At 40.5% G+C, this 144,179-nt stretch overlaps 3 protein-coding genes and 2 long non-coding RNA genes across 16 annotated transcripts; 3 read left to right on the top strand and 2 right to left on the bottom strand.

Annotated features, from left to right (window-relative positions):
* Positions 1–27,468: 27,468 nt before the first annotated feature.
* On the bottom strand, positions 27,469–52,008 carry LOC120955428 (uncharacterized). Of its 3 annotated transcripts, XM_049610037.1 has the most exons (7): positions 51,487–51,993; positions 46,075–51,410; positions 45,652–45,973; positions 45,261–45,480; positions 36,158–36,193; positions 27,901–28,365; positions 27,469–27,743 (listed from the first exon to the last, which is right to left on the bottom strand). In XM_049610037.1, the coding sequence occupies exons 2-7, from the start codon at positions 51,347–51,349 to the stop codon at positions 27,597–27,599; spliced, it is 6,465 nt and encodes a 2,154-aa protein (XP_049465994.1). In that variant the 5' UTR covers positions 51,350–51,410; positions 51,487–51,993; the 3' UTR covers positions 27,469–27,596. The 3 variants fall into 3 exon arrangements, with proteins under 3 accessions (XP_049465994.1, XP_040232231.2, XP_040232232.2); XM_040376297.2 differs by lacking the exon at positions 36,158–36,193 and having other exon boundaries at positions 51,487–51,991; XM_040376298.2 differs by lacking the exons at positions 27,469–27,743; positions 27,901–28,365; positions 36,158–36,193 and having other exon boundaries at positions 45,336–45,527; positions 51,487–52,008.
* A 4,227-nt stretch (positions 52,009–56,235) lies between these two features.
* LOC120958404 (uncharacterized) lies at positions 56,236–58,137 on the top strand. Of its 2 annotated transcripts, XR_007452700.1 has the most exons (4): positions 56,236–56,643; positions 56,724–56,881; positions 57,018–57,111; positions 57,196–58,137. It is a non-coding gene; the product is annotated as an uncharacterized LOC120958404 (long non-coding RNA). The 2 variants fall into 2 exon arrangements; XR_007452699.1 differs by having other exon boundaries at positions 56,246–56,881.
* Positions 58,138–73,008: 14,871 nt separating this feature from the next.
* On the top strand, positions 73,009–126,822 carry LOC120954745 (muscle calcium channel subunit alpha-1-like). 9 transcript variants are annotated; one of them, XM_049610038.1, is made up of 27 exons: positions 73,009–73,077; positions 73,497–73,719; positions 73,934–74,726; positions 74,830–75,075; positions 75,198–75,457; positions 75,537–75,730; positions 75,803–76,316; positions 76,387–76,612; positions 76,706–76,916; positions 77,418–77,538; positions 79,049–79,256; positions 79,381–79,466; positions 79,579–79,705; positions 81,594–81,890; positions 81,952–82,039; positions 82,387–82,494; positions 83,489–83,596; positions 120,988–121,040; positions 121,137–121,283; positions 121,365–121,836; positions 121,911–122,012; positions 122,074–122,262; positions 122,355–123,281; positions 123,350–123,726; positions 123,796–123,839; positions 125,351–125,469; positions 125,563–126,822. In XM_049610038.1, exons 2-27 carry the CDS (start codon positions 73,665–73,667, stop codon positions 125,788–125,790), a joined length of 6,300 nt encoding a protein of 2,099 aa, XP_049465995.1. In that variant the 5' UTR covers positions 73,009–73,077; positions 73,497–73,664; the 3' UTR covers positions 125,791–126,822. The 9 variants fall into 9 exon arrangements, 7 of the variants coding, with proteins under 7 accessions (XP_049465995.1, XP_049465996.1, XP_049466000.1 ...); XR_007452695.1 differs by lacking the exons at positions 73,009–73,077; positions 125,563–126,822 and adding exons at positions 124,417–124,531; positions 124,609–124,724 and having other exon boundaries at positions 73,249–73,719; positions 125,351–125,466; XR_007452694.1 differs by lacking the exons at positions 73,009–73,077; positions 125,563–126,822 and adding an exon at positions 124,417–124,724 and having other exon boundaries at positions 73,249–73,719; positions 125,351–125,466.
* Positions 126,823–137,448: 10,626 nt separating this feature from the next.
* LOC120959187 (ATP-dependent DNA helicase PIF1-like) lies at positions 137,449–138,271 on the bottom strand. The gene has a single exon (XM_040382397.2). The coding sequence runs from the start codon at positions 138,030–138,032 to the stop codon at positions 137,499–137,501; it is 534 nt and encodes a 177-aa protein (XP_040238331.2). The 5' UTR covers positions 138,033–138,271; the 3' UTR covers positions 137,449–137,498.
* Positions 138,272–138,910: 639 nt separating this feature from the next.
* On the top strand, positions 138,911–142,157 carry LOC125907496 (uncharacterized). The gene is made up of 3 exons (XR_007452715.1): positions 138,911–139,474; positions 139,563–140,880; positions 141,032–142,157. It is a non-coding gene; the product is annotated as an uncharacterized LOC125907496 (long non-coding RNA).
* Positions 142,158–144,179: the final 2,022 nt, after the last annotated feature.

Here is a 144,179-nt window from a genome sequence, read left to right as displayed (position 1 = left end):
ACCATTCTCAGTATGCAATACCACTATTTACACAAATATACATGTGTAGAACCCACATGTCCACATATTCCGATGTGTATAGATATATAAATATACTTAAGCATTAATATATAAATACACACACGCATGTACACATGTAGACTGTCTACAAATCCATTTGTTTAAGATGTAGAAGAATTGCACAAGCCATATTTTGCCGTTGATTATCTACGTTATTATTATCATCCCTCTTTTTTTTAGAATAAGTGGAAATAATCTAGCATGTTTGTATCTATTCTTTGTTTAACAAATGCATTTATGTTGTCTTAAGTAAAACTTGGCATATTTAAATTATTTTAAATTTTACCTACTCTATTCTATTATCTATTTTATCTTAAAAAAGAATGAAAAGAGGAACAGTTCAGGTGTTCTTGTGGCTCTCGTTATGAATCCTTTGCTTCCTATCAAAAGAATCAAAACTAATCTTTAACTAACCACAATATATATGTAGATATAAAAAGATATATATACATACTAACATTATTAAATAGTGCCAAACAAAAAAAATTATTTTTTTTTTGGACAAAACACATAGACAACACATACATAAATTTAACATATAAGAAATAGAATAATGAAAAGAGAGAAAAAAGTAGTAGCAATTAAGTATGAGTATCAATTTAAATTAAGTTGATTAATCAATCAATTATGTTAAGAATTCAATTTAAATTTACAAATAACGTTGATAAATCATTTTTTTTGGTTTAGTTCTTTTAATTTTTTATCTAATTTTAAGGTCATTTTTATGAACTTTTCTATTACCTTCTAAGAGAACTGTACTATTGTTTATGTTCATAATATTTTTCTTTTTGTACCTTGGTTCAAGGTGTGTTTATTAAGGAGGTGAATTGTTAGCGCGTTTTCCGGGCGCCATCATTGAGTATTGTTATGTCAAATCGCATACAATTTTCTATACCCCCCTCCAGCCTTCCCCGATTTTAATACCGGAGCCCCCAGTATTGTTATGTCAAGTCGTGAAATGTCAATTTGCTCTGAAGCACTTCACCTCCTAATATCCATACACCTTGACCTTGGTTTATGTTTAAGTCTTGCTCTAGTTTTTTCGTAAGTGTCATTATTTCTGTCTATTGGGACTGATTTTTTATTTTTGTTGTGAAAAATTAGGTCTTGAGATTGTTTCTGGATCAGATTTTTGTGTACATTATTAATTATCTCAGACGATCTTACTGAAGGCAAGATAACCTCAATAGGAGTATGTTTGGTTACTGAATGGATTGAACTGTTATATTTTTGTACGGAAAGTTCGACAAGATCTGGTGTACAAAATGTTGGATTTTCTTTTTTTGTTATTCTATAGATTTCTAATAACGTTGAATGAAATCTTTCGATGATACCATTCATTTCACTTCTTCCCGTAGCCGTTACATATGTTTCTATGTTGTATGCTTTATAAAATAATTCCAATTCTCTAGAGCAAAAAGACTTTTCTCCGTCCATTACCAAGGTTTTGGGCGGAAAGAATTTTGTTGTTAATTCCTTAACTGCTGGTAAAATGTCGATAGTTTCTCTTGATTCAATTATTTTAATTTGGGCAAATTTGGAGAATTTATCTATGTAAGTTAAAAAATAATTATTTTCAAGAAACAGTATATCAATATGAGCTATTTCAAACGGGTTTGATGGTATTGGAGTTTTTTGAATAGGATAGTCAATTGGTTTTCGATTGTACTTATTTTCATGGCAAGTTTGGCATTCTTTTGCTATTTGTTTTGATTTTGCTCTTATTTTGGGAAAATAAAAATTTCGAAGAATTTGCTGTGTATTTTCTTCTGCACATCTATGAGCTCGAACATGCTCTGTTTTAGCAATTTGCCATTGTTCTTCTTCGTCCTCTATGTCTCGAACTAATTTTTGAGTGTATCTAATTTTCAATAAATTTGTATTACCAAAATACTTCCTATATACTTCTTGAATTTTTCCCATTATCGCTTCCGATGTAAATAATCCATTTATTTTTGATGGGTCGAAGTACTTCTTAAGAACCTGTAATACAGAAATTTCATTAGTGTCGTTCAATGATATTGTTATTCGGTTATGCGATGAAAATATCTGTCTTCGTTGCACATTATCACAACCGTTTTTAATTATCACCTGATGTTTGAAAGCATTTAGCGGTGTTTCTGTACTGATTATAAAAAAATCATCCGATGTTTCAGCCGAGTTTTGAGTACCAGTCAAAGAACATACATTTCTGCTCAAAGCATCCGCCACAACATTAGTGTTTCCTGGCTTGTAAGCGATTTCGAAATCATGCTCCTCTAGGTACGATTTCCAACGTTTCAATTTGGCATTAGTATTTTTTGCGGATAAGGCAAATGTTAATGGTTGGTGATCTGTCAAAACTGTAAACTTAGTACCATACAGATAGTTACGGAATATTTTGAGAGCCCAAAATATTGCCAACATTTCCTTTTCGGGAACAGAATATTTTTCCTCTGTCTTTGACAATGATCTGGAGGCAAAATGAATTGGTCTATCTTTGCCAATCTGACCTTGTGATAATACGGCACCTATTGCTATGTCAGAAGCGTCAGTTTTAAGTAAGAAAGGTTTACTGTAATCCGGATAGATAAGAATATCTTCTGACGATATAATGCTTTTGAGTTTTTGAAAACATGCTTTTTCAGCAATAGATAAATCTATTTTCTTTTTTGAAGCCTTATTTTCGTCACCTCTCAATAAATTTGTTAGCGGTTTAGCTATTCTAGCAAAATCTTTGATAAATCTCCTATAATATCCCATCATTCCTAAAAACCCACGCAATTCTTTTATGTTGGAAGGTTCTGGGTATCTGCTTATTGCTTCTATTTTTTTATAATTCGGTTTAATGCCTTCCGAAGTTATAATATAACCTAAAAATTCGATTTTATATTGTAGAAATTCTGATTTATCGATCTGTACTTTTAAATTAGCGTTGCTTAATAATTGTAAAATATTGTTTAAATTGTTTAAATGTTCTTCAAAACTTTTACCAAATACAATTACATCGTCCATATACACATAGCATGTTTTGCCAATTTCACTACGAAGTACATCATCGATCACTCTCTGAAAAATTGCTGGGCCATTTTTCAGCCCAAAAGGCATTCGTAAGAACTCGTACTTACCATTATTAATAGAAAATGCAGTTTTTTCAATATCACATGGTCTCATGCGAATTTGGTAAAATCCTGATGCCAGGTCCAATGTGGTGAAGTATTGATGCCCCTTAAGCTGATCAATTACGTAATTTATTTCTGGCATCGGATATCGATCGGCAATTGTTTTCTGGTTAAGGTTTCGGTAGTCAACAACCATACGAATTTTTTTGTCTCCCGATGCATCTATTTTTTTCGGGACTATCCACACAGGAGCTGTCCACGCGGAGTGAGACGGTCTTATAATACCGTTATCTAAAAGGGTTTTGATTTGATTATTGATCTCTTGTGTATAGGCCGCTGGGTATGGATATACTTTTTGATGTATTGGTATATCATCGTTAGTATTGATAGCACATTCTACTCTTGTTGAGCATGTTAGTTGTAGTTTCGGCTCGTGGAATACTGAATTGTTTGCATCCAGTATCTTTTTAAGCTTTGCTTGTTCGTTACAATTTAAATGTTCTAATCTAAATATTGGATTTAATGTAGTTTTAGAAGATGAGTATGAAAAAAGTGGAATATGTAAGACCTGAGAATTTTTTTTTAGTATTAAATTGTATGTTTCTAAATCTATTACAGCATGTAAACATTTAAGAATATCTGTACCAATTATTCCAAAAAAGAAAGAATGAAAAGAATGCAAAAGAAATGTGCAAATTTGATCAATTTTCGGACTAAAAAAGTTAATATCTATCGCTGATGATGTATTAAATTTCCCACTAGCACTTGCAATATTTCTGTCACATAAATCATATGGTTTTCCTATTTTACAAGAATTCGCCAATTTTGGATCTATAAGGCTTACATTGGCTCCTGTATCAATTAGGAAAGGAAATTCTCCAATATTAGTTTTTAATTTAACAAATGGTAAAATAGGTTTTACCATTTGGGATCCCACTCTAAAAAATGGTTCTGATATAAAGAGCCGTCCAAATTGTGATCATGACCCGCTTCGTATTCACTTTGTTGGTGTTGGTAATCACTTTCTAAGCCTGTATTATTTATTTTTCTGTCCGTGTCGTCATGTACAGTATTCGCCTGACGCTTAAAATCCTTCACTTGTGTAGATGGTACTCTGGGATATGTTTGTTGTGTGAAGCGTCTAGAGTGTGAACCGTTATCGTATCTGATACTACCATCCACTTCCATCGGTGTTGGTGTCTGATAACGATTACTTTTTATCGTGTGTGTTGTATTCGGTACGCTGTGGGATGCTGTGGATGGCACGAAGCTTGTGCTAGCTCTTGGATAGGGCATTGGATTGAAACTACCACGAGGCTTCGGAACCGGTTTTTGGTTGAAATCGGCTTGGCCGCGTGGTTCAAACATTCTAGCGAAACGTAAATCTGTGCTGTAATATTCCTGACACAACTGATAAGCTTTGCTTAAATTTGCTGGAGCAGATGTTTTTAGGATGAAAGACAATGGCTTATCTAATCCCCGTATAAACGAATGCAGTGCTTTTTCGTTGAAAAATTGCGTATGTATTGGTGCATGTTCTCGATACTTTTCATTAGTTTGTACATGTGCAATTATAAGTGCTAACGTCTCTTTTACTCTCCCATAGTATGCGGTTAAACTTTCACCGTTACTTTTCCGCATGGTAGATAATTCGAAATCTAACGTGAACAAATCTCTTTTATCACCGTAATGTAAGAGAAGTACTTCTTTAATTTCTTTCCAATCTGTGGAAATATTATTCGTATTTAATACTTCAGCTGCCTCACCAACAATTTTTCTTCTTATTGTTCTTTGAACTAAAGTACCTAGCAGCTGGGATATTTTGCAACTCACACACAGAGTTAAAATTTCTTCCACATCTGCTATCCAGTTCATTAGCTCTGTATGTCGACCATCGAATTCTCGAAGATCTTTTACAAAATCGGGAACTTTTCCAAGCTCATAAATGTTCGGCACATTTGTCTCCGTAGTCATTTTTACTTCCTACTTACCAAAAAAAATTGTCACAGTATGATGTCTTCGGGGGAAAGCTGGGCAGCTTGCAGAGGATGATCCTTTTTTCCGTTCGGGTACTAGGGGCCTCAGCAATCAATCGGGCGAAATCCACAGTGTCCCAGTTCTCGCTTGGTGCAAATAATTAGTGGCTCCTTCAACCACTCGATGGAAGTGTTTAGCTTCATGTGTAGGATTTTTTTTAATACTTTATATGCACTTATACTCTTCCCTCACACACATACAACCTATTCGGGCGCCAGTTAATATATTTTCGGATCAAATGATGCGAACGCTTTGAGTTCCAGATTCTAACTGTCTTTATTTCTCCTAGTTTGATTCCTATCAACTCTAATCCTAACCTTATCTTGTATGTATGAGTGTACGGCTTATCTTATATGAATATGGTGCTTGGCTATAGCTATTGGTAAATATAGTGGTGTGTCACATACACATAGGATGGTTAACTCGCGTAACACTAGCGTAACGTAGAGGGCTGAGCCTTACTTTTACCAAAAACAGTTTAAAAAAGGTCGTAAGATAGGAATCAGCTCTTTTCCAAACAAAACATAAAAAACAGAACTTTTTTAGTGCGTAATACTTTAAAAATTCATGTTCAGTCAGAAACTTATTGCATCTTCGTTTTAATTCCTAACACTTACTGTTGATACTGTTAACTGATACGCAATAATGCAATGTTGTGAGCGATAATTATTAAGTTTTATTCGCTGTCTTGACAATTTTAGTGTAGGACTACCCTGTATAGTAAGAACAATTGTATTAAATGAAGAAAAACTGCAATAGCACGAGGAATTAATTTTCATCCCGGCGTTTGTATGGCCGTTGCCCACTGTGCACTGTTATATTTTCGTTTTCTTTCGAAGAACGCTAAAGAAACGTTAACGCGTTACTTTAAAACGAGGTAATCGGAATGTCCTAGTTTATTATAATTTACTTGTAAACGATTTGTAAACACTTTGCTCCACGACCTTGCTCAAGCGCGCGCCATATATTTTTACTCTCCCGATCGGTTCTCACGCATCGTGCCGAGCGCGCGTTCGCTGACCTCCCGATAGATCGCACACACACTTTGATCTACGTCCGATGAGTGTCCTCCGTGGTGATCTACGGGACCATCAGATTGGCCCATAACATTTTCCATCTGCCGTTGCCAAATCGCCGGGGCTGATGCAATACCATACATCAAACGCTTTGGGCGAAACAGTCCTCGATGAATATTAAGAGTCACGAGTTCGACATTGCATTTTTGAAGAGGTTTATGTTTGAAATATTTCTCGTCGCATTGTTTTCCAATAATGGTTAGCGGTGATCCCGTATCCACTTCGAAACGCATTGTAATGTTATCTACGGTAAGATCTATCCACCATTTCGGAACGATATTGTTTAACGAAATTACCGTGCACACTTTGTTTTGGCTTTGCTTTTTCATGAAAACTTTAGCTAAATGCCCTTTCTATGGAATACTGCAATGGAATACAGACGGAAATTTGTCCTCCCAGGACCGTGGATCTGCTTTTTTTATGTTGTTGCAGAAATTATCCATCGGGATCGTTCCTAGGACGAAAAGATTAACCATGTCCGCTCCCAACAACGCAACCTCCATTTTGGACACTCTTATTGTTGGAACCTTACAACAGTAAAATAAGATGGTTCCAACGACCTGTCGACACATGCGTTAGGAATTGGTGAGAGAGGAAAAGAGATGGGAAAAAGAGAGAATAATTGTAAGGAAATAGGATAAAAAGACTCGCAAGATTAGCCAGAGCGATATTTACAAACGAACTGGCGGAATAAAAAGACATATTTTTTGGCAACAGCAAAAGTATCACAAAAACCTTTAACGTGTTCGGCACTAAATTATTTTCCACTTCGTTTTCTAACACTTATGGTAGCTCGCTTTGCACGGTTTGCAAATGAACACGTTCGCTATGAACTCCTCTTTAGTCTGAGGACGTCACCGGACGCTGCTTTGGCTCATACCGTTACTGTTGTCAGATGTGGTTAACCCAACTGCTTCAACATGCGCTTACTGATAACCGAGATATCCGAACCGGTATCCAATTTTAACCTTGCTGATTTTTTTTTTCGGTCTAGATGGTCTCAAATTTTCTGTTCTGTTGGACACTGGAGACGTTGATTCGTACCACTCTGGCTGCTACGGATGGTCGCTGGTGAAATTTCTTATGCCTCGTGCGGCGGTGTGAGGAAGCGCAATGTCCCTCTCGATGACCGATGCGACCGCAATCACGACACTCGTGCGCCTTGTACGTGCATTCCCTGGACCAATGCAATGCATCACAAAGCCAACACGGATTACGGGGTTTGGAACCAGTGCTTCTGTCAAACAGTTTGGAGTTTCGCTCGTCGTTCCTCTGGTACCGCTGCTTATCTCCACCCGCATGGACCGCGTGCACACGTTCGCTCGTATCGGTCGCGATCATAGCACTATCCGCTTTAACTCGTGCTAGCCGGTGGCAATCTTCTGCTAGCTGCGCTAGTGTTGCATCTGTGCGTTCTTCCATGCTAGCAAGCAGCCTGACACGAATATCACGATCACATTCATCCTTCAGTCCGCATATTTGAATCCTTCAGGACGAGACATTTGAATTGCTATTCCGTCATAGATGCAAATTAAAAATCGAAGCATGCGCGGTTTACTAGGTCGGTGAATGACAAAAGATCCTCGGAGCGCGTTTTGGTGATGCTCAAACATTTATACCGTTTGCTTAGGATCGACTCCATTTTCGCAAAAAGCACCGTGAGTGGATGAGCAGCGTAGGCAGTCGCAGCAATGGTTTCAACACGCTTTGCCCCCAGGACCGGCAAATACTTCTCCAGTGCCAGCGATGCCGCCATTTCAGATGCAGCCGAGAATGGTGTACCGCCATCGCAAATCGCAGGAACGTCGGGTCATCAACCTACGCCGGGAGCGTCGGATGTAATGCAAATCGTGCTGCAACTCCAAACACAAGTGAACAAATTACTTTTAATTCATTGTGAAGGTAATGTTTCACAAGCACCGCTTGTATCAACACCAGCCCCAAACCACGAGCAAATTCTAAGTTCGCTTAGTGGTCATTGAAAGGAGTTTCGCTGCGATGAAGAGGAAAGGGTTACCTTCGCGAATTGGTTTTCTCCTGCAAAGATTCATTCGCTAAGGACGCTTTGAAGCTCGATGATGCAGCAAAAGTGCGGCTATTAATTCGGAAGTTGGGCACTAGCGAATACAACAGATACGCCAGTTTTATTTTGCCAAAACATGCTCTCGATTACACGTTCGACGAAACCGTAAAGAGGCAGCAACCGTTTTGGCAGCAAAGAGTCCGTTTTGAGAAGACGTTACAAGTTTTTGAATACCACTAAAGCATATAGTGAGGATTATCTGTCCTTTGCTTGCCGGATGAACAGAGCGTGTGTGGACTTTGAGGTAGGCAAAATAAACGAAGAACAACTGAAGTGTCTCATCTTCGTGTGCGGGTTACGGAACGAAAGCGACGAAGAGATTCGTACTCGACTTCTTTCACTAATGTTGTGGTCCGATCAAACTTAGCCATTCTGTCCAGCTGGGTGTGCCACTCAGCGATAGCAGTCGACGGCTTCCGTATGATGTGTGCGTGGAAGGATGTGCGTGAGTTACAGGTCGCTGACCAGAGGATTGAGAGAGAGATGGTGCAAAACAGAGGGAGATCTAACTTACAGTACGCATGCAGTGAGTATTCTCATTCGTGCGGCTGAGCTAAGGCAAATAGGATTACCGGGCCCGTGCTAGTAATGTATAATTAAGGATAAAAGGTTTTTATAAGTTTGTGTCGATGCAAAGTAATCGTCTTCATCATTGTAGTTAACGTCCATGCACCCGACATAAAAACTAATAGAAAACCGGCCGGAGGTACGCCTTGAAGATTTACCGGAAGAGTGCCAACGTGTACTAAATTTGAAAATGGATAGCGCAATGAGAGAAAAAACACCCATAGAAAAAGTGTTAGCAGTAGCAAAGAGCAATCATCGACAATATGGTAGAAGACAAAATGGTTACGAGAATATTCAACACACACAACAGCCAAATTATCAATATGGCCGCGCTAGAAGCTGCTGGCTGTGTGGAGGCGACCATCATGCAATAAAGTGAAATCTTAAAAATTATAAATGCTCCATTTGCAACACTATGGGACACAAAGAAGGCTACTGTAGCTCGGTATTTCGTTGGAACGCGAGCACAAGAAAAAGTGCGATCAGAAGCGTTACGATTATGGAAGTTGGAAGCGGGCGAGGAAGAAACATCGAAGGCGTGATTCCAGTTTTTCGTCCTAAGAGACCAGTGGCCTACGCTATGATGGCAGCTGTTAATGGAGAACTGGATCGGCTGGAGCGAGAGGGAATTATCACCCCCCGTCGAATGGACAGGCGGAACGATTCGTAGACTTTCTTAAGCGAAGGCTAAAAAACAGCGAGGGAGGAGCATCGGCCAAAGAGTCACTGGACATCTTCTTATTGATGTATAGAAGCTCTCCCAATAGGCAGTTAGAAAACGGCAAATCACCAGCAGAACTGATACTTGGGAGAAAAATGCGTACCTGCATGGAATTGCTTCGTATACCTCCCGAATCTGAACCAGAATCTCCTGTGCCCCAACAACGCGTTCGCTGTTTCAAACGAGGCGATTTGGTATACGCGAAGGTCTATGCACAAGACAAATGGAAATGGAAAAAAGGTGTTTTAGAAGACAGGATGGGGAAGGTCATGTACAAAGTAGTCGATGAAGAAGGAAAAATATGTTGGTCACATATTAATCAGTTAAATCCTCGTTACACTAATTCTTATACCCTTGCAAATTCTTCCAGCACATACCCACCGTTTAAACGTGCCTTGGATATGAGTATATTGATGGATGGTAACGTGGCTATAACCAGACCAGACCCGGCTCCAAATGTCTGCGCGCAACCGTCCGATTCGACACTAGCAAGTGCAGCAGCTACGTGCTCGCCAACACCGCAGGTTCCTTGTCCACCACCATCAAGAGAGATTGCCATACGTTCGGAAACATTCCCGGAAGACATGCATAGTGAGCCTGCGATGCCAGTGCAGCCTCTACGCCGTTCTTCCCGAACACGAAGATCGCCGCGTTGGATGGCTATGTACAAACCGTATTAAAGCAGGGGGGATGTTGGAGAGTGCCCTCATGTAGACGGCCTTACAGATGCAGATGCTGCATGGGCCTCCTTCTCTCAGGTGACAGGGACTGTCACCTAGAGACGAAGTAAGCACGAAGAGGTCACTCCCCCACGAGCCGAGCCGAGAGATAGACGTGAGCGGGTCTCCGTCTAAGCATTTGTAGATAGTAAGTTTTATTGTAATAGATATAAGTTTTATCATCTGAGACTGTATATGTTTTGTTTACCGTCAAGTAGAGAACGTAGACATAACAGTATTTTAAACTAATAAACGTACATAATAAATAAGATACACAAACGATAAACACTTCAAAATCACAAGTGCGGTGGCCGCGCACCAGCCGCACCGAGCACACACGAAACACGAAAAGGATAATTGGGTATTTCTAATACACTGATGTACACAAAGGTTATACGTGTAAACAAATATTCGACCGCATGTCCTCGGCGCGGAACAGTGTGTTCAAGAAATATGGCGCAGATTCAGCATTGCATCCGATGAATTCAGGTATCATCAACGTTTTCAGGTATCATCAACGTTTTCAAGCATCATTCCGCAGTCTTGGCATTGGCTAAGACAGATTCGGGAAGGGGTCCCGCGGTCTTGAGATAAAGTGTGAAACCCTGTAATCTACCCTACTAGCAAACCCTACAGGCAAAGAGAGCGAAATTTACAGGCAAGGGGCTTGTAGAAACAGGGGGAAGGGGTTCGGTCGAAGATGTATTTCCCGCCATAGTCGAGCGGCAGTTATTTTTTCCGAATTGAGAGTGAGCGCGCGCAGCGCTCTCTCGCTTGCCTTCAAATTACACGGGGCGCTCTCTCGATACAAAACAGCTGATCAGCTGAAATCCCCTCCCTCCCGTTTCTTTCCTCTTGCGTTGCGCTGAATGCGCGGATCAGCTGTTTCCCCTCTCTCGCATTTCTCTCGGATTGCGCTGCACTGTTGCCGCACTTTGCGCGTTGCGCTGGACACCCCCTTCTCCTAGTTTCTTTCGGAGCGCGCTGTGCGCTTTCGTTAACATAGATTTACTGCGTAAAATCGCATGCATTAAAATAAAATTTAAACACATCAAACTCGGTGGATATTCTAACACTTTATTGCAACTAAAGGCACAGTTCCACACATAGCTAACCACAATCTTGTCACAAAATCACACATTTTTTTTATTTTAAATAATAAAAAAAAATCGTCATACTTCGCACTTCAAGCACCCGCCTGTATCCCGTTGTTTATGTTGAATACTGCAAAAAAGCATTGAAATAAAGCAGCGTAATATACATATCCATGTTGAATTATGAAAGATTAACGCTTCTTTATTTCAAGGCGCACAACACTTCAACACTTGAAAATACGACCGAGGCCGTAATAATGGGAATTGAAATAAATAACACTTCAACACTTCACTTAAAATTACATCGAGCGCCCGGGACTTAGGCTAAAACGCGCGCGGCCTCACACCGCGAAGGCTTGAACTGTACTGACGATTTTGTGTGGTAGCAAGAAAGGGAACGCACGAGGAACACTCGCTGCACTAGTGCGAGCGAGACACCGACACCAGCAAGCCGCTGCGAGAAAACCAAACTGAGCGCGCTGGCTGAAAGTGAACGCACACATTCACACATGTGTAATTGTGTGAGTGCAAAAACTGTGTAAAAAGCAAAACACGCTCTCGCCTCCGAGCAATTCCGCGTATTTCCAACTGTCTCCCCCTGCGTCTACACGCCCCTCGCCTGAAAGTCGCACACTTTTACATTCTCTTTGCTAGTAGGGTCTTTGTCTGTCGGGTCTGGTCCTATGTAAATAGCTGCAACGAAATCTTCCCGCATCCTTCTATAATGACATTCAGACTATCCACCGCTAATTCAGAAGCCGATATCAGTTCGCTTTTTGGTCAATATTTCTCAAGTATTTTTTCTGTGCCAATTAGTCAAACGAATTTATCACCAGCATCATCTTCGCATTCGTCTACAGCCACTAGCACCGACTTTTTTGTAGACTCTATCGGTTTGGAATTAATGCTTTAAACCAGCGATCGGCAAACTTTTGAGGCAATGGGCCAACTTTAGTAAATGATCGAGTGCCGCGGGCCAGGAGAGTGCGGTGTTTTATTATTACATATTAATAATAATTACATTTTAATTTTTTAGAAACATTTTAGGTATTATTGTGGTTTTTCTGTAATTATATCATCCAACTATAGTTCAAAATTAAAGATAACTTCTTTAAAAACTGATTGTTATCTTTAATCACTTTAGAATCAGCAATAGATGGCCAAAAATTTGATCAGTCAAAAAACTACACAGAGGGATCAATATAGCTTCTTGAAGACCCCTTCTTCCCACGCCGTAAAAAATATTGAAGATATTCCGGGGATGATACAAAAGTCTGAAAGGCTGAAAAATTATCGAAGCAAACATAGATTCAGTAATTATAAAAATGCTTTATGGACAAGTCATGCCATGTCAGATAAATAGATAACTGATTCCTTATGAAAAAGCTCTTTGACAATCGTTGTTCTCGTAAACAGCAACAGTGTGGAATCGTCGTTCTCGTTAAAACAACAAGGGTTTTTTTTATTAATTGTTTTTTGCTTTCAAATACGATCAAAAATATCTCTAAACAAATTTAAAGGGAAATCAACTGATTTGTGAGAAATTAAGAGGAACGATTAAAACATAACATAAAAAAATATCAAAAAAAGATAATTTCACTATATTTAAAACATTGTATTGCATGTTTTGCGTTGGTGAAAGTCTAATGCTCTCCCATCGCAAAATCACATGCAAAACTTTTAATAAATTTATTGCAACCAGTCTTTAGTGCATCTCATCAATATACAATTTCGTGTGCGATATCCTTCATTCCGAAAGTCTTATTGTCGTGTTGAAACAATGTTAACCGTTATGTAATTAACGGTTGCATTTACGAAATTGACAAATTCGTGGGATTATCGTAGGATTATCTTCACCCGTTCTAACAAATCGTTAATTGCACTTTGAATAGTGTCTGCGTATCGTCATACAGCAACTTGGCTATCAACCACCATCAGACGCCATCACGACACGCTGGATTCGCCAAACACTGACGGAAGTGCTACTTGAGCCGAAGGTAGTCTTGGAAAATCCGTCAGTGAATTGGCGACTACTCTGGCGCAATATTCATCGTTCCTGTTTATCGTCCCTTCAACGCAGCACGCTCTTCTTACTGGTAAACGGCAAGATCAGCCATGGAGAGCTGCTGCATCGAATGAACCGCGTCCCATCTCCGTCATGTTCGTTTTGTCCTGTAATAGACACCCTGGAACACAAATTCGCTGGCTGCAGAAGAGTTGCTGGTGCTTGGCAGATTATACACCAGCGAATTAGCGTTGTAATTTCAGGGTGTCCGTCTTCGTCAACGTTATTGTTCGGTTTGTTGCGTTTGCCTGTACTAAATGGCATTAGTGCAGGTAAACGCAGCCGAACTTATTGTTGGAAAGTTTGTTTGCGAACTATGTCATCCACATCATTGGAAACAATGATGCTGTGATTGACATAGAAGTTCTGCGTTGTTCTTTGTAAATATTAATGTTAAATAGAACCTAAGCACGTTTTTAATAAAACATTTTATAAAAAAAAAATAGTAGAATCTCATGAGACAACAGGCAACCTCTATCAGTCACTTCACCTTGACACCTCTATCAGTCAAACTTTAACCATGATAACCAAAAAAGTAAACCAACCAACTTAGAAGCGTGCGCGATCAACGAATGACACCCCGTAGCGTCTTAAATGAACTGCGTACAGAAGTTTTTCGTCGCATGAGAACGTTTCTGCGTTTTGGTTACCAACATTTTAACACTATTAGGCAACCATCAAAGCTTCGCAAGAGAGCTCAGGCTCATTTTTGAGGTTCCAAAAAAGCTAAAAACGAAGACAGAGGTACAAGTGGCTACATTACGATGCGATGGAGATCGATGCAACCCGCCAAACAGTGAAATAGTACTAGGAAAACATAAACACATATATCAGGAAGCAGGAATCGCGTCCACTGATTTCGCAATGGCAAACAGTGACGCCAAAACTTAATGCGTTCATATTAGGTGAGTTTCGGCAAAATTTCGACATGACACCCTAGCTCTACTCTAACAATTCTGTCGCGAAAACTTAGGATGCCTATAGGCACGTGTTCGTCCATCGTGGCGAAAATTCCGATTGAATAATTGATTGAACAAATCTAAGACTTTGCAACTCCCAAAGTCTTAGACTTATTTGTCCAAGGAAGCTTAAATAACTACCTTTCAAATGATGTACATGAAAAGAAATTATCTATCCTAGTTTTTGTTCTACAACCAGCCGAAAAAAAGTCAATTGTTTCTTTACATGGATATTGATATTGATACGGGGATCACGAGTTCGAACATACCAAACGATCCGTCATTCCATAGTACTTTAACTAAAGTTGAAAGAGTACGATGGTATAAAATGTTATTCTAAAAGATATTCAGTAATTTGTATACGAAAAGTTTCTTTCCATCTTTCAATACCAGTCAAAACCTTTCGCGGGCCGGATTGAATGTTGCGGCGGGCCGGACTTTGCCGATCGCTGCTCTAGACGCTGTAAATTTTTCACATAAACCTGGTCCTGACGGTATTTCGGCCTTATTACTCAAAAAAAATCAACACTCATTTGCTCCGTTGCTTGTAAAACTATTTAGTTTATCCATTTGTTGCTTTCTAGTTCCCGTTCCGTTATCATCCCTCAATAATACGCATTTGTCTAAAGAAGATCTACTTCAAAAAAACCTCATGTGTTTTACTTCTTTTGTATCGTCCAAGTTGGAAAATTCATTACAAGACGATGCAATCTGAGGTTCTCTGCCGCCTGCTCGATCCCTTGGTACGATCCCTGCTACATAGGAGAGCCGCAGACCAATGATGTCTATATCATCAGCGTATGATAACCCAGGATCTTTTCTATTATATCCCCTAGTCTACACCCTTGAGTCACGTATGGCCCTCTCTAGCACCACGTTGAAAAGTAGATAGGCGAGCCCGTCCACCTGGCGCAGACCTTGTGTGGTAGCAAAAGGTCCTGAGAGTTTTCCATCTACCCTCACACAGTGACGTTGGTCATAGTCATTCTAACTAACCTTATCAGTTTAGCCGGGGTTACAAATGAGCTAATATCATCGTACAGTTTTACCCTGGCTATGCTATCATATGCGACTTTGAAGTCAATGAAGAGATGGTATGTGTCGTTTATGTATGTGAGAATTCAGTTAAACATCAAAAGAAGAAGATGGGTGGCTTTCGTTTAGTTCACTTTATTTATTCTCCAATTCGCACGTCCTTCACCTTCGACATTTCGCGTTCAACTGACTTCTCGACCCAGCAGCGCGCGCCGCTTAAATTCCCTCCTTCGCTCACTCGGCGCTCGCCACGATATCGCTATCTCTTTTCCCTACTTCACACGGCCTTTCCTCAACCGATCCTTTCGCCCCGAAGGATCCCCACTACATTAAAACCGATAGGGTTTCATATGTGACGAAGCCGTCGACGTCACTTTTGGCCCTTCGCCATTGATCCTTTCCACGTCATAGCGATCATGAGGACGAACACTGGTTACCTTATATGGTCCAAGGTACTCAGCCGCGTACTTCCTTCCAGGCCCGAACTGCGTCCGCTTAATCACCACCAGGTCGCCTTCGCGGTAAGTTGTAGCCGACCGCGCTCGTAAGTCGTACGATCTTCGTTGTTCTTCTTGGGCTTTCTCGATAGAAACCCTGGCACCAGCTCGAGTCTGCTCTCGTTGATCGTGATGCTGGACCACTCGAATTTCTTCCATCAGCTCACCTAGTCGTAAATCTCCTTCGTGTCTCATCGGTACCCCAAACATCGCTTCAAAAGGGGTAATACCGATGCTCTGATGTGGGCTAGAATTAATCCACCGCTGAATATTGGCAACGTGCTTATACCACTTTGCGGGATCGTTTACACTCATCTTTCGCAACATAGCAATAATCACTTGATTTACCCTCTCTACCTGCCCGTTCCCGCGCGGAACACCTGTCATAATTTCCACACGCTCGATATCCTGATCCTCACAATACCGCTTAAAATCGTTTGACGTAAACGCAGCCCCTTTATCGCTTATAATACGTCTTGGATGACCAAATACCTCGCTCTGTGTCGTTAATCGCTGAATTACTTCAAATGAATTCGTCGTTTTAGTAGGAGGATATTTCCAAGTGTACTTACTAAACGCATCAACTACTACAAACAAATATTTATACCTTTTCTCTGTAATGTCCATTGGACCCAAATGGTCTACGTGATACGTGTCTAACGGAACGTCACCTTTCGCGATTGGGTATAATAAACCGTCAACTTTTCCCCTTTTACGCTCTGCGAGGATACATTTCACACAACACTCAATCGTTTGTTTTATTTTCTCACTCGCGTTTGGAATGTAAAACTCCTGTTCGATAATACCCTCTATCTTACGAGCTCCTAAGTGACCCTTTTCGTGTATCCTACGTATCAAATCGCTTTGCATTCCCGATGGTACCACAATCACTTCTCTACCTTTCACTACTTTCATCAGCAGCCCATCACTCATGACAAACTCTTCAAAAGATTGTGTTTTCAACAATTCAATAATTGTCTTCGCACGCTCGTCACTTTGTTGCATTTTTCTGATCGCTTCTATCATAGGATCGCTTTTCACAATCATCACCGGTGCCCTGCTCAACGCATCCACATGCTTCATCGATGAACCTGGCCTATGCACCACTTCATATTCATACTCTTCGAGCATCAAAGCCCATCTCGCGATTCTAGCCGACAGTTCTTTCGATTTCAAAGTATGCCCAAACGCTGAACAATCTGTAACGATCTTAAACTTGATGCCTAAGAGATACACACGAAATTTCTCAACAGCGCGAACCACCGCTAGTACTTCCAAATGATACGCACTATAATTCTTCTCCGCGTTTGATGTTTGTTGACTCATGAAGGCAACAGGATGAAACTTGTCATCGTCGCTCTTCTGCATAAGCGCAGCACCATAACCGTACTTTGACGCGTGCGTATGAAGCTCGGTTTCGGCACTTTCGTCGTAGATCTGTAACACCGGATCGGTCACCAAACACCGTTTCAACTCATCAAAACTCGAACGCTGCTCTTCACCAAACACAAACTCAACACCTTTCTGAAGTAAACTTGCCAAAGGCTTCGAAATTGTCGTGTAACCAGCAATAAATTTTCGGAAGTAACTCGTAAGTCCCAAAAATCTTTGCAGCTGCTTCACATTTTTCGGTTCCGGAAAAAGCTGAACCGATCGCAACTTACTCGGCGCTATGCGATAACACCCGCCGTGAATCACATACCCGAGATACTCCACTTCATCCTTTAAAAATTGCGATTTTTTCCAATTGAACTGCACACCGTTCTCTCTCGCGACATTTAACAATTCCTTCAACGTTTGAAAATTACTTTCCTCATCGAATGAAGGAATTATTAAATCATCCACATACACCAACACACGCTCACTTTTGATAAATTCCCGAAACACATCCGCTACAAACCGGCTGAAACTCGCTGGACTATTGACCAACCCGAAAGGCGTTCTAAGAAACTCGTACTGGCCTGTGTGGGTAACAAAGCCTGTGTACCGCTGGCTCGACTTTTCCACAGGAACATGAAAAAACGAATTTTTCAAGTCAAGTGTGGTGAAAACTCTGGCTGACTTCAAGCGATCGATTTGATCTTCTATGTTCCTCATGGGAAAACAATCCTTAACCATTTTTCGATTAAGTTCGCGATAATCAACACAAACGCGTAAGGAACCGTCCTTTTTTCTCGCTAACGTTACCGGACTCGCAAAATCACTCTCACTTTCTCGAATTATTCCCGCGGCTAACCACTCGTCGATTGTTTTCTCCAGCACCGCCTTTTCACCCGGAGCAAAACGCCTTGGCGACGAACGCACAGGCGTCTCGTCATGCAAAATAATTTTCGTCTCAACACGACTATTCACGTTTACCGCAGGTTTGTACCCCGAAATAACCGCCTTTACTCTTTCCGAAAATCGAGGAGACACATCCAAATTGTCTTCATTGTCACACACAATAGAAAACATTTCATCCGTTGAACCATATGGCCTGACTTTGACACCCGCCGTTGTCATCGTAACTTCAAAATAGTTCAAGGAATCTCTGCCCAATACTGCATCGTAAGACATGCTCTCATTTGGCACCACAAAAAATCGCACACCACTAAAAACGTTATCATCCACCGTAACGTCCACCGTGAACATGCCGATCGCCTTTGTTCTCATGCCACCAAAGCCCTGGAACCACATCGAAGTATCGATCAGCGGTGATCCCTCGATTCTTTTGTAACAACCTATTGTCACCAAGTTTTGGTTGCTTCCACTGTCAAACAATGCATTGACCGATGTTTTGTTCAACACGACATCAACCATTCCCACCGATTCTTCCGTCACGTTTATTTTCGCAGGAACGACGCTTTTGTTCCGCGCACACTCGCTCGCCTTATGACCGTACTCACGACACAAGAAACATTTCGGACCACCCTGTGTCTGCGCGCACGCGCGAGCTTGGTGTCCTTTGTTTCCGCAATTGTAGCATCGCTGCTCCGCCCGTTTGTCAACGCGGCTAATGGATGACAAAACTCGTTTGTTTTCTTCTTTATCCGTCGTTTTCTTCTTTCGAGCCATGCGCACTTTTTCAAAGTTGAGCAACTTTTCTTTTAATACTCGAATTGTTTGCGCCTCGTACAGCAATGATTTGAAAAAATCATCGTCGGTCACACCGTTAACGATGTACTCACACAAGCTTGGTTCGTCCAAATCGATTTGGGCAGCAATTCGTTGCATTTCGTAAACGTACTCTCGCATCGTCTCGGCCGTTTCCTTCTTCCGATTCGCGAGAATCCGATGCACATCACTCGACCTCACAAATGGAGCAAATTCCGCGATCAGCTCTTTTTTCAATATCGCATAAGTTTGCACATTACGCAAAGACGACACGAACTTTCTTGCGATTGCCGTCATCTTTTTACGTAACATGATTAGCTTTTGTTCGTCATTCCATCCTGCTGACTTTGATACGGAATCGAGGTGTGCCAGCCAAATACGCACATCGTGCCCATCCTCTGCTCCAAACGTCTCAATGCTATCTTCCACATCTCGAAATGCGTAAACGCGTTGCGGTCGTTTAGGCGTCGAGATTCGCACAGCAGTTTGAAAAGGGTCTTCTTCCGTTTCATCGTCATCCTCGGCAACAAAGCTATCACCTTCTTCCGGAAGATCCAGATCCGCTTTTTCCTCGGAATCATCATCGCAACTCTCGTACGGTTGGTTACCCGCGTAGTTTTCGACGTCGTCTATGGCGTTAGCTGGTTCTGCTCTGTGTCCACTCCCGGACGGACCGGCGTTGTCCCCTGACGCAACCGTCGCTCGGTATTTCACAATTCGATTCGCGATTTCCACTTTTCCTCCAGTGGTTTCTAGGCCAAGCCTCTCACACTCGTGCACCAACCCAATCTTCGTGAAATCTTCACAAAGCTGCTTGACCGTTGCCATTCTATCTCTCTCTCTCGCGGTACTTTCACTCACAAAGCCGACACACACTACCAGGCAATTCGCGACTTCCCACACTCACGCACAAAATGTCACACTAGTTGACCCGTAAAATTCACACAGAATTTTCACACACAGATTGCTGTGAAGCCTCGCTTAATTTCTTCACTCGGTGTGCTTCGAAAAGCCTCGCTATCACTCACGGATTCTCACTGGTTGCTAAAAATAAAGCCTCACTAATTGCTTCACAAGCCTCACTGATTCGCACGGATTGCTACGAAAGCCTCACTGATCCGCACGCGTTGCTACATAAGCCTCACTGTTCTTCTCTTTCACAAAACGTCTCACTATTTGCTTATAAAAAAAGCCTCATAGTTTTTTGCTATTTAATCACAAAATAGCCTCACGAAACATCACACATTATCGCACCGATTGCTTTCATCGCAAAAGCCTCACTCGTTTGGGAAAAAAGTATCCCGGTTGAGCCCCCATGTGAGAATTCAGTTAAACATCAAAAGAAGAAGATGGGTGGCTTTCGTTTAGTTCACTTTATTTATTCTCCAATTCGCACGTCCTTCACCTTCGACATTTCGCGTTCAACTGACTTCTCGACCCAGCGGGATAGCGCCACGATATCGCTATCTCTTTTCCCTACTTCACATGTATTCAGCCATCTCCTCCAAGATCTGCCGCATGGTGAAGATCTGATCAGTGGTTGATTTTCCGTTTCTGAATCCCCTTTGATAGTTTCCGACTATCTCTTCGACATGCGGGACACGGCAAGATCCTGGAGAATCAGGGAGAATATTTTATAGGCGGTATGCAACACCGTAATACCCCTGTAGTTGACCCCTTCCTTCTTGTTTATGGGGTAGATGATGCCGAGATTTCAATCACAAGGCATCAATTCGCTATCCCGCACCTCAGTAACAATTTGATGAATATCGTTTTCTAGTCGTGCACCTCCATTCTTGACTAGTTCGGCTGCAATTCCGTCGGTTCTGAGTGCCTTGTTATTTTTCAGCCGACTCATAGCCTTTCGTGTTTCTTCTATGCTAGGTGGCAGTAGCATGACACTATCTGCTAGTGGCGCTTCTAGCTGTTCGTTAAACTGGCCGTTGACCAATTCATCAAAGTGCTGAGCCCACTGCGAGAGGACCTCTGGCTGGTTACTGATCAAGTCTCCATCCTTGTTGCGACAACAGGTTACCTTAGGTACAACGTTGTTTCGGTGTCTTGCCATCGCTTGGTCAAATTTTCGTGTCGGTCTGTACGTCTCTCTGGTTTGCTCGAGTTCTCGCATGTTTTGCTCTTCTAAAGCATGCTTCTTGGAGCGGTGAACTGGTTTCTCTTCGCGTCTGAGCCGTGAATATTGCTTTGCGCATGCCCGCGTTCTATGCCGTTGCTGCATTGCTCGATATGCAGTGTTCTTACATTCGGTCACTTGTCTGCATTCTTTGTCGAACCAGCTAGATTTTGTGTTGCCACATCGTGGTGGCAATTTCTTGCACAGTTTATGATTTTTGTTTTCAGAGCGTTCCACTTCTCATTCGATGTTTCATGTAAGTTTTCTGGTAGTAGAGACTCGTCTAAAACGGGTTTGAATACCTTTTGGACAGTATTGTCCCTTAACGAGTCCGTGTTGAATCTCGCATGCGCAGGGTGCATAGCCTATCGTTTATAGCAGGGGCCTCCAAACTTTTCAGCTCGCGGGCCGCATTGCTTCCAAAATAACTATGTTGAGGGCCATTTGACACTACCTTTAAATGATGAGTGAACGTTTAAATCTCGTTTTTAGAACAAAATACTAACGATACTTGAACAGTTTCGTGTTACTAAAGCTTAATTTTTGTCTAAGAAAAGTAAAATATACCTTTTTATTTGAATAAGTCATAATAACGTAATATATTATTAACTCTGGCAAAGTCATCGTAGGCCGCATGCGGCCCGCGGGCCGTAGTTTGGAGACCCCTGGTTTATAGCCTTGAAATCTATGAATGCGGGTTTCAGCCGGAGACCTACGGCGAAACCCGTACCGAGCACGCGGTGGCGGTAGTGGCAGCTATAGTAGATGTCGTAGCATATCTTGACACGCCTGTTGTGCACACCGTTCCCTAGCCACCGAATGTCTTGTAGAGCTTCGAGGTCCATGTTCAGTGTGGCTAGGGCGTCGATGCAGTCTACTTCTTCTTTCTTCTTTTGGCTCAACAACCGTTGTCAGTCAAGGCCTGCCTGTGCCACTAGGGGTCTTGGCTTTCCGTGACTAATTCACTTGTTCCACCACTGATAGAAATAAAGTACGCAGAATCGTCCACACCGACGTTTAATCAGCATTCGATCGTGTTTCCCATCCTCTGCTCATAGACAAACTATCCCTTTTGAGCATTCATCCCTCCTGTATTTCAAGATTTTGTTCTTTGCTGTCTAATTGCTCCCATTATGCCGGTGTCCCTCAAGGAAGCGTTTTAAGTCCTTTGTTGTTTGTGTTATTTGTTAATGATGTTATTAATGTTCTTCCTCCTGAATGTTTTTTGTCTTATACTGATGAAAATATTGTACCCTATCGCCTGTCCAGACGACCATGCTATCCTTCAAGATATTCTTGATAATTTCTCTTCCTGGCGTAACGTTAACTTGCTTTCTTTGTGTCCTGGTAAATGTTGCATAATTTCGTTCTCTCGTTCCCGCTCCCCATTTACCTACCGTTACTCCCTCAACAATGTGCTCGTCAGTCGTTTGAATACGGTAAAGGACTAGGGTGTTTTCAATGACTCTCGTCTTTCTTTTAATCGCCATATTGATACTGTTGTGTGCAAAGCTCGTAAAACGCTTGGCACTTTGAAAAGTGTTGCTCGATACTTCCACAACCTAGGTTGTTTAAAAGCTCTCTTCTGTGCCCTGGTCAGGCCACTACTTGAATATTGCTCGGTAACATGTTCACCTTCAGCCAGGGTCCACATTGACCGTCTGGGGCGCCTGCAGAAATCGTTTACCAGGTTTGTTCTTAGTAAATCCCTCGGAGTAGGTTACTCGGCACTACCTCCTTAGGCCGCGGGGCCATGGGGTTTCTCAACGATCATTTTCTCAAGCACTCATTAGTGCTTTTGAGAAACCTACGTTCTAAACGTTTGTCAAATTGGCCCAAAATTGGTTTGAGAATCTTTGAGAATCTTTGAGAAAGTTGACGATGCAGCGATCGGCTAACTGAAATACAAACAATTGTGCTATTTTTTTTTTCGAAAATCACTTTGGAAAATGTATTCAATGTTTACATTAAAAAAAAAAAATGCTATCTAAAACTAATTTTCTATTTAAAGTTCCAAGTAAAGCTTGAGTGGCGTTATCAGTTTCTCAGAGTGAGAAAAATTGACAACGGCCACGAGCTCGCGTCTGAGAACAAGTTTTGAGTGTTTGAGAAACTTAAATGAGTACCTGAGAATGTTTTCTCAGCTTGAGAAAACCCCTTGGCCCCACGGCCTTATGAGGATGTCGGTTGCTTGGTTGGAATTTTCAAAGAATTTTCATTGCAAATATTCTTATGCACAACAGTGATGCACCTACGTTGCTCTCGTCAATACCGCTCTACGTTCCTTCTCGTTCCCTCCGCGTTCCCTCATCCTTCCCTATATACTAATGATCCACTGCAGCGCGCAATACGCACTTTCAATTCCTCGTCTCAACTGTCATCCTCCTTCCGTTCTCGTCTATCCTCAATCCCCAGTATCCCTTCTCCTTGTTATAAGTTATAACAAGGATAAGTTATAAGTCTCCAAAAGACACTGGCTACCCGGGTAACCCGGTTGACTGGAATAGGGGTATTGCAAAAATTAATTATAAAAAACAGGTTTATTCTTCCTCAAAAATTCCAAAATTTCAAGCCAATCGTATTCCTAGAATCTGATAAATAATTTGGCTACCCGGGTAGCCGAATGCCTGGATCAAGGTTAAAAGATATCGGTCTAATTTTTTGACACGACATCGCTGAAGAGTTTCCTCAACGATGAGTGAAAAAAGTTATCCGCTAAGTGGGTTAGACTCTAGAGAACTGTCCAGGGTGTTGCAAAGTCAGATATTGAGTTAAAATATGATGTGTCCGACTTCAGGTGACCGCCACTGTATTTTTTCATTTTTTTTCACTCAGGATTCTTCTCTAAAACGTCTTCTCTTTTGTGTGTCCTTGGAGGAACTCTTCGCTGAGGGTGCCATAGTAATAATCGAAATTTTCACTCGACCCGTATCTCGACCCGTCACTAGTCCAATAATCTGTTTTTTATTCTATTTAGTCCTTCGTTTTTTTTTGGAAAAAGATCAACATTGTTTAAGCAGCGCATTGCTATAGCAGCGCATTCAGGCAGCGCATTGCTGGAACCAAACAATCGTGTTGTAATCAAAATACTTTAGAGATCGACGTGGAGAGCCAAGTGGTTAACCAAAAGGAGAAGTATCTGAAAGTTTTATAGATAAACAGGTGTCCCCCGAGATACGACTGTATTTGGAACCGAAAAATTATCCCAAAGCAAGGCGTAAGTCGAAATAGTCGTATTTCGAATATCTGTGAACATTCAGTTTTTAACCGAAGTTGAAGAGTCGGAATCTATGATATTTTGTATTTTATATAAAATAATGTTCAATAATGTATTAATAGTACTCCAAAAGCCGTTTACACAATACAGATATTTATGAACGGGTAGTTGTGGAATCTTTGGAAATATGAGTGTAACGGTTATCAGTACGGAAATAAAAAAAATACATCATTTTTTCTCAATGACAAATTTAAACTGTCAAAATCAAAATCGTCGTATCTGCGAATCGTCGTAACTCGAGGGGGTCGTAACAAGGGGGACGCCTGTACATGAATGGTAAAGAGCCCCAATCAAGACAGCAAAGATCCACACCCACAATCAAACTTACAGTCAGTTTAAAAAGTATTCGTCTAGCTGAATATTTTACAGAAAAAGGGGAACTATGGCCGCAATAGGCATGGGGTGGTAAAAGTAATCATGGGGTTTGATAAAGGGACTATCAATACACACGTTTTGCTAAAAAATAAGCATTAAAATAGAGCAATAACAACTAAATTATTTAAAAAACTAAAAAAAGTCGTTTGATGGGCGCGCAAAAAGTATTCGTCTATCAGACTTTTGGCATAAAATGCGTATAAAAACAAAGGTTATGGAATCAAAAAAAATCCTGATCTTGTTTCTTATTGCATTTATGACTATTGGTGACTACTTGCACAATTCATAAACTCATTTGAACCTTTAAAAAGGCGTATTTTTGATCCACTCATCCTACAAGACTTGTTACAATTATCCTCTGATAGAAATATTGCATTTCCGGACTACGTGGCCAAGTTCCATTGAAAATGGCAACTGATATCATATTGAGAGTCTACTAAATCATTTTCATCAGTTTGGTTTCAGCTGGTTTGGCGTTTTGGGCAAATGACAATGCCCTGTTTGTTCTCCAGCTCGACTGTTCTGACACATGTGATACATTTTAAGTACAATTTCTCAGAACTGGCACCCAAAGTACTTAAAAACTCCATTAATATGTTTTCCCATCTCGTCTCCTATCATTTTGAATCATTTTTCTAGCTCTCCTTAGCGCACTGATCCCTAGTATCATGACTCCATGATGCTACCATTACCCGAGATTTTGATGTTGGATCTTAGTAGACTGTTTTCGCTATGGTAGACGTCGCCCGTATGACCTTGTGTAGCAGATTTACTGCTAACAGTTGAACCAACTCTTAAAGCCACCTCAACATAATCGTTGCTAACCAAAACCATCCAACTAAAAACACATTCAAATTAACCAGCAATCAAATCAGGTGAGACAGAAAACCTACCATGCAATAAATGCTTAGCACACACAAACCGTAGGACAGGAAGCGCGAACCGACAACTTATAAAAACATAACGCGACGGTGAAACGCGCCTCGCAACTCAGAACGGCTGCAAAACGATTGCGCAACAATAACACCAAGTGACAAACAAACAACCGGACATTGACTTTATATTTTGATGAACAAACCTCAAAACAGGAAGGTTAGCAACCACATAATGAAAGTAGGTCAATATTAGTCGTAAACATAAAATAAGTGTAAAAAGACATTGTGTCATCACTGTTTAAGAATGCGTTATAAATAAAGCTTATTCGAAACAGTGAGACAGTTCACTAGTTTCAGACACGTAGATCACTCGTGTTTAGTGTTTCTCCCCATTAAGCAGAAGCCGCCGAAGGCTCTGCCCAATTGGTAACCGCGTTTGGTTATCAGCTGTTCAGTCGGTTGACCGATCAGCAATACCCCTTCTACGGAAGAAGTGCAAGTTTGCACCTTAATCGGTTAATACTCCCGCAGCGTTTTAACGCCGCCTGGAATCCGATCCATCGCGCAAGTAAAGTCCCGTAGTTCCACCCGTCCGTTGCATAAGTGTAACTTGACCATCTCTTCCTAACGAAGTGAACGAATGATATAATTCATTCGCAATTAAACCAACTACGGTACGTTCTCGCCTCGATACCCCGCCTCGTTCTGCACTCTTCCTCCACATCCCGCGCATCGGCTTACCGCACACGGTTCTGGTAAGCAAAGTGCGCGCCGAACCTACCACACTTGGCGATTTAAACATGTTTTAATATGTTAGTAGAGCCTAATTTGAAACAAATTCCTGAATTATTTGATGCACCTTGACAGATTTGGCCACTTTCTGTGTATGGTATTATTCAAACAAAACATGTTTGTAACAACTCACTCATTCAAGCTATTACATGACCAGCTACGATGAAATGCAGCATGACCCATCAACCAAATGTGACCCATATCTTTTCCTTTTCTAATTGGCCATCACAAAATGCACTGATTCCATGGTAAAATTTGATTTTTTGGACATTAAACCGCTTCTTTCGTTAGATTAACCGTCAAGGATGGCTGCTTACAAGGCAGTTTCTCACACAATTAGTGTCAGAAAAATGGCCAAACTCTGATCAAATGAAGGAACGAGCCCTTCCACACATTTTGTAACCTTCAAAAATGGGTAGGATAGGTTATGCATAAGTTAAAGATACGATTTTCGCCATCATGCTCCAATCATTTAACTCCCCCGCCTTTAGTGCCTCTGTGACCGCTTGAAGTGCAATTAAAACAACAGAAATGCATTATTTTAGAAGGAAGTCACCAGTAAATTGATAATAATAAATTTAATTCACGTCTTTGTTGTGTTTGTCCAGCGTAAATAATTAAAAAGCTAGATGGACGAATACTTTTTGCGCGCCCATCAAGCGACTTTTTTTAGTTTTAGTTTTTAGTTTTTTAGACCAAAATACATAAATTTTGGTTGCTATTGCACTATTTAAATGCTTATTTTTTAGCAAAACGTGTGTATTGATGGTCCCTTTAGCAAACCTCATCATTACTTTTATCGCCGCATGCCTATTGCGGCCATAGTTCCCCTTTTTCTGTAAAATATTCAGCTAGACGAATACTTTTTGGACTGACTGTACATGAAAAACAAAGAAAACCCCAAAAAATAATTTCTTATTTGAATAATGAAATTCAATTTTGTGTGTTTTATTGATATGTTTATAATAAACATCTATTTTTTCTCATACATCTCAGCAGACGTACTTGAAGAATCAACAACATCATTTGCAGGAATTAATTATTGTTTAGATTGTTTACTAATTGGTATAACCTTGAGACGCTTAAAATTTAAGGCATTGCCAGCTACATTTAGATCTGATGCTATCGTCGGTTGAGATAGAACTATACGCTGCGATTGCACCTTTTGCGATCCTCCATCGGCGTTCTGTAATTAACAATAAAAATATAAAGATACACTGTAATGGAATAAAATTATATGCAAAGCATCAACGATTTGAATAAAAAATTGGATTTTTGGATTGAATAATTGCACTAAATCACATTTGAAATCTTTTTGTATTATAAAAGTTATTAATACTTACATTACTTATTTCAGTACTTGAAGATTGTATTTTGACAAATGATTTATCTTCCATACTCATCGCACCTAATGGTTTGTTATTAGCAGCTACATGTGGCGTGAAAAGAATGGCGCTTCCAGCAGAGCCAAGCTGTTTACTTTGATGTTGTTTCTGTGGAGTTTGCTGAGGATACTGCGTCTGAGCTTCCTGCGTTTGTTGCTGTTGCCTTGATTGAGCTGTAGTGCATCTTCCCGCACAGACTGTTATTGGTGTGGTGGAAGTTTTAACTCCACTTCCTGCACCGCTGGCGCCTACCGACCCAGCCGAAATAGTTGTATGTTGAGAAAGTTTATTTAATGCCGTTGGTGGTACACTTTGCACCTTTAGCAAATTATTACGAATCATGAGAGTTTGAATTTGTCCTGGAATTACACTGTTTGTGCATGCATTTTCTCTTCTTGCCGTTGAAGGTAAACCAGGTACATTCTGTTTGAAAACAGATACAAAAGATATATTAATTCATTGACATTAGAATACTACAATCGGATTAATTAATTACAGCGGTCCTCCTCATAACGATTTTTTCTTATAAAGCCAGCGTTATAGCCCCAGTGAAATTGAACGTGAAATTTAGTGGTTTGCTGGTACATTTCATGATTTTTTTTATCAGAATATTGCTTATCGTACACCAAAATAAAGGAAATTTGATTCCCCAACCATCTAGACTATAAAAAAAATAATTAATTAAGAAATTTTATGCATTTCCTTGTGATTTCTCGCTTTGTTCACGGTGAAAAATTAATGGTCAGCGGGGCTTCACAAGGAAATGTATTGAATTCATCATTTTAATATTATAGATGACCAATATCACCGCCTAACCCGGGAATTGTTCAATCCAAATTAAAAGGATAGAGGAAAGATTGTAGAAATATTGGTAAACAGCATTGACGACATTTTGTTAAGAATCAATGCACATTTTAAGACACCCGAAGATATTGGGAAATGTCGAAGACAAAGGAAAATAAGCAGCGGATAAGAAGTAAATATTTAAAACAAAAAAGAAATTAAGAATAAAAAGACATAATTAGAAAAAATAACAAAGAGCCGGAACATAAAATTAGAAATTAAAATCGTGGTAATCGCTGTAATGTGGAAAGGTATTTCAAGAGCAGTCCGATTTCTTAAACACCTGGAAGGAACATACCAACTAAGTTGGGAAAGCAAGTCTGGAGCATCTATATTCCCTTGTAACAAATTGCTGATAAATGACACACATGCTTTAGTTCGTCTAGATTCGAGGGTGTCGAGATTGATGCGGTGGTGGAATTTCCAAAGAGGCGACTATATAAGCACCTAGTGAAGCGCTTTTGCACGCCTTCGAGTTTGTTTTTCCAACCTGCCCTGTTAGTACAGAAGACAACAGAAGCATACTCAACAACAGGGCGCACTAGGGAACAATACAACGCCTTAAGGCACCTCAAATCGGTGAAGCCCGAAGTCATGCGAAAAATAAGGCCAAGGTTTGAATAAGCTTTACCGATGACCAATTCAAGATGACTATCGAATGATAGCCTTTCGTCTAACATAACACCTAAATCGCGAACACGTGACACCCTGTTGAATTCAGTGTTATTAAGAATATAATCGTGAATAAGAGGGGAATGACGACGACAAAAAGAGATGACGCTACATTTACTAGGACAGAGCTCTAAGAAGTTTGACGCACACCATGAAGAGAGGGAGTTAAGAAGAGATTGGAGTGCGCTGCAATCATCCTCTTGCATCACTGGAACAAATACTTTAATGTCATCTGCATATAGAAGGTGGTTAGGAGATGGGAGAATAAAACTAATGTCATTTATGAATAACAGAAACAAGAGGGGACTTAGTACACTTCCTTGAAGGACACCAGAGGAATTGGAAAACGGTAAAGAAAAGGACGATCCGTAACTTACATGAAGATTTCTATTAAAGAGGTAAGACCCAATCCAGTGAACGAAAGACGTAGATAAGCCTAATTTAGAGAGCTTCATCAACAATAGTTTATGAGATACTCTATCAAAAGCAGATTTAATATCAGTATACACTGTATCAACTTGGTAACCTATGTCCAAGTACTGGAACAATTTGGATATGAACGACATAAGGCTAGAGGTAGTGGAACGTTTTGGCATAAATCCATGCTGATTAAAGGTTATATACTGCTTCGATAAATACAAAAGCTCAGAATGAACGATGATTTCCAATACCTTGCCACTAGCGGGAAGTAGGGAAATACCACGATAGTTGCTTACTTCAGATTTACTGCCTTTTTTAAAAATAGGACAGAGCCAACCTGTTTTCCATAGAGCAGGGAAACATCTATGTTGAAAGGAGAGATTGAAAATGAATGTCATTATGGGAGCAATAGCGTTGGTGCACTTTTAAGGATGATTGCAGGTATACCATCTGGGCCAGGAGAATAAGAAGGTTTTAAGGACAATATAGCTGTAGCAACATTTTAGACGGTACAATTTAGGGAACGGGAATACAAAACATCGCGAGGTGTAGTAGAAAGTCCACCCTCTAACAACTCCTCATCATTAATGTAATCAGAGTAGGCGTTGGAGAAATGATCGGCGAAAAGTGCACATATCTCTTGTTCGGAACATGCTGTTGACGAACCATAAGACATAGTACTGGGCAGACGATGATTGTTACGAAGGGAAGAGATATAGCTCCAGAACTGTGTTGGGTGTAAAGTAAATCGGTATTGCAAGAAAGCTATGTAGGACTTATAACGGACCCGATTATAAATGCGATACGCCGTTGCTGCATATTTGAACAGTCGTTTAGTGTGTGTATTACGGTATTCCCGATAGTCGCGTAAGTAGCGCTGCTTATCACGTTTCATGGATTTAAGGATTGAATTGGACCAGGGAAAAAAAGAAGGGGCTTTACGTAAAGGACAGCACAATGGGAAAGCTGAAGACACTAGCTGTGTGAAAACAGAGACCGCTTCGTCCAGCGAAGGTGCCGAGTGCACACGAGACCAATCGGTATATAACAGCAAATTATTAAGTTTTTGAAAATCACACTTTCTAAAATTATATGAGCGATTGAGGTTCCCTGTATTACTCCTAACATGAGACGACAATTGATTAACGGATGTGTGATTAATAGAAGTACACAATTCTAATGCTGGGTGATGCTGATCTTCAGGTAATAGAGGAGAAGCGGCTAATGAAGGAACTCTGACGTGAGACGCGTAGTTAACATGAGGAGAGTAGTAGAAAATTAAGTTAAAAATTAGAAAATTAGGTCTAATTGCACATTCCGATAATTTAAAATGCCACTGAGCTGACGCAAGTTACAAAAACGAATAATGTCGAAAAACGCATCAACGGATGTAGGGGAAATTTGTGCACGAAAATACTGATGTGTTGTGTCGTGTATCCATGAAATATCAGCTCGATTAAAGACTCCAAAAAGCAGCATACGATCATGTTTTTTCATCCTCGTCACTATACCATCGATCGTTGCATCAAGTGCACTGAGCGTATTTTGATTTTTGGCGAGAGAAGGGGATATGTAGATTGCACCGATGAAGATAGAGCAGGAAGGAAGCTTGATTTGTAACCAGCACTGTTCGAGGCAAGCGCTCGGCGGTATAACCTCACAGGTGTTTAGATGACGAGATGCTGCGATGAGAGTGCCTCCGCCCCGAGAGAGAGAGAACTGTTGTATACCGTACGATCGCCGCGGGTTACTGTATACTCAGAGCCGAAAAGAAGCGAGGATGGAATGTTCTCATCCAACCAGGTTTCGGCGAGTATGATGATGTTGTAGTCGGACTCCGATGAAGATAACCGCAATTCATTAACTTTGGTACGCACACCACGAATGTTTTGATAGTAAATATGAAGTGTTGTTGAATGTTGCGTATGACCGAGAAAGGGAGCAATAGTAGACGGGACCATAACAGTCGATGTAGACGGAAAGGCAGGTATTGCACATACTGCTGCTACTGTTGATATTGATGTTGTTGAATTAGTTGTAGTAGCTGTTGTTGTAGTTGCTGTTATTACTATTGTTGTTGTTGTTGGTATTGTTGCTGGCGTTGATGTACGTGTTGTTATAGACGTTGCAGCAAAATGTTCGTCTATGGTGGGTTGATGGTTTGGCTGCGTAGGTTGTAATGCAGTGTCGGGGATACTGGTGGTGATGGGGACAAAAGATGCGGGGGTGATGAGGAGAGTATTGGTGATGCGTCGATTAGTGGCGGCGACTGTGGAGCCGAATGGTAATCGGTAAATTCACGAAACGCAACTTCAGCTGGCCAAGTATTTTGAGACAGAGCCACATTCTTCAAAGTTGATGGGATGCCGACTTTGAAGGAAACGAATGTTAGTCGGCTCAGATCCGCATCATACTTGGTTAACCGGCGAACATGGATATCGTTTGTATTGAGCTTAGATTTCACCCAATTTGCCATGTCGTCGGGAGTCACATCAGGACTGATGTTGGTAAAAAATAGCCAAAAACGAGGTTCAGGATTAGCCACGGTTTTTATATTAATACCATTATCATCAGTGTTAGTGCCTCGCAATAATGGTTTGTTGCAATTTTCGAGTATCTCCCGATGAATGTGTGAGTGTTGTCCGAGATGAGTGCCTTCGTATAACTGTGTGCGTGTTGACTCTAAGGCACGGATATTAGTCGGAGCAACAACCCTTTTCTCCGTAAAAGGTAACTCTTTCAATAGCTCGACTTTAATTAGTGCCAGGGAATCCGTAATTGTTGATGTTAGTACAATGTTAGTAGTTGATAATAGTTGATAACAAGCACACTAGTCAGGCAAAACCAATACAATAGGTTTTACCAACCTTAGATTAATAATCCGATAAAGGACGAGCATCGTTCAAATAACAGCAGCTGGAGGTCTCAATCTCAGCAAAGCAATAATAACTGGAGATCTCAGGCTCCACAGAAAAGTAACTTAAGAAAATAAATGTAGGAAATATCCAAAATAGACATCCTAGCGAGGAAATCGGGTACAATATCGAAAATAGGAAACCCACTAGCATAAATATTCTAGAGCAACGCGATCCCAAAAGTGCAATTTATTGCGCTCAAGTAAATAATCAGCACAGATAAGAAACAGAAAACATAATAGCCCGAATTCCACTCATAAAAAATAATAACGATAGTAATAAAAAGTATGAAAATAAATTTTACAATCAAAATGATAAAGGATATGTAAACATGAATTGAATTCTAACTGTAAATTAAGGAATGTAACGCTTCTCCAATGTAACGTAGAGGGCTGAGCCTTACTTTTACCTCAATTTTTGTAGCATCATTAACGTCATTAACGCATTCACAGATGATATGCTAGGGTGTGCCTAAGTAAGTGTTCTCTACTCTGTCTGTTTTGCGATCCTGAAGGCGCGTATACATTTACAATTTTAAGGCTGTTATTAATGCATACTGCTAATCCTCCCGTCTACGCTCTTCTCTATGTGTGAGTGTTTCAAACAAAATCCGTTCCGTATGGCTATTGCTGTCCTTTTTTTTTATAATCTAAATTTGTATACGTTGTGAAGCCGTTGATTTCAAGATTATGATCAAAAACTTCTTGCATACATACAACATCTGTTTCTAATTTTCTTATAGTCGAATGAAAACAGTCTAATTTAATATTGCTTGAAAAATTGTTTAAGTTTATCGATATAATACGAAGGCTTATGCAAATATTATTCATAATGTTTGATTTTTCGTACCTTTTTATATCTCTGAGTGTTTGCGATTATACCTAGTAAAGGTAGTCCTCGAGATACACGGTACCTCTTATACGCGTATTCGGAGATATGCGGTTTTCTAAATTTGACAGTTCTTTGAGCAAAATGTAATGATTTATCACATCAATAATCGTCATATGCGAAATAATGTCTCTTCTTATAGAATGTTGAAAACCATTTTCAAATGTTTAAAACTATTATACTAAGTCAGAATCAAATCTAATAATTCATTAAGGCCCGTGGCAACGCTCATCCGATGCGATTTTATCGGACGAGATTTATATGGGATTTGACAGATAGCGTCGGACGTGCGATTTCGTTGTACGATGGAATCAAAAAAATTTGATCACGTCGGATCGTCGCATCCGATTTTATCTGTCAATGTAATCATGCAGTTTATGTAGGAACAATATGAAATTATTTTTTTTATAATGGTTAAACCATTCAAATCATTAAAATTTTCGCAATATGAACAACGTTTGACAAAAGCGTCCGATAAAATCGCATTGGATGAGCGTTGCCACGGTTCTAAGTGGCTAAAACCATCTCCTACTTGCAAAATTACACGATCATCAGTGATATTTACACTGGGAATTACGAGATTCGGCTTACGAAAATTCGAGATTTTTCGCGGTATTTCGCGACCGATTTCGGTCCCCATTAACTGCGTATCTCGGGGAACGCCTCTACGTCCTTTTTCCAAAGTGGGTAGAAAGGAGGTGTCGTCATGTAGACCAATTGGGCATCGAGGCTTTAGAAAAAAGCACAAAACCAGGATCGACGGCAGTTGTCAAATGCGACGAATGTTGCTGGTATTTGGATATGATAAATGAATTGTTTTCGTTTCATACACATTTTTTAGCACTAAAAATTTGTATTTTGCATCCACACTCCATAAATCGGCATTTTACACGTTATAATGCAGCTGCTGCCTGTAAACAAATATCGACGACTGTTGTCAAACTGTATCTCAAAATGGCAACATGCCAAACGCTAAGAAGACGCCTCCTCTTTATTCCACCTTGCTTTTTTCGATTCCATGTTAGGCCGCGGGGTCACGGGTAGTGATGGGTCAAGTAGCACTGTGCCACCACGCACACACAGCACAGTAAAATGTGTGAGCACAATTGCACATTTTATAAAAATGTGGTGCCACACTTCGAACGATTTTTGTGCTCCGCACAATTTTTGAGCTCCACACAATTTTTGTGCTCCGCACAGTTATTCGGCCTCAGCACAATTTTTCGATCGAAAAAATTCGATAGATCCGGCTGTCATTTTGGTGTCATTTGATACTCATTTCGCCGCCAAGGTGTTCATTTTACTGGTCTTTTTGAAAACTGGTATACCATGACACTCACGAGCAAAATGAACTATGCTACAAAAATTCGATCGTTCTGCTTTGCATGGGGCAAAATCCGCGACGCATTGAGCTGCGGAAATTATCGAATATCAGAAAAATTCCGTAAATCAAGTTTGATGTTTTTGAAAAACGTTATGTAAAGGCAAGTTGGTAGATGTGTTGGTTCTTTTTCAATATTTTGGGTGATAAAAAATTATTTTAAAAATTGTTTACCTGGGGGGCCAACTTCATGTAGGGGTATAAAAGAAATAGTTATACTGTCAGTTTTACGTGAGCGCCTATCGAATTTTTTCGATCGAAAAATTGTGCTGAGGCCGATTGTGTGCGCACAATTACACCGCGCTGATACCAATCGAACAAGACACCACATTTGTTCGGAATTTGATCGGTTCGAGACGATGTTTGGTTTGTTTGTTCGAGATGTCTGACGAGAAATCCTCACGTTTGTTCGACTATGATTTGCGGGTTATACCAACAGGACACGAAGCGTAAACTCAAAAAGTTAACGCTTGATTTGTATGAGAGAGCATAAACTTCCCGTCAAAAGATTATAGAGTTGTATGGCTTAAATCAAGTTTACGCCAAAGTTTACGCCTCGAGTGACGTCCGTATGATGTCTGGTTCGATTGATGCGAGAGCGCGGTGTAACTGTGCGCGCACAATAGCTGTGCGGAGCACAATAGCTGTGCGGGGCACAAAAAGTGTGCAAAGCACACTAACTGTGCGATAACACAGTAACTGTGCGGTAACACAGTAACTGTGCGATAACACAGTAACTGTGCGCGCGCAAAAAAACTGTGCGGGAATACAGCTACTGTGCGACCACACATTAAGTGTGGTACCACGCACACACAGCACAGTAGACTGTGCGTGGTACCACAGCACCACACAGTGGAAAGTGCTACAACAGCGCAGCGCAAACCGAAAGAAACGCGAGAGAGCAAGAACAGCTGATCCGCGCATCCAGCGCAGCGCGAGAAGAAAAACAACGGGAGGAAGGGGGTATCAGCTGATCAGCTGTTTTGTATCGCGAGAGCGCCCCGTGTAATTTGAAGGCAAGCGAGAGAGCGCTGCGCGTGCTTACTCTCAATTCGGAAAAAAATCGCTTCCGCTCGACTATGCTATTTATTATTACCTTCTCCGGGTGAAGCGGCTGTTCAAGTTGAGTTTGCTAAAAAAAACATTGTAATAGTTTGTATAAGTTAAGGAAAATGATCAAATTTAACCATTAAACTATAATATAATACATTTCGTGTTATTTACTCAAAATTTGTCAGAAAAAAGAATAAAATAGGGAGGAATAGCATCTATCAAAACTCCTCGAATGGGTAAATTAACGACAACTAATTTACCATTAAATTGCCCTAAAATTACCTGTAATTTAGCGGTAAGATAGTGGTAAATTAAGTTCGATGTGTCTGACTGGGTATCCTAAATTAAGTAATCCTTCTTCTCAAAATGTGTATATTATACAGGTTGGGTTATCCCGAACAATTTGACGAAACAAAATGACAGGAGTGGATTCGTGGATTCATATTTTGATGTATGCGTGTGAATTCCAACGGCTGTTGCGGTTGATGTGACGTATTGTGTGTGAAAAGTTACGTAACACAATCGATTTCACTCATGTAATACGCTCAGTCAAAATGGCGTTCCCGTCAAACCGATAAGCCCACTTAGTCCATATGCCATGGCTATACTGCGTCGCCGAATGCCACGGTTATACTGCGGAACGCATCACCTGCAAATTGGCCCACAGCATCGACACCATCCTCTCACCAGACAGCGATTGCTAGCGTAAACTTTTAAAATTCCTTCGTATCACTAACTCTAACCAAAACCACATTTGTAACAGACAATAAAATCAACGGATCCCAAATAACCAAATCGGCCTTAACCCACTGTAAAGCCACTTCAAGCCCACGTGGGTTAGTTGTGGTTGATTCAGTCGTTAATCCATCAAATTTTAGAACAATCGGAGCTGCCAGTTCCGATCTGATGTATTTATCTTGCCCACCCTTAACCCACCTTTTCCAAAAATGCTTTGAGGAAAAGTTTGGTCAAGGGTTGGCTAAGGTCAATATGCTGAACAGGATTTTAACTCCTCGATTGATTAAATTCATTTACTTACATCACTGCACTTCAACTTCAGCAATATTATTAGTCTATAAACTATGCATTGACCAGCCAAATGGAAGAGTTAATTCGCAAGTAAACAAACACACATATACACATATTACACATGAATGTTTTACAACAAACAAACTTAAACACACACGTTTAATTGCTTCCTTTGCACAATTAAATAACATATGAAATAATATGAATATGAAATACATTGCCCGTGCAAAAAACTGACTTCAACATTGAAGTGGCTTCTTCTGTGGCCGTGTGGCTTAACCCACCAAACTGATAGTTTTTTAGCTTTGTTTGATAGAACTGGATTTTTAGTATAAGAAATTGGTGGCGTTTTCGGTATCTTGGTTATTTGGGTTATTAAGTAAACCGAGATTACCCGGTATAAGGTAACTGCAAGACACAAATGGCTTGCAAAGAAGAACGTTAGATTTTAAGTATAGAATTAATCTACCGATTGAAAGAGGCGAACGAGGCCAATTGGCTCAAAGTCTCTATAAAAATAAAGAAAAAAAACTAGTCCCTACACCCACTTTGCTTTTTCTACTTACTTTCATATGTCGTCATTCCGTCATGAATTGACCTTGTATCCTATATGAACTTTGTATCGTACACAAGACAGTTGAAATGACGCATAGACAAAATTATATCTAATAAATGATTTATAGGCTTACCGTTCAAATAGACATAGAGCGACAACGTCGCGCGCGACGAAAAATAGCTTAGAATTTTAAAATAGCTCCGTGTAGATTAAAGCAGCTCATTTGACTCAGTCAACCAACTTGTTTTATATTACCAACTTGAAAACACACAAAAATAGGTTAAAATGTGTTCAAATCTATTTTTTTGCGTTTGGCATTAATCTAGCTTGTAAACAAACTAGATACAGTAGGTGACCGCTAACTGGATGTGTTTTAACTGGAGTGCTTTTTTGCCGGTCTGGTGGTACAGTCGTCAACTCGAACGACTTAACAACACGCCCGTCAGGGTTCAAGCCCCTAATAGACCGTGTCCCCATACGTAGGACTGACTATCCTGCTATGGTAACAATAAGTCACTGAAAGCCAAGCCCACTTTACTAGTGGGTATTGGCAGGCCTTGACCGGCAGCGGTTGTTGTGCCAAAAGAAGAAGAAGAAGAAGAAGAAGCTTTTTAACTGGAGGTTCGCTAACTGGAGTGATTCTCAGTTAACGAACACTTAAACGTCAAAACATGAAACATCCGGAATCTCATGAAGAGAAATTTGTCGCAAATGTGCATTTTTCAAACAAATTTAGGGTCTCTTGCCTACGTTTGCTATTAGTTTATGTTATTACACGAATTACTATACTTTATATCAATAAAAATGAAAAAAAAAGTTTGGTATGTTTATTCCAGTCAACACCGATCAAAACAATCAATCCATAGAAACGTCACTCTAGTTAGCGAACATTGTTTGTTAACTGGAGCTTGTTTACCTCTCAGTTAGCGGTCACCTACTGTAATTTGATTATTTCGGATGAAGCAAAAATGTCGCGCGAGACGAGTAGCTCTGTTTGCAAAATTAAGCTACTTTTCGTCGCGCGCTATATTGTCCCTGTATGTCTATTTGAACGGTTAAACTTGTCACGTCAAGCAATATTACACGAAAATAAGTGATATTTTGACGGGAAACCGTGAAATTCGCCTCACACGGAAATTCGACATACGCGGTTTTTTGGGGTACCGTTTTTTGTAATGTATCCCGGGGAACTCAAATCAGTATCATTTGCTCAAAGAACTGTCAAAGGGGCCCTTCACGATTCTAGTCAGTTTTTTGTATGGAGTTTGACAGTTGGAGGCTGAAATCATGTAAACACTCCATACAAAACCACACACAAAACTAGTCTGCAATTTACAGTCTAGATTATTCTAGCCTCAAAGCTAGAATTAGATTCGATTACCTGCTCGAAAAATGGCAAAACAAGGTTATGTTTACATTTATCCTAGGGTGCATTAAAGAGATCTGATGATGGATTCCAGAATCAAAGTGTATGTAGTCCAGGTGATCTTTTTATAACCAAATGTGAATATCACTTTTTGACAGGATGGGTAAAAACTTTTGTTTAAACATGCTCTCTCGAGGCTTGACCAATATATAAAACACTCTTAAAATTTTCATTCAGCAACAGAAGCGATAAAAATCATCCTTCTAAATTCATACACCGTGGGATCTGCTGCTATACAATGCAGACAGCTGACAGGCTGAAATTCAGCTTACCAACTTAAAATGGAAAGAACCCCAAAATTAGAAACTGCTTATCACCGAATCCGCGTATAAGAGGTATCGTGTATATCGGGGACAACCAGTATTTAATATTTTTTTGACTCACCCTATAAACTTGTAAATCGTTAGAATAAACACCAAAAGAAGTCGATTTTCACGTTTCTCATCCAAAATACAGCTGATAAATGGATATTTTTGTTCACATTAAATTTTTGGATTAGATTAAGTTTTGATTAAAAATCCGTTGATCCAATTAGCTATTTATATAATACTTAAAAAATAGCAAATGTCTGGCATCTATGTGGTTTAAATTGGTCATAAAAGCAATTTATTTTGCATTTGACAATTCTAGGAGCAAATTGAACTGATTTGACACACGAACTGTTAAATTTAGAAAACCGCGCAATGGTGCTATTAGATTAGGTATTAATAGCTATTAGATTTGGTCGTTATTATTAGATTCGGACGTGCGATTTGTCGTCGGACGTTAAATATCAAATCCTTAAAATATACAATTCGTCGGATAAAATCGCATCGGATCAGCGTTGCCACCATCCTTATACGGAAGTCACAAGAGGCGTAAACTCAAAAAGTTTACGCTTGATTTGTGTGGTACGGCAACTGTAGCTACCCATCACCACAACATGATGACAAAGATTAGCGGTGCAAAGAAGATCGGATTAGATCAATCCGGATGGGATTACAACATGGAACAGGGGACTGGATGAAGGACCATCACTATAAAGGGACGACATGATAAAGCAAGTTTGATGCAGGACGCGGACCGAGACAGACGAACATTGAGAGTACCACATCTGGCGACGAGGATAAAAGTAAAACCGAGGAAATTAGTGAAAAGTAGTGAAAACGTGAAAAAGAAAAGGTTAACAAATAAATGTGATAGTTGTGATTGTCCAATTGTACCGTGTCATAGTATATGTGTTATGATCATCGGCAGGAGAGCGGGTGATCGGAAAGAAAGGATTGTCGGAGAACAATACTAAAAAAAAAAAAAAAAAAAAGAGGAAAGAAAGGCCGGAGAGCAAACATATTAGAATCGCACCGTAATTGCGTGGATCGCAAAATTAGGTGGTGAATGCCGGAGAGCATTTTAACAATTGGAGTAGGGGATAAAATAATAAATCAAGGTTATCTGTCGGAGAGCAGATGGGAAATGCCAAAATGATTGGTCGGAGAACCGATAGGGAAAAGGAAATGGCGAGGCAGAAAGAACAATAGAACTGAAACATGTGCTAATGATGAATGGATGTTTCAAGAAATGGACACTTGGAACATTTCTAATTTTCTTTTTAGGTCGATGGATCGAAACTCCATAAGGAGTGAATGGGTGAAATATAAAAGGAATTTCGATTTCATCATTGCCGCGACTGGAGAACAAGATCGAACTAAAATACGGAATATTTTTTTGGCAAGAGCCGGACCCGATGTCCAGGAGATTTATGCATCGTTGCCAGGGGCAGAAGTGACGGAAGACAAGAGCCAGGGTATTGACCCGTACGTGGTGGCTATAGAGAAGTTGGATGGGTATTTCTGCCCAAAACAACATGATGTCTTCGAACGAAACCGATTCTGGACTTTAAAACCGGAGCAGGGCGAGACAACTGAGCAGTTTGCTTTCCGGTATCAAAGTGTAGCTCAGAAGTGCTGTTTCGGGAAGACCGAAGAGGAGGCCAGGGCAAATAGCATAATCGACAAGGTTATCTTATTCGCTCCAAACGAATTGAAGGAACGTTTACTTCAGCCAAAAGCGATGGATATGGAGCAAATGATACAGGTTATCAGTTCGTATGAGTCGATCAAAAGACAAGCTCGGGAAATATTGGCACCTGGAAGAGAGGAGGTTCGAAACTACCCCCAAATCGACGATCAGGTTAACCGGGTGGTGCAAGGCAGAGGAGAATGTTCCCGTTGCGGGAAAAGGGACCACACTCCGTTAGATTTGAAATGTCCGGCTCGTAACAAGGAATGTTATAAGTGCAAGAAAGTTGGTCATTTCGGTTCGCAATGCCGCACACCAGGGTCGATGAAAAGGCGAGATGATCAGAAAAGCTACAGAGAAACCAAACGGTTTAGATCAGAAAAAGTTAGAGCCGTAGATAATAAGGGTGAAAGTGAAGGGGGAAATGGAAACTTTATTTACAATATCAGTGACGGTGGCGAGAGATTTCGAATTAAGATCGGGGGAGTAATGTTACAGGTATTGGTGGATTCGGGCTGCAACAAGAATATTATCAGTGAGAAGGCTTGGGAATATTTAAAATCAAACTCACTAGAAAGATGGGGCGAAACGAATGATTGCAAAGAAGTGTTTTTGCCGTATGGGGAAAACGCCAAACCACTCACGGTCTTAGGGAAATTTGAAGCCATAGTTGGAATTGAGGATAAAGGGCAAGAAATTATCAGAGAGGCGACATTCTACATTATCAAAGGAAGTGAGCAATCACTTTTAGGTCGCATTACAGCTACGGATCTAGGTGTTCTGTTCATAGGATTACCTAGTACCTATGGGGTAAGAGCTATAGAATCCCAAGGAGTAAAACCATTTCCTAAGATAAAAGGGATAAAGCTTAAAATCCCTATCGATAGGGACGTACAACCCGTATGCCAACACCCACGTCGGCCACCAATAGCGTTGTTAGGAAAAATTGAAGAAAAGATAGAGTACCTATTGAAGGCAGACATTATAGAACCTGTAGAGGGAGGGTGCGAATGGGTTTCACCATTAGTGCCAATCATGAAAGACAATGGGGATGTCCGTTTGTGTGTAGATATGCGCAGAGCTAATGCTGCTATCGTGAGAGAAAGACACTTTATGCCGACCATAGAAGATTTTCTACCGAGATTTGCTTCAGCCAAAATATTTAGTAGATTGGACGTGAAAGATGCTTTTCATCAAGTAGAGCTTGATGAGAAATGTCGTTTTATAACGACATTTATCACTCACATGGGCCTTTTCCGGTATAAACGTCTCATGTTTGGAATAGTGATCGCGCCGGAAGTCTTTCAAAGAATCATGGAACAAGTTTTGGCGAAATGCAAAAATGCCGTAAATTATATCGACGACATACTCATCTTCGGAAAATCCGAGGAAGAACATGATGAAGCCCTACGAGAAGTATTAGAAGCCATTAAGACACAAGGAATACTATTAAACCAAGAGAAATGTATTATGAAAGTAAGTGAGGTCGAGTTTTTAGGACATAAAATCTCGAGCAAAGGAATTGAACCGACGGAGAGGAAAATAGAAGCGTTACGGAAATTTCGGGCCCCTTCCTCCGCGGAAGAAGTTCGAAGCTTCCTAGGCCTTATCACATATCTAGGTAGATTTTTGCCAAACTTGGCCACAGTAACAGCTCCATTACGCGAGTTAACGCGTAAAGGTGTAAAGTTTGAATGGCAGAAGAAACAAAAGGATGCGTTTGACACTTTGAAAGGATTGGTGGCGGATGCAAAACTTTTACATTTTTTCGATAACAATTTGCGAACCAGGGTTATCGCTGACGCTTCCCCGGTTGCATTAGGTGCAGTGTTAGTGCAGTTCGAAGGTGCAGGGGATAATTTGCCAAGGCCAATTGCGTACGCGAGCAAAAGTCTGACCGAAACAGAGAAACGATACTGTCAGACCGAGAAAGAAGCGTTAGGACTAGTTTGGGCAGTGGAACGATTTGCGCCTTATTTACTAGGTCGTAAATTTGAACTGGAGACAGATCATAAGCCACTGGAGGTCATTTTCAAACCGTCATCTCGTCCTTGTGCTCGAATAGAAAGATGGTTATTACGGTTACAGTCTTTCAGCTATGTGGTGAAGTATAGGAAAGGTTGTGATAATATCGCCGATCCATTTTCACGATTAGTAGTGGACACAGATAATAAACCATACGAGGAAGAAACACATCACACGATAAGGGCAATAATGGAATCTGCCGCAATTGACGTCCAGGAGTTAGAAAATGCAGCCAGTATAGATGAAGTACTAGGAAAGGTTAAAAACAGTCTACGCTCGGGTTGTTGGAATGAAATAGAACTTAAACAATACATCCCGTCCAAAGAAGAGCTAGGAATGATTGGAGAAATGGTTATTAGAGGAAACAAATTAGTAGTACCGGATACACTCCGCAAAAGAATGTTAGACTTAGCTCATGAGGGACACCCTGGAGAATCGGTGATGAAACGCCGTTTAAGAAACAGAGTGTGGTGGCCCGGAATGGATAAAGAAATTGAGCAGCATGTCAAAAACTGTGAGGGGTGTCGATTAGTCGAAACTCCGGGTAAGCCCGAACCAATGATGCGCCGCCCATTACCTTTAAGACCATGGGTAGATGTAGCACTTGATTTTTTAGGACCATTACCATGCGGATCATATTTATTAGTGGTAGTAGACTACTTTAGCCGATATAAAGAAGTCGAAATAATGAGTCGGATTACAGCTAGAGAAACGGTCGGGAAATTATCGAAAATGTTTACAAGATTAGGATACCCTAGAACCATCACTTTAGACAATGCTAAACAACTGATTGGTACCGAGTTAGAAGCTTACAGCCGAGAGCATGGAATATATTTAAATCATTCAACACCATACTGGCCACAAGAAAATGGGCTGGTCGAGCGCCAAAATAGATCGCTCCTCAAAAGATTAAAAATTAGCGCATGTCTAGGAAGGGAGTGGAAGAAAGATTTGGAGGAATACCTAATGATGTATTACACGACACCTCATTCCACCACAGGGAAAACGCCGACGGAACTTTTATACGGAAAAACCATCAGATCTAAAATACCGGCACTAGAAGACATAGAAACTGCCATATCTAGGGAGGAGATTGAGGATCAGGATCAAGCAAAGAAATGGAAGGGTAAAGTAATTGAAGATGGGAAAAGAAAGGCGCGAAGATCGTCCATCGCAGAAGGAGACATAGTAATTACACAAAACACAATACCAGGAAACAAACTGCAAACCACGTTTAATCCAAAGGAGTTTCTCGTAAAAGAAAAGGAAGGGCCGAGGGTGACTATTATGGATACAGAGACGGGTAAAAAGTTCAAAAGAAACTCGGCACACTTAAAGAAAATTACCAACACCGACATCAGAGAATCAGAACTCAGAGAACTTCGAGAAGAAACTAGGAATAATTTAGAGGAAACAACGAGTCGTGGGCAACGGCAAAGGAAAGCTCCAGCCAAATTAGCGGATTACGAAATAGATTAGTGAGATAACATTAGGTTGTGAATTGTATTAGAGAAAGGCAGGTAAACAGAAATAATGCAGAAACAAGAGATATGAATTCATAACAAACAGTGCAAAAGAAAAAAAAGAAGGAAGTGATGTGGTACGGCAACTGTAGCTACCCATCACCACAACATGATGACAAAGATTAGCGGTGCAAAGAAGATCGGATTAGATCAATCCGGATGGGATTACAACATGGAACAGGGGACTGGATGAAGGACCATCACTATAAAGGGACGACATGATAAAGCAAGTTTGATGCAGGACGCGGACCGAGACAGACGAACATTGAGAGTACCACAATTTGTATGGGAGAGCGTAAACTTCATGTTAAAAGATTATAGGGTTGTATGGCTGAAATCCAGTTTACGCCAAAGTTTTTCCTTCGTGTGACGTCCGTATCACTCGAACGGATTAAGCCCATTATACTAGAGTCCACTGTAAACATAGATTTGTTAGGCCGAAAATACACGGACCGGAATTCCTCCTGCTGAAAAATGTATGGATATGACATTTCGGAAAAGTTGCCGTTGACAGTTTGTCTATGGGTTTGGCAGCACGGAGTTCGTGTATCTTCGGCCTTATATAGATATAACTAACGAATGTACTCACCATATCGTTTGAATTTTGCTGTTCTAATGCTGGGCTGATGGAATTTGTATTTGAAGTTAGTAACATTGTGCCAGCGGGTGTGCCTTTATTAACACCGTTGTTATGTAAATGCGAAGTGCTGACTGTAATTCCTTGATTGGTCCCGATCGCCGCATTGTTTGCAATTATTACTGGTTTTCCACCAATATGTGCTATATTTAGGCCACCTGTATTCATCAAACTAAAAGATTGGACGGACAAATTAAAGAACATCATTTGTGACAACTCCTGTAAGGTAAAACAGTAAAGCAGTACAGAAGAAAGTGATGGTTCAACAAACACAATTGCAATTGCGAGACTAAAAGTCTCTATGTTCAACGTAAAACGGCTACCACTATTGAATATGATTTACCTCAAAGAGGATGTGCCTTTCAGCTTAGTTGAAGCAATGTTCCGGACCCCTATAATTTTTGCATTCAGTAGATCCGTATTATCTAGCGATGTTTTCGTTTTAGAAATGTTATTTTGTGGTTGTATTGTTGTTGTGGAAGTAATGGCACCGGAACTAAATGATTTTGGACTCTGAGCAGTTGTGAGTAGCTTTACTTGTGGTATTTGTTTTTCAGAAGGTGAATGAACAGGTGGCGATGGAACCGTGTCGTCAATGGTATTGACCTCGGTTACATTTCCTTTCTTATTTCCAACAATAAGCGAAGCTGCAGATGGCAAAGACTCTGCAAAAAATAGACGGTAGTGAACGCATGAAAATCTCGAACGTACATAAACTAGTGCTTCTCATTTAATAAGCAATATCAATGGCTTTTATCAGACTTACCATTTGAATCTTGAGATGAAACAATTGTTAAGGGAATATTGTTTTTTCGACTTGTTCGAGATGTTGATGCTACCGATATTATGTTTCGGGACTGAGGTAAAATGGTGTATTGTTGCCGTACACTCCCCAGTGATGTAGTCCCACTATTTGATAGTACGTTCGAGGCTGATGTTGAAGTGATTGAGCTTGCTGCATTAGAACTAGTAGTAAACTGTAAAAACTGTTGTTGTCCAGTTTTGTTGGTGCCAGTTATCTTCAAAAAAGTATTTAAACCCCCTGTTGAACTGTTTGTCGTGGGCGTAACACCTTGTTTTTGTAAAAGACTCTCCAATGGAATTAGTTGACCTGTGCTAATGCTGGGTGTTACGATTACTTTTGAACCAACATGTGCTGTTAAGTCATTTCGATGCTTATCCAAAACATGGTGGCGAGTTCCTTGGGATAATAGCTTTTCAGACAATCCACTTGGCGTTACTTCGGTCTTAATAACAGTCGTAGTTCCGGTGGCTGTTTTTAGTACTCGCATGGTAGAATTTGGAGTAGATGCGGGAGACCCAATATTATTTGTCCCGGAAATGGTAACCGTATTAGCTCCACATAACGTGCTTGCATTCAACATCCCTTGGGGTTCGATGGATGTGAGCATTGTAGATGGATGCATTTTTATCATCTTCACACCAGGTGACGTTTGATTTACGATGCTTGATGAAGGATGTCCAGGAGAATTCGACGATGTAACAATTGTACTGACGGGTCTAATCGTCGAAATACAGTGAGTTTTCGCACGTGTAGGCGTGATTTTGACAATTTGCTGTGACAGTGGTTTCACACTTGAAGTTGAATTGTGTTGCATTTTAAATGATGCTGGAACGGCTGTCGGACTTTCCAACTGAAATGGTGAACCTACACCTACACCTTGTTTCGCATCGTCAGTTGTACAAACTATTTGCTTGGTGATTATAGACTGTTTTTGATTTTGCAATAGTAAATTTTGAATTATTTGTTGCTGCTTTGCTGGCGTTAGAACTGACTGCTGACCTTTGGTAAGGGTGATAGTACTAAAAAGGTTTGCAGTGGGCCTTATGATTGGTCTATTGGTTCCAGTTTCTGTTACAGTTGTTATACTAGTTGAGTTAGTCGGTTTAATGGCCACTACAGTTGGGACATTACTGCTTTCGCCGGCGGATGATGCATACGCTCTGGCAGAACTTAACATCATCTTTTGTGACAAAACAGTGGTCGCAGGATTTGATTGTAACATTGGAGCTGAAATAGAACTTTGTTTTGAAGTCGATGGTGTAACTGAAGAGCTATAATTTGGTTTTTCTATTGCGGCTGATATTATGGTACCACCCTTGATTGTTCGGATTGCATTTGCTGCAGAAGTAGTGGCAATAGAAGAACTGTTCATGGAAATTTGTGGTCTTTTTGCTTGTGTTGATAGTTGTGGAGATAACAAAGATGTAGATTGCGCGCACGCAAATGTTTGATTTTTTTGACCTAACGTACCGAGGTTTGTGTTGTTTACCTGGCGGATGGATACTATCGTGCCGCCTATGGCAGAGCTAATTTTTATAGCATCTTTCGAAAACGAACATGAGGACGGTGTAATGATCGGTGATGCAGTTCCAGCAGATTGTACTAATATTGGCTTAGTATTCAGCTTTTGTAAATTATCCACACAATTATTTAAAGAAAAATCAGTCGACGGAGATATCGCTGTACTTGCAACCATGGTTTTGGCAGCAGATACAACTGCAGAAACGATGATCTTTTTAGGAGATTGTGGAGAAGTATTATGTGCTGATAGTTCTGATGTTAAAACTTCGTTTCCTGTTACTGTACTATGGTTTGATGCTACGTCCGGTCGATTAGATAATGATATTGAAGATTTTGGTATCTGAATTGTCCGTACATTGTTTCCAGAAGATGTGATTAACGTTACAGCATTGTACAATTTACTTGAAGATTTATATATTGTATCAGAGCCAGAGTCTAAAAGTTGATGATCTTGCATGGTGGTATTGATGGACTTTTTGGTGCGATCAGTTTGGCTCGGAGAATTGCTTGCAGATCTATTCTCATTTCTTGTGTCGACACATGATTGCTGGACAATGCTATTATCCATTACAGTTAGAGGAACTTGTTTTTTCAATAGCGATGTTGTCGACCGTGCTACAGTCACCGTGTTACCAACTATAGTTGTTGGAATATTAATAACAGACGTAGCTGCACTTAAATCTGTGCCCGAATCCATTACATTGATGATCTCTGTAGTATTATCCCGAAGGATTTCAACAGCAGAACTGACTGAGGCAACATTATCTCTACTGGGACCGTTATCGTCAATCTGATGTTGTTTGGCCAGGTTTGAAATTTTTGATGTCGCTGTCGTTAAACTTTCTCGGGACTGTCTCATCGATTTTCTCACAATCGATTTCTTATGTTTGGATAATCCTTGGTATTGCATATGTAACCGCTCAAACTCTTGCTCCGTGCGGTTTCGATGTAAGTAGATCCATATTTTCCGTTTCGCATCATATTTCACACAGGGATCGTGCTCCGTATGCATACGATCCAAAGCACCGCTGACAATGGTCTGCAATATTTGATCGGTAGCTGTGGGGGAGATATACTGTGAAGATTTCAATAGTTCACAAATATCTGCACGAGTGCCTTCGCCGTTAGGCAAACGGGCAGTTGCATCTCGAACCAACGTAAGGATGGTAACGAAATTTGGGCGATTTGCGACTAGCATACTGTGTCCACGGGCCTTCGAAATTCCTGGAGCCTGTGTGTATATTCCTTTAACAGGTCCCACCACACTGTCATACGAGTGCTGTTTGTAAGTGAAAGCCATGTGCGGATTTTCATATCGACATTTTTCCTGTTCACGGAACCTTTGTATTTCCTCATCAGTAGCCTTTCTAACGCTCCAATCCGTAGGGAAAAGTGGTGGTGGTGGTGTCACCGAACGTTCACTAGCAGACCCATCCTCATCAGCTAGGATTGTCATGCTTGATAGCGATGATACAGAAGACTCATTAAATCCGATAGAAACTTCTCCGGCAGATGGCAATAAAATGGAGGACGATGTTGAGGAATAGGCGGAAGATGCTAAACTTTTGGTACCGATGTTTGTTTTATTCTTATTCTTCGGTGAAACAGTGACGTGCATATTTGTATCAATTGGCAAGGTATTATTCAAACCAATAATATTGTTAGCCGTAATCGTAGGCATATTGGTTTGTTTGTTCATTTCTTGTTTTCTGTTTTGCCAATATGTGCAAAGAGGAACTAGGCGACTATCAGCATCACGAGACGCGCCAATCCATTGCAAAATATTGATGGCGATTTTGTGTTCTATGTACGGTACAAAATCTTCCGGTTGGTTTTGAAATTCTCCTGTAAGAAATTTCACCGCAGATTGAAGAGTCGAATCCCAATCCCCATTTTTGTTATATTGCTCAAACCAATCATTTCGTTCAGCTACAGGACTTTTTGTCCAAGCCTCAAGTTTTTGCATCAATTCTGACATAGTACAACGGTGGTCGGGATTCGAACAAAATAGATCGCGAACAACTGATAAAAAGCATGCATGAGTTCCATTACTCAACAACAGGTTCATTGAATTATTGTCTCCTGTGCTGGTATCCGATGCTTTTTTCGGTACGTCAGACTGTGCAACGCTATTTAAAACATTTGGATTTAGCGATGTAACAGCTGTCGGCTTTATAGAAAGTTCAGTTTCGTCTAATACATGTTCAGAAAAAGGCTTTAATTTCTCTACAGTATTAATAGGATCTTCACCATTTTCTTTAGTTTTGTCATGGTTTGATGCTGCTCTCGTGCCTTCTATAAACTCATCATGTTTCAAAGCAAGATGGTGTAATTCATTGTCCGTCGAATTTGATTCTGATGAATCATTTGGCAGTACGCTTTTCGATTTCTGATCGGCATCCACTGAAGGTTCTACTTTAATTTCAGTTATATTTATACCTCTCTCTTCTAGATTAAGACCAACCGAATGCTTTAAATCAGCCTGATCAGGAGAAACTCGATGCATTCGGAATAGCTTTTGTGACTTAATCCTAGCTTTGATACCAATCGGATTTTCTTTTGCTGAATCTGAAATATAAACTTTTGGAAGGGGCAGAATTCTTCGGTAGCCTGCAGCTATTTGTGTGCGGCTTACTACATCCTTTAATTTAACACCATCCAGGTTCAATTCGGGATGATTAGGCTCTTCCATTTTACGCTTTCTGTGCTGCACAAGTAACTTTCGATAATGATCTTCAGTGACAATAAACAATTTCGGAGCATTGAATATTGTTCCATCGAATGTGTTTCCACCCATTCCGTTGGAAGTATTAACCAAAGCGCTTTTTTTCGATAGAATATTTGTAAAACCCGACGCACCAGATAAATTAGGGTGTCCAATCGTACGATTAAGGTGGCACGATTGTTCGCCTGATTGCACATTATATCCAAGTATTCTTCGTTGCTTTCGGATGGGAGCAGTTGGTAATGCTTGGAGGCATTCTTCTTCATCAGAAAGGCTCAGTGATAATCCAGCTTCCTCAGATATGCTAACAATTTCACTTAAATATCGTTTTGTAGCAACAGCTTGGCATTTTGCCATGACTGAAGGTGCTTCGAAATCATACTCTCTTTGCCGACGTTTACGATAATTATCCATTACTCGGCCACAAGACGGTAACGCGTGGTTGCTAATAAACTGTAGTTCACTAAACAAAGCAGCTTCGCGTGATATCATTACATTTTGCGCTAAACGACTTAGTCGCTGTAACTCAACCATTCGTCGGTCTTTCGTTGTAGATTTGGCTAAATTTTGTTGCAGTCTTGCTATGTCTACTCGATAGTTTCCCGTCGATAGATTTAGGCGAAAACTTTCCATTGGTTCCTTGTAAAAACGGTTTAGTTCACGCGAAAACAAACTATGAACTATTTTCGTCGTTGACGAAAAATCATCTTTAGCTACCGGTAAGTACTTAGTCAATTTTTGCTGAGTGGCATTTGGCAGTGCATCCCATAGCGAATAGGAAAAGAATTCGTTAAATATGTTACCATTTTCACTGAGATCTTTAGGTAGCATAAATTTGTTACTCAGTAGACTACTTCTTTCCAATAAGCTTGCATTGCTCTCGTCAGAATCGCTTCCGGAGCTCGATGCATACACATTTTCCGTAGCCTTGTAGATTTTAACCATTGTTTCTGTACTAGATTTCTTATCCATCACAAAGCGTCTTCCCATAATTTACTCTTTAAGCCGATATTTTTTACGTTGGCAACTGGCACAGTGCTGAAAGAGAGTTCTGCCGGCAGTAAGTTAGTATTATTATTATTGTATTGAATATATCTATTGTATATCTAAAGTCAACAAATACAAACCTTAAAAGCACCAATGCGATTGTTTGCTCTAACTGGTGTTGATTTATGCGTAATCGTTGACCTTGGTAGTTTTTACATTAACATTGCGTACATTAAGCCACTATTTTGTGAAGACAATATTGTAACTAAAAGACCAAAGACTATCGTTAACAACTCTCACTCCAAAGATTCAATTATGAACTTGTTACAAAACTAATGTTTTATTTAGCTTCGTACCCAAACATGGAAAACACATTCTATTTCATTTTGTTTGACATACTGATTGTTTGTGACCAAAGTCTATATAATACCAATCCCCCACATACATGGTTTGTCGGCGTTCTGGCACCAATCGAACAAGACAAACAAACACGACTTTGTGCGATAAACGCTCTATCATTGCCCACCCAAGTGACATTTGCTCGAAATTGATTTCCCATATCTGCTCGATTAGTACTTGATACGCCTGAAATTGTGCCAAGATTTGGTGTGTTTGTAAATTAGACGTTCCTCTATCGATGAATGATGCCGTCGAGGTCATTTTTTATTCATAGCTATGGTTTTTTGATGAATTTCAAACGCTAATTTTCTGTGACGTTATCTATAAAAAAAAAATATTATTTAAGAATACAGGGGGTCCCCGAGATACACGGTTAATGGGGACCGAAAACGACCGCAAAATACCGCGTATCTCCAATTTCCGCGTAAGTCGAATCTCGCGATTTTCAGCTAAAATATCACTAATTTTCGTGTAATGTTGCAAGTAGGGGGTGGTTTTAGTCACTAAACGAATTATCTGATATGATTCTGACTGAATATAACAGTTTTAAACTTTTTGAAATAGTTTTTAACATTCGATCAAAACGGAAATTATTTGGCAATTTACAATTGATGTGTCAAATCAGTACAATTTGTTCAAAGAATTGTCAAATTTAGAAAACCGCGTATCTTCGAATCCGCGTATAAGAGGTACCGTGTATCTCGGGGACTGCCTGTATAGTGGGAACATGACCAACTATAACGATAGGAAATATCATTCCCGAGCGAATCTAGAAAAAAACCCAAGTGACACAAATCCACTAAACGACCACTAAACGCCTTCTAAACGACTCAAGCACTTTACCTAAACGAAATATAGAAAGACTTCGTTTAGCAGACGGCAAACGACTCAAGCATTCTAAAAATAGCAAAAAATACTCAACTGGTTAGGTATTGCGCATCGTGTATTAATACCGTGAGGGCTTGGTACTTGTTTCGACGCAGCGTATCGCAACGCATTGCGTGACGCACGCTGGTATCTGTTCACTGCATTCTGCATGGATATGTCAACACATTTTACTAAGAAAAACATCAACAAACAGCAATAATGCCTCTTATTTATAGGTTCTCATGTGATTATAATGTTAAATTACAACTGTAAAATCATTTCCAGTTCTGCTCAAAACAGTGCAAAGCATGTTTTCGCTTTATTATTGCACATTGCATACTGACCCGCACACACCTATTTTGCAGCAATTACGAAATTACTTTCTCTACATTTATTTTGATTTGTTAATAAAATTATTTAGTAGTCCAATTACACGTCCAATTGCGCTCGAAACAATTTAACGTGGAAAAATATCGATTTTCACCCGATATGATTGAACCATTTTGACAGACGCATCACGACGTGCGTCGAAATAGAAATTTTTCTACTTTGACGCTGCGTCGTGCGTCGTTAACGCATGCGTCGGTCAAATCCCATATATTTTGGCAAAATCGCAACGCATTGCGTCGGAACAAGTACCGCTCTCTGAGAAAAATGAAAACGAAATGACAGGAGAGGATTCGATCATTTGTTGATGTATGTGTGTGAATTCCAATGGCTGTTTTGGTTCAAGGTGGATTTAAAATATAAGGTGGTGGAAAAGCGCCTTTGGGCGGGTGGCCATAGTTAACCGTAGAGTTGGCAACCAGATTTACACACGTAAGTTGGGAAACCGGCATACTCGGGTATTCCACACGTTTTGATGCAAAAAACTAACGATTTTCATAGGTAAACATGCTTACTATATTTTAATGCTGAAAGCAAGTACAGTGGAGCGCCGTTTATAAGGGCTTCTCGGTACTTGACCCTGACCGGATAAGCGATTAACACGGATAATGAGTCAAATGACACATTTTTCACCAATTTCTGAATATTTATTTAAAAAGTTCCTATTTTTTGATAAAAATAACCCAGTTTTTATTAACTTCAGTTTTTCTCATGAGAATATTTAAAAATTGCCATGAATGGGGGCCTTTCCGTTTGAAGCTCGTAGGCTGAAATTTCAGCCTGTCAGCTGTTTGCATTGTATAGCAGTTTTCGAGCAGCTATCTAAGTGGGTATAATATACAGGTGGGCTTATCCCAAGGTGTATGGATTTAGAAGGCTGATTTTTATCGCTTCTGCTTCTGAATGAATATATTAAGAGTGTTTTGAGTGTTCGTCAAGCTTCCAGAAAGCCTGTTTGAACAAAAGTTTTCACCCATCTTGTCAAGTGATATTCAAATTTGGTTTTAAAAAACATGCTATGAGACCACCTGGACTACATACACTTTGATTCCAGATTCCACCACCTGATCTTTTGAATGCACCTTGGGGTAAATGTAAATAAACCTGTGTTTTCGAGCAGGTACTCGAATCTAATTCTAGCTTTGAGGCTAGAATAATCTAGACTGAAAATTGCAGGCTAGTTTTATGTGTGGTTTTGTATGGAGTGTTTACATGATTTCAGCCTCCAACTGTCAAACTCCATACAAAAAACTGACTAGAATCGTGAAGGGCCCCAATTATAGTGTTTTTTGTAATTGAATTATTATAGTGTGAATTATAGTGTTAACTGCTATATAGTGCTATATTATAGTGTTAGGCCCGTGTCTGTGCTCCATTGGATGCGATTTTATCGGAAGGCCTGTCAAAATTTTATATGGGATTTGACAGATAACGTCGGACGTGCGATTTCGTCGTACGACGGAATCAAAAAATTTTCATTTCGCCGGACGCCGCATCCAATTTTATCTGTCAGGCCCGTGTCTGTGCTTCATCGGATGCGGTTTTATCGGAAGGCCTGTCAAAATTTTATATGGGATTTGACAGATAACGTCGGACGTGCGATTTCGTCGTACGACGGAATCAAAAATTTTTGATTTCGTCGGACGCCGCATCCGATTTTATCTGTTAAACTAAATGTGTGGTGTTTTGTAGGAACAATCTCAACCTAATTTTTGATGATCGTTATATTATTAAAATCATCCAATTAATCGCAATATTATACGAAAAAGCGTTTGACAGCACGTGCGATAAAATCGCATGCGATGGAGCACAGACACGGGCCTCAAACTAAATGAGTGGTGTTTTGTAGGAACAATCTCAACTTAATTTTTCATAATCGTTATACTATTAAAATCATCCAATTAATCGCAATATTATACGAAAACCCGTTTGACAGCACGTGCGATAAAATCGATGGCGATGGAGCACATACACGGGCCTTACGTGGATTCGGAGATACGCGGTGTTCTTGATTTGACACATCAGATGTCAAATCAGGGCATTTTGCTTCAAGAATTGTCCAATGCAGTATAAATTTCATTTTTGCTGTTAAATTTAATCCACTTTAAAAATATCAAAACGTTTTGCACGAATCGTATCAAATAAATGATTAAGTGTATACAAATACTAAATTGAATAAAAAAATATCGAGTATTCGAATGTCATTTACCCATATGTTTGAGTTACGCGGATTCCTTTGGAACGCACAAACCGCGTAACTCGAGTATTGACTGTACCAACAATATACCCCGCCCAAATGACAATTGGACCCCCTAAAAATTGGCCAAAAATTGTCAAATTTTTGCAGGATCGGATCAAAGTGGGTATAGGGACTAGGTGGGCTTATAGGTTTGGCGGGAAGGCCATATTGGACGAACGAATGACAGGAGGGGATTCGATTGTGATACGTAGTTTTTCACCCACACTACGACACATCATCCAAAATAGCCATTGGAGTTCACACGCATACATCAACAAATGATCGAATCCCCTCCTGTCATTTCGTTTTCATTTTTCTACAGTACGGCTGTCAATTTGTTCGGGATAAGCCCACCTGTATAATAAACCCACTTTGGGATCGGATATTGGATCGGATTCAAGGTGGATTTAAAAATATCAGGTGGTGGACTCTAGTGCATTTTGACAATTCGTCACTTGACGTAAGGTCCCCAGGATTCAAACTTTGTTTACATTTATTAAATTTGTTCATATAATTTATCTACCCAATTTTTTCGATTAAATATTCTTTTAAAATATATTTTGGACTTTGCGAGTTCTTATTTAACATTAAAACATGGATTAAAGTGTGTTATTTTGTGTTATTCCGTCAATTTATTCTATAATTCATTGTGTTTTCGACATTTTTGATGATAAAAATTAAGAAAGCATTATTTTTTCAATTTTCACATTAATTCCTCATTATCTACGAGCCGCATGGACAATGTTTGTGAGATTAGAACTCTTACTCACATGATTTTAAATTTCGTGCATAAACAAATCATCAAATCTTTTGTTAATATATCTAATTTTTTCGATAAAATCAGTAGACACACAAAAATGCACATAATAACAAAGAAATCTTGTCTATTTGCTAAGCTTTGTGTGCGGAAACCAATGGTTAACGGTTTTTAAATGACGTAAAGTCCCTCAACTATGGCGACCCCCCAAAGGCCCTTATCCACCACCTGATATTTTTAATCCACCTTGCGCGCCCCGTCGATTCGATGAGATGCCTTACCACATGATAGTGAGGTCGGATTTTGGATCGGCGGCCGATCTTGCTCATGTGAGTTGAACTGCGTATTGTTTAGTGAGGGCGCCTTGTGTGGCTGTGTGATGTGTGCACATGTGGATATGTAATGATTCGCGAGACAGCATAAAGTGTTTTGTTTGTAAGAAAGGTGTTGTGTTGAAGTGAAAATTAATGCAGTTTCGTGTTCCGTTTTTGTGGCAATGAAACAATTAATAAACAATCAAATGATCTATTTCACCAATGCGAAAATGTTTGCAGAGATATTCGTGTTATCCCGAACGTAGGAACATAACGACAAGCGGTAGGCAAAAAGCGTGCGTTGGCAAAGTGCAACATCCCTAAAACCAGATAAGTATAACAAATTATTATTAAAAATAGTGCAAGTGTTACGAAAAAGGAATTATAGAAGGATTAAAAATTTATGTTTTACAGTCATATTGTTTCATACCGTTCCAAATCAGATATTTGAAGAGATAACACGACTGAAAAAGCAGAGCAATTATGGAATGACGGCATTCGCTTTCCCAATTAAGCTACCCATACAATTATATTGTTGTGCAAGCAACTATAAAGCATATGTTCTAGTGCAGGTAAGAATAAACCTTAAAGCTTCATATCAACTATATGTAAAGTTTTTTTTTATTCAGGAGTCACGGTCCAAAAAGGCCGTATTGCTTAAATATGAAAAGTTATATTACTAATACTTTTTGTTTCTTTCCTTTACAGATTATAACTTTCTTTACATAATTCATAACAGACCCGGTATGCTCACTCCGTTCGATTAATAACTTCATGGCCTCTTCATGGGGGTTCTAAAACGGTAAGATTATATTAACTATACAATTCCACAATGAATAAATTTTAATAGAATTGATGTTAATTATAATTCATATGGTCACTTCAGTGTACTAAAAGGAAAGCAGCTACATGTAGAAAAGATGTTCATGTAACATTCCAACGTTATCACTTTATGCTGGACATTTCACGTAACAGTTATTTCAATAAATAATAAAAATAGGAACTAGATAGGGTAGCATACTATAGATAGGATAGAAAATCGTATTAATTACTAAAACAGGCCTAGACTTACTACAGTTGTTCCACTAAAATAGAAGACAATAGGATAATATAGCGAACTAGGATATTGTAGTGAGAGACCAAGTGACATAAATTTGGTTTTTAATATGAGGAAGATTATAGAGTTGAAGAAAGTTTGAAATAGTTTAGGGCACATGAAATAGTAGCAATTAATATGGGTTTGCCATTTATACTTAGACCGTGGAACAATTTTACGATTAAATCATGTTCTCAGCTTTGTCCAAATTGCAAAACCATGAACACGTTATCGTTTCCTACATGAAATGCATATTGAAAGCAATAATAAGTAATCAAACTCTATATTAATTTTTTTTTAATCGTAGAGCTTCATTGTGCTCTGCGCAGAGCACATATGTGTTAAAAGAAATCGGATATAATCAATGTAAAACCTACTAAATGTTACCATGTTGTCAAACGCACTTCATTTGCCCAGACCCAGTTAAACCTAGTCTGGGACTAGGTCCCAGACCTAGTTAAAGAATCACATTTAATACGAAGACTCGTCATGAGCCGATAGTTATAATAATACACATTAGTCTTAATTATACGCAAAGCATAGCGAGCAAAAAACATAACGGAAGCGAATGCGAAACAGTCGAGCGGTTTAAGAAATGCCGGCGTAAAACACATTTTACTGATAATAATATTACACTACTAGGCTAATATACTAGGTTCACCACATGTATGTTTAACATAATTTTTATACGTTTGACTACATAATAAAATATATCAAAATTTATCAAATTTATTTTTTGTCCGAACATTACTTCCTTTAAATAATTTTTATTTAATGCTATCGAACAATAAAAAAGTGATTACGATCAAAAACATAGTAACACAATGAACATTTTCTTTATTAAGCTATGATAAATTAAAAACACACATTGTTATTTAACAATCCGCAATGTACCACCAATAATCTGAAACACAAATAAAAACCAATTTTAAGCAGGTCACATGTAATAAAAATAATGTATACACCGAACATCCCAACATTTTGGCTTAATTAAGGCCACGGTTCATTATCTTGTGGTGTGATAACTGTAAAACATAAACAAACACAAACAAAATAAACGCATTAGCACCTTAAAAATCTCGATACACACCTATAAAGCACCACAAATTATTAAACTGCATCCTATTGTATTCCACAGCGTAAAATGCTGTAGGAAATTCTACGGCACTACATTCGTTCATAGAGCGAAGAATTTTGCTGCTTTGTACCTGCATTGCCCTATCGCGCGAGGCACAGCCTATGGACAGCACACCCGGGACGATGAACACCAGCTCATGGATCGAAACCAGCTACACCGCGGATAAATTCAACACAATAAAAGATAACAGTGCTGCAAAATGTCACTATCAATGTCATAAAAAAATCTGACTGAAACAAAATCCATATCAGCGTCACGTCCTCAATTGTGACAATCAGACGTGATACTCAGAACGATTGGTGTGACTAATACATGCTCATGACATGTTTGCGACCATCGCTTGGTCAGTCACTATATCACGACTTTTTTTTGCTGTGATCAATTTTGCTAAATGTCACTAACATATTCATGACAAATTCTGGCTGAAACAAAATCATCTCAGCGTCACGAGCTCTACTGCGAAGATCAAACAGTTCAATCAAACAGTTGGTCATCGCATGCTTGGTGACATTGTGTGCAACCAACTCGTGTTCAATCACTTGGTCGCGACATTTGCAGTCAGTGATCATCGCGATGGTCACGGGAGATATGCATTGCGTGCGAGTGGCTCCAAGAAACCAAATGAGCATGTTTTCTCGCTCTGTTTGACCCGACAGATAATCAAAACAGATAGAGGGAGAAAGCATGCTCATTTTGTAAATAGAGCCTACGCGCCAAGTATATTCCAAGAATGTCGCGATTATCGCCGACAACAATGTCGTGACCAAGTAAGTGATCAAAAGTTGGGTAATAAACTAAGTGTCACCAAGCATGTGATTGATTTTCCAACTGTTTGAGTATAGTCGCTGATCATCTCAGTTGTGTACGTGATCTGATTTGAGTTTCGTTTCAGTCATGAGGGTTGATGATTGAAACAGTAGCATTTGGCAGCACTGTTCACAGCCAGAAAAAAAATCATGATAATGCTTGCGCCGGGATTAAGCTAAGGCGGCGCTCTAGCAGCAATCGAACACGACATCCGACACAAACAAACCCATATAATCATATGGAGGTGCACTGTCAGACACAAACAAACAAACAAGACAAACGTCGAGTCGAACATGTCAGTTGATTCTGGCGGCGCTCTAGCAGCAATCGAACACGACATCCGACACGAACAAACCCATATAATCATATGGAGGTGCACTGTCAGACACAAACAAACAAACAAGACAAACGTCGAGTCGAACATGTCAGTTGATTCTGTCTGTGATGTTCGATACCCACCTGTGCTGTGAGTACCTTGGCTGTCAAACGCTTCACAGCTACAGTAGATAGAATTCAATTCGGGACATTTTTAAGTTTGTTTACGTAGTTTGTCTCTTTTTCTTCTTAAAATTGCGTGCAAAATATTTAAAATAGCTATCAATAATTATTGTAAAGCTTTACAATCAATTATAACATCAAATATAAAGGATTGAAACGTATTAAACTATTGCGTGTACATAATCCTTGTGTATGCACTGTATGTGTTTTGGCATGGACGTTTGTTTACATTTTTGAAAATTAAAATTGAATGATTTTTATGTTATTATTCATGTGAATAACTAGTAAATTATTTGTTGAATCTTCCCCCTGCAAATGGACATTTATTTAAAATGAAAATGCTTCATTTTTTTGAGATGAAAAGATAGGCGTATTGCAGTGCATCATGACAGGTCTATAAGACATCGAACAGCTGACAGAGCACTTATCGAACAGAGTCGTGTTTGTTTGTCTCGTTCGATTGGTCCCAGAGCGCCGCCTAAGATTGTCAGTCAGAGTATCGCGTTGGACTCAAGAATTCACATGTCGTGTTCAGCATGTCATGGCGCACTTTTATTGACTATCAGCAATGAGCATCAAACTACCATGGATATGTTCATTGTTTTCGTTGGTGAGCATTTTCGTTGGCGTTTTGCAGCACTGAAAGTTTATACAATTCTCCCTTCCATCCACTTTCCACCAGGAACTTCCACACGCGGCCAAGGTGGAATGTATAATGAGGCGTAGTTATAGCGCTTTTGGCGATCCCCCAACCCCCCCCCCCCCCCCCTCCCTTGAGCAAGGAGTGTTTATTAAGGAGGTGAATTGTTAGCGCGTTTTCCGGGCGCCATCATTGAGTATTGTTATGTCAAATCGCATACAATTTTCTGTACCCCCCTCCAGCCCTCCCCGATTTTAATACCGGAGCCCCCAGTATTCCCAAGTGACATTTTCGAGCACGAAAAATCGGGAATTCGAGCAAATTCCCTTAAACTGGAGCCTTAAACTTCCCTTAAACTGCACCAGTTTAAGGGAATTTAGAAAAAGGCCTTTAAAATCAACTGTGATGCGGCTTTTTCGTTGTTTTCTTCTAGATTCACTCGAAAATGATGTTTCCTATCGTTATAATTGGTCAGGTAGCCATTTTTTACTTAAATAATATTGATTTTATATAAAATAACGTCACACAAAATTAGCTTTAGTTTTTCATCAAAAATCTAAGCTATGTGTGTAAAATGAGCTCGATGGCATCGTCAATCGATAGAAGCAAGTCTAATTTACCAACACACCAAGTCTTGGCGCTTGGAACACACTTGATCACACACAAATTCACAATTTTAAGCGTATCGAGTACTAATCGAGCAGATATGGGAAAACAATTTCGAGCAAATGTCACTTGGGTTGTTATGTCAAGTCGTGAAATGTCAATTTCCTCTGAAGCACTTCACCTCCTAATATCCATACACCTTGCCCCTGAGCTCCGATTTTGACAGATGGTTTTCCGCTTGTATATGTATTGATGGATTGTTTACGTTTTGCATGGTCAATATTTGGTGGAGATCAATTTGGGTAAATATTTTAGTTTATTAGAACACAGTCCGTGATTTAAAATATAAATTTTCCTTCGAGAACTTGACGCGTTCGCCAAAAGCGGAAAACTAACTGTCAGTTTTCTTCGTCGATTCTTCTTCCACCTAGCTGTCAAAACGGGCTTATAACTTGACATGATATCTTTACGGTCCTTGCACGCGGCCAAGGTGTTATAAATGACAAGGTGAAGTTGTTCAGAGCAAAATGACATTTCTCGACTTGACATATCTCTTCCGGTGGCTCCGGTATAAAAATCGGGGAGGGCTGGTGCGGGGTAGTGAAATTTGTATGCAGAGAGTGACAGATGTCCCCCACAATGTCGCCCAGCAAAAGCGATAAAAATCAACCTTCTAAATACATTATCCTTGCACGCGGCACATAATTCACACCGACACACATTACCACACAACACAACACCGCTGGTACAGCAGATATGACGTATATGCAGCCATGACCACACGAAAGAAAAACGCGCATTGAAAGGCGTGAGATTTGGTTTTTTTTCGATAATTCACTGGCTACTCACCATGGCTTTACCACTACTGATTCGCTCACCTCTGAGAAGATCGGATTTTCTATTCAATCCGATCCAAAATCCGATCCTGTCAAAAATTTGACATTTTTTTGGCCAATTTTTAGGGGGTCCCATTGTCATTTGGGCGCGGCCTTTACGTTTGACGTTTAAGTGATTTTTAACCAGGATCCATCCAGCAAACATCCAGTTAAAAAGCATTTCTGTTAAAACGCGTCAAGTTAGCGAAAACTTACTGTAGCATACACTTGCAAAATTCCACATCTCGGTTGCAACCAGTGTTGTTAGCGGTGACGGTCTTTGACATGAAATTGCCTACTTTGACACGATTTGAAGCTTCGCATTCAGTTTTCACTCTTTCATTCTACAGTCATGTCAAAAAATGTCGTTTGATTCGACGACATTTTTTGGCGACATTCATTTGACTTTCATTTTCGAGTGCACTACATCGCCTTCTCCTTTGTAAGGCCGCAAATACACGACGCGCGTTTCCGCGGGCGCGTTCAAACGCGTATAACAGTTCCGCAGAGATATCCAGCTGAGCATCTCTGCGTTTCCGCGGTAGCGCGTTCGAATGACATTTCATTTCTATGGCTGGATTGTTATACGCGTTTCCGCGGGCGCGGAAACGCGCGTCGTGTATTTGCGGCCTAACATTTTTTCTTTAAATTCGTGTATACCAGCAAGAAGACACTGATTTTCGCACTGGCCAAGTTGAAATATTTTATTGTTCAGTCACTTACGATCGGTAAAGGCACCAAGCAGTTCTGGATTCACAAGATGAATGTCAATTGACATTCAAACTACATTTGTTTACAGTCATGTCATCGCAAAGACACTGACGGTAAGGCCCGTGGCAACGCTCATCGGATGCGAGTTTATCGGACGAGATTTATATGGGATTTGACAGATAACGTCGGACGTGCGATTTCGTCGCCCGACGTTATCTGTCAAATCCCGTATACAAATTTGACAGGCCGTCCGACAACAGACGTGTCATGGTAACAGTGAATGTGACCGTATTAATACACGATGCGCAATCTCAGATTGCGCATATATTCGTTTTATCAAAACATATGTCATTTCGCGTAGCCAACCCTGAGCTATAAACGTCATTTCCATACATTTTCAGATTGCGCCAAGATTGCGCATAAATTTTCAAGATTATATGTCCGAGATATATAAATATTTTTTGACAGATAAATATATCAAACCGATCCGTTTGACAGATAAATATATGCGCAATCTGAGATTGCGCATCGTCTATTGCTACGGTGACCGTATTAATACACGATGCGCAGTCTCAGATTGCGCATATATTCGTTTTATCAAAACATAAGTCATTTCGCGTAGCCAACCCTGAGCTATAAACGTCATTTCCATACATTTTCAGACTGCGCCAAGATTGCGCATAAATTTTCAAGATTATATGTCCGAGGTATATAAAATTTTTTGACAGATAAATATATCAAACCGACCCGTTTGACAGATAAATATATGCGCAATCTGAGATTCGCGAAATGACTTACCGTATTAATACACGATGCGCAATCTCAGATTGCGCATATATTCGTTTTATCAAAACATAAGTCATTTCGCGTAGCCAACCCTGAGCTATAAACGTCATTTCCATACATTTTCAGATTGCGCCAAGATTGCGCATAAATTTTCAAGATTATATGTCCGAGATATATATATATTTTTTGACAGATAAATATATCAAACCGACCCGTTTGACAGATAGATATATGCGCAATCTGAGATTGCGCATCGTCTATTGCTACGGTTATGTTTTGATAAAACGAATATATGCGCAATCTGAGACTGCGCATCGTGTATTAATACGGTGATGTACGAAAAATGATTTTGACCCAAGGTGTTATAAATGACAAGGTGAAGTTGTTCAGAGCAAAATGACATTTCTCGACTTGACATATCTCTTCCGGTGGCTCCGGTATAAAAATCGGGGAGGGCTGGTGCGGGGTAATGAAATTTGTATGCAGAGTGACAGATGTCCCCCACAATGTCACCCAGCAAAAGCGATAAAAATCAACCTTCTAAATATATTATCCTTGATTTTGACCAGTAGCCAGTACTGCGAACGTCAAAAAATAATGTCAACAGTTTACAACACTGGTTGCAACACTCAATTATATGATTGCAAAATCATCCAATGCCGGCTTGAAACATTCTCTAAGCCGATTGAACTATTCCATTATATGACTCGAAACCCTGTAAAAGTGTTTCTCGAGGACCCACGGTTGTTAAAATCTAATTGAATGGCAACTAATCCAAGTCTTTGCGATAAATTTAATTATTTACTTTTTTATACTGTACTTACTTAAATTTTTTAGGTAAATATGTTGAGGATGGATGAACAGTGAAATGAAATGTTTATTGTGTCCTCAAATAAGCAATGTCAGTGTGCAATATCTGGCACTTGCGCAGTACATTTTTGTTCTTAATGTTGGTCTCCCCATATCGCATTTAACGAAAATTCAACAATGCCACATGGCAAGTTGTTCTACGAACAAGTGTTGTGTTTCGACCGATAATTAGAGTTCTTTTTTTATTCGTTGATCATTGAACAGTTCAATCGAAAATTTTATCACGTGCGATAAATGGTGTTTTATTGTTAGTTCAGTTATACTTAGGTAAGAATCAGTCGTGTATCACTCTCTCTTGTATTTTCCGGAATTACATTAAGTAACTTACCAAAGGCAGCTCTATTTTTAACCGGTAACAATATGTATGCAAGTACAGCGGGAAAAGTGCTGCGGCAATCGGTGGTAGAGTGTTTCGATTAACCCGGGCCCCACAGCGAGGCAATGAAAGTAAAGCGGTTAGCGCATGCGCATTTTTTTAATAACAGAAAAAACGCGTGATTTCTGATCGCTCTACGGATTTAAAGTGATTCTACGAAGTTTCAAAAATCCTCTGAAATGATTGCTAACATTTTCTGTGGCAGAGTGTTATGGTAATAATAATTAATAAAATTTAAATCCATCAATCTTTCAAAATTGGCTGAAATATTAAATAGACAAGTAAGTAAGAGTAATATAAATGTATATGTTGAAAATTCAAATTATATAGTAATTGTAAAGCTGATTGCAAAGCTGATATAATTGTAAAGCTATATTCAATGTATTAACACTCACGAAAAAAATCCGGTGGAACTTGAAAATTATGATTAATATTTGATTCAAACCCAGTGATTGTTTGTTTCAATTAAAACTATAGTATTTATCTTTAGAGAGAAGGTCGAGCTATCATTGCTCATTGTAGGTTTGTATTTATACATCACCTTTCGCTTTCTAAATTAAAACAAATACTTCATTTATGTTCAGCGTATAAGTCATACGAAATAAGGGCCGTTCGGCATACAGTGGTAAAACGATGCATATAACTGTGGTCAAATTTGTTTCGCAAATGCTAGATAATAAGAAGCCTCTGCATTAATCAAACTAAACGTTAATGAAATACAGCCAGCATTCAATAGTTGAACGCTTTTTAGTTGAACGCTCTATAGTAAGAAACATTCACAAACATCTCATGGCTTGCTGAGAAAAGGCTCAGATTTTTTTTGTATGAAAAAACGTGTCAACTAAAAAGCACATATTCCTAGTTGGCAGTGAATCGAAGTTCAACCAGTAAGCTCAGACTGTACGACAATTATCCGCAGTACGCAATACTCCATATACGCAAAATTGCAAAACTCGATTTCTCTAAATTTGACAGCTAATATTTTAATATTTTGAAAAAAAAATGCTCTTTTTTAATTTAACTAACTTTCATAAAGCATGTAGAATCGAAATTGTGCAAAATATACCTGTTTTGCAATTAAATATTTCATTCAAAACTCTGTTTCGATATTTATCAACCCCTGAACCAGTGGTAAATGCCGGTCTGGTGGTAAAATCGTCAACTCGTACGACTTAACAACATGCCTGTCGTGGGTTCAAGCCCCGAAAAGACCGTGCCCTCGATGTAGTATTGACTATCCTGCTATGGTTGTAGTAACCCAAGTGCCACAACTCCACTAAACGGGTTCTTAACGACTCAAGCACTCTGCCTAAACGGAATATAGTAAGACTTCGTTTAGCAGACGGCAAACGGCTCATGCATTCTAAAAATAGAAAAAAAAGTTAGTGACACCATCTGTTGGTGGGATACCCAATTAGTGGAGCCGCTTTCCTCGCTTTGAGAGCTTTTTCCATACCTCTGTACTGTTATATGGTTTCACATTGAATTTATGCATCGCTAGAACTAGAATAGCGATACGCTTGTTTAAATACTAAATTTCAATGTGAACCATTTTTACAGAAGCAAGTGAAATTTGAATATAACAGGTTGGCTGATAAGTCTCCGGTCTGACACATAGATGGCGCCGCTAGTATTAAATGCATATTATTTTTATATAGTACCAACCTTCAAATGATTCGTGTCAAAATTTGACGTCTGTATGTCAATTAGTTTGTGAGACAGAGCGTCTTTTGTCAAGCAACTTATGTTGTTTTGTTGTTCCACCAAGACAACGCACCGTGCCACAAGTCATTGAGAACGATGGCAAAAATTCATGAATTGGGCTTCGAATTGCTTCCCCACCCACCGTATTCTCCAGATCTGGCTCCCAGCGACTTTTTCTTGTTCTCAAACCTCAAAAGGATGCCCAATTCATGATTTTTTGCCATCGTTCTCAATGACTTGTGGCACGGTGCTTTGTCTTGGTGGAACAACACAACACAAAAGTTGCTTGACAAAAGACGCTCTGTCTCACAAACTAATTGACATACAGACGTCAAATTTTGACACGAATCATTTGAAGGCTGGTACTATATAAAAAAATGCATTTAATACTAGCGGCGCCATCTATGTGTCTGACTGGGGACTTATCAGCCAACCTGTTGAATTTTCTTGAGATCACCAGACCGATTTATCATTTTTATCACAATTAAAATTTGAATCGAAAAGGGCTCTTAGATGTCGAACTGCCTGTAACGAACTTTTGGATACTTGTCAAATCGTTCTACATTACATGACCTCGTTCCTGATTGTGTTAAACACAACCTCCCTATACCAGCTGTTGCGTTGAGCAACAGTCAACACAAACGCGACGACTTTTCAGACCTCTTTACTATATATTTATTCTCGAAAGCTTGACTAACGGTGGTGTACAGTAAAAAAACTTCTGTCTCGTCGTACGGTTAGAATAGAAAAAGACCACCGCGCTCTGTTTCTTTCCGTACACCCTCTTTTCGAAACTTCGCCTTATCCGTGCATTATCAGTTATCCGTACGGCCTATTTTACACTGGGCAGTCATCAATACGCGTTATCAATATTGTAATTTTACACCGGATAGTCAGTGTTGCCAGACTCGTCGCAACATTCTCCCCTAAAGTGAATTATCGAATTCACTTTCCTTATGGCTGTTCTGGTGTCATTCCTATCCACATCCTATTTGCTTGTTTTCACGTCGGTCATACCTGTTCTAATCCTTTCTCTCTGTTCGATATTCAAATCGCGATCAATCTATTAAGTTATCGCACATGCCGTTCGAATTGTTTAGGGTTGCCGGAAAGCTTGCTTGTTCCTGGCACCACTGGTGGAGTGGCGCGCAAACTGCTTGTTTTGATTAAGGACAGGATGACCACTGAAACTGTATCCTGGATGTGTGTGTGTTCCTCGCCATGCTGAGTATCATTTCGCTAGCACGAAACCGACCTCATGGTTCCGTGAGCTTGAAGAAAACGTTCCTTTTCTTCCTGCTTGCATCGCATCGCTCCTCCAGTGCAATCTCTGCTTGGTTCGAAACTGTTTGCAGCGCTCATCGATTCTTCGCACCTCGTTCTGTAGTATGCCCAAAGGCACTTCACATCGATCTAAAAATAAAAGTAGTTCATGTGCGCGAGGCGCACTTAGATTTGTGTACAAAGGATACTCACTCGGTCGCTGAGCGTTTGACGCCCCGTTAGCCGTATACGCGTCCCGAGTGTTAACTTGTCCACGGGGATCAGCATTCGGTACATCGGTCCAGAAGGTAACCGACGCATCAGGGTCCTGATGATGCGTGCTTGGTAGAGGTGCACTCATTCCCGGATTTGTTTCATCAGGTCGAAAAATGCAGGACGCTGCTTGTCCTCGTGGTATCAACCATAACTGTTGTTCATGATAAACAGCGCTATTATCCGTAAATATTATTTCGCTCGGTCGATAGTTTCCTGATATCGGATGATGCTGGTAACCTCCGCGACTGGCTCGTAGATCGGGATACATGAGATAATCATGCTGAGCAGCACTTGATGCCCATGCAGCAGCATAAGCTGCGTGCTGTTTATGTGGTTCCCGGAGGCTAACCTCAACTGGTTGCGCTGTCCGAATTGCATTGTATTCTACAAGCGGCTCACGTGAATTATATAAGCTCATCTCGCCAAGTTGAGCGTTATTTGTTGTTAGCGGTACACGTGGTTCATTAGGCCACTTCACGGCGGGTTGATGAGCACTGGATGCTTCACCATTCCGAGAGGTTGCGTTTATCGCAGGTGGATCCGAACGGTATACATCACCCGTCCGAACAGCACTTAATGCCGCATTTTCCGGGTGAATTGTTAACGTTATGTAAAGGATTTAGAATCCTTATCTTGCCCATTTGATGGGCACACGATGCTGCTTGTGAAACACGCGCATGAATCTTAACCTCATCCTATTAAGAAGCACTGGTCGGACGATCGTTGTGAGGCGCGCGGAGATACGGATATTCATTCAATGTAGTGGTAAAGTTCGCTAGCGGATTAGACCCGTTTACGGAGGATATATCTACATGTTGCACGTCACCGTCAGGTGAACGACCCGTCACCAATTCACTCACTTCCATTGTACTACGGAGAGTTCCCGCCATGCAATTGACAGCGATTTGCGAGGGCACGCGAGGGCTCCACGCCCCGCTGCGCAAATTCGAGCAGTTTCCAGCGCAGAAAATGTACCAAATTCTGCGCTGGCCAGCGGGGAGTGCGTGCTTGCGCGACTTCGGGGGTGCGTGCTCGCGAGCGCGCTTTCGTGGGTGCGTGCTGGCGTGCGCGCTTTCATGCTCGCGGACGCGCGTACGTGCGTGTGTGTGTGCGTGCGTGCTGGCGTGCGCGCGTTCATGCATGTGTGTGTGTGTGTGTGTGTGTGTGTGTGTGCGAGCTTGCGCGCGCGTGTTTGTGTGTGAGTTTGCGCGCGCGTGTTTGTGTGTGTGTGTGTGTGCGTGCGTTTGGAAACCCCAAAACTATTTTATTCTAATGCGTACATTTTCATCCGCTGCGGCTACAACGTCCACGCATTTTCGATCTCGCTACCTGACAGACAACACAACCATTGGTATTGACATCTTTGCGATCGGCTCTGCTGTTGGGGGTATTAAAAAGACACACGATCTAAGCAAACGTGCGTGTGATATATTGTACATTTATTTCTAATTCAGCTAACGGACGCAAGTGGAAACAACATTTTGAATTGAATCCCTACAAAAGAGGATTCTGGATTTGTTTATTACGGTGCGCGTATGGTGCTGCACCTGTCCGTCCAGAATCTGATGGCTTGTTGGTTTGGAGTAGTTATCATAACGCCGATTGACCGGCAATGCCTTGGAATGGGCTCGGATGGGTAGGTTCATGTTTTGGTCGAGTGCATTCCGTGCATTTGTCGCCCCACAGCGGTAGACCCGGCAGCACCAAAGTCAAAACAAAAACCATCCCCGAGTGTGAACTGCTATGGTAAGTTCTTCTTCTTATTATTATTCTTATTATTGGCGTAATGGCCTACGCGATCATGCCGGTCTTTTCAGGACTTGAGTACCACGTAGCCGGATAGTCAGCCCTTCCTACGGCGGACGGTTCATACGCGATTAGAACCCACGACGGGCATGCAGATGTCTGGAATGATGGCGGTGCCGCGGGCCCGCTCCTATCCAGTGTGCTGCCTAACTTGCATACTGCCACACTATCTCCTGCCCGGTGCATACGCAGCAGGCAGGGGGAAGGATGCACCTCCACGATAAAAAAAACACCGTCATGAACCAGCGGTGGATCTAACGGTAGGCGGACTAGGCGATCGCCGAAGATTTCTAGTCTGTAGTATGCCGTATGTCTACAAGTGGACAGATTATTAGCGACAAAGGCCCCGGGAAAGATGGTCGTTAGGGCTCCGTGGCTGGAGAACCATTTGCACCTCCCCTCCCCCCATGGCGACAGCAATTTTAGGGCCTGTGACCGATGATCGTAGGGGTCCCATGGCCACCCTCCCCCCCCCCCAATCCGCTGGCATTTTAAGTATACTGTTCAATCTTCCAACAGCTGTATGTCAGTACCCCCTCCTCAGGGGCCTCAATTCGTCTTTCCGCCTTTCATGAACACCTTCCTTTCTTTGACCGATGGATCATAACATTCCGGAAGAAATTACATTTGGTGACAGTTTTGCATACGCACGCACACTCACAACCATGCGCAGGATGCTTAGCATATCTATGTAATCCACAACAGACGAAAGCAAAAGCTTAGTGTTAGAAACGTGTTAGAGCGAATTAGGGTTCTGCGCATTGCACAGCAAACCCTCCTTCGTGCGCGAGCGATTCCGTAATCATTTTTACATTGCATCGATTAAACTCATTGCGCTTTTTTGGTTTGATTTGTGAAAATGCAACTTCATCGCCGCAATGTTTGTTAACGGCATTTTTAGGCGCCACAACAGCTCGCGAGCATTGACCACAGGCGAGAAAGAGATAGCGCTATAGAGGGAAAAAGCACGGACGACGGCTGACAGCGATTGGCCGTCTGACGCACCAACACATCCAAACCTTCGACAGCGCGCTCAGGCGAGGGGTATGAGGCGGAGCCAGGGACGGGCAGCTCGACGAGCTGCTCGACAAATTTGCCGTTGGAGAGATCGGTTAATCCGTACCCGGATAATCGACGTTTTACTGTGTTTTGGTATATGATGGTTAGATTTTGATAATCAATCCCAAATAGGCAAAATTGCTTAAGCAACCCATTTCTGGCATGCAAAAGATCGCTGCTTGAATTCGCCTTTTGCAGTAGATAAACAGCATCAAAGTTCCAAATGGCCCTTCTAAATAGCGCCTAAGCAGCTTCCTTATGCTACGGTGCTGGGAATTATTTTTCTTTATGTTTTATTTTCAAACAAGCGTCATCATGAAATAAACAACAGGATTTGTTTTGTATGTGTACATGTGTATATTTTTAAATCCTTACTATTCATAAATTACACGAAATGTATCACAATTTACTGTACAATCACAATCACTTCCCTCAAAATCCCTTCTTCAAAGAACTAATCTAACTTGTGCAGCAGCAATGAGATGATTAACGGCGTCAGTCTTTGACAATTTGACAAGAGCCACCTTGTACCGATGTCATGCATTAAAAAGCTATAAAGTTCCACCAAGTTCGGTACGCTTTCTTAACAAGCCTTCAAGTTCCATCGTGAAGCATACACATCAGGCTAATCAGCCACAAGGTTCTTGAGAGTACCATGTGCTTGTTAAAAAGCTCCATAGTTCTACAAAGTACCATCTATCTTAACCACCCACAAAGTACGATATCGCAACGATTTTTTGTTAAACAGCCCCAAATCAGCTATAAAGTACGAGCTGGCTATTTACGATGTGTCATTGGAAAAGTTTTTTTTTTGTCTTTATAAAAAAAAAGTTTATAAATGATTGAAAACGAAACATCACTGCCAAATTTTTGGATAATTACATTTTGGAGAGTGATTTTTTTTTGTGATTCGACTCGATTTTATTTGTGAGTTGTATGAAATCGTCATAGGAAAGATCAACATTTTCCCTACGCTATGTCGTTGACATTAGCTGCGACCATCTATGTTTCCGAAAATTATTCAACTTTTTTTTTGAAAATAGCGCGAGCGATTTTGACATGTGTTGTTGTAGGAGCCATACACCTCTAGTATCCTACTATCTGTCAGGGTATTTGAAACGAACAGGCATAAAAACAAAGCTGAACAGAAGAAAAATAGTTTAAAAAAGGTCGCAAAATAAGAATCAGTTCTTTTTTAAACTAACTGTACACTCGGCTTTTTTAGCGCGTAATACTTAAAAAAAAACATTTTAGTAAAAACTATTCCGCCTTTGTTTTAATTGCTTACAATTGTTGTTGATGCTGTTGTTGATGCAATAGTGTAATGTGTATAGGACTGCCCTGTATAGTAAGAGCAATTGTATTGAATAAAGAAAAACTGTAATAGCTTGAGGAATTGATTTTCATCCCGACGTTTGTATGGCCATTGCCCACTGTGTATTGTTAGCTTTAAATCAAAATTTGCCGTTAAACTAGCGATTATGGCGGAACTTGTATTGTTATGCACAATTCTTATGGGGTTACCTAAGAAATCCATTCGTTTTCGAAGAAATCCATACGAGGTCAAAATGCTTTATTTTATAATGCTGTTTTTTTTATTTTTTTAAATAAAATTTAGGAATATGCGACACAAATGCTCAATATTTATAGAAAAATGTAAGCTTCTATCAATGATGTATATATGTATATATATTCATGTATATTTATATCATATATATATATATATATATATATATATACATTAATTTATATTATATATTTTGAAATACAACAATTTATACATAGTGTATACGTAGTGTATACAATACTTGAGTGGTATGCAGCAATTGGCAAATCACTCATTTATAACACTGTTTAAGAAATCATTTCTACAAATCAACAATAGCCTTGGTATTAAATAATGGTTTGCATGTGAACAATCTTGGATATTCTTAATACAGTGAAAGTCTATTTCTGGACGAGTGTTTAGATAGAAGATTAAAACACAATAAACCAAAACTCCATAAGAACTGAAAACAATTTGAAGAGAGACACAGACATGTTAAGAAAGAGAATAAACATGTGTATAAACGAGCAGAGATCCACCAGGAGAAAACAAGCACAAGAGAGAGAGAGTCAAACTTAAGGAGAGCTCGTGTATCGAGATTCTGCGCACTTGTGTTTTGACGTGAGAATATTGATACATATACAGACTGCAAGTGGCATTCTTTATTCATCATGTAGTGAGAAGCTAAACAAAGTATTGAAAATAGAAAATGTAAGAGTACAAAATTATCAACAATCTGAGCTACATTTGTAGTGCGCATTTCAAATGCATTGAAAAAGAAGTCTTATTTTCTAGTATAACGTATTGAGCATGCTATGAGATATGTACAGCTAGTGATTAAACTGCACTTACAATCCAGTAAATGAGAGCCCAGGTTAATTGAAATTACATGATATAGGAATAGATATGTGTGTGTTGTGAAAGTAACCATGGACGGTCTAGCAATCAGCGTTATTAAGTAGAAAATGAATTGATTAAATTATGTTCAAAATTATACTTAGCATACCAGTGACAGAAACCATTAAAAGAATCATCCATGACCATGTCAATTGTGCGTTTTTTGTTAAATGAATTAGTTTACTTATTGAGTATTTCTACAAAAAACTCCGGTATTTTTCATACCGGTGTAGGGGACAAGAGTGTAATAAGAATAATCAAATTGTGTTAAGCTAAGGTGGAGAATGTATACCAAACTAAGATAAAGCCAGAGATAAGGAACTGTTTAAGATGAATGATGCCTTAGAAAATGAAGGAACGTTTGATGACCAAGAAAGTATTTCCCACCTTCTCTATCGAAAATGGCAAAAAGAAAGAAAGCGACTATAGTATTCAAAAACATGGATCCTCCTCTTGGTAAGCCGTTTTTTTATAAGCAATAATGTTGCAGTAATACACACTTTAAAGTGATACTGTAATGATGTGACAGAGTTTCAAACTAGGAAATAATATTATACATTAATGAAATGTACAATATGAATGATGAACAACTGTTTGTGCAATTAGGTTTTGTAATACGCGACAGTGTTTGTGAGTGTTTTTTTTTTTCATTTTTCCTTAATTTTTTCAGGTGATCTTCTGGTTAATATTTCCGATTCGAAACAAGCCAAAAACAAGAGCAAGCTTAGAGATGTGCTTTCCTCGGGAAACAATTTAACTTGTACTTTTCATACATCTGACGTTTCGAACTCCTTGGCTTCCCGAGTGCCAGATGACACAGATCAGGTGCACCAGCAACAACAGCACCAGCATCACGAACAACATAATCAGTTTCTTAGTATATTAAACAAATCATTTTCACACAACAAATCGCCTGGAGCCAAAAAGTGGAATGAAAGTGAGAACACTGGTACCGTCGAAAAACGTGTTCTAAACCAACCGGCTGCTGAACCTATTGGTGGAAAAGGGATAACAAAATCCTCTGTTATATGTCCCCAAAAGAAGAACTCATCTCGTTCTTTTTTTCTCAAACGGCAACACTCTTTATCTGATGTATGGCAAACTTCTCTAAAGTCTACTACGGCAATGAGTCAAGCAACGGCCAAAATGGATGACACTGAGTTAGTTAACAGTACGATTCGTAGCGAAGTTACTTGCCCCAATCATAATATATCGGGAACAGCAATTGGAACGACAAATATACAGAGCGGTGGGGATGGAGTTGCGGCAGCTGCATCAGAACCAATAGGCGCAACAGGTGCCGGAGCAATTAATATTGGTGGAACAACCATACCGATTGCTCCGAAAAAACCGACACGTCGTGCTGGTGTAAAACCTCAACCAGATAGACCTATGCGAGCCCTGTTTTGCCTAACACGGACTAACCCGTTGCGGAAATTATGCATCGCAATAGTCGAATGGAAGTAAGTATCAAGGAGAATTGTAAAGAAGAATGATTACGATGGTAAATGATTTTTGTGAGAGTCGATGTAATATATGATTTATGTTATTAACATGACGTTTCAGGCCGTTTGAGTACTTGATACTGCTGACTATTTTCGCCAACTGTGTTGCCTTAGCTGTGTACACTCCCTTTCCAAACAGTGATTCTAATAGCACAAATGCAGCCCTAGAAAAGATCGAGTATATATTTTTAGTGATTTTTACTGCAGAGTGTATTATGAAGCTGATCGCTTACGGGTTCATACTACATCCGGGATCGTACTTGCGGAATGGATGGAATATACTTGATTTTACTATAGTTGTTATAGGGTAGGTATGGTTTTAAGGCTATTTTGTGTTTATATCGTTTTCGAGGCATTAGAAATTGGTTTAAATATTAGCAATAAACAATAGTTGATTTAATCCTTTATATATATATATATATCTTACAGTATGATATCAACTGCACTTTCCAACTTGATGAAGGAGGGATTCGATGTAAAAGCTCTTCGCGCGTTTCGTGTACTTCGACCATTGCGCTTAGTATCTGGAGTACCTAGTTTGCAAGTTGTTCTGAATTCTATCTTACGTGCCATGGTGCCTTTGCTACACATAGCCCTATTGGTGTTATTTGTGATAATCATTTATGCTATCATAGGATTAGAGCTTTTCTCCGGAAAATTACACAAATCCTGCTTCCACAACGAGACGGGTATGTAGTGAAGGAAATTATCAATAATTTCGTAAAAAATCAATCAAAATTCCGAACTTTTTTTTTGTTTCAAATGCAGGAGAGATAATGGATGATCCACATCCATGCGGAGAAGATGGTTTTCATTGTGACACCATCTCACCGGAAATGGTGTGTCGGTATTACTGGGAAGGTCCTAATTTTGGAATCACAAACTTTGACAACTTCGGATTGTCCATGTTAACCGTTTTTCAGTGCGTAACACTGGAAGGTTGGACTGACATGCTTTATTATGTAGGTAGAAGGTACTGGTTTGAAATTTTTATTATAAATCATACGAAACAAGAAACCTATTATATGTTATAGATTGAAGATGCTATGGGTAGCAGTTGGCAATGGGTGTACTTCATTTCAATGGTTATTCTTGGAGCATTTTTTGTAATGAACTTAATTCTTGGTGTGCTGAGTGGTGAATTTTCTAAAGAACGTACGAAAGCCAAAAATCGTGGAGATTTTCAGAAATTGCGGGAAAAGCAACAGATCGAAGAAGATCTTAGAGGATATCTTGACTGGATTACACAAGCGGAAGACATAGATCCTGACAATGACGCCAGCGGAATGCAAGAAGGAAAAATGAAAAATATAATCGAATTGGACTCTTCGGACAATGTAGGCGAAGATGGAGAAATTCAACATGAATCATGGGTTGCCAGAAAACGAAAAACGATCGATCGTATTAACCGAAGACTACGCCGAGCCTGTCGTAAAGCTGTAAAATCACAAGCATTCTATTGGCTTATTATCATACTGGTATTTTTAAATACTGGCGTCTTAGCTACTGAACATTATAGACAGCCGCCTTGGTTGGATGATTTCCAAGGTATGTACTTTTTGTGTGATTTTATCAATGTGTAATGTTGTATTAATCTTAATCTTATTTATCGTCGTAGAGTACACGAATATGTTTTTTGTAGCATTATTTACAATGGAAATGCTTCTGAAAATGTATAGCTTGGGCTTTCAGGGTTACTTTGTGTCTTTATTCAATCGCTTCGACTGTTTCGTTGTGATTGGTAGCATAGGCGAGATGATATTAACAAGTACTCAAATCATGCCTCCCCTCGGGGTATCCGTCCTACGGTGTGTCCGATTACTGCGTGTGTTCAAAGTGACTAAGTGAGTGTTTTTTTATGCATTTAAAAAAGCTTTTTATTATTAGAAATTGTGATATTTCGCTAATACTTGATTTCCACTCTAATTATTTTTCAGGTACTGGCAATCTCTATCTAATTTAGTAGCATCCTTATTGAATTCTATTCAATCCATCGCATCACTTTTATTGCTACTGTTTTTGTTTATTGTTATATTTGCATTGCTTGGCATGCAAGTATTTGGAGGAAAGTTTAATTTTAACAGCTCGGTGGATAAACCGCGATCGAACTTTGACAGTTTTGTACAGAGTTTACTCACAGTATTCCAGGTACGTTTGTAACTTACCAGCTAAAGTGTACTGGTTGTCCCCGGGATACGCTATCAATGCGGATCGAAAAGGAATCGCGTTTCTCAAATTTTCGCCTAAGTCGGAACTAATGCCAAAAACATACTTCATCCAAAACATAGCTAACTTTCGTATAAGTTTGCTTTATATGTAAGGTTTTAGCCATTCACTATTTTTTTGTTATGGTTCTGACTGAAGATTACAATTTCTATATATTTGTATGATTTTTTAAAATTGTAATGAAAGAAAATTTACCTTGCATTTAACAATAGATGTGTCAAATCAGTACAATTTGCTCGAATAACTGTCAAATTCAGAAAACCGCATATCTCATAATCCGTTTATAAGAGGTAACGCGTATTTCGGGGATTACCCGTTATATCATTGAGGAACCTTTCAATAGCGACGGAGTGCATTGGTGTATACATCAAACATTGTTCATAAACTTAGAAAAAATGTTCCAATTTTATTTCTTTTTGGCAGATACTTACTGGAGAAGATTGGAATATGGTTATGTATGATGGAATTCAAGCCTACGGAGGAGTGGCCTCGCTTGGAATTATTGCCAGCATTTACTTTATAATTCTCTTCATATGTGGCAACTGTATCCTTTTAAATACTTTACATCATAATGCAGGAGTCTCCAAACTTTTCAGTTAGCGGGCATAGCTCCGCAAATAACGTTGTTGAGTGCCATTTGGAAGATGAGAAACATACCTACTGAATATATCAAATTTTAATAGCTTTCTTTAATATTATTGCTGCTTAAATTATTTTTTAAGTCCAAATTAAAATTTTGATTTGAATAGTTCAAATAACTAGATATTTATATAGCAGAAGCCCCTTATAACGTGTTTTTAGCCACCAAGTAAAACTAAATGCGACCCGCTGCGCAAAGCGATCGAAAACTTCTCAGCCTCTCGCTCAATGTTGCTAGAGAGCAAGAACCAATAATGATAAAGCGTGGTGAAAGGATGGGGAAGAGGGGAATGAGGGGAGAAAGAGATCGTGTTTGTGAACTATTTTTCGGCCATTATCATTTTTGCGTCAACACGGTCGCGTAGCGGAGCTTTTTTGTTAGAAAGAGATAAACACATGCAGCGCGATATCTCGAACGACCATAAACGATTCGCCGATCGGCCGGTCGAATTCCGCACAAAAAAATCGAGCAGTTTTTGAGCTCGGTTTCTAGTTCGCTTTCCGCAGAAACCGATCGAGATATGGTTCTTGCTCTCTAGCTACATTGTGCGAGAGGTTGAGAAGTTTTCGATCGCTTTGCGCAGCGGGAGATCAATATCGATAAACATTGATCATTTATTTGATATTGATTATCTTCTTCTTCTATTTGGCGTAACGTCCTACGCGGACATGCCGGCCTATACAGGCTTTCGAGACATATTTCATTACCACGGAGCCAGATAGTCAATCCTTGCTACGGGGGGACGGTCCATTCTAGGCTTGAACCCATGACGGGCATGTTATTGAGTCGTTCGAGTTGACGACTGTACCACGGGACCGCCCCTACTGATCATCTAACAGGAAAATATGAGCATCGTTACTAAGCATCCTTCAATTAAAAAAACTGTTGCCTGGAGGAAAAGGATCGTATGATTGTGTAATTTAAAAGTGTGTGGTATATGGTGACGAGTGTTTCTAGAATGTTTTTCTGGATCTTGCTCATCAAAGCGAGAATTTCCGCTGCCAATTGCTGGCACCTATAAGAATTTCATACGACTACATATGTGGCATACGACTTAACAACATGCTCGACATGGTTTCAAGCCCAGAATGGACTGTGATACGTATAACTGAATACCCTGCTATGGGTGATCAATACGTCACTGAATGTTAGGCCTACTGGTAGTACACGCAGGCATTCGTAGTTCTGGAACCAATAATTTAACATTGCATATAAATCATAGTGTTGCATGGTATAGAGCCTCTCGCATAATGAGATGAGATGAGTCTCTGGAACAAATGTATTAAACTTTACAAAATCATCACGGGACCGGATTGTAGACTCTCGAGGGCCGCATGTACATGGAGACCCGTGTCTTAAGGGCTTGATAGGCATTTTTTTCAAATATGATTTATATCTTAATGTTGTGCAACAGATATTCTGTTAAATGTGTTCTTGGCTATCGCTGTGGATAACTTAGCAGATGCTGATTCACTAACAACAGTTGAAAAGGAAGAGGGTGATAACCCTGATGGCGAGGAGGAAAAATTGTCTCATGAACCAACACCAACAGAACATGGAGATGACGGGTTTATGGATCATGATAAAGACAATCTGGACTCGGACAATGATCCAATGAATATGTAAGTCAAAACGATTCAAAACACCCTTTTTGATTGATCTATTGTTGCAGTTTTATTTTTTAATATGTGTGCAGTTAATCAAGGATTTTTTACATTACTCTATAAATGATTGTATTCTGCATAGATCTGATGATTATGATGGTCAAGATTCAGATACCAAAATACCTGTCGCAGAAGACGATGAAGGATATGAAGAGCAAGATACTCCAGGTCGGTATGATTGAAAAAAAAAATTCCATACATACAATATAAGTATCACCTGTGGTCTTTAATAAAATTTAACTACAACTAAAAAATTATTAATATCTTGTTTATGTTTTAGGTGAGACATTTGATGAACTTCCTACAGCTTCTGCGCGACCGCGTCGCTTATCGGAATTAAGTGTGAAGAAGTCTAAAAAGCCAATCCCAAAATCAAACGCACTACTCATATTCTCTCCTACGAACAGGTAATCTTAAACGGGCACTCAATAGATTTGACGATTTTGGACAGAATGAACATGGGTTCCAGAAGGCAGTCCATGTACATTTGATGCAAGCTTGTCATTTTTGTTGAGTGCCCAACGTTTATAATACTAATAATATTTTTTTGTTCTTGTTTACTTTTGTTAAATGTTTTGCTGTATAGATTCACAAGATGGGGGCCTTAAGGTGGCTAGGCCACGCCGAATGTCTGAATTAAATGTGATCAATACAATTCTACCGATACCAGATGGTTCAGCGTTTTTTATACTATCCAAAACAAACAGGTTGATGATTAATGATAGCCTTGACTTGGCATAATATATCAAATGCTTACTATTCCAAAGCGATTAACGACAGGCTCGAATAACATGATGCCTAAGGCGACTACAACCTCTCGCGTTAGTTATACTAGATGCAAAGAATAACTAATTTGTATTTCCTCCTTGCTAGCCTTTTCTTCTTTTATTTTGGCGTAACGTCCTACGCGGACATGCCTAGCTATTGAATGTATATATATACCAAGCTACTGATACTGTTAAAAACTAATATTTGTAATCCCCGTCTGTTCAAAAATACTTAAACTATACCCTAAAATATAATTGATAAAAGAGCCAGTTTTAATAAGATTTATAAGCATTTGCAGCAGCTGTGCATTCATTTCTATAGGAACGAATAAAATCCTATATAAATGCATTCACAGCTGCTGTAGATGCTCAAAAATCCAATTAAAAACTGGATGTTTAAAAACTTTGAGTAACAGACCATTTTTTTATTTTTCCCTGGGTGCCAAGCACGTTTTGTTTACATTTTTGATGGCTATCATATATGTTAGCCATGGTCTGCATGGAAGTGTAATTGAATAATAGCAAACTAAAATATGATGAAAATAATGAATAAAAACTCTGTCTTGTTGTTTCCTATTTTAATGCTTTGGCTTGATCATCAAAATCGGGAATATAACAGTTTTATGTTGTATATACTTTTCATTTAAATAAGATCAAATTGAAATACCATCCATGTAAACAAAGTAGGTTGAAATCTAGTGGATATTTGAAGAAATATTTGCTATCTATTAGATGTTTTAAAAATTCACAATATAACTAGAATATATGTGGTTACAGTTTATTCATGAAACGATTTTTTCAATTTATAGTTTTGATTTTTGACTATTTCAGAGTATCATAAAATTATTGCATAAAACAGGGAAAAAATAATTTCATGATAATACGCCTTATCTATTAGGCGATATTAAGATTACAAATCAGTGATCCCTGACATATTTCCCTCGCATCCAAAGTGTTGAGGGATTTAAACTTATTTATCGAAGGAGTAAATAATAATGTTTATTCAAACTCATGAAATTAATGTATCGTAAATCGTAATTCTACCTGAATAATGCGATGTGTTTCTTACTAGAGATTTTTTAATTAGTTACAAAATGTTTAGTCTTTGTGTGAAAAATTTACCTAACTAATTATTTTTTAGAAAAATGAAATATTTTTGAAATTCCGCGATTCCAATCCTGTAGCGCTCAAGTTATCTTGCACTTACCGAACTCGGTGCACCTCTTGTAACTAGGGGACGCACGGAATTCGTCGTACCCTCGGGGTCTCTATTTTGACTGCCACCTATGTAACCCAAAGCACGCAAGGAAGCGAATCGATTCCAATAGTCTCGTGTCCGATTTCGGGTCGAGTCGTGAAAGGAATCTTTCATCCCACTACCACTAAATACAGGTCCTGCTGTCCTTCTCCTAAAATATCTAATTTTAACTCTTTGCGTGATGCTTTTTTAGAAGAATTCTAGTAGTTTAAAATCGTTGGATCGCTTGTGCCTAATGTAAAGTTTTGTTTAAATATCATTTCTTAACAGATTTCGCATATTCTGCCACTGGCTGTGCAATCACAGCACGTTTGGCAACATTATACTGGTATGCATCATGTTTTCGTCAGCTATGTTAGCAGCAGAAGATCCTCTTAATGCAAACAGCGAACGAAATCAAATTTTGAACTACTTTGACTACTTCTTTACGTCGGTGTTCACTATCGAATTGCTGTTAAAGCTGGTATCATACGGATTTTTGTTTCACGATGGAGCATTTTGTCGATCAGCATTCAATTTGTTGGATCTCCTAGTCGTCTGTGTATCATTAATATCAATGTTTTTCAGGTAAGGATATCTAAATGTGAATAGTGATCTTAGTATGCTTAAATTATTTTGTTGATTTTAGTTCTGGTGCCATTTCTGTGATAAAAATACTACGTGTACTTCGTGTCCTTCGGCCATTACGTGCAATTAACAGAGCAAAGGGGTTGAAGGTAAGTTAAGACAGTGCTTTTTATTTTGAGCAGGTGAATATATATTTTTGATGTTTCCTTGATATCATGGCTAGTTACGATCAGCATCAGCATCAGCATGAGTCATCAGAATAATAATATTGGTTCTATGCTCTTGTGAGCAAACATTGATTTTGCAAAAGGGTTTTGACTGGCAAAATATATTATCCGAGCGTGAAAATCATATTTTAGTAATGAATATAGAAGCTTAATTTACTTTAAACATTTTTTTATAAATTAACAATGTTTAGTACACTAGGAACGGTGTGCTCCTTGGTTATTCGTGCAGATGAGTTTTTAACGTCAAAATCTCTCTATATAATTCTCAGCATGTTGTGCAATGCGTTATAGTAGCTGTAAAGACCATCGGCAATATTGTGCTGGTCACTTGTTTGCTACAATTTATGTTCGCTGTAATCGGAGTACAATTGTATAAGGTAGGACGCAAAAATGCGGCCCAAAGTGGTTATAATACGTTTACATTGAGATTTGTGTTTGAATTGGAGTTTCGTTTCCTTTTACTGAGTTGTTCTTTAGTTCGGTTTATTTATTGTGTTTTTTTTTCTCCTGATATTGTGTTTCCACTTTGTTACATTATACTACGCTTTCTGATGTCCTCTTTTTGAGGGAGATTTTTAAATTAATTCTCATTTGGTGTTGTTGTTGTTTTTTACAATAATGGTTTTAATCAATGCTTTTATTTTCAGCTAAAATTGGCTTTTAAGTTTTTATACATTTATCGATTTTCTAAAACAAACGCTTTACCGTGCAGTACTTTTGTTTCATTTTCGGCTTTCTATTGAAAGTCGGTATGTCTTTATGAATCTCCAGGAAAATACAGCTAAAGCTCCATATGCAATGAGAGTCTACATTGTCTCAAATAATAAACTTTTTTAATTATCTTTTGTAACAATATTAACAATTGTTGGGCCCACTTCTTTTTAGGTGCTTTTAAAAATCAACAGATTTTGACAGTAAAAATTGTCCTGCAGAAGTGTAATCTATGATTTAAATGCCACTCTCTAGAATGAAATAAAAAACACTTAACCGCTCAACCGATCAAAATGAAAAGTTTTGCTTCTGAACTGTACAAACCGTTTGCTCTGAACACATACAAAATCAGAATCGTCTAGGATTGACTTACACATGCTGTATTTACAGTTAAATTTATTTTTCAAGCAAGACTTTTCATTTAATTCAACATTTTTTCTTCCAAAAGGAAGCAAAAACAAAACTTGCTTTTTTCTTTATGTTATACCTTACAATCAGAAATGGTTGCATATAGTGATATGGCCAACTAGGCCCTAATTACGAGAACGTTAAAAAAATCCATCGTTAATTGAATGAAATTGAACAAATTTATATAGCAACACCAATTTAAAATACAAATATTTTAACTATCATTCTCCCGTACATTTGAATTCTTCTCAGTACGTAGTCAAATGTGTGATAGTTGCCATAAAAACGATCGGTAACATTATGCTAGTGACGTACCTCTTGCAGTTTATGTTTGCTGTGATTGGAGTACAATTGTTTAAGGTAATTGATAGCTCGTGTATTGGCTGTTATTGTATGACATTAGCCGTCTTGTTTTTCAATTGATATTATCTATTGTGCAACCTAAATTTTTTTTGTTTTAATTAGCTATTATCTATGATGTTTTGTTGCTAATATTTATAGAATTATGTAAAATGACTATTTAATTGTTCCTAGTAGAGCTTGATATTTATATATTTATATATACTTTGAGTTTATAAAAAAAAAATTAGCCTGTAGTAAAGAAAACATATGTTGCTGTATACATGTACAGCTTTTTTTCATTCAATATGTACATATAACAAAAGCGTTTTTTTTTGTTTTGATGTATTTTAACAATTGTGATTTATTACACGTTTATCCCTTTTTTCTTACACTTTGTACTTAGTTACCACTTACTGCAAACATATTTTGAACATATGATTTTTTTATCTGAACGAAAATGTTGAGTTTTGACCTGGTATAAGGTGCTACAATTATTACACAATTTTTGGATCATTCAAAAGTTTTACCTATCGATTTATAACTCTCGGTTAAGTATCCGTAACATAAGCATGTCGAAATGCATGTAGATAGCAAGAATATCAATGAAATATATAAACTATCAATCAACCAGAACGATTGACATATACAAGAACTCCGTAAAAAAAGAATATCTGCACAACTTATCTATTTGTTTTAAAACGTTATTGCTTATATTTATGTTAGTAGCATGTTTATCTAAAAATGCAACGAAACCATCATAAATTACTACGGTTCATTTCGTCAAGTTAACATTGACAAATCTTATTTTGACAGTCTGGGAGAATAACATTTGATGAAAAGTCCTGTTTCTTCCCGCATGCCAATCTCTATTGTAATGCTCATCCATCGTCAAAGCCGAAATCATAAATCACCTCAAGTCAATTTAACTACCTTTAATGCAACTAGACGAAATTATCTGGTTATCTAATGCAGTTTTACCAGGTCTTTTTACAATGACCATCAAATTTTATACCATGAAATTGAATAGAATTCATGGTAGCGTTAAAAAATATTTAAAAAAATCTAAAAAAAAATAAATCAATAAATAAATAAATAAAAATAACTAAATAAATAAATCAATAACAAAAATTTATAAAACATATATATATACACACACACACACATATATATATATATATATATATATATATATATATATATATATATATATATATATATATATATATATATATATATATATATATATATATATATATATATATATATATATATATATATATATATATATATATATATATACATATATATTTATATATATATATACAGTATATATATATATATATATACAGTGAACCCTCTCTTATTTGAACATTTTGCCCTCTCTTACTGACACCTCTCCAATTGGAAAAACCTCTCTTATTTGAACATTTTGCAGTCCCTTGATTTCCAGTACATTTGGAAAACCTCTGAAATGTGTGTCCCTCTTATTTGTGTATGATGTTGCCATGGTTATTGAATAATGTATGCTCAAATTGGCAATCGTATGCACAGTTTCCTATAGCAACAATTAAGGCTGCATACTAAATGTTCTGTCTCTTTCTTGTTTGTATGGTCCTTTCATTCACTTTCAACCTCTCTAATTTGAAAACCCCTCTTATTCGACAGGGGGTTTTCAAAAAAAACATAACATATTTTATAACGTAAGACAACATTTGAGTAAGCCTAGATCAATCATAACATCGTTGTTACCAACGATGTGGATTATATAGTTTGCAAACAAACGCAAAACACCTATTCTCTGTTCAGTACTAACTCCGGCTAGTACTGGGAATTGCAAACAGTTAAAAGAACGAGCACTACCTGGAGCTAACGCAGTAACTTTCTGTTGCAATAGCTCCCAAGCCGCAGAAACTCTTCTGCAACATGAAAATTTATCCTACAGGGTTTCCACGAACGGACAAAACAGACACGAGTTGGTAACAATTCGCCCCATTCGGAAAAGGAGATCGCATGTTGGAATTTTTCCGTTGACCAGCAGGAAAAGTGTCGAACGTTGAAGGGATGATAAGGCTGGACAATTGACGCTTCTCCAGATCCTTCTCCAGCTGTGTTGTCGTGTCTCACGCACTCTTAGCGTCTGGTAATCTGCTCGTAAGCATACGCCGCAACAGCCGAGACGATGGCCTTTGGCCGCACTCTGGTGGCACGTACGCAAGTTGTTTGATCACGTTTCTCAGGCAGGGATATGTAGTCGGAATGATTGAGAGATCCGGTGGATTACCGGCCCTGATGATGTGTGGCTCACCGATTGCTAGGCACTCTCGTTCTGCAACATACCTGTTCGTCAAGAGAACATGAACTGTAACTGCTGGTATGTGCAGATTCAGACCACCTCACTTCCGTGGTAGTGTCAGCTGATGAAGTGGGATCCGGATTCCTCCAGTGCCATGCCACAGAAAGGAACCAATAACACTAGTGACCTTCGCAATGTCCAATGCTCTGGCGCCACAAACTGACGCCACGTACCACAGCTTCGGTAGCAGGAAGGTGTTGAGAAGGTATACCTTCTGCACAAGATTTAAATCTCTCATGCGATGCAGCCACACAAGAGATCTAAAGTGCTGGATTACGACGTCTCAATTCTGTCCCATGTCATCTCGGATGTTATTCGAAAATAGAATTCCGAGCAGTTGAAGCCGTTGAACAGTGTGTAGCTATGGGACAGATACTATTGTGGAAGCACTAACGATTCCTACGTCGAGTGCGTTGGTTTTGTCCACGTTGAGACGAGCACCAGAGACACTTCCAAATACCTCAAATAGTTCTCGCACACGCTCGATTTTGTCAGGAGAGGTTGTCACCACAGAGATGTCGTCAGCATATTCGTTGACCAGGTCATCCTGGCCGCAGCAAATGCCTTCTAGTCTTGTGATGAGCGGTTGAAGGTAGAGGATGAAAAGGTGCATGGAAAGAGGGTCACCTTGTCGGACAGAACGTTGGATCGGGAAGGAAGGAGAGAGGTGACCATTAATGAGGATGCGGGATGCGGATCGCTCACCAATAGTTCTCAAAAGCCCTACCAACCTCGGATGGAATCCCAAAGAGAGCATGGTTTTAAAAAGGAAATTCCTATTGACGCGATCAAAAGCATGCGAAAGGTCAAAGGAAATTAGCTTACCACACTTTCGTTTCCTCTGCAGATCAATCACTCTCTCCTTAACGGAAAGAACAGCTTGAACAATGTTGCGTGGTTTATTACAACACTTTTGCGCTGCCGAAATAATCTCCCACCTACCGATGATGCCATCGAGTCTGTGTTTGACCATCCGCGACAGAAGCTTGTAATCTGCGTTAAGGAGTGATATAGGTCGAAATGCAGACATGGTACAGCGTCCTCCCCTCTTCCTAACCAACACTATGACCCCGTCAACGAAACTTTCAGGAATCTTTCCTAAGAGGGCCTCATTAAGAACTAGTAGAAGCTCTCTATTTATGATGCTGAATGCACGGTGATAAAACTCTTTGGGAATTCCATCCGGGCCAGTGGACTTTCTCGAAGGTGACTTTTTAATTGCATCGAAAAGCTCACCATAGGTAAACTCGTCAATGCAATTTTTGTTGGCTTCGCAGTCCTCGGGAATAACGCGTGTGCTTGTGAATGTTGTTTCTGTGGTCGTTGTGGATGTGTCGGATGTTGTGTATAGATTTCTGAAAAAGCCCTCAACATGAACATTTATATCCTTTAGCTCAGTTAAGGACGATACGTCATCAACCGTCAGCTTGTCGATCACCGTTCACCTCCTCCATTGCTCCCCTAACTGAAAGACCGACATGCTCTCTCCACATACGCGTGTTTCATTAATGCGGGTGAAGTCCTGATCATATCGATCATAGGCGGACTTCAACCCCCTGTAGAGCAGTTCATGGTGCAAGCGAAAATTTTGGTACCGTTCATTCGTTTTCCAACGGAAAAACGACTTTATTTTAGGCTTCGCGAGCTCAACCTACCACTGCATCCACGACCCGTAATTTCTACGCTGTCTGGTCCAATAGTTCCACTTGCATCCGAACTCCTCCAGGTTTGCGTCAGCTAATACATGTGGTCTCAGTTGCCAATAGCCATTGCTATGCGAACGGCTCGGCGGGATTGGAAGGCAAACACGAACGGTAAGCGCCTTGTGATCGGAAAAGGACAAGACATGCATAGTGGTCGCTCTTAACTGTGTTTTAAGTGAAGAGGAGACATAAAAACGATCGATACGTGAACCCGAACCACTTGTGACATAAGAAAACTCCACTGAGTTACCTCTGAGAAGCTCCCAGCTGTCACACATGTCCATGTTGCTTACAGCGTTTTGCAAAGAAAGGCTAAAATTTTTCGCGCCCGTCACATCTTTCGGCTGCAACACGCAGTTAAAGTCACCCGCGAGAATAACATGGTTACATGCATTCCGCAAATAGAAAGGTAACGTTCGCCCGAAAAAATCCTCCCTCTCCGCTCTCCGCTGACTGCCCGAAGGAGCGTAAACATTGCACAGGGTGGCATTGTTCTCGAGTCGAACGCAAATCAGACGAGAGTCTAAGCTGCGCTCGACATGGGAAAATTTTCAATGTTGACGTAAAGCGATCGCCGTACCCCTCCCCGTCACATCAACATTGCAAATTACGTTATACCCAGGAAGCGATAGATCTGAAATACATAGGGTAAACGTACCTATAGTGGTGCTAGTACCAATAGTGGTGGTATTGCACTAAAATGCGTCTCATACGATAAATTAACAGTAGTTAAGTTATTTATGATAGTGTGAAATGTTCTCTAGCCTTTTACAAAGGATTTAAAAATGAAATGAGGCCATTCCGTTTCTTAGTGACCGAAAAATCCATTATTTTGTGAAAGGTATCAACATTTTTCCAAAATCCTTAGAATTTCATAACGATACTCATATTCTTGTTAACGTTCTAAATGACCACATAACAACGCAATTATTAGTTTTTTAACATAATTGTTATCAAATGATATTGTTTTATTAAAATTCATTGGCTTTTGACCATATTTACGTATTTTTAAATGTTTTTACTATAGTGCCATTATAGGTACACCAAACAGGCATGTTCCTTTAGTGGTCCTAGTTCTAAAATCAATAAAAACAGCTAATTTTAGATTTTTTTGACGACATTTTTGACATGTCGTACTGTTTTCATTAAAATAAGCAACAAAAATTAGTTTTCTGTAAGTAATTTATGAAACAAAGGCCAAAATTCGCTTATCTGGCTGAGTGAAAAATCGACTTCAAATCAAGCAAACTCTTCTGAGTATGGGTTGACGACAGGTGTTATTCAGTACTTCAGTCAATATTTTCATCAACCAAATTCATACCACCATTATAGGTACAACGAAGCATTCACAAAAATATGTATTTTTTCGTAAATTCTATGTGTTTTATGGTAAAAATGGTTGTGGTTGCGAAGATAAAACATATTCCAACTGTTATGTGTTGAAATATGCAGAAATTGTCGTTTCTGACACTTTAAATCCATTAAAATACATCTGTACCACCACAAATTGCACCACTATTGGTACATTTACCCTACTTCTTGCAGAAATATGATGTCCAGGTCCATCGTCCTAATAAATGTTTTGAGGGCTTCCAGCTTTGTCGCGTTAGAAATCGCATTAATATTAATAGTAGCTAGATTATAGCTACTACCAAGATTGCTACTTACCGCGTTAGGATCCATCGCAACAAAACTTAATTAATCTGTAGTGAAGTTGTGTGTTTTTTTGGCGGTCCACCAGGCTTACGCTTGGACGCGCTCATAACACTAAATGTTGACGAACATGAGGCGTCACTCTCATTATCCGTTTCCGGATTTTGCTTGCGTTTAACCGCAAGCGGTTCGTCGTGGGAAGGGATGGAAAAGGATGTGGAAGGGATTGCGAGCGGCTCTTTGAACAATAAGGCACCTGAAAGCGCCCGGCATTCCACACTAACGGGCTCAGATGCAGCTGCATCGTTAGCATCAGCGGCAGCATCCGTAGCAGCGGCAGCATCGGCAACGGCAGCGGTAGCCGCGGCATCGATCATAGCGGCAACGGCAGCACCATTGGCAGCAGGAGCAGTAAAAGTAGGAGCAGCTTCAGCACCAGTGACAACTACTGCAGGAGCAGCAGCGGCAATGTAATTTTCTACATGCGTTGCGACGGCACCAACGGTAGCACGAATCTTCTCCTCGGGTTGCTCACCACTGGCTTTCACGCTCCGCTTCGGACCCGAAGGCGAAACGAGAGTTAGCGGCTCGATCGGGATCACAAACCGATTAGCCACTTTCGATGCAGTGCTCGCTGGTGGATTAGTGGTGGTTGTAAGGGAAGTGATTTGGCCTTCCCGTTGCGCCGTCCCGTGGTGTTAGTACCTGCAGTACTAGTTGATGCTGTGTTCGTATCAGATGTTTATGCTGGTGCTTGCTTAACGGTACTTGCGTACGATTTTGCCGCACCGCTGTTGAGGAGCTGACCTACACGGTTTTCACCCTTTCTAGCACTTCAAAAAGGAAGTTCACGGTTTCTTCTAGGGTGGGTCGCTTAGGAGCCTCCGAATAGTCGATACGGAAGGTGTTCCTTCCATATCTTTCGGTCGTACCATAATGTGCCATAATGTGCTTGCAAATCAAAACAACAACACGTCCTCTCTCGTTGACGTTTGCAAGCGAACTTAAAAATAAAAAAAATAAATAAATAAATATATATATATATATATATATATATATATATATATATATATATATCTATATATATATATATATAGTGGTGGGTTGGATTTTTGCAATAAAAAGGTGTGGATGAGCCTAGTGTGTCCTATCCGAAGCCGTGATAGGATTCTCTGGTGTGATGGATGGTCTTTCCATGGTGGTGTTGTGGTCTTGATTATTGTCAGGAAAGAGCGACCGCTGCTAACTCAATAATCATTCCAGCTATTGGCGATGATGGTTTTGCTAAGGCGAATGAAATCACGGCGTGGAAGAGTGTTATGGCAGCAGGTCAGGTCGTTCATGCTATTTTGTTTCAGCAGTCGTTCTGCTATTTTGTTTTCCTGGATACCTGTGTGACCAGGAATCCAGCAGAATGTGACTTGGGGTGAATTCAGTATATTGCAATGTTTTTGGATTTTCGGGTCGCGGGTGGTTCCAGTTTCAAGTGCTTGAAGGACACTTGCACTGTCGGTAAAAATTATGTTGGGTTTGTGTCTACGCAGGCCTTCGTCAGCTGCAATAACCAGGGCTATTGCTTCTGCGGTGAAGATTGAGGTATGGTCTGATAATCGGGTAGGCGCTATTGTCGATGCTGGAGTAGATTCCACAGCCAGAGGAACCGTTTAGCTCTGATCCGTCTGTGAATATGAGATGGTGGTTATGGTATTTTTGCTGAACGAGGTGAGCAAAATGTCGTTTAACAATAACACTATTGCAATCAGCCCAATGCTGATTTTTGATAGTCCAGGGCATCGGCCTTGATGTTTTTCTCCATCATTCGTCCTACAGCTGCTACTTTTTTGTCGGTTATGATGTGGTCTAAGGGTTGAAGTCCGCTTTCACACAAAAGTGATGCTATGGGGCTCGTGACGAAAGTCCCAGTAGCACAGCGAATGGTGGTATGGTATAGTGCTGAAATTTGTTTTTGGAAATTTTCCCGTTGCCGGGCGACTATTTCGATGCCTTAAAGAAGTTTTGACAAAAACTCGAATTCTTAAGGTATTTTAAATAATGTTTTTTATTCATAATTTTTTTGCGGTGTTGTTCGTCGAAAAGATCACTTTATCAATTTTTGTGAATTTTTGCAAAATAAAACGACAAAAGAGGTTTAGTATGCTACAAACCGCACTGTTATACTTGTTCTCGGGGGACTTTAACACGTTGTCTTCCACGTCAGCCACTATGTGGCTGACGGGTTTTTTTCCGATCGGGCCACGTCAGCCACATAGTGGCTGACACATTACACATTGTAAAAGACGTGTTACAAGAGATAAATTTGCACATATTTGATCGGTTCTTTCACGGTTATTATTTCTCAAAAAAATGATTTAAATATCAAAATGAGTTTCTATTATGTTTTCATAAATAAATGAGACAGAGAATGAACAATAATTAAAAGATCTTGGAGTTCATTTATTCATCCTTTACTTTTGATGCACAATCTTAAACCACTCATCACACAGTTGAGGTTGATCGGGACAGCTTGGACAATACGTAAACGATCTTTTCACAGTTTCATGTGCCTTTCATCGGCCCATGCTTTGCCTGTCATTGTTGTAGCATCGTTTGCATGCGCGTACCAAAGCGTTGCAAAGCGTTGGAGTCGGAATGTCACCGTTGCGAGAGGTAAAGAAAGGGAAGGGAAGGGAGGGGAGGGGGGGGGGGTTCCAAGAATGAAATTCCATGGAATTAGCCCAACAAACGACATTGTGGAGCGACTGAGACAACAAAGAGAATTGGTGAATTAGATTTAAAAGAGAAAAAATGCAAAAGCAAATGCATTCGTTTCAAAGAGTGATTCCGTGGCCTGACGGGGCAGTTCAGTGGCCATGTATGGTGGCAGACAACGTGTTAATTATATTTGCTAAAGCGAAAAAACTGCCTAGGCTCGCAAGCTATAAAATGCGAGGGCGCTGGGGCTGTGAACTTGTACAGTATCGGACAATAAGATAGGACCCTAATTTTTCATCGCACCGTGCACTTGTTTTACCACGTTACTTGTGTGTGTGTGTGTGTGTGTGTGTGTGTGTGTGTGTGTGTTTGAGTGTGTGTGTGTGTTTTTTTTTTGTTTTACAAGGAGAAGGAATCTTCGAAAGACTCCCGTTGTCGCACGGGTGTTGACATGGGATTCTTACCCAGTAAACCCCCTCCTTGGGCCATATACTCTTCCCCATGGGTTCACCTTTCGGTATGCTTCTTCGGGAAGGGCTTATGCATTAGCATTTCATCCTCGCTACTGCACGATGAGCCAAAGTTCGCGAGACAGATTTGACAGTTATCACGCGAACACAAGACGGTCATGACGACGACGCGAAACACTAGACTCTAAACGACACTTTTTCCGCCGCGCACTCACGCGTTCACTAACACATACACTCACGACGAATTTAAATATCGCCGAGCTGCTGGTCTTGCTTCCATTTTTGGTGCAGCTTGGTCAGGATCAGACGCATTGTTGTTGCCGCTGCCTCCCATGAGTCGGTGTGCTACAGCATGACTTGTACCAGGTTAGAACGGCCCACCTCTACTCTGCAACTCTCGTTCAACTGCAGGCGTTCCTCGGCGAATCGAGAGCAGTGGAACATGACGTGGTCCACCGTCTCATCTTCATCCTTGCACGCAGGGCACCAAGATGAAGAGGCGCGATTGAACCTGTGCAGATAGCTTCTAAAACAGCCATGGCCGGAAAGAACCTGGGTGACAAAATAGTCCACATCACCATGTTTCCTGTCTAGCCATGCTGCAACGTCGGGGATCAGCAAGTAGGTCCATCTTCCGTTCAACGAGTTACTCCACTCGTTCTGCCATTGCCGCATCGATGCTTGCCTTGAGGCTTTCTTGGCAGTCTCAGTGAAAGATTCCCCCGCACGCAATTTCCGGAAGTTCTTCGAGTCCTCCTCGAGGGTGATGCAAAGAGGCATCATGCTCGCAATAACGCATACCGCTTCGTACGAAATGGTACGGTACGCGCTAGTAACACGCATGGCCAACTTCCTGTGCACCTTATTCACGGTGTTCTGGTGCTGCTTCTCCTTTAGTATATGCGCCCAAACCGGCGCTCCGTACCTCAACACCGAGATGGCGCAATTAGCATGAAGGCGCCTAATGCTGCTACTCGGTCCGTCAATGTTTGGAGTGAATGCCGCTAGTGCATTTATTGCTTTCATGGCCTTCTTGCAGGCTTCCTCGAGGTGGATCTTAAATTTCAGTCGGTCATCAATGACTACCCCAAGATACTTCAGCGATCTGGTAGACTCGACTTGTACAGTTCCTGCCATTATCGATGCTTTTTGGTGCACCTTGTGACTGCTGATGACGATGAACTCAGTCTTCGCATGCGCAATCACTAGCTTTGCGTCCCGCATCCACCGGTCAATCCGACCGACTGCGTCGGTGGCGAGCATCTCTACCTCCTCAATAGACACAGCTGAGACAGTGATAGCGATGTCGTCTGCAAAACCAGTGATTTGGACACCAGGAGGGAGGGCGAGGGTCAGTACTCCATCATACATGACGTTCCACAGGGTGGGACCAAGCACTGATCCCTGGGGTACGCCTGCGGTGATGGCATTGGTTTTCACTCCTTCCGCCGTATCATACTGCAGCACGCGACCGTCAAGATAATTCCTCAACAGCCTGCACAAGTGCGGGGGAATCTTCATGCGCTCTACCGCTGCCGCAATTGCCTCCCAACTAGCACTGTTGAAGGCATTCTTCACATCGATGGTGATGAGTGCACAGTATCGAGCTCCACATCGCTTCCGTTGAAACGCCGCATTACCTTTTTCCAGCACCGCCAGTATCGCGTCCACTGTAGATCGTTTTTTTCCGGAAGCCGAATTGGCGATCAGACAGACCGTGTGGTCCCTCAGTGTATTTTGTTAGGCGGTCCAAAATCACCATCTCTTGCACTTTGGCCAGGTTATCCACAAGTCCCAAGGGCCTCAAAGCTGACGGGTGGCCTGGCGGCTTACCTGGCTTCGGTATCAAGACTAATTTCTGTCTTTTCCACATTGACGGAAACTGGCCGGTAGTCAGGGTGTTCATTAGCACGTTTTTGAACACATCAGGGTATGCCAACATAGCAGCCTTGATCGCCATATTGGGGATGCCATCTATCCCAGGAGCTTTGCCACATTTTAAACGATTGGCCAGGTTAATAATCTCCTGTCTCGTTATAGGCACAGGGTCAGTCTCTGGCGTGTTGATCGTAGGACTGAGGTTCGGTGGTGCATGTGTTGGAAACAGGGTTTCAATAATGCTCTTCAGCTTTACAGGACACTGTTCTACAGGTTCCGAAGACTTTACCTTATTCATGAGTGTATTGAAGGCAAGTCCCCAGGGCTTCCGAGCGATTTCGTCGCATAGCTTGAGGAAGTGTTGCCTTTTACTGGCTTTAATCGCTCTTTTAAGTTCTGACCTAGCCGCAATGTATACGATCCTGAGTTGTTGTTTTACTTCAGGGCATCTTTCTCGCTTCATTTTGCGGAGCGCTGCTACGCATTCATTGTTTAATTGTTTAATTGTTTATTACTCGTTCAATGGATAACAATGGATCCGTGTGAATGTTCTTAAGTCTAATATTAGTTTAAAATAAGTAGTAAGATCATCTTAATAATTCGCTTCTAAGGCTGTTTTTAAAGGATTGCACTGAGGTTCCAAAATCAAACAAATGACGAACTTCGTTAAACACCCTAATCATGGAGTTGAGGGGGTCTCTAGATCCATATCCAGTTCGACTACGGTTCAGGGCAAGTAACGGACGAGAGCGAAGCTGAACAGCAGGCGCGTAAAAGTTTCGAAGTAATCGAAGTAAGGAAGTAAGTTTAAAAGTAATCGAAGCGTTCCACCAGTACACAGGTGGTCATCGCCAGTTAGGAGGTTTTCTTCTTGGCATAGCGCCATCACAGGCTTTGGTAAGGGCTATCACGATTTGAGAGGCGCTCACGGCTTCGCCGAAATCTCCGAAAAATAAAAGCTCCTTAAAGAAATCCTCATTGAAGGATTCGGTTTTCCAGCCTCTACCACCAACTCGGGACCCATGCGCTGATGATGATGTTAGCCTATGCCCTTGGATGATGGCGTATCTGACAACATTATGGTCGCTGAGAGTGAGTGCATCACTAACTCGCCAGTTCAATCTCTCCGAGAGGGTGGGACTGCAGAACGTAATATCAACGATTGATGTCCTCTCGTTTCTGTTGAACGTGGGGGTTGTGCCGGTATTTCCCAGCGTTACTCCCAGCCGGGCGAAGCTTTCGAGAACAGCATCACCTCTGCTATTAGTTCGCTTGCTCCCCCATTCAACAGCCCAGGCATTGAAATCACCGGCAATTACAAGTGGTCTATGCCCATCCAGCTCTGCTACGAGGTTGTCTAACATAACATGGAACCTCTCTAGCTCCCAACTTGGGGGAGCATAACAGCTGCAGAAAAACACTCCATTTACTTCAGCTATGCAGAAACCCTCGAAGGTGTTAGATACTACCCGTTGTATTGGGTACCTGCCTGTCACCCATATTGCAGCGTTCCCAGTCTTATCTGCCACCCAGCTACTAGAGCCTGTTGGAGCGCTGTATGGCTCAGAGACTATGGCAATATCTCCTATCTCCTCCACCATCACCTGGCTCAGTAGTGCCTGTTCCTCTTCACAATGGTTTAGGTTTATCTGGGCTACTTCCATGGTGCTGTTTTCTTAGCCACCGGACAGAATGCTCCGCTAGAGTGATGCGCGTTGGATCCATCTGGACAAAGCACACATCGTGGTGGCTGACGACACGTAGCAGCGAAGTGCCCTTTTCCCCGCAGCGCAGGCAGCAGTCCCTTCTGTCTGGTCCATAACAGTCCTGAGAAATGTGGTCGGTTTGCCAGCAGCGATAACATCTTCTGCTCGGTATATTTATACGCACCGGGCAGACTGACCAACCGATTTGCACTTTTCCTGCTCCTGTAACCACCGACACTAGCTTTACCGGGAGTTTCACTAGAGCGGTCTGCATACCAGAGAAGGAAGGCTTCATCGTTACCTCCACCTTATAGCCTTCGAGACCAGTTATCTGGTTTCTCAGATCCCTCTCTACGTCAGCTGCTTCCGTTTCTTCGTCGATGAAACGAATTTCTACTGTCTCCATTTGTCCCAAAGACTTTACGTTGCCAGCTTCACCAATGGCTTGTTGAATCTTTCCGGAAAAGCTTTCGCACTCCGTTTGATCACTTTTCTTAAGCTCAAATAGCAATCCTCCATTTTTTGTGCTTCTTATTCGAGCAACTTGTTTGCCGAACGACTGTAGCTCAGGGTCAGCTTTAAGCTTGCGGAGGATGTCTTTGTGCGTTGATACTTCAGTTGTCTCAACTAGGATTGCCTCCGTTTTTGGTCGTCGCGGTACGGGTTTAACTGGGCCGTTGTGTTCACCCGCTCTTGTTTGCCTACCCTCCGCCATGGTTCCCATCTTCTTCTTGCGTTGGGCCTTTTTGCTGACAACCGTGCTCCATAGCTCACCGTTCTCTCTCTGTGTGTGTGTGTGTGTGTGTGTGTGTGTGTGTGTGTGTGTGTGTGTGTGTGTGTGTGTGTGTGTGTGTGTGTGTGTGTGGGTTTTTGTTTGAAGACACGTAGCTTGACATGGTTTCATATTGCGTTGAAAGCATTCTGATAATGGGTGTTATCATGTGAAACATCGTGCGTTTTCACTTGGGTAAAAACTAAAGTTTGCATCGACAGCAGCGCTTGTTCCTCGGACGAAAACGCAGGTGTGCTGTTTGATGAATGTGCATGCGCAGCAATGCGAAATGGACACGCGCACAACAGCAATGAACTTGGCATTCCCTTACAGGTGTTTCTCCAGTGCACGCCATTGAAAGGCCTGCGTGCATCTCTGCGTTGAGCGTTGTGTGCGCATGTTAAACTTAGTGCGAGCATTGAGCTGGCGCGCAGTTGTTCTTTTCAATGGGCGTTTTGTTTCATGAGCGCGGCAGTATTTTGTTCTCGATTTAAATGGGTAGACGCTCACCTGCTTACTCATTGATAGTTTTTATCCATACGCATGTTTTCGCTGCTAAACAACGATGTTATTCATCGCGTATAGAAGCGGAACGCAGGCAGAGCACGGGATCAGCCGTGTCCAAGTTTTTAACCAGCGCGTTCTTGACGGTCCACGCAAGCAATGTTAGTAACAATGGGTCGAGGTAAACGTTGTACCGATTATCAGCGCCATATGAAAAAGCGAATCGCTGCTGCTGGCATTAAGCGCAAAACGATCGAGTTCGTAATGGAACGATCGCGCACTTTTGTGGCAAAAGCGCTTCGGACATCCGAAATGTGTTTGGACAACCGAAACGAGCTAGGACAACCGAAACGCGCAAGTCAACCGGACGTCCTCAGAAGACCACGGCGAAAGAAGACCGTAAAGTTGTTAATAGATCGAAAAAACACTGATCGCGAGGGCGGTGGTCCTGCTTATTCATCAAAAACCTAACCCAAAACACAAAAAAACTACTAACAAATCTATCCGAAACGACATACTTGTGACACAAACACACACACCAATACACATTCAAACATACTTACACACACACACACACACACACACACACACACACACACACACACACACACACACACACACACACACACACACACACACACACACACACACACACACACACACACACACACACACACACACACACACACACACACACACACACACACACACACACACACACACACATACACACACACACACACACACACACACACACATACAAACCACACATAAACCTGTTCTAACGGGTGCATGCTGCGTTGAAAAAACTAGGGTCCTATCATTCTGTCCGATACTGTATGCCGTGCGAGCCCTCGCGCACCCTCGCAAATCGCTGTGAATTGCATGGCGGGTGGTCGAAAAGATCACTACCCGTTAAACATTGCGAGGGTTGCGTGTGGTATCATCTGCTCGAGATCTTATAGTATATGAAATAATTTTTGATTTTTGCTCATAAATTATATTTTTTTCGGTGGTTCTCATCGAAAAGATCACTAGTTCTAATTTTGTGGATATTTGCAAAATAAAATGTAAAAATTCAGGTGTTTAGTATCCCGTCAAACATTGCGAGGGTTGCGAGTAGTATCTGCTCGAAATCTTTTGAAATTTTAAATAATCTCTGTTTTTTATTCATCAATTATTTTTGTTTCAGTTTTATTTGTCGAAAAAATCACTGTTTCAATTTTTGTGGATTATTTCAAACTAAAATGTCAAAATTCAGATGTTTAATATGCTATAAATTGCACTGTTATATTTGCTCTCGGGGTGCTATCATTATAACTGCTAAAACAAAGGGCAAAAAAACTGCCTAGGCTCGCAAGCTCTTTAATGCGAGGGCTCTGGGGCTATGAACTTGTATGGCGTGCGAGCCCTCGCGCGTCCTCGCAAATCGCTGTCAATTGCATGGCGGGATACTACAAATCGCACTGTTATATCTGCTCTCGGGGTGCTATCATTATAACTGCTAAAACTAGGGGTGAAAAAACTACCAAGGCTCGCAAGCTCTTTAATGCGAGGGCTCTGGGGCGGTGAACTTGTATGGCATGCGAGCTCTCGCACGCTCTCGCAAATCGCTGTCAATTGCATGGCGGGTAGTTCTAATTTTGTGGATATTTGCAAAATAAAATGTCAAAATTCAGGTGTTTAGTATGCTACAAATCGCACTTTTATACCTGCTCTCGGGGTGCTATAATTATAACTGCTAAAACTAGGGGTGAAAAAACTACCAAGGCTCGCAAGCTCTTTAATGCAAGGGCTCTGGGGCGGTGAACTTGTATGGCGTGCGAGCTCTCGCGCGCCCTCGCAAATCGCTGTCAATTGCATGGCGGGATCATTCGCAACCTTCGCAATGTTTGACGGGACGGCTCATGCTCCTAATACGGACGTCACACGATGCGTAAACTCAAAAAGTTTACGCTTGATTTGTATGAGAGAGCGTAAACTTCCTGTCAAAAGATTTCAGGGTTGTATGGCTGAAATCCAGTTTACGCCAAAGTTTACGCTTCGTGTGACGTCCGTATAATACGGACGTCACACGAGGCGTAAACTCAAAAAGTTTACGCTTGATTTGTATGGGAGAGCGTAAACTTCCTGTCAAAAGATTTCAGGGTTGTATGGCAAAAATCCAGTTTACGCCAAAGTTTACGCTTCGTGTGACGTCCGTATAATATTCCAGGACATGGCAAACAAAGGTGTATTGTTATGTAACAGAGGATGGGAGTTTGGAGAATGAATGGAGTTGGAGTTGATAAAAAAGAAGGTGTGGTGTATGTAGCCATTGTGGTTTAGAAGTTTTCTTCCTCTCTGACTTCCTTACCTCGATGAAAGGGGCATTATCGTATGAGAAAAGGGGCTCCTCTCCCTCAGAATTGAGGGGATCGGTGAAGGAAGAGATAGGGATGGGAGACGGGGTGAGGGATTTTTCGTTAACACTTTAAGCGCCGTGTCATATAAATTCGCATGACGGTTTTGCTCACCGTTCAGCTTTGCATCTGACACTCAGTGATTCTCTTGAGAACAAATGAGGTAGGAAAGAGAGAACGAGAACGACATGTGCTACGCCGCTTACAGGGTTTTCGAGGATTATATAGACATGTTCAGCGAGTTGTAGATTCGTTCAGGCATATAATAGACCCTTTCAGCGAGATATAGAATTGTTCGGATGTAGGTGTAGACATGTTCGGTTATACTGTAGAGCTGTCACTTTCGTACCCCTTGGACTGCAAGTTGGATCATTCTCATCAGAAGGTAAACAAACGGTTTTCGAAAAAATATGCTTTTTTCAACTAATTTATGTATTAAACAGCTTGGAGAATGATTATTAGCTACTTTTAGGACTTTTAAGAATGAAAAATTGAACCCTGCGGCACAGTGTGTAAACAAAACAAATGTATCGCAATGAAACAAAAGAGTGATAACAATCGCACGAGAAACTGTCGCTCTCATCGCTCTCTTGCCATGCGCTACGTGCTCACTCAAAAACTGTGACGTCAGGCTGGCGGTCAAAGTGTTAAGGGTTTTTTTGGGAGGAAGGGAGGTTTCTTTCCCGGAGGAAGAGGAGCCCTTTGAGAGGGCTCGTTTTTTAAGCGCCTTTGAAGAGGTCGCTTTGCTTCCGTCCAGATGGGACGGGGAGCAACAAGAGTCAGACTCTTCGGATTGATCCATTTTTACGATTGTATCAGTGGCTCTGTTTTGAATAAAATTATCAATACATTTAGTTTGTACAATTTCCACGTTTTTAATAGTTTCTGTGAGTGGATGAATTTGCTTATTTAGATTAGCATTTTGTTGTTTAACACTCTGGGCGCTGTGTGGCTCGCTTTGGAATCACAGCTTTGTTCACTCCTCTTTCTCTGTGATTGGTCTCTCAGCAACTCTCAGCAGAGCGCATTGCTGCGGGAAGAAAGAGAGAGCGCATATTGCAGAAGTGGCATCGTATGTGAGGATCGGAAAGAGAGTGAACGATCGTAAGCCAATGAAACGCTCTCATCGCTCTCTTATCCTGTACTGTTTTCTCTGCAGAAACCCAAGCGAGTCAACACGCTCGAAAGTAGCAAGGAAAGTAGAAATGAAGTAGCCTTCTACTTCCCCTTCTACTTTTGTTGCTTAAAATCAGAAGAATGTAGAAACATGTGGTTTCCAGGAAAGAGCAAAAAATGAGTTCTTGAGTGTACACACACGCACACGCGACGACTCACGCTTACACGTTCTTGTTCTACGCCCCTCTCCCTTCTCACTCGCCCCACAGATCTATTTTTAGATCATCACACTTCCATCGACGGCGGTCGATGTGACGATGTGTGTCGTCGCGTGTGTGTTGTCGATTTGGTCATAAAAACTTTTTCTTCACACCAAATTTCTGACATGGAGCGTCGGCGTACCGATTGAACCATCGCGACTTTGATCAGTGCGCGCGGTTAAAACGACCTTTTGTATTGTGTTGTACGAAGCGTGCGCGCCAAAATTGTAAGAGTGCGCGGAGAGTGCATGTGGTTTTTTGGGGGTGGGGGAATGAGATACAGAGACAAATTTCGCTGTACATTAACACATACATTCTCACTGCATGGGTTGAACTGCGAATGCTCAGTTCTGAGAGAATATACTCGAGCGCTCGCGCATGAGTGCAATAGAGGATAGAGGGAGACAAACGATTATTTTGCTCCAAGCTTTCTACTTTTGTCCCGTTGGGAAGCTGATGCAAAATGCCAGCGCCCAGAGTGTTAAGTTGGGCAATCTTTTCATCTTTTGGGTCAGGGGTGACAATAGATGTAGCGAGTTTTCAAAAGTTCTTCATTTAGTTTTTTAAGATTGGCAATTTCTTCGTCTCTAGAATCGGGTTAATTGAAAGGGGCAACGATAGTCTGTGGATTGGTGGACACAACTTGAGCGAGAGTGAGCCATTGTTGAACTGTGCTCAGTTTATGCAATTGGTATTAAATGTATTTTCGTGCTTCAGATAAAGACACGAAGTAATCAATTTTATATTTAGTGACTTCCTGTTCTTTGACATAAAATGGGCAGGATTTGTCTAAAGAATTATGGTTACCCTTGCAATTGACACATTTCAGTGAAGCAGTGCATACGGCATAGTCAGGGATACCACAATTGTGGCAAACCTGTGAGGTTTTGAGCCTGGACCTGTGAGCCTGGTATGACCATAGTGAGCACAATTAAGGCAAAGCATGGGGTTGGGATAATATGTACGGGGAATCACTTGGAGTGGGCCAAGGCTGATAGCAGAGGTGACATATTTTGCAGCCATACGGAGAAGAAAAGAATTGGTAGGGATTATTTCATGATTAATTTTGCTAGTGAAACGACGCAGTTGAGTAACTTTTGATATTTCAAATTGCCAAGAACTTCTTCATCCGTCATGTTTTTAAGATCAGAAGAGAAAATCACACATTGGACAGTATTAAGAGTATTGTGGGGTGTGATGGTGATAAGTGTCCCTTTAAAAAGTTTTGTAAGAGATTATAATTGTTTATAACGAATCAAAGATCGGGTTTTCAAAAGGTACTTGGAGCTTGAAGGAGTTACCTTCTACCGGTCGTCCAACATGCTGTAGTAGACTTTTGCCTACGATGAACGGGTCTGGTAGCGGTCTGGTTCAGTAGTAAGAACCAGATACATAAACTCTCATTCCTTGCCGTTAAACCATTCCGGGTATGTCCTAGCCCGGGAACTTGTGTCGGGAGGGATGTATCCTCGCGACAGGAGGTGGGTCCAACATACCCGCCATGCAATTGACCGCAATATGCGAGGGCGCGCAAGGGCTCGCACGCCATACAAGTTCACCGCCCCAGAGCCCTCGCATTAAAGAGCTTGCGAGCCTTGGTAGTTTTTTCACCCCTAGTTTTAACAGTTAATAGCACCCCAAGAGCGAATTGCGAGCAAGGTATAACAGTGCAAATTGTAGCATAATAAACAACTGAATTTTGTCATTTTATTTTAAAAAATTCACAAAATTTTAAATAGTGATCTTTTCGATAAATACTACCGCAAAAAAAATCCATGAATAAAAATCAAAGATTATTTAAAATACCATAAGATTTCGAGAAGAGTGGGAAAGATTTAAGTTAGAAGGGGGGGGGGGGAGTTGTAGGAAATGCGCAAGGGTCCTACAAAAAGACCAAAAACCATTACAGCTGCATCTACATACAGCCATACACAGCCATTTTACGAAGAACAATCTCCATTGCCTCGGCCATTTGGGGGGCCCGTTGATTTTCCCGTCGATTGAGGGGCCCCTTCCATTTGGTGTCGTCAACCTAATATACATATTTTCCCCCTGGGGCTATGTTTACTATCAGATTTACTATTACTAGAATTATTTTAATTATCAGAAACATTTTACTATCAGAAGCAGAACACATTTGCCGTTTCATATGAGCAATGTTTTTACCTTAGCCAGAAGCGTAGAACCCTGAGCCACGCGCACTGCGAAACAATACCATTTCATCATCGTTGGCCCAAAGCGTTGGATAGAACGAGAAACCAACATTGGGGCCCTTCACGATTCTAGTCAGCTTTTTGTATGAAGTTTGATAGTTGGAGGCTGAAATCATGTCAACACTCCATACAAAGCCGCACACAAAACTAGCGTCCGATTTTCAGTCTAGATTATTTTATCCTCAAAACTAGAATTAGATTCGAGTACCTGCTCGAAAAAATGGCAAAACAAGGTCGAGTTTTGCTCGAGTCTCACTCGGGGTAGCAGATCGCTTTTTTTAATCCATTTATTTTAATCCAGTTTTGCAAAATCATGAGACTGTCAAAGGGTTAATGAGATCAGTTGGTAAAGTCTAGAATCAAGGTGTTTGTAGACCAGGTGGTCTCATAGCCTGTTTTTTTATAAACAAATTTGAACGTCACTTTTTGACAGGACGGGTGAAAATTTTTGTTCAGACTTTTTGGTAACTTGACGACTGCACAAAACACTCTTATAATCTTCATTCAGAAGAAGAAGCAATGAAAAACAACTTTCTAAATACATTTACCTTGGGATAAGCCCCCCTGTATATTACACCCACTTTGATAGCTGCTCGAAAACTGCAATACAATCAGCTGACAGGCTGAAAGTTCAGGCCTCGGTTGGTTTGTCTTCAAATCGTTTTTATTCCTATGTCGAGTTCTTTCCGGCAAGAAATTATCGATACCCATCTCACAACAAGCAATTTTAACTACAGAGAAAATATTGAACCCTCAATAGAAAATCCTAGAAAAAAACCTTCACACATATCCTTAAATGTGTTTGTCAATCCTTGAATTCGAATATCCCTTATAGGAGATATCGACGTTGATATTGTGTTTCTGCAATGCCCGGTATACCTTGTCGATAGCTGATAAAAATCGACACCACAATTCGAAAAGGCACACAAGATAAACTTATAATTGATTTGCTTCTTCAGGCAAATTGCTCCAAGCACCGTATCATTATTGAATTGGTCTGTGTTAGACATTATGAAAAACGTGGGTTGGTGGGAGGGGGTCTCTTCAAACCCTAGGATTTGTTTTTGATTTTTGTATTTTTTTTTGAATAATAAATGAGTAATAAACGAGGATTATTATTAGTGACTTAAAAACCTTCGCAGTTTTGGCGGCCCAAAAAGATTTCTCTACTTTTTATGTGCTACAGTCTTTCCCAGAGTTACGAATAATGCGTTTAAGGAACATTCACGTAACTCGAATTTTCGCGTAGGTCGAATATTACGGTTTTAGCCAAAATATGAATGATATAAAGTGTTTAATGATTTAATGTAGTAATTTAATGTTCATTTTTACTTATTTTATACAAGTCTTGTGGAAAATTCGATTAATTATGTGTATTTAGCGATTTAACACATATAGCAAAACTGCAATTTATTTTGAGTTTAGCACTTGTTGAAGGAAATTGTACCAATTTGACAGATGAAGTGTCAAAACTAGAAATTCGCGTAACTCGAATTAATAACACAGGATCATCGCAGTAACGTTGCATTCTGTTACTGCAATGACCACAGTGTGCGTGTCACTCGATTAATGATAGTAGCATGCGATTGGCAAGTTGGAAACAAATGGCACGGTAATCAACTGTAACGCTGTAAACAGGTGCAATACCACTCTAACTCCTTACAAACCCAAATCGTTTCAAACAAATTGGAGATGGAGTTGATACAGTCAGCCGTTTTTTCGTCAGAGTTGATCGTTGGTCGTAAGTTTATAAATACATCGAAAACGCGGCCGAAACTCTTGAAATAATTACCAATTTTGGGGGCCTTCACGATTCTAGTTAGTTTTTTGTATGGAGTTTGACAGTTGGAGGCTGAAATCATGTAAACAATCCATTCAAAACCACACATAAAACTAGCCTGCGATTTTCAGTCTAGAAAATTTTAGCCTAACCGTATTAATACACGATGCGCAGTCTCAGATTGCGCATATATTCGTTTTATCAAAACATAAGTCATTTCGCGAAGCCAACCCTGAGCTATAAACGTCATTTCCATACATTTTCAGATTGCGCCAAGATTGCGCATAAATTTTCAAGATTATATGTCCGAGATATATATATTTTTTTGACAGATAAATATATCAAACCGACCCGTTTGACAGATAAATATCGTCTATTGCTACGGTAAAAGCTAGAATTAGATTCGAGTACCTGCTCGAAAACACGGGTTTGTTTACATTTATCCCAAGGTGCATTAAAGAAATCAGGTGATCGAATCTGGAATCAAAGTGTATGTAGTCCAGGTGGTCTCATAGCATGTTTTTTAAAACCAAATTTGAATATCACTTTTTGACAAAACGAGTGAAAACTTTTGCTCCAACGAGCTTTCTGGAGGCTTGACGAATACTCAAAACACTCTTACAATCTTCATTCAGAAGCAGAAGCGATAAAAATCAGCCTTCTAAATCCATACACCTAGGGATAAGCCCACCTGTATATTATACCCACTTAGATAGCTGCTCGAAAACTGCTATATAATGCAAACAGCTGACAGGCTGAAATTTCAGCCTACGAGCTTCAAACGGAAAGGGCCCCTTTGTTCGTAATTTGTAAGACATGCGTAAAAAATTAAACATTCTTCCTACGGTACATTATTCTTCCTTCTTCCTACGGTACAGTTTGTTATACTAGGTGGCAGGGGGTCAAAAATTAGCAATTTTGTGTTACGTAATTGATGGATTACGCCTTATCTTTTTTCTACAATACATAATTTGCCAATTGTACATAAAAGACAACTATACTTCTTCTATTTGGTGTAACGTTTTACGCACCGACCAATAGAAACTTTTGATACTTAGCCGAATAGGCAATCCTTGCTAAGAAGGAAAGGAAAGGTCCATTCTTCGCTTGAACCCATTACGGGCATGTTATTGAGTCGTACGAGTTCACAGCTGTACCATGGTATTGCTCCAATATTATAGGGCGGTGCTCTTCAATCTTTTTAGCATCGCCGGCTTTGAAAATACAATTGCCGCGGCCCACCTCTAATATATTAGGGCTATAGAGGGCTTAATTGTTTTCATACCGACCGCTGGATCAAACGCATTGAAAGTGTACAAAGGAAAATGACTCGTTTCGCGATGAAAAAGCTTAGATGGCCAAATGGTGACACGTTACCCTATAGGACAAGATGCTTATTGTTAGGTGAAGAATCGTTAGAGAAGCAGCGTGAAAAGGCTAAAACAATCTTTATGGCCAAACTGATAAAAGGAGAAATTGACGCACCTCGCTTATTAAGCAAAGTGAACATACACGTTCCACGCTCTAGTCCTCGTTCATCGTCCTTTTTGTATGTAGATAGGCATAACACTAATTTAGCGGCAAATGAACCGATATCAGCAATGGCACGCAGTTTTAATTTATTCTATGCAGGAGTTGATTTTCATACATCTATGTCCACCATTAGTGAAGGTCTGCGCTACATTAATCTATCATAACTTATGATATCTTGTGGGGTCACCATTGGCGGACAAGAATTATAAAATAAATAAATAAATAAATAAATAAATAAATAAATAAATAAATTGTATAGATTTAGTTAACAGTTTTCAATCAAAAAATATGCTACGATGTGGATTGTAATGAGCGTTTCTTTAAAAAATTCTAATTTTTCCCAGAACACTTCTGTTAACGCCACGGCCCACTTGTGGTCCGTGGACCACAGGTTGGAGACCAGTCCTATAGGGTACCAATTACCGCAGCAGATGATCAAATCTATACCAAGGCTAACATATACACCAAAATGCGCAATTAAAGTTGTTAACCTAGAACAAGAACTCAAAATTTGATCCAACCCGTTCATTTATTCATTTATTTCAAATAATTTGAACGCCTTGTAGGTTTGACAAATATTAAAGATTAAGCTGAAAAACTAACACTGCCTTACTCTAATTAGTGGAAGGAAAGGAGGCTTGGAGACGGGAACGGAAGGAAGGCAAAGAGCATGTAAAGTCGAGGTGGTCGGAATCAGTATTTAACTGCCAGAGGTAGTTTAGCAAGGGATCGTTATGACAGTACAAATTTCGACGAGTGGGGCGTGTGAAGTCATTTTTCTAAAGAGTAAATTCCCAAAAGTTGATAGCGGACTGCATATGGGTCGAGGAGAAAAGGGCCGAATTATGCGCCGAATAGCTACTCTAGTGAAGAGCTTCTGTACACTTTCAAGCATCTAATACTGGAAAGACTCCATATAATGCTGGCATATTCTAATTTAGGTCGAACCAGAGCCACATGCAGAGTTTTAAAACAGCGAGGATCATTGAAATTAACTTTTGAGCAGATTATTAGGCAGAGGATTTACCACCACTTTTTTGATAAATGTAAACACCACCTCGTATTGCTGGTCTCGTAGTACAGTCGTCAACTCGTACGACTTAACAACATGCCCGTCATGGGTTCAATCCCCAAATAGACCGCGCCGCCATACGTAGGACTGACTATCCTGCTATGGGGGGGAATCAATTAGTCACTGAAAGCCAAGCCCACAAGTGGGTACAGGCAGGCCTAGATCGACATCGGTTGTTGAGCCAAAGAAGAAGAAGAAGAAACACCACCTCAGTTTTCGAGCAGGTACTCGAATCTAATTCTAGCTTTGAGGTTAGAATACAGGGTTTTCGAGGATTATATAGACATGTTCAGCGAGTTGTAGATTCGTTCAGGCATTTAGCGCGTGGCCACGGAGCTGAAAAAATGTTGAAATTTTTTTCAACTTTGTCAAAATTGCTTGTCAACTGCAAAAAAGAGCTTTTCTCGTGGCCGCACCAAAAACATACACAAGAGCGAAAAAAAGCTCCAACATCTGAATATCATCGATATTTTGTTTAAGAAGTACTAAATAGGTACATACATCAATTAGAATCATGCATTTTAGCATTATTATCATAACAATGGGTCACAACTGCGCCAAATAGCTGTTTGTTTACGCTTTTTCACGAACGTCAATTTTTGTCAACTTTTGTCAACTTTTTTTTTCCTGGCTGCTCCAGGTCACAAAATTTTGACAAAAGCTCAAAAAAGTGACAAAAGCTCACATTTTGAAAAATTTGTCAGCATTTTGTCACTCCCGTGGCTTTTCGTTTATATAATAGACTCTTTCAGCGAGATATAGAATTGTTTGGAAGTAAGCGTTGACATGTTCAGCGATTCTGTAGAGCTGTCATTTGATATGTTTACACCCTGTGCCGCAACGTTTAATTTTTCATTCTTAAATATCTTAAAAGTAGAAAATAATCATTCCCCAAGCTGTTTAATACATAAATAAGTTGAAAAAAGCTTATTTTTTTCGAAAACCGTTTGTTTACCTCATGATGAGAATGATGCAAGTCCAAGGGGTACAAAAGTGACAGCTCTACAGTATAACCGAAAATGTCAACGCCTACTTCCGAACAATTCTATATCTATTCTATAAAAACGTCAAAAACGCGAACGCCGTCGGCTGCACTTATCTTCAGCTCCCCTTTCGCCAAGTGTTTTACCCCAGTTACAACTCGCGAAGCTCTTTCACTGTTGGCTGCGCTGCAGCTACTTGAGCGATTGTCTCAATTTGCGAGAGTTTAACGCGTTTTGCGAGCCTGTTCATTGTGTTTTCATCGCCTGAAAAGTTAGGCTGCTGTGGATCTTCGCATCAGCGCCATTATCAGTTTTCTGACGACACCTTCACACCACCACACGAGCAGTCATAGCCCCATCGCACACAGCACAGGATGAGCTGCATAGCCTGCACTAACACTATCAACGGCGAGGCCGTTCCCTGTAGTGGCACTTGTGGTGGTCTTTACCATCCTACCTGTATAGGCCTCAGTAAAGGCTCTATAATGGACCTAAAGTGCAATCCTCAACTAAAGTGGTATTGCAAAGGTTGTGCTGTCATTCCTTATTTGCAGCACCTAAAATCTACGCTTGTGGGAGAGCTTAGAGATCTCCTACGCAACGATATCAACAACGCAATTTCCAGCCTTAAACAGGATATTGGTCGTGATGTATGCCCACCTAGGCCGGTTAATGACACTCACATATCCGACGACGGCAATTATCCACCGTTAGCACCAACACAGATCAACACCGGTGCAAGCACCAACACAAACGTCACGGGACCAAAACAATCGCAACCCCCGCTATTACATGGCACTGGTAGTTCGTCAAACAATGATCACGCTATCAAAACGGTTACTGTTTCCGAACCTCGCTTCTGGATCTACTTCGCACACATCAGCCCTGACGTCACAGCGGACAACTTCACCACCTTTGTAAAATCTCGTCTAAACACCAGCGACGTCATGGTTATCCGATTGGTAAAGCAAGGGGCAGACGAATCGCGACTTACCTTTGTATCTTTCAAGGTCGGGGTCCCCCTGTCACTGAAAGCCAAAGCTCTATCGCCCTGCTCTTGGCCCCCTCACCTCGCATTCCGCGAATTTTTGGACTACAATGCTCGCCGGGATTTTCTTCAACCACCGCTGCCGCCATCCCGGCCCAGGCAATCAACAGATGCGACCCAAGTACACGAATCACTTCCGTCTTTCCGCACCGATTCAGCACCGCCAACTTCGCCCCTGTTGACGAACCAGCAGCGACAACTGCGCAGTCAAACAGCTCCTCTACGCCAATAACCCCTCTCCATCATGCCGCTGAGCGCTTCGAAATTTTACCTTCGGTCGCTTCACCTATTGCGGTTGTTGCCCCGCTACCCTTACACGCATCATTCCCGCATCCTATCGATGATCTACGGTTCTACTACCAAAAAATCCGTGGCTTAAGGACCAAGCTAGACGATCTCAGACTCGCTTCAGCTGATACAGAATACCATGTACTCATTCTCACCGAAACATGGCTCTCAGAGAACATTCCCTCATCTCTTGCATTTGATAACAACTTCGTTGTATACCGATGCGATCGCAATTCTCGCAACAGCTCACGCTCTCGCGGCGGGGGCACTCTCATCGCTGTCTCCCGAAAGCTCGCAGCCTGTGAGATTTCTCCTGCTTCCGATTCGCTCGAGCAGTGCTGGATACGTTTAAAACTCCCATCCTGCTCTCTCTTCATCGGATCTATCTATCTGCCGCCTACTCTCAGCGCCAATGCCAACACGCTTAACGCGTTAGATGCATCGATCGACGAAATCATCTCGCGCATGAAGAAAAATGATCGCTTACTGCTGTTCGGTGATTTCAACATTCCATCTATTACCTGGCACGCGTCCCCGGACCCAGCTCCCGCCTTCTTGCCGCTCCTAGTTCCTGCCTCATCAGCTCATTCTTCAAGTTTATTCATCGATATCGTGCGTTACCACAGCCTTAGTCAGCTTAGTAGTGTAAGTAATTTCAGACAGGTTCAGCTTGATCTAATTTTTACTTTCCCTAAAAATCAGTCTATTGCAACGTCTACATGTGCATACGTCTCGCAAGCTCCAGTTCCCATCCTACAGATAGACCCTCACCACCCCCCGCTGGAACTGTCTCTTAGAATCACAGGGTCACTTACCCCCAGTAATCGTTCTCAGCATAGCTCTTCTCGTTTAATCACCGCTCCCTCGCTCGATTTTAGAAAAACGGATTTTAACCTATTAAATTCTTCTCTTTCTAATATAGATTGGTCACAACTTTACTCTTGTAAAAATGTAAATGTGGCTGTTTCTACTTTCACATCCCTCTTTTTATCCACACTACCGCAATGTTGTCCCAAGCGCAATCCCCCTCGTTCCCCTCCCTGGTCTGATGCTACCTTAAAGTCCCTGAAGCGTGACAAATCCCGCTACCAACGTGCATACTGGAATACCCGTTCTGTTAACGCTCTTAGAACTTACAAATATGCAGCTGCCGCATATCGACTTTATAACCGCACTCGATACAATGGTTATATTCTTATCCTTCAGACGCGCCTCCGCTGGTACCCCCGTGCCTTCTGGAAATTTATGAATGCTCGACGCAAAGGCAGCTCTCTCCCGAGCACTATGCATTTAGAGTCCGTATACGCCTCATCGCCGGAGGATATTTGCTCGCTTTTTCGCAACCATTTCTCGAATATTTTTAGCCCTTCATCGCAAATACCCAATACCGCATCTCAATGTTTTTCGTATACCCCCCAAGATGTGATTGATGTGTCCTGCTCTGGCTTCGATGAACATTCTGTTTCAGAAGCTCTTTCAAAACTAAAACCTTCTTTCTCTGCAGGCCCTGACGGTATTCCTCCCTCACTTTTGAAAAAAACTGTTGAGGTTATAGCCCCCCTTTTGTCATTCATTTTCAATCTATCCCTGCGCCTCTGCTTCTTCCCTTCCTCATGGAAATCGGGCTGGCTCTATCCCATCTTCAAGAAAGGTAATTCCGCTGACGTGTCAAACTACCGTGGCATTGTTCTGCTACCGGCTTGTAGCAAAGTTTTCGAAATTGCAGTTCACTCCGTAATTTCTTTCCAGGTAAAAAGCTGGATCAGCGTGAACCAACATGGGTTCATGCCAAACCGCTCGACGGTCACGAATTTAATGCAATTCACGTCTCACGTCATACCCTCGCTTGATTCTGGTTTGCAAGTAGACACGATCTACACAGATTTCAAGGCCACCTTTGATACCGTTCCCCACCACCTTCTCCTGTTAAAACTAAAAAAACTTGGTTTTTCTAATATGTTAATTGACTGGCTTTATTCTTTTTTAAACAGCAGGTCCATTCGTGTAAAAACCAACACTACTTTTTCTTCGTCCTTTTGTCCCTCCTCTGGAGTACCACAGGGCTGCGTCTTGAGCCCTCTCTTATTCGTACTTTTTGTAAGTGATGTTCATGAAATTCTCCCGTCCGAAGGTCATTTACTGTATGCTGATGATTTAAAAATATATTTAACTATCAGAACGCACAGCGACTGCCTTCGGCTCCAGGAGTTTCTGAACTCATTCTCTTTATGGTGCTCCTACAACCAGCTAAGTCTTTGCCCTGAAAAATGCTCTGTAATATCCTTCTGTCATAACCGCAACCCTATCCATTACGAATATTCGCTCTCCAATTCTGTGCTGTCTCGAACCTCCCTTATACGTGATCTTGGCGTCCTTTGGGATGATAAATTTTCACTAAACGAACATTTAGAGTCGGTGGTCGCAAGTGCTTCTAGAACGCTGGGGCTTATATATAGACTCACCAAAGATTTTCGTGATCCACTTTGCCTCTCACTATTGTATTGTCCACGCCAAGTCACTCTATTGTTCTTTAGTTAGATTTACATTGGAATACGCTTCAGTGGTCGTTGGTCCAGTCCGTTCTGGATGGATCTCAAGATTTGAAAAGGTTCAAAAGCGTTTCACTAGGTTCGCTTTTCGACGAATGGCTGGCCCCAATGCCGCTATGCCCAGCTACGAATCTCGCTGCAATTTGCTAGGTCTGGAATCCCTGGAAGTAAGACGCTCCCAAGCGCGCGTCCTTTTCATCGGACGCATGCTCAATGGGCTTATTGATGCTCCCACTCTCCTCGAGCAGATTGGATTGTACGCACCCTCCAGAAATTTAAGGGCACGTAGCGCACTAAATATGGTTTCTCGTCACACCACATTTGGTTCCAACGAACCTCTTCTCCTGTGTGTTCGCGCTTTCAATACTAGCACAGATCCTCCCCACCCCCGTTTATAATCCTTTATAATCCTTTTCCCTGATACTCTTACTTATCCTCTTTATTTTATCATCCTCTTTTTTCCGACTATCATATCTAATCTTATTTACTCTTCTTTCTTATGTTTGTATTTTAATCCAATATCTGATTTCATGTGCTCAAAAGTTCGCTTTAGCATTAGGAATTAAGATGGGTTAAGTTAGGAATTAGTTAGATTTAGGAATTGTGAAACCATCAGGCTGACAATTTGAAGAAACTTGAAATATGAAATATGAAATATGAAATATCTCGCTGAAAGAGTCTATTATATGCCTGAACGAATCAACAACTCGCTGAACATGTCTATATAATCCTCGAAACTCCTGTAATCTAGACTGAAAATTGCAGGCTAGTTTTATGTGTGGTTTTGTATGGAGTGTTTACATGATTTCAGCCTCCAACTGTCAAACTCCATACAAAAACTGACTAGAATCGTGAAAGGCCCCATGAACAGAAAATGTTAGTCGGTCGTCAATCAGTAACCCAAGGTCACGAACTAAATTAACACGATTCATCTGCGTACCCATAGCAAAATAATTATGTATAAATGTACTACGAGCATGCAAAAAGGTCACCACAGAGCATTTTTCTGGACAAACATTTAAATAGTGGGATGAACACCTGCGGCAAAAGGAGTCAATAAAAAGCTGAAGGGTAAGGCCATCCCGCTCAGCGGCGATTGGCAGAAAGATTTTTAAATCGTCTGCAAAGAGGAGATGACCATCGACAGGAAGGATTGAACAGATATCATTTATGAACAAAAGAAAAAGGAGGGGACTAAGGACACTACCTTAGGGTACGCTAGAGGAGCAAAAAAGGTTATCAGATAACGCGTTGCCTATTTTGACACGGTACGAGTGGTTTGAAAGGTAAGACTGAAACCATTCCATGAGAGTAAATGAGAATCCAAGTTTGTTAAGCTTGGCCAAAAGTAGAGAATTTGAGACACGAATAAAAGCTGCTTTCAGATCTAAGTAGACAACGTCAACTTGAATACCATTATTCAGGCATTGAAAAATAGAGGAAACAAAGGTCATAAGATTGGAACTTGTTGAACGTCCAGTCATAAAGCCATGCTGCTGAAGACTTATTCAAGACCGGCAGGCATTGGATATTGCCGGATGTAAAACCGATTCGAATGCCTTTGCACATGCACATTACAGGGCGATGCCACGATAATTATTAATGTTATGAACTGTTTTCTTTTGCACTTATTACTTTATTTACACATATTAGAACTTTAACATTATAAATAATATACACGAAATACAAACACGTTAAAACGTAGGCCGCGCGCCAGCCGCACCGAGCGCTCCTGCTCGATCGGCCTTCGTATACACTCTGCCTGTGTGGCGCTCGGCACACACTAAGCCTTGCGCGCTTAGTGTGTGCGACAGTGTGCGTGTACACACTGTCGTCCCTGTGGACGTTGACCGGTGGCAGCGCAACTGCCACGGTAAGTCCAGCGGTCGGCACGCGCGGCTGCCCACAACAATTAACATTGGCGTGATTTTCCTTTTTATGGATGGGAAAAAGCCAGCAAGATTTCCATAAGGTGGGGAAAGTTTTAGAATAAATGAAAGCTGGTAGATTTTAGTTAGGAATGGAGCTAATGTAAAATTACAATTGATAAGAACACTGGCTAAAATACCATCTGGACCTGGGCGCAGCCAGATCAATCATTCGTTCTTTATGTTAAGATATATAAATTAAAATCATGTTTTGAATTTATGTTAAAGTGAATTAAATAAACCAAAATAACTAAATGAGATAAAAAGCTACTGTCAAATTTATGGCAACCTCACATGAAATTAGAACAAGAAGCCATTTCTAAAGTTTTTTTTTTAAATATTTGCTTTAAACGACATTAATCATATTATCAAATGTGTCTAAAATTATAAATGCTAATTTTTGTTTCTGTCTTACTCGACTACATCCTCGTGATGAGTTTAATCCGAATATGGACCATGACCCAATACTTAGGACTGACTATCCTACTATGGGCAAAATCATTAAATCACTGAAAGCCAAGTCGCAGTAGTGGTAAAGGCAGGCCTTGACCGACAACGGTTGTAGTGCCAAAGAAGAATAAGAAGAGTTTTTGGTTCTGAATTATATTTCATTAATTTATTTGAAATTCATCACATGAAGGGATGTTTTGCATCTAAAATACACGATTTTAAATATATGGCCATAATAGGAACCCTGTTAAGACCATAAAAGAAACACTGTGCCATAATTGGTACATTTTCAAGCAGTTATTAGATTTTTCAGGGATTATTGATTAAAACCAAGCAAATTAAAATATATGTGCAGGATTTACACTTTTCAGGCTCCCAAAATCCATATAGAAACACATTGTTGTGTAAAAAACGAATTTATTCGCCTTCCTGGGAATTGTTGACAAAGTATGTCCATAATTGGTACATTTATCCTATTCCGGATGATGTAATTAACGCATATTGATATTTTTATCATCACAAACTCACGCAGTAAAATTGAAACTATTAAAATCATATTTGAACAGTTTGGCTATGAAGCAGGAGCTAAAGTAAATTGGAACAAAACAGCCGCAATGGATAACGGAAAATGTTTTGAATTCTCAATAATGCACATACCATGGCTCCATACAGAAGAAATAATCCAATTTCTTTGAATCACGATTACAAACTCCTTGAGACTAATGGTTCACTTAAACTGGGAAGCCATAAAAAATGCACAGATCCTTATGATACATTGAGATAGAGGCATAAACTTAAAAAAAATATCATTCTATGTAACACATTTTTTATATTAATGCTATGGTATGTGGGCTCAATTCTAACAATAAGCTCATACCATTTAGGCAAAACATTGAAGCTAATAGGAAACTTCAAGAGAACTCTTAACCAATTTAGGATAAGTCTAAATCAACTTGCGTTGCCAAAAATACGAGGATGTTTAAATCTAATTATTATTATTATTATTATTAAATCCCATGTATAAAAACAATAGTAACTGAAATTGCATATGTTCCAACGACATACAGGAACAACTTTTACTTACAAACAGCGTAACATCTATATAAAATAAATCTGCTATCAATAGAAATCCCCCGCATAATGCAAAAATATCAAAATTTATAATGGAAGAGCATATGGAAAAACGCTAACAATTCTAAAATGAACTCACAGGAACGAAGTTTATATTATGAACTCATAAACAAAAACAAAAAATATAGAGAAAAATTATTCGAATGGAAAATGGTAGCTTCACCGAATTGCTAAATCTGTGAGAAAATAGAAACCCTTATATTGCATTATAAATTATAGTATGTATACAATGTTACACGAATTTTTAAAGAAAACCCACTTAATACGTACAAAATATGAAGATATGGTGCGAACTAAGCAATTTCGCACAAAGTAAAAAAATTGTAATAATGAAGTAATTTATTAATTACGTTCGTCTAGTTCTGAATGAAAAAGGAAAAATGGATATACACGGGACGAGTACCGGCTTCGAACGACGAAATCCGTTCGACGCTCATGAGAGAATGAGAACCATGAGATACAACTGTCAAGCACTTAAAGACGATTATATCTACGATTCAAGGATGGTTAAATTTTGAATTTTGATTTTTTTTGCCATTGGTATTGGATTTCATTCGTTACATCTATATTGGACGATTTGTTATCAATTATAAGGCAGCTTTACTCACTTTCTTGAAATTTTAATTTAAAATAATTCAAATTTAGGAGAGACGACAGGATTGGATTTACTTTATAAAAATGTATAAAAATACTGATTGATTTTATTTAAAAGAGTTATAAGCGTTATTTACATGGTGAAAATGTGATATTTTGAAAATGATGAAAAATGATATTTTTCTATAAAATTTGATAAATACTTTTATACTAAACTTATATACATCATATATCATATATCATATCATATATATCATGTCATATGTATATATATATATATATATATATATATATATATATATATATATATATATATATTTATATATGTGTATATATGTATATATATATATATATATATATATATATATATATATATATATATATATATATATATATATATATATATATATATATGTATATTATGTATAATATATGTTATATATATTATATATATTATATATATATCTAAATATATGTAATGTTCTTATTTAACTATATTATTATAGATTTTGGTATGTATATTTATATTCCGATATATTTTATGTTTTTTATATACATTTTCAAAACTGATCAAAAAAATTTTTTATTGGCCACAAAACATTTTCAAAATGTTACATATCTCTAAGTTCAATTCACTTCAATCAATTAAAACAAAATTTAAAGCAAAAAGTTTTATTGAACAACATTCGTTCCAAATCCGCAGCGCAAAACCTCGCGGATTTCTCCCCATACAAACGGGAACGTTCGACCCCGGCAGGTAGATGCTCATTCTTTCATGCGCTTCTTACGGTCTCTCAATGGTACGTTATTTTAAAACTGAGCGCCAAGTGAGCGCCTTCTGACAACCGCGGCGAACGGATTTCGTCGTTCGAAGCCCATACTCGCCCCGATTATCCGATATACGCTATCATTTAAAAAAATATCTCCACAGAGTTATGAATTAATGTTTTTTGGTAAAAAGATTTACTTTTCCACAAATTTAATGCAAAATGCTTTAAGAACATTAGGGAAATCCAAAAAAGAGCATAAAATATTTCAAAGAATTAAAATAAGTGCAAAAAAACACATGGAGCTGTCAAATTTAGAGGAATCGCGTACTGCGAATTCGCGTATATCGAGTATGGCCGTGGGGCCACGGGGCTTTCTCAAGCTGAGAAAACGTTCTCAAGCACTCATTTAAGTTTCTCAAGCACTCAAAACTTGTTCTCAGACTCAAGCCCGTGGCCGTCGACAGTTTTTCTCACTCTGAGAAACTGATATAGACACTCAAGCTTTATTTAGAGCTTTAAATAGAAAAACAGTTTTTAATCCCATTTTTTTTTTAACGTTTTCAATTATAAACATTGAATACATTTTCCAAAGTGATTTCCGATCAACAAATAGCGCAATTCTCCATATTTCAGTTAGCCGATCGCTGCATCGTCAACTTTCTCAAAGATTCTCAAAGATTCTCAAAACCGATTTTGTTCCGATTCGACAAACGCTGAGAACGAGGTTTTCTCAAAAGCACTCATGAGTGCTTGAGAAAATGAGCGTTGAGAATCCCCATGGCCCCGCGGCCTATCGCGTACTGCGGATACAGGTGTCCCCCGAGATACGACTGTAATTGGTACCGGAAAAATGTCCCAAAGCAAGGTGTAAGTCGAAAAAGTCGTATGTCGAATATCTATGAATACAAAGTTTATTACCGAAGTTGAAGAGTCGGAATCTATGATATTGTGCATTTTATTTAAAATAATGTTCGATAATGTAATAATTATATTCCAAAAGCCGTACACAACATAGATATCAAAGATCGGGTAGTTTTAGAATCTTTCGAAATGTATGTTTAACGGTCATCAGCCCAGAAATTCAAAAAAATACTTAAATTTCTAGTCAATGACAACTTTTAGCTGTCAAAATCAAAATCGTCGTACCGGCGAATCGTCGTAACTCGAGGGGGTCGTAACTCGGGGCACGCCTGTATTTGCTGTAGACCTAGAAACTTAAGGCCGCGGGGCCATGGGGATTCTCAGCGCTCATTTTCTCAAGCACTCATGAGTGCTTTTGAGAAATCCTCGTTCTCAGCGTTTGTCGAATCGGAACAAAATCGGTTTTGAGAATCTTTGAGAATCTTTGAGAAAGTTAACGAGGCAGCGATTGGCTATCTGAAATATGAGCAATTGTGCTATTTGTTTTCCGGTAATCACTTTGGAAAATGTATTCAATGTTTATAATTGAAAAAAATTTAAAAAAATATGCGATCAAAAACATATTTCCTATTTAAAACTACAACTAAAGCTTGATTGGCAATATCAGTTTCTCAGAGTGAGAAAAACTGACGACGGCCACGGGCTCGCGTCTGAGAACAAGTTTTGAGTGCTTGAGAAAATTAAATGAGTGCTTGAGAACGTTTTCTCAGCTTGAGAAAGCCCCGTGGCCCCGCGGCCTAAAGTTATTATTTGATGTTTAAGGATGTTTTTATTTCTTTAGGATAAATAAAGAGGAATTAGTTTAGAACTGTTAAATTATAAAAAAAAACCTGAAATATATTGTTTAAAAAAAAAAACAAATGAACGAGGAGAAAATATAGCTGTGCGATTATTAAGCAATACAGCCTATTTGAACCGTTGCTCCTGAATTGTAAAAAAAAAACACTGTGCGATTATTATTTTTGTATTTGTAGGTGTAGTATTATTTTGTATGACTCTTGAAGTGCCCATTTGGTATTATGGAGACTATTAATAAGGCGCCCCCAAGACCCGGCGCCCATGGCGATCGCAAACCTTGCCAATACCAAGCTACTGATCTACCTGATCTGATACCCGATCTTGAATATCTATGTTGTGTACGGCTTTTGGAATATAATTATTACATTATTGAACATTATTTTAAATAAAATGCACAATATCATAGATTCCAACTCTTCAACTTCGGTTATAAACTTTATATTCATAGATATTCGACATACGATTGGGGGTGTGTGTTTTTATTGAGTGTTGATAAGATTTCAGCCGCCAACTGTCAAACTTCATATAAAAAAGCTGGATAGTATCGTAGAACCCTTCAATAATGATTATGCTAATTTAAAAAAAACACACACACACAAGGATATGATAAAGCATTTGGCACAAATCATACATTTTTTGTTTTTTTCTATCTACTCTGAAAAAAAAAGACTATTCGAAAAAGACTGTCCGTAGAGTGATGGTAGGTGGTGTAGTAATATTTATGTATGTACGTTGGTGTTTAACACTGTTCGCTCACGATGGCTTTTTCAAAAGTCGATAGCATTTATTCAACATTTATTTTCTGGGTTTAAAACTGAAGTACGAAAAATGAGCTCTACGTTTAAATACACGATAATGCCACAGTGCTCGGTGTAAAATTTAATATAAAAATACCAACTATTTATTTTATATATTACCGGTGCAACACAGTTTAGGAGTTTAAGAAAAAGAAGGATTTCTCCTATTAAAGAAGGATTAATTATTATTGCAGTACTCCAATGTTTGCAAACATTTTTTCCATAAATTAAGATGAAACATTTTTTTGCATTTGCTATCATTACAACAGATGTGGATAAACTTCTGTAAGTATTTCAACAAGGGATTTTCTTAAAACTTAACAACCAAGCAAATCATTTAATAATTAGAAATTCAGAGTCATAAAACTTTGTTTTGCTATAGAAAATTAGGAAATACTCGTAAGTGTTGTTAAAATATGGCGACTACATTCACGTACATCTAATCCTAATGAATGTGTCTAATTCATAAAACCTCAAGAAAAATATTATAAGATCCGTAATCAAAAATGAACAAGAACTTTGTAATCGTGTATGAGAATAATTTTAATTAAAAATGAATATTTTATCAACTGATCAACTGATGTAATAAGAGCATGGTTCGTTTATGTTAACAAATATGGCCTTGTAGCTAGCTTTTTTGCTTTATGTTTGATATGTAATAATATCACATGAGTGTGCTAATAATTGTTTGGTTGATAGCGTATTTACTGTTTTTGTATGTGATGTGGCATGTTTGAATCTAGCAGTATATGAGTTTGAGTAGACTAGCTGTAGTTATTAAGCTTCCTTACTTACAAAGTTGTGTTTCATTATGATATGTGTGTTCTTTATCAAATTTATTAGCGTTCCTCAATTTGTATAGAAGAGCTGCAAAATTTTATAAATAACATTAAATAAAAACACCTTCATAGTAATAATTATTATACTATTTGTTGTCGAGTAGGTGTGTACCCAACATATTTTTAGTGGAATACGAAGTAAATACAAAAATATGTATATACTAACATTTATTTATTTCAATTTAGGGCAAATTCTTTTCATGCTCTGATGGTTCTAAAATGCAGGAATCAGAATGCCAGTAAGTATTGAAATGTAGTTAAATGTATTGACTAGGGCGATGAAAAGTGTGGATATTGAAATTAGATTTATGAAGATAAAATTATTCTTATTTCAGTGGTACGTACTTGGTATATGAAGATGGCAACGTAGATAAACCAGTTTCAAAAGAACGATACTGGTCAAGAAACCGCTTTCATTTTGACGACGTTTCGAAAGCTATGTTAACTCTTTTTACTGTATCTACTTTTGAAGGCTGGCCTGGGTTAGTATAAATATGTATAAACATATGTACATATACATTTACATATACATTGTAAATAACTTTTTTTCCTCTGATGTTCAGGTTGCTTTATGTATCGATTGACTCTCACGAAGAAGATTCCGGACCAATACACAATTTCCGCCCAATCGTTGCGGCGTATTACATCATATATATAATCATAATTGCATTTTTCATGGTAAACATCTTTGTCGGTTTCGTTATCGTTACATTCCAAAACGAAGGCGAACAGGAGTATAAAAACTGCGATCTAGATAAAAACCAGCGGAATTGTATAGAGTTTGCACTGAAAGCAAAACCAATACGTCGGTACATACCCAAGCACAGGATACAGTACAAAGTGTGGTGGTTCGTGACATCACAACCATTTGAGTACATGATTTTTGTACTTATCATGATAAACACGATTACCCTTTCGATGAAGTTTTACCGCCAACCAGAAATTTATACAGAAGTACTCGATTTGTTGAATCTCATCTTTACGGCAGTGTTCGCATTGGAATTCGTTTTCAAGTTAGCAGCATTCAGATTCAAAGTAAATAAATCGAAATGATTTTTGTTACTAACGCACGTAATTAAAATAAATTGTGTTTGCTTCATTTATTTTAGAACTATTTTGGCGATGCATGGAACGTATTCGATTTTATAATTGTACTTGGAAGCTTCATCGACATTGTATACTCAGAAGTTAACATTAGCAAAGGAATGAAGGTACCTTGGTAAACATTTTAAAAATCTATTTAATATATGAAATAATTTCTTCACAATGTAGGGTGGTTCTAGCATTATCTCGATCAATTTCTTCCGACTATTTCGAGTGATGCGGTTAGTTAAACTTCTTGCCAGAGGCGAAGGAATTCGTACATTATTGTGGACATTTATCAAATCTTTTCAAGCACTGCCATATGTTGCATTATTGATTGTAATGTTGTTTTTTATCTACGCTGTAATTGGAATGCAGGTAAATTAGACAAATCATAAGTCCCTCACGTTTGAATAGTGCATAAAAGAGTAATGAATACTAATTTTAATTTGTCTCGGTAACAATTCTAGGTATTCGGCAAAATAGCAATGGATGATGAAACATCAATACATCGAAACAACAATTTCCAAACCTTTCCACAAGCAGTGTTGGTTTTGTTCCGATCAGCGACAGGAGAGGCTTGGCAGGACATCATGCTTGATTGTTCATCGCGTCCGGGAGAGGTAAACTGCGATGCTAAGTCCGACGATGCTGGTTCTCCAGAAGGATGCGGCTCAAACATAGCTTTCCCTTACTTTATATCCTTTTACGTACTGTGTTCATTCCTCATCATAAATTTATTCGTGGCCGTTATCATGGATAACTTTGATTATTTGACGCGAGACTGGTCTATTCTTGGACCCCATCATCTGGATGAGTTTGTGCGCCTGTGGAGCGAGTACGATCCTGACGCGAAGGGTCGTATCAAGCATCTGGACGTAGTGACTCTGCTACGAAAAATCTCACCACCGCTTGGATTTGGCAAGTTGTGTCCACACCGGGTAGCCTGTAAGCGTCTAGTCTCGATGAACATGCCGCTAAACAGTGACGGCACGGTGTTGTTCAATGCGACACTGTTTGCAGTGGTGCGCACCTCACTGAAAATCAAAACAGAGGGCAATATCGACGATGCAAACGCAGAATTGCGGAACACAATCAAACAAATATGGAAACGAACTAATCCGAAACTTTTAGACCAAGTCGTTCCTCCGCCTGGAGTAGATGATGAAGTTACAGTGGGCAAATTTTACGCAACATTTTTAATACAAGATTACTTTAGGCGGTTTAAGAAGCGCAAAGAAAATGATAGCAAACTCAACAGCGATCAAAATAAACGACGTACTATGACGCTTCAGGCCGGACTGCGGACACTACACGAAGCCGGTCCGGAACTCAAGCGAGCCATTTCAGGCAATCTGGAAGAAATCGGCGATGATAATCCAGAGCCATCTCATCGGGTAAGGAGTGAATTTTATCATAACTGAAATAGTTTCTTAAACGTAATTCATATGTTTTCTTTTAAAAGCGAAATCACACTCTATTTGGTAATGTTTGGTCGTCAATTCGACGTCCGGGTCCTTTTGGATCAAAACAAAAGTGGAATTCAAATAATAACAAAATGTCTGCCACTTCCATGGCCGCATCTGCGGCAATGCATACGGTTTTATCTGGCCCAAATGACGGGTCAAGCCAAACAGAAATGAAGCCAAAGCAAAACTGTGTTAACAGTTCTAATACCTACAATCATGTAGCTGAAAGCATTCTTCATGCCGTGCACGACGAACCGATAGGACGAAATTACGGTAACGGCTTGAATATAGGAAATGCGGGACATACGGGTGAAATTCCACTTCGCCCTTTAGTTTTAGATGATTCTTCAATTTTAAAACGAGCGAATGCAAAGTGAGTTATTAGAATGAAGGCATAATGTTGTTTTCAAATATGATATTAATGTGTTCTGTTTTCTGTTAGCGCAAACATCGGATCGCACAGCAAATTGTACTCGCAAATAAATGGTAAGTTTAATATATATAATGCGATTAAAATACTTGATTTCATACGTTATACCACGATGACATATAAGAAAACGAATGTTTTTATGTTGACAATTATTACATCATAATTTAATTTATTTCATTTTAATAGTTAGTTACTAATAATTTAATAGATAGTTACTAATTTAATTGTTGCGATGCCGTGGTGGATTTATTCGACATTTTGAATGTTGCACATTGAATACATTAATTATGTATTCAAGCTAATTAGTCATAAATAGTTAAACATTTAACAGAAAACATAAACAATTGGAAAATTGAAAAATACTCAGAAATATTTGTTTTAACTACATACTGGTACAAGGGAAAGCAAACAATGTGCAGACCATTTAATTTGCAGGAATGGTAAAAACCCATATGCAAAACATTTTTAAATGTAATACGCTGTATATATCTTTGATATGCATAAAGAAAAACGCACAAAACATCAATTAAATTTAATTTCATCTAATTCCTAAAGTTAGATCAATTGCGCAATAATGACACTCATTTTTATTTGCTGCATATGCGATATTCGTATTGATCCACGTCGCTCCAGATCCTGCACAAGATTACAGCATCCACTCCAAAAGCGTGGACAGGTAACAGCATCGTCTTTTCATTGAAGGTTTACATGTACAAGCCATCATCATGTTAACAATATGGTTCAGTGAGTGCGTAATTACTAAATACGTGTAGGAAAACAAATGAAACATATTTTTCTTTTTTGGGCTTCTTGTATTTTTAAAAGCAATTTCCGCAGTCCTTCGGTTTGCTGTTGAGGAGTCGCTGGACAGTATAAAAAATTGTCAGTATATTGTCAATAAACGTTTAAAAGAGACCTCATTGTTTTGGGATCCTCTATTGGTTTGTATAAATCGATTTTCATGTCAATAGTGGATTATATTTATTCATGTCTTGTATTATATTCCCTCTAGTTATATTGGTCTTATACGAACAATTTATTTTATTATAAATGTTTTAAGTGTAAATATATTTTGATATGTAGTATAATATGAACACAATAATTTCAATTGACTGTTTTTTCTAATACATTTGATTTTTTACTGGTAAGGATGAAACCATCACATAATTCTCACAAACATCACATACGTATTGTTTTCTATGGAAGAACGGCATTTAATTGAACAGTTTTTTGCTTATAACCTGAATGAATAGTTAAATATATTACTAGCATTTGATGCATTTAAGGATGAGCCGTGCATAATATTATTCCTAAAAAAATGTATAGATTACGTTTTATAAAAAAGTAATTACTCTGGTATGCTGTACATAAGTAATAGTAAAATAAGTCGCTTTATACGTAAATATGGACTAAGTTAACCTTATATTGTTGGTAGAAGGAAACAACATTATTTGTGTTGTTCAAACTTACATTCGAAGTATTAATATTCTACCAACAAAAACATAAGATAGATTACTCAACATCATGTTTTGTTTTTGATGAATATCTTGATTATATTTAATTTCAGATAATCAAGTTGCCAATTTTGAGGAAGATCGTCTTATTCACTCAACGCCAAGCAGTCCTCAGGAAACGCATAAGCTATCGGCAGAAGTTATAGGATCGGCTGAGAGTCTCGTGGGCAGAGTAAGTATTTATGAACCCGAGCTCACTTTTAAATGTGGGGCAAGCAACAACACCTACAGCTAAAATTATTAATTCGTTACACATATTTTTCAGGTTCTAGCGCAACAAGGTCTGGGTAAATATTGTGATCTTGATTTAGTGCATTGTGCTCAAATGGAAATGCAAGAGGCGTTAGATATGACACAGGAAGAAATGGATTTAGCGGCCCACGAGCTAATGTTGGAGGAGCGATTTAAGAGGAAAAATTGTGCACCCGTAAAAGGTCAACCTAAGCGTGGAACCAATACTAGAAAGAATAAGAATCAGCAACCGCTCTTATAGCACCAAACTAGTATATTAAATCATGTTGTCATATTAGGAAGAAATATTGTACATCAATATGGTAGCTCTCATTTTGTAATTTTACCTTTTTAATTTATATGCGAAGAACATGTCGATCCTTTAAACATCAATTTAATTTGTTGATGAAGAAATGTATGTTTATTGTTGGTAACATAGTCAACATTTAAAAAAATGAAAGCACAATAATCCAATTCTTACGAGTTTAATTAAACCAGGTTGGATGCAAGTTTTAAAGATGTATGCAAAATGACTGAAATTCTCGCCTCGAATGACACCGCCATGCAATTGACAGCAATTTGAGAGGGCGCGCGAGGGCCCGCATGCCATATAAATTCAGAGCCCCAGCGCCTTCGCATTTGATGAATTGTGAACCTACGCAGTTTTTTCGCACCTAGTTTTAGCAATTACAATTTTAGCCCCGAGCAGGTATAACAGTGCGATTTGTAGCAAACTGAACACCTGAAGTTTGACATATTATTTTCCAAAAATGCACAAAAAAATATATAGTGACCTTTTCCACGAATAACACCGGAAAAAAATAATAACAAATAAAGATTATTTAAAATACCATAAGATTTCGAGCAGATGACTCGCAATCCTCGCTTTGTTGAACAGGGTGCCATAAAGTATGACAAAAAGGAATTAGTTTAAAATTTAAACGATTGAAAATTATATAAACATTATATAAACGTGATCCTTAGTCCAATCCAGGCGAGATTTTCAGCCATTTTGCCTGCAAGTTTGGCACTTGCGTCCAACCTGGGTTATAAGTACTTTGGACCCTTTTTTTCTGTGTCGTTAAAAACAGGAAATAAACACGTAGCCAATTAGAATTCCGATGATGAGAAATAATGCAAAAACAAGAATCTTATAAATAGCAGAAGCAGAAGAAACAAATTATCTTCTCAATATTAAACATTAAAACTGATATTGAATAATTACCAATTTAGTTCAATCGATGTCGGAAATGAGTTTTGAGAGATAAATAAAAAATGTTTTGAGAAGAACAAATTTCGATAGAAAGCGACACTACCTCTTATTCCATCATCTTTTTATCTCCTTATACAAAACGAAGTAAGAGGTGACGCTCACGTCACGCTCACGTTACGCTCATAGGTGAAACGATTGCTCACTATAGGATCTTCCTGTACGAAAAAGTTACTCACTATAGAACGGTTTTGCTAACCAACTATGGGTGCTTGGATGATTTTTATTTCTTTGCGGTGTTTCCATTCTCCGAGGCAGCAAGCAATGGTAGAGTGATTGAATCATTGATATATTCAGATCAAAAGACATATTTGTTTTCTTCTACACACGTGTTGAAAGTGTATCAATAATTATCAAATTATTCCCAGTGATTCTAAATAATTCTGTGGTGAAGATTCTACCTCGCTCCATCCGTTTTATCATGCGTAGTAGTGTTTTTTTGTGTAGTTCAAACCGTTTAAATAAAAAGACTTGCTTCGAACTATCATGCACTTGCTTCCTGTACCATCTTCCAAATGCAGTCAAATGCTTGCTTGAAAGGATTGCCAAATTGTTCGCTATGAACGTTTAACAATTACAATTTTCCATTGTACATTAACCCAAAAATGTGTGGTACCATGCAAAATAGTAAAACCATCGGAGCTGCATAACTAGGACTAAGTGAACAACTTTAAAACATGCATATAACGGGTTTATATTTCCCACGGAATAATATACAATAATAATATACACGGAATAAGGACATTCCTGGGCCATGGGTTTTTTTTATATGAGCACATGATGAAGCAACAAAGTTAAATGAAGTTAGTTTCATTAATTTTATTTGCATTTAGCACTCCTGGATACCCATGGCTGCTTGGTACACAAATAGTCATGCAGAAGATAGGGAACGGGTCAATAATAAGCCGTGACAGTGAGCCCTGTGGATGGAAGACCCATATGTCATATGAACATGTCATGACATTTAATGGAAGCTATTCCATAAGGTCAGCATGACTAAATGAAATTTTCGTATGTCCTATATGGTTGTAAAAATGGTCAATGATAGCGGAATAGTCAAACATATTCTTTACCACAACAACCGTTGTCGGCCAAGGCCTGCCTGCGCCACATCGGGGCTTGGTTTTTAGTGACTTTTTGATAACCTATAGCAGGATAATAGTCAGTCATATTGGAACTTGAACCCACGATGGGCATGTTGTTAAGTCGTACGAGTTGACGACTGTACCACAAGTCCAGCCGATAGTCAAACATATTGAAAAAGAAAGTGGGCCACGATTGCTAATGTAATGGAAACACTAACATTTGTAAATAAAACATTTAATTAAGTAAATAAGACAAAACTATGGAAGGGCTATAAACCGGGATAAGAATTGGATGGAAACCTGTACCAAGATAGCAACACGGACATAAAAAGTATCAGTAAAAAGACATCAAAAGAGAGCAGGAATGCTTATCTACATGTTTGCATGAAAACATTTAAATATGCCCTGCAGTCAGTATACACGTCTTAAGTTCTGTTGCGAAACCTGCAACCGGGCCAAATTAACTAGTCACATACAAAATCCGAGACTGTAACGTTTAAGGGTTCACATTACAGGGTTTTTCAGGGTTCGGATCAAAGTGGCGCGTATCTTTTCACTCACACTACCACACACCATTCACATCAGCCATTGGAATTCACACACATACAGGGGTTCGAATCATATAATAGACTACTTAATCCAATCGATGGAATGTTTGAAATGGTTAGGGGATGTTTGCAACGTTGCTATGAAGGTTTGCAGACGTAGCTTCTTCTTTTTTACGCGTTTTTACACTTTTTTTTAAATTGAAGTTGCTTACTTTTGGGTATGAAGATGTAATGCTTGTCACATCGCCGTGTGTTCCACCGCTAGTCGCAGAACGCTTTAACGTGAGATTTGAATTTCGGTGAATCATACCAAAAAAACTTTATTTGCGCGATTTTATCTGTGGCGTGTGTTTCTCCTACGTTGTGTTTCGCTATATGTTCGACTGGCTACTAACCTTTCACGGACCCTTTTATTTCTCTCTCTCTCTCTCCCTCTCCCTCTCTCTCTCTCTCTCTCTCTCTCTCTCTATCTTTCTATCTCCTTCTCTCTCTCTCTCTCTTTCTCTCTCTCTCTCTCTCTTTCTCTATCGCTCTCTCTCTCTCTCTCTTGCTTCTACTCGTAGGGCTCTCTATCTATCTATCTATATATATATTAAAATCTCGTGTCACGGTGTTTGTTGCGAGCAACCTCCGAAACGGCTGGATCATTTTCAACGAAACTTCGCACACACCTTATGGTGGTATGAGAATAGGTTTTAAGATTTAAAAATCATTCAGATGTTACACTAAACTTAATTAAATAATGATTTTCTAACTCCCATACAAAGAGCAGGATTGTTGTTGTGTTGTATACAGCTCTTTGACACTTGGTGTAAGGTGCCTGGCGGTTTACACTCGATGATCGGATCCTGAGGGGATACGGGCACGATACAACTATACCATGTAACAAAGCAATAATGGAATATTTTAGTTTTTTTGGAATGGTTCAGTTTGTCGGGCCAGCTAGTCGTCTATAAATGTCTCGCCTCATGCGTTTATAGTGCTTTATGGCAGCCTGGCTATATGACAGCCTGGCTATCTCTCGGGTACCGCTTATCAACCTATCGATCCAATCGATCAATCGACCCTTCTGTCCCTCTCTGTTCTGCGCGAACACCGTGTTTTGCGAGCGTTATTCTCGCTAACTCTCTCAAATGCATTTTACGCTCTAGATTGCGTTCTCCTCTGTTTCTATTTGTTGCTATGACTAGCTTAAGATGGCCCGGTTACAGGATTTTGCAACAGAATCCCGAGTGTTATTGTATCACTCGAGACTGTACTCAAACACCTTCACATGCAGTCCTGTTTCCCCTATCTTTATCGATATTTTCTTTTACGATCGAGCACATCGTCCTTACATGGCCTGAACAACAATTCTCCATGATGTTTGGTCCCTAGTTGCAGCATCTCAACCATGTAGATACCAATTCTCCGACAAAACTTGCTTTATCTGATCCAGATTACCAACCCCTTCTTGGCGAGACATGTGTTCGGTATCCTCATAACATGCCCCAGCGTTCGTATCCTGTCAGCCTTCACCATCTTCAGGATGCTCTATCCGCCGTACAGCTCAGCAAACTCGTTGTTCATCCTTCTCCTCCAAACTTCATGCTCGAACACACCACCAAAGGCGGTTGGAAAATGCGTCACTCAAACACGCTCAAAGCGTTTGCGTCTTCCGCTCGAATGATCCAAGACTCGGGTCCAGAGGGGACCACAGGGCAAATAAATGTGCGTTATATTTCACATTTCATGCGGACTGAGTCTTCTGGATCTCAGCAGTTGATGAAGCCCATAGTATACACGATTCCCCTGCACGGAATTTGCTGCTGATGTTGTTGTTCGAAGTAACAACCATACCAAGATAGACGAACTCCTCTACGACCTCGAGACTGTCGCCGTCAACTAATAAACTGCTCCCCAGTTGGTCTGAGTCTGACCAATGATTGTTGATTTGCATTTGAGTCGCCTGCGTTTATACGCCTCACACACACTCGCTGTTTCTCAATAATGAAACATTAACCATTTGAAAGTCATGAAACAATTTCTTCGGCTGCATACAAAATGACACCTTCCAGGGAGATGTTGAAGAGCAGACAGAACAGTCCGTCACCTTGTCTCAGAACCTGTGATCGTCAACAGTACCCTGTGCGTTTCGAACGATTCCGACATCAAATTTGATACTCTTTCCTTGCACTGCACCTCGTTCATAGTGGCTTCTACCATCCGGATCAAGTTCCCAAGAAAGTGGTACCGCTGCATGATTTTCTATAGCTCATACCGGACTATGGTTTTGTAGGCTGCCTGGAGTCGATGAATAGGTCAGTGGTGGATTTGCCTCCAACAAACCCTGCTTGGTAGCTGCCGACGAAATTTGTAGCTAGGGACGCATACGTGCAGAACAGGGTCTGGGACAGGATCTTGTAGGCGGCATTAAAGACTGTGATGACACGAAAATTCGAGCATTCCAGCTTGTCGTCTGTTTTTTTTTTAAATTTAAATGTCATGGGTGAAATAAACCCAGCATCCACTCATTTCTAGCAGTTCTTTTTGTTCCCAGATTCTTATAATCATGAATACACCAACGATTTCGAGGGTAAGCCTCACCGGCTCTGTTTTGAAGAGCTTTTCCTCTAGCTAATCACTGCCAGCAGACTTATTGCTCTTAAACTGCTTGATAGATGCAAACCATTGTAATGTGGCAGCATATCCCGTTGACAGAACTGATTGTCCTCCTTTGCACAAACTACCATCAATAGGTTCAACCCGGTACTGAATTTACTAACTTTCCGTTCCGCCTACATTAACTGAATTTAAGTTGAATTTAACCAAATATACACGAACCAAATGTGGCGGTCCCGTGGTACATTCGTCAATTCGAACGACTCAATAACACGCCCGCAATGGGTTCAAGCCTGGAACGGACCGTCCCCCCGTAGTAAGGACTGACTATGCAGCTATGTGGTATTGCATAAAGTCTTGAAAGGCCTGTATAGGCCGGCATGTCCTCGTAGGACGTTTACGCCAATTAGAAGAAGAAGAAGTACACGATGCAAAATTGATTTTATTTTTGCTAAGTTTTCAACTCAACTGTTAATCAATACTGTTGTGTGTCCGATGAGATTTTTGTCAACCGCAATAATTCTTAGAACACGAAATTCAACCTGTACACTGCTTCCATTCATGAGGGCAGAGTACAGTTGATCGTAATGATTGTTCATCTCCCATTAAAAGACACAGGGACCGCCACCGGCGTACGGGAAAGTTTGCTGGAGGTCCCTGTAGACCGCCATAGCGTGTAGACCTGATCGTGTTAATCTGTGCTCTACCTTCTGCAGGGTTTTATTGTAGAAAAAATGATTTGACAGTATCAAACGCCGCAGCTCTATGATTAACAACATGCATTCTGCTTAACATTCATGGTTTTGCTTTAAGTGTTTAAATGTAAGTTGATAATCACTGGTTTTTGAGTTTCATAAATTATAGATGATGAGTCCTGCAGTACATGGACGCTAATGTTTATACCCAGGAAACGGCGCCACAGTGGCAACAATTAGAAGCTTTCGTTAATCTCATCAACGTAGGTGAATCGTAAAATTACAATTATTTGTCTTAAATTGTGTGATAGGAGCCCGCTGCGCAAAGCGACGGAAGGCGTTATGGCGTTCTGAGAATTTTATCATGCCTTCCTTTTCTCTCCAACGGCAAATTTGTCGAGCAGCTCGTCGAGCTGCCCGTCCCTGGCTCCGCCTCATACCCCTCGCCTGAGCGCGCTGTCGAAGGTTTGGATGTGTTGGTGCGTCAGATGGCCAATCGCTGTCAGCCGTCGTCCGTGCTTTTTCCCTCCATAGCGCCATCTCTTTCTCGCGTGTGGTCAATGCTCATGAGTTGCTGTGGCGCTTAAAAAAACCGTTTATACACATTGCGGCGATGAAGTTGCATTTTCACAAATCAAACCAAAAAAGCGCAATGAGTTTAATCGATGCAATGTAAAAATGATTACGGAACCGCTAGCGCAAGATGGAGGGTTTGCTGTGCAACGCGCAGAACCCTAATTCGCTCTAACACGTTTCTAACACTAAGCTTTTGCTTTTGTCTGTTGTGGATTACATAGATATGCTAAGCATCCTGCGCATGTGTGTATTCAAAACTGTCGCCAAATGTAATTTCTTCCGGAATGTTATGATCCATCGGTCAACGAAAGGAAGGTGTTCATGAAAGGCGGAAAGACGTATTGAGGCCTATGAGGAGGGGGTACTGACACACTGCTGTTGGAAGATTGAACGGTATACTTAAATTGCCAGCGGATGGGGGGGGGGGGGTGGCCATGGGACTCCTACGATCATCGGTCACAGGCCCTAAAATTGTAGTCACCATGGGGGGAGGGGAGGTGCAAATGGTTCTCCAGCCACGGAGCCCTAACGACCATCTTTCCCGGGGCCCTTGTCGCTAATAATCTGTCCACTTGTAGACATACGGCATACTACAAACTACAAATCTTCGGCGACCGCCTAGTCCGCCTACCGTTAGGTCCACCGTTGGTTCATGACGGTGTTTTTTTTTTACTGTGGATGTGCATCCTTCCCCCTGCCTGCTGCGTATGCACCGGGCAGGAGACAGTGTGGCAGCATGCAGGTTGCACACTGGATAGGAGCGGGCCCGCGGCACCGCCATCATTCCGCACATCTGCATGCCCGTCGTGGGTTCTAACCGCGTATGAACCGTCCGCCGTAGCAAGGGGTTAGTCACCGGCTCCGGCTACGTGGTACTCAAGTCCTGAAAAGGCCGGCATGATCGCGTTGGCTATTACGCCAATAATAAGAATAATAATAAGAAGAAGAACTTAGCGTAGCAGTCCACACCCGGGGAAGAGTTTGTCTTGACTTTGTTGCTGCCGGGCTACCGCTGTGACGCGACAAATGCACGGAATGCACTCGATCAAAACATGAACCTACCGATCCGATCCCATTCCAAGGCATTGCCGGTCAATCGGCGTCATGATAACTACTCCAAACCAACAAGCCACCAGATTCTGGACGGACAGGTGCAGCACCATACGCGCACCGTAATAAACAAATCCAGAATCCTCTTTTGTATGGATTCAATTCAAAATGTTGTTTCCACTTGCGTCCGCTAGCTGAATTAGAAATAAATGTGCAATATATCACACGCACGTTTGCTTAGATCGTGTGTCTTTTTAATACCCCCAATAGCACAGCCGATCGCAAAGATGCCAATGCCAATGGTTGTGTTGACTCTCAGGTAGCGAGATCGAAAATGCGTGGACGTTGTAGCCGCAGCGGATGAAGATGTACGCATCAGAATCAAATAGTTTTGGGGTTTCCAAACGCGCGCACACACACAAACACACAAACACGAGCGCGCAATCCCCCTCCTCCCCCACTCCTTACCGCATAATCCATTACGGCTACCTTATCGGAAGATAAGCTGGTTCAGCTATCTTGCAGCGCATCCTCATCCAAAACGCCAGGCGGGGTGGGGAATCGCGACATGATAGAGTGAACGGTCACTTTCCCCGCGCTGTGTGTGTGCGTGTGTGTGACGAGACCCGAAAACGCGAGACAGATTTCGGCACATTAAAAAAAATATTTTATTGCCACTATACACTGTGCTACATGATGCTTAGAAGGTCGTTGAAGCATCAAACATGTTCAAATTAAAAAATATTAGATTAGTGTTAGACGTTCTCCTACGCTTGTTTTAAATAGCCTTCTTCACCCTCAATTGGCAGGGGCATCGAATGGTCTCATTTGCAGCGGCACGAAGTAAAATAAACCATCAATACACCGATAACACTTCAAATCCCAATCCAGCTTCTCCCACAGCGTCTCAAGGTCACACACAAATTAATAAATGCTAACACCCACCAATAACAATACACAACCGCAATGCACATATGAGTATCAACGCGTACACCGCAACAGCCAATCAGCTGGCGGCGGAAGGCACGGGCAGAAGCGCAAGTAAGGCAAGGCAGGGCGAGGGAGGGTGAGGGAGGGAGAAGAAGCGGACGAAAAAATGGGCGCCAATATTTTTAAATTTTTTGACCGTTTTTTTTTTGCTCCGCCGCCATAAATAGTTCGTCCATTTCGCCAGCAGATGGCGCTAAACTTGCTCGACCCAGCGCAGGAATCGCTGAAGTCCAGCGCGGGGATCGGGCCAAAATCTGCGCTGGCTAGCGCAGATTTTGGTACATTTTCTGCGCTGGAAACTGCTCGAATTTGCGCAGCGGGAAACAACAGTAGATTTTGATATTATAGCACTCCCGCTGCTATAGGTTTTGATGTTTTGATCGAGTGCATTCCGTGCATTTGTCGCGTCACAGCGGTAGCCCGGCAGCACCAAAGTCAAAACAAAAACCTTGCCCGAGTGTGGACCGCTATGCTAAGTTCTTCTTATTATTATTATTATTATTGGCGTAATAGCCAACGCGGTCATGCCGGCCTTTTCAGGACTTGAGTACCACGTAGCCGGATAGTCAATTCTTGCTACGACGGACGGTTCATACGCGATTAGAACCCACGACGGGCATGCAGATGAGCGGAATGATGGCGGTGTCGCGGGCCCGCTCCTATCCAGTGTGCAACTTGCATACTGCCACACTGTCTCCTGCTGGATGCATACGCTGCAGGCAGGGGGAAGGATGCACATCCACGATAAAAAAAACGCCGTCATGAACCAGCGGTGGACCTAACGGTAGTCGGACTGGGCGGTCGCCGATGATCTCTAGTCTGTAGTATGTCGTATGTCTACAAGTGGACAGAGTATTAACGACAAGGGCCCCCGGAAAGATGGTCGTTAGGGCTCCGTGGCTGGAGAACCATTTGCACCTCCCCTCCCCCCATGGCGACTACAATTTTAGGGCCTGTGACCGATGATCGTAGGGGTCCCATAGCCACCCCCCCTCCCATCCGCCGGCAATTTAAGTATACCGTTCAATCTTCCAACAGCTGCGTGCCAGTACCCCCTGCTCCCGGTCATCAGTTACCATTGACAGGGGCCTCAATTCGTCTTTCCGCCTTTCATGAACACCTTGCTTTCTTTGACCGATGGATCATAACATTCTGGAAGAAAACACATTTGGCGAAAGTGTCGCACACACACGCACGCTCACACCCACGCGCAGATGGCTCAGCATATCTGTGTAAGCTACAGCATACGAGAGCAAAAGGTTAAGGTAACAAAGTTATGCTTAATGCTTAACACGTTCAGCACGATGACATGCCCTAGGGACTGCAAGTGAGCTTTCCAATATGCCAATGTTTCACAATCAGCTTGCGTTCTAAATGCCGGCGGATAGAAAAGTTGATGAAAATCAGCGCCGGACTGAACGTATTAGAGTGAATTAGGGTTCAGCGCGTTGCACAGCAAACCCTTCAGCGTAAACTAGCGATTCCTTAGTCATTTTTACATTGCAGCAATTGAACTTATTGCGCTTTTTTGGTTTGATTTGTGAAAATGAAACTTCACCGCCGTAATTTTTGTGAACGGATTTTTGAAGCGCCACAACAGCTCGCGAGCTTTGACCACACGCGAGAAAGAGATAGCGCTATGGAGGGAAAAATCACGGACGATGGCTGACAGCGATTGGCCGTCTGACGCACCCACACATCCAAACCTTCGACAGCGCGCTCAGGCGAGGGGAATGAGGCGGAGCCAGGGACGGGCAGCTCGACGAGCTGCTCGACTAATTTGCCGTTGGAGAGAAAAGGAAGGCATGATAAAATTCTCAGAACGCCTTGATTTCTTCCGTCGCTTTGCGCAGCGGGATAGGAGACTAGCTTAAGATGGCCCGGTTACAGGGTTTTGCAACGGAAATTCCAAGATATATTCATACTTCAGTACGTCCAGTTACAGGGTTATTAAAACTGACACAAACTTAAAACAAACAGTTTCACTTTGGGATGCATTTATAGTAAACCCATTGGTCTAAGCTGATGACGCTGCATCGTGCTTTAAAGGTTTTGCAGTGTCTGCAAATTGTCCATGAAACGGTGAAGACTAAGAAAAATAACAAAAGGAATATATTGAACGGACATCGGTAGCTGAAACGTAAAATATAGCGCAAATCGTACAATAATAAAATGCATTTTATCGATGATGCTTTTTTACCTGCAGTTGGAAGTATTACCAAGCAGCAATCGCATAACGGATGACCGGTGTTTTCGTTTGATGAAATATTATCAATATATTAGGCCCTACGCCTACTTCCCTGGCAGGATCGCAATGATCTTCCTCCGTATGCTGCGCGGTGCCGTTTTCTAGGCCTTGAATCTCTTTCGGTTAGAGGACGCAATGCACAGTGTTCGATCATCGCTGGATTACTAAATGGCTCTATCGACTCATCGCCTTTGTTGCATCGAGTCGATATCTATGCACCATCCCGAACACTTAGGTCTAGAGAAACTTTACGGCTCGCTCAACCCCGTTCCAGCGCTGGTCGGTCTGACCCTATGTTCCGCATGTCGGCTGTCTTCAATACTGTCTCGGATTGCTTCGACTTCGACATCTCCACTCAGTGCTTCAAGGAACGTCTCCGGTTTTTGCCGTGGCCGCAGTGAATTGCGATGCAAATCTTGTTTTTGTTATGTATTTTTTTAATGAACTGTTACATCTTAATTAGGCCATACGGCCCGCTGAAGATTAATAAATAATTATAATAATAATATTAGTGTCTGCCAAACGAAAAATAAAAAATAAACATAATTGGGAAAACAGAAGGAATAATGAAGCATTGTTTTACTCACAGGAAAAACTAATACCCGCATATCTCATTCAAGCTTTGATAAACATAAAGGAAATGTTGGAAGCGCATTGGAAGCTTAAAATGAGAAGTGCTTTCACTGGAAAAAAATATATTGACTTTGTGTTTATTTTATTTACAATCGACTCAGGATCAATTATACCGTCCTCGATACAAAAAACCTTAAGAGAGAAAGATAGGAGAGAGCAAACGGGTTAATGATTAGAGTATTAGAGCATTAAAATAGTATTTATTCCAGTTGCAGGTAGTCGAAGCGAAATGTATAATATAATATAATATAATATAATATAATGCATTGCAGTGTTAGTTGGTTTGACAACAGTTGAAATAAATATTACGACAGAAAGGGTTGATTTGAAGATACCGGTACTTACTTGGTTGATCGCCAACTACTTCCCCGTAAACAATGTTTTTGGTCGCGACACCTTCATCATCTTCTCGTTCTGGATTCGGTATCAGAATGGCAATTTTGGATCGTGATGTCACACGGGATAGTGCAACGTAGAGTTGACCGTGTGCGAAAACGGGTTTCGGCAGGTATAGACCCAAATGATGTAGAGATTGTCCTTGTGCCTTGTTGATGGTCATTGAGAAGCACACCTGAATAGGGAACTGTTTACGGCGGAATTGGAATGCATGTCCTTTATCATTGCTGTCGCAATATATGCGAGGAAGCAATACGTCATCGCCGCGCCGTTTGCCCGTCAGTATTTTGGCGTGAATGTAGTTCGCTTTCGTGTGTACTATCTGCAGTCGCGTGCCGTTGCACAACCCCATGTCCAAGTTTAGGTTTCGCAATAAAATCACTGGGACCAATGCACAGTAGGCAACGGCCATACAAACGCCGGGATGAAAATTAATTCCTCGTGCTATTGCAGTTTTTCTTCATTTAATACAATTGTTCTTACTATACAGGGTAGTCCTACACTAAAATCGTCAAGACAGCGAAAAAAACTTAATAATTATCGCTCACAATATTGGATTATTGCGTATCAGTTAACAGCATCAACAGTAAGTGTTAGGAATTAAAACGAAGGTGCAATAAGTTTCTGACTGAACATGAATTTTTAAAATATTACGCACTAAAAAAGTTCTGTTTGTTATGGTTTGTTTGGAAAAGAGCGGATTCCTATCTTACGACCTTTTTTAAACTGTTTTTGGTAAAAGTAAGGCTCAGCCCTCTACGTTACGCTAGCGTTACGCGTAACGCCCGTTTATCACAAACCCAAGCAGTATTTTTGAACGCCTGTTTTAACCGCCGTGGATGAGCAAATTAATAGATTATCATGTATTAAAATTGCTTATTTTTACATGATAATTAGAGAAGCAACAATTTTTGAACAAACATAAAAAAGAATAGTAATCGCTAATAAAGATAAAACTGATTGATAATTCATGAGTATAAATAAATTATAATATCGCTATTAGGCTGTTTTTCCTGTATATTATTTTACCCTGTTTTTCCTCTCTTCAGCTTTGTTTTTTGCCTGTTTATTTCAAATGCCCGTTTATGACATATAGTTGGATACTGGTGGCTAATGGCTCATACAACAACACGTCAAAAACGCTCGCGCTATTTTCAAGAAAAAGTTTAATAAATTTCGGGGTCGCAGATGGTCGCAGCTAATTTTAACGAAAATGCGTAGGAAAATTAATTTCACTCGTCGTGTGTCTCGTGTGTCACGCACACTGTCGTACGCACACTAAGCGCGGGCCGCTTCCCAACCAGCAAAACCGAAGCTATTGGAAAACTTTCCTGTGTGCCAAAGCGAGAGAGCATGTCTTTTTTCTCTAGGTTTTGAACGGCACAACGCCGATCGTGTGGCCTATGAACGAAAAACGGGAGAAGGGGAAACCGATATCCTTCGAGTGACACACACGCATGCATCTGCATGCGTATTCCGCTAAACCGAGACTACACATCTCTCTCGATCTCCCATGATTTTTCTGCTATCGCGCTCATCCGGGTGTTAGGTATCCTCAGTCTGTCCAGAACTTTCACTGTGGAAGGATGTGTTGGAGTGATGTGTGATTTCTTGTGTCCCGTACTTTGCTCGTTTACGTTTTGTGCCGTGTTCCTTCTTCTTCATTTATGGAATGATTTATCCTTGTAAATTTCTAAGGTAAGTTTCTTATCCTCGTGTGTGCTTCAATGGATACATTCAACTAACACTTGTCGTCTAAAAAGTTACAGTGCACGCGCATGTTAATCGACGGTTGCCAACATCCCGCAAAACGATCGACGGAAGGAAAACGGTGTCCGGTTTTAAAATATAAAGGTAAGCGTTTCTATAATCCTATGTGCAAAATATTGTTTAGTTTGTTATAAAAAACATGGATTAATTATTGGTTAATTTTCATCAACAGATTTCATTACAGCTCTTTCGTAGAAGAGCGCACTTCAATGACGCCTAGGATACGGCTAAACATGCGCAGCACCAGTCCGTGACGTCATTTCCAGACAGGCGCCGGCTGAACACGCGCAGCACCAGTCGAGGATATCCTAGCGCAGAGGGTAGAAGGAAGAACGAGAGGAAGGGTAACAGAAAGCAACCGCAGCATTTGGAAGGGGTGAAGCATCCTGCCGTATACAGAGTGTGAGTGTGCCAAAACGCATGTGGAAAGAGTAACACCAATAAATAGCATGCGAAAGTGTGCATAAAGCAAAAAGAAAAAGCGTCACTACTACAACCAGCAATCCGAAAATATAAGGGGAGGGATAAATACAAATGTATGCGTAAGCAGGACCAGCAATCCAAGCATTTGAATGTGTGCGTCGGTTTGTGCCGTGCTGAAAGTTTTTACTTTAGCTGCTGCTAGTGTAAAAACTTAAGGAAAGCTTAAAGTAAAAATTTTTTACACGGGGCGCCTTCGGAAATTGTTGGCTGGGTTAGTGTGTGTTGTGCGCTCGGACAAGCAGGTGTTGCGAGCAGCCGGTCGAGCAGGGCTCCCGGCAGGGGACGGTACGGCTGGCGCGCGGCCGAGTATTTTAATGTGTATTGTGCTTGTGAGTTTATACTTATTATGTGTACTGTAATTTTGTATGTAATAAAGTACCTGAGAGCAAGTCAAAGACACAACAGTGGCGACGAGGATGGGATCCTCTTGCGTAAGGAGGATCCCTAGAAGAACCCGCGGTCGCCATCGCGATCGAGCGCGTCGGTTGGAGCCGGCGCCATCGCGATGGCACGGGTCCCCGCGACAGTGGGACGCCGTTCGACAAGGACCGCTGCCGCCGCCGCCGTTAAGACCGTGGCCCCGGCTGTCGTCCCGCGATGGGGACAGAAGGGACAGCCGCACACACACACTCGGCGATGTTTGATTCGCCGGGCTGCAGGCCCAGGGAGCGCCGGCAATGGAAAGGTCGAAGCCTGATTGCCGGGCCATCTGCGGCGACGCTAGGTGTCGTCGGGCTGCAGCCCAAGGAGCGCCGGCAGTGTAAGAGGCGAATTGTCTTTCTGCCTAGCTGCCGGGCCATCATTGGTGACGCGAGAGGTCACTGAGTTGCTGCCGCTGTGTTCGACGGAGAGGGGGCGAGATGCCATGCCCCGCTGCAGCCGTCGTGTTGGACGGAGAGGAGGGCGAGGTTCCATGCCGCCCCGCTGCAGTCGTCGTAGACCAGTGAGAGGGGGCGAGGTTTCATGCCGCCCCGCTGCAGCAGTAGTGTCAACGGAGAGGGGGCGAGGTCCCATGCCGCCCCGCTGCTGCCGTTGTGTTTGACAGAGAGGAGGGCGAGGTTCCATGCCGCCCCGCTGCAGCCGTCGTAGAACAGTGAGAGGGGGCGATGTCGCATGCCGCCCCGCTACTGCTGTTGCGTTCAACGGAGAGGGGGCGAGGTCCCATGCCGCCCCGCTGCTGCCGTTGTGTCGACGGAGAGGGGGCGAGGTTCCATGCCGCCCCGCTGCTGCCGTTATGTTCGACGGAGAGGGGGCGAGGTCCAATGCCGCCCCGCTGCAGCCGTTGTGTCAACGGAGAGGGGGCGAGGTCCCATGCCGCCCCGCTGCAGTAACAGTGTCAACGGAGAGGGGCGAGGTTTCATGTCGCCCCGCTGCTGCCGTCGTGTTTGACGGAGAGGAGGGCGAGGTCCAATGCCGCCCCGATGCAGCAATAGTGTCAACGGAGAGGGGGCGAGGTCCCATGCCGCCCCGCTGCTGCCGTTTTTTTTATTCGTCGGAGAGAGGGGGAGGTCGCATTCCGTCCCCAGTTGCAGCACCGACGTGTTGTTCCCGACGTGAAGGGCGAAATGTGTGCCGTCCTTGCTGCAGCAATTGTACCACCGCTACAGGATGCCATAACGGGCTGCTGGGATATGCTCTTCAGCCGGATGAGGCTTGCGGGACAAATCGGTCGCCGCCGGAGAGATCGCCAGCAGCAGCGTAGCAGCGTGCGGAACGAGTTGCTGGGAAATGCTCTCCTGCCGGATGAGGCTAGCGGGACATTACGGTCGCCGCCGGGGAGATATCCTGCAACGTCGTAGCAGCGTTGCGGTAGCCGGGTAGCGGGGTCGCAGCTTAGGAGCAGCATTTGCGTAAAAAAATGCCCCAGGACAAGGGTCTATGGCCGGAGGGTGTCACCACACCGATATTCCCGCTATGGAATATGCGCGTGTCGGTTCGACACCCTCCGGATAAGTAAAAGGTGGAGATGTTGTGGGCAGCCGTGCCGACCCCTGGACTTGCCGTGGTAGTTGTGCTGCCACTGGTCAATGTCCAGGAGACGACAGTGTGTCACGCACACTGTCGTACGCACACTAAGCGCGGGCCGCTTAGTGTGTGTTGTGCGCTCGGACAAGCAGGTGTTGCGAGCAGCCGGTCGAGCAGGGCTCCCGGCAGGGGACGGTACGGCTGGCGCGCGGCCGAGTATTTTAATGTGTATTGTGCTTGTGAGTTTATACTTATTATGTGTACTGTAATTTTGTATGTAATAAAGTACCTGAGAGCAAGTCAAAGACACAACATTAATCACCCATTTCTAATGCTGCATTCAATCGATCGTGGCCTTCATAAATGTACTTATACAGGTATTTAACGCTGCTGATCGACGTACACACCTCCACGTTGATGTGGCAGTTGTATTTATGACTTAGCCATGGATTTTACGGTACAACGTATTGGTTGCTCAGTTCAACTCGTTGTAAATTCACAGTACGCCCATTGTTTCGTCGACAATACTGTGGAAACCCATTTTTCGTGCTTCGTGTCCGGTCGCAAAAAGGTTTGGGGAATCCTTTAGTGCATTTGCCGTCCTTCATGCACGGTGCTGCAGGATTGGAAGCTCCACACGGTCCATGCATCATGCAGATCTGCACTGTTTGGTAGAGCTGCGGACACGTAACTGGATCTGGAAGCTCGGCGGACACAAACTTATCATAGTCCTCAAGAGTTTGCGGTTTATCTTCTTCGGCCAAAATCATCAGCAAGTGCGCATGAGGTAAACCACATTTTTGAAATTCAATGACGTGCATGCGCGCCACCTCAACGCCGAGAGCTCCCATTGTAAGATCATGCAAAAGTGCTTTTAGCTTTAGCCTAAATACACGGGCGGTAATATCGGGTCGATCAGGTGCCCGATGTCCCGGTAGTAGATTTTCTGTTATTTCGGGCCATTTAGGATTGCATGTGATGGTAATAAATAAGTCCGGCTTGCCCAATGCTCGCACAATCGCCATTGCATCCTGATACTGCGCCTGCATGTATCGATTGCTACCGACGAATGATGGTCCCAGTATTACGCGCGTACCGGTGCGTGACAGATTAGGTTCGGTCGTTTCATTTGGAACATTAGGCACTGATGGTACATCGGGAGCTGCCGGACCTTCGGCAGGCAAATGGGAAATATTCGGCTGCAGGTCTATTATTGTTTGTTCGGCACCAGCTAGGTCCATGAAACCCGAATAAGCTGCTGTGCGAAGCTGTGCCTGATGATCTCTTAGAAACTTTAGTCGCTGTGTCTCTATTTTACAGTACTGATCGACACAGTATTGCTGGAATAATCGCCTCCACGATGCAGCAGCGATTTGTCGCACATCCGCCAGCATATACGATAGGCGGCATACTCTCTTGGCGAAATTTGACGGGATGAACTTTCCGCATTCGATTGTACTTCTTCTTGTGGGTCTACATCATTACAGGGTTTTACAAGTCAGAATAGAATGTCAGCAAAACAATTTCAGAAGCTCAAGATTCACTTTAGCTGTCAAACGTTGTTGTTTCACCGCACCGATGCTATTTTCAATAGCGCAATTTGATTTTTAAATCGCTCAAGTTGTTTTTTTAGAGGTCTTTCGCATCGTTTTGCAAATTCAAACACTCATTTTTAGATTATATGATTGAGATCAATGCTTTTATTATTTTAAGCAATATATTTATGAAATATTACGTATTTATGGTAAAAATGGCGATTTTCTGTGTGTTGTGTCCGCACAAATGAAACGTAATCACAGTGTGTACGGCACAAACAGAATATGTATTTTAACAACTAATCTTTGGTATGTGTAATACTACAAACGCACGCAATGCGGGGAAAGGACGACTGATCTCTCTCGCGCCGCGATCCTCACTGAGGACGTCACAGGATGACAGCCTTGCTGTCAACAGTGAGCCCTCAGGATGAGGCAATACTGTGGAAACCCATTTTTCGTGCTTCGTGTCCGGTCGCAAAAAGGTTTGGGGAATCCTTTAGTGCATTTGCCGTCCTTCATGCACGGTGCTGCAGGATTGGAAGCTCCACACGGTTCATGCATCATGCAGATCTGCACTGTTTGGTAGAGCTGCGGACACGTAACTGGATCTGGAAGCTCGGCGGACACAAACTTATCATAGTCCTCAAGAGTTTGCGGTTTATCTTCTTCGGCCAAAATCATCAGCAAGTGCGCATGAGGTAAACCACATTTTTGAAATTCAATGACGTGCATGCGCGCCACCTCAACGCCGAGAGCTCCCATTGTAAGATCATGCAAAAGTGCTTTTAGCTTTAGCCTAAATA

Source organism: Anopheles coluzzii, chromosome 3 (genome assembly GCF_943734685.1).
Source record: "Anopheles coluzzii chromosome 3, AcolN3, whole genome shotgun sequence".
Lineage (NCBI taxonomy): Eukaryota > Metazoa > Arthropoda > Insecta > Diptera > Culicidae > Anopheles > Anopheles coluzzii.
Note: the sequence above shows the minus strand (reverse complement) of the source record. Positions and strands in the feature narration are given on the sequence as shown.

Bases quoted from the DNA above. Each gene is read 5' to 3' on its own strand.
- LOC120955428 (XM_049610037.1), bottom strand. From the start codon at position 51,349: ATGGGAAGACGCTTTGTGATGGATAAGAAATCTAGTACAGAAACAATG. The intron at 45,974-46,074 runs GTAAGTCTGATA...TATTTTTTGCAG, and splicing joins TTCATCTCAAGATTCAAATG to AGTCTTTGCCATCTGCAGCT. The intron at 27,744-27,900 runs GTAAGTATTAAT...TGTTAATTACAG, and splicing joins CAAGTACTGAAATAAGTAAT to AACGCCGATGGAGGATCGCA.
- LOC120954745 (XM_049610038.1), top strand. From the start codon at position 73,665: ATGGCAAAAAGAAAGAAAGCGACTATAGTATTCAAAAACATGGATCCT. The intron at 75,458-75,536 runs GTATGTAGTGAA...TTTCAAATGCAG, and splicing joins CTGCTTCCACAACGAGACGG to GAGAGATAATGGATGATCCA. The intron at 122,013-122,073 runs GTACCTTGGTAA...TTCACAATGTAG, and splicing joins ACATTAGCAAAGGAATGAAG to GGTGGTTCTAGCATTATCTC.
- LOC120959187 (XM_040382397.2), bottom strand. From the start codon at position 138,032: ATGGCCGTTGCCTACTGTGCATTGGTCCCAGTGATTTTATTGCGAAAC.